Source organism: Antechinus flavipes, chromosome 1 (assembly GCF_016432865.1).
Source record: "Antechinus flavipes isolate AdamAnt ecotype Samford, QLD, Australia chromosome 1, AdamAnt_v2, whole genome shotgun sequence".
Classification (NCBI taxonomy): domain Eukaryota; kingdom Metazoa; phylum Chordata; class Mammalia; order Dasyuromorphia; family Dasyuridae; genus Antechinus; species Antechinus flavipes.
The window spans coordinates 147513358-147657536 of record NC_067398.1 but is presented as its reverse complement, the minus strand read 5'-3'; the positions used below and the strand labels follow the sequence as shown (position 1 = coordinate 147657536).

Here is a 144179-nt window from a genome sequence, read left to right as displayed (position 1 = left end):
ATCTAACCTTTTGGATTTAAGAACTAGAGAGGCCAAAAAAATCACAAAAAGTCATGAAATCCTTGTAGACGGAACAAGTGGGAGATACAGATTCAAAACCTTTATATGTTATTTCTTGGGATCTCAGGTTTTAGAGAAGAAAGTGTTTTTTAATCTGTTTTATAAAGATACGTTTTTCCATAGATAATTTAGGCAATATTAATACCTTAGAGTCCTACCTTATAGGGGCTTTCATTTTTTAAAGAATTTTCTTTGGTTTGTGAGTATCAGTAAGTCAGTTGAAAGATCAAGGGACCTTCAACATGAGGTTATTTTTTGTTGTTCAAATCTGCCTTTTATTGATGTAGGAAAACCCCAACATGGGAATAAGATCATTGACTGCTGTGTAATATATAGATTTACAGGGGAAATGAAATAGTCACATGAGAAAGGATTCCCAAATTAAACTCCCATGATTTGTAGATGCTAAGATCCACTCATTTACTTTTCCACCCCTTCTTTCATGCTAGATTTTAGACTTAAGGTATGTTTATACTCTGGAAGTTCTTTGAAATTTTTGTTTCATGTTACTAAAATTCTAGATAGAAACTAACAGAAAGCCAATAAAATTAGACAACTTCATGGATCTACCAAGAGGTAATACAACATCTTGATGTTAGTATGCACCCTGAGCAAGAAAGATGACTCATTCCTTTCCCTGGGATGAATTTCCCAGGATGGCCCAGGCTTCAGAAAGAAGATCCTGAAAAGTACTTTCTATTTCAACATCCTTTTATTCTGTATCCTAATTTTTTTTTTTGGGGGGGGGTAAAATTGAGAAAGAAAATGAAAGAGGGGAAAAGAAGATAAATGCTTTCTTTCCTCAACTCTTAGATGCTAGGTCTTAGGACCAGAAAATTGTAGATTTAGAGATGTAGTGAAAAATTATGGGTCCTGAAATCCAATCTTCTTATTTTACCCAAGGAAATTCAGTCAAATAAAATTGTACTTGTTCATGGTCATATAGATAGTACCTAATGGAGTCAAAATTTGAACTCAAATATAAAACTGAGCAATCTCATGGGGAATACCATCCTCCTGATTCTATATTTAGTGTCCCAGTGGTCTTTGTCATTGCAGGCTCACTTTGATCCTTAGGTATATTCTTAGTTTATATAAGCTTAGCTTATATATCACCTACCACTGCTAATTTTGAATTGACAAGGACAATATATGGTTTAAGATATTCTTGACTTGTACAGATAACATAACCATATTTGGCATCTAGTACTCTGAGAGGACTGTGGTCAAGGAGAGAGCATTTAGTTTAGCATATAATATGCAGATCTTGGATTTTGTAGAGTTCTTCCATTAGTTCCATTCCAGCAAACCCCATCCATGAGATCAGAGAAGCATTTGACAGAAAGGATATTATCTGAGCTTATGTTTTTATTGGTACAAATGAATCAAGAGAAGACATATTGGTTCCAAGCTGTGTCCATGCTATTATTCTGGTGCAGGCTTGGGACAAAAAGTACAAATAATTACCATGAAATACTAGAGCTTTGGGAAAGTGGCATCAGTAAGATAAATTGTCACCTTTCCGTGTCTCTTATTATAATGTAATGCTGTCTTTACCATGACTACTTTAGGCCCTACCAAAGATATTAAGATTATAAAGACTTGTACTTCCTGGTTTCATGTAGAATTCTTACCATTTATGCTACTCTCCTAGTCTCTGGAATACTACTCTCACTCTTTAGTATTATTCTGACAGTGAGAACTAAGTCACAACCTGATTTTGACAAGATCGCACTACCCAATCTTTTAGATTTTTAGATCAGGAAAGCCAAAATCCCACAAAATGTATGAAATCCATATAGAAGCCACAAAAGAGAAGCCATAGAAATATACCCACAATGAAGGAATAAAAAGGATGTCATCAGCACCTATAAAAATTGTTAAGGTTGATATAACATTGCTAAAATCTATTAATGCTATAGACAAAACCCATTTCATTATTTTCCTCCTCCTTCTCTTTCCTATCCTCTCTCCTGAGTATGAATCTGATATATTACCTGAGGGTAAATAGGAGTTTTATTTTTGTTTCTTAAACATTTATTTAATCTATGTTTAAACATTTTCTTTGCCTCATAAGCTAATCATTGTGGTATGGTTGTTGCTAATCATGCACATTGCTAAATTGTTGTGATTTGAATGCAACAAAGAGGAATGATTGGGGAATTCTTAAGATGGGAGGAGAAAAGTATTTAAAACAGGGGCATTTTGCCAGAGCCATGTCCATGGCTAGGGGCTCAAACTAGGAAAGAGAGTTATTGATTCACTTTTATAGTTTTCTAGGAAGAAAGTGTAATTTTACCATTATTTATTTATTTATTTTTATTTTTTTTGTATTTTTGTATTTTTTGTATTTTTATTTTAATGTATATGTATATACATTAAAAGCACTAACTATAGTTAGCTAATCAATCTAATGAACTGCCATCAAAGTACTCAGCTGACATTTTCTCCCGATCTCCAAGGGAATAAACAACAGTGCTCCAGGGGCTGAGGGACCACATGAGTAACCAGAAAGAAAGACAAACTTGCAGAGCAGGAATGCCTCAGTCCACAAAAGATAAGAAGCAATAAGAATGTCTGATAGCTGAGCAGTACCAACTCACCATAACTGAGTAGACAATATTAGACTAGTATTGACTCCCATACATATTCTTCTACACCTACTTTCCCACTTATCTCAGTTCCTTAGATTTGGTAACATAGGTATATATAGAGAAGAATTTCTCCAAGAGTACTAATTTGATTAAGATAGAGCTGTAACTCTTGAAGAAAGCAAAGAACAGCAAAAAGTTTTCTTTTTTAGAAATTCTGGAGAAAAGAGGGGGATTAAAGATAAGCTAGAACTACTGCCTGGTATAGATAAAATGATAGTGTGTGATGGAACAACTTAACTTGTGTTTTTCTTCTTTTTATTTACCAGAAAAATAACTTTTGGATTCAAAAATAAAGAACAAATCTCATTATTAGAGAGAAAAAAGAAAGTGTTTCAATGTTCAAAAAAGGCAAGAGAATGGGATATTATTGCAATTGTAGCATTTGAAAAGGTCTTTTCAGAAAATATAGACTTGGTAATGACTTTAAAAATGTGGGCCCTTTATTTGGCATATTTTAACTTACATAACAATATGATTGAAGACATTTGCACATAGAAACATAGAGGGAGAATGCAGGAGCAAAAAGAAGATACAATAGGGCAAATTTCCATCTTGCCTTCCCCTCACACTCTACTTCACTCCCCCTTCCCTCAAAAAAAAAAAATCAAAAACAGTTCTTCAACAAGATATGACAGAGAAAGCATATGAGAAACGATATACTCCCTTCGAATGGAATGGTGGGATCTTGCTCAGATTGATCCTATTTCTTTCTCAACACTAATGTTGTATCACAGGCAGAAGGTACTGAAGCTAGAAGTTTTCAGCAATAAAACTCATGTGGAATTCCATAAAAGATTCAAGGAAAGGACACCATATAGGACAAAGTGACAAACAGGGCATGAACAAGATATCTTAAAGGTTTTAGCAAGAAAAACAGAGGCTTGGTTTTTATCATGAAAAACTTATAAAATATATATTAAAGAGATTTAATATCTAGAAAATGAAATGATTACAAAGAACCAGCATTGCTTCATCAGGAACACATTATACTGGGCAGATCTTATTTCCTATTTTGAGAAGATCACAAGACTGTTGGTAATAATATAAGTTACTTAGATTTTAATGTAGCATTTGTAAAATTGCATGCTTTTTTGTGGAGAACACATAGTTATGTGGATTAAACAATAACAACAGTTTGCTGTCTTTGGAACAGGTTCAATGTTTAGACCCAAATGCCATTGAAATTTTGCTTTTATTTTTTTTTAATTTTATTTCAGATAAGATTTATTTTAATTAAGAGATTCTCTTAGATGTCTTTATTAATAAATTCTACATATTAATAAATCTACATGTCATCCAAAAATCCACAAAATTGCTAGGTTGAAACAGATGGTACAGCTTTGCAAATTGCTGATTCCACTGGTGAGATGTAAATATCAAAGTGATGACTTGTGATAGGGAGTGGGGTTCTTTCTTGCAAATTTGTCAAAATGTCTTCATTTTTAAGCAAAATAAGATTATGAGGAAATGCTATTTTGGCAAATGTTAGTTCTATGCAAACTGAAACAAACACAATATTCTTCTCAGAGTCAATAAATCTCTTTGTTCCTAGAGAAGTTACATTTCTCTCTATATAAATGTAATTAAAGTGATATGCATGTTCCAAGTGACCAGTCATGGGATAGGCCTCTTGTCTTAGCTTGACTCTGATCATAAAACCAAAACAAAAGAAAAAGAGCCAAAAGGCCAGGATGAACTTGACTTAAACTACATTGAGAGGTACCTCTCTCCATTCCCTGGCCTGTTCTTGACTCTTCTAATGCACTAGCAGTGCACATGATGTGGGGAACTATCAAATTTTATATTCCTGTTCAGTTCAATTCATTTCAATTAAATAAACATCTGTTAAGTGCCGGGCTTATCGCAGGCATTATGCTAAGCATTCTGGGAATAGAGATGAAAAGAAAGACAGTGCCTAACCTCAAGGACTTTACAATATAATGAGAGAAGACAACATCCAAGAGGAAACTAGGAAGAGGAGTTGAGAGAGGAGTATAGAGGTGTTCTATAGAATTGAAGCCAGGTAGAGCAGAAACCATGTGGGCTGAGATGGAAATCAAATTTCTGCCCTCTATAAAAAAAAAGCTTTTAGAGGAGTTTAGTACTCTGCTCTCCAGCCCTCTAACAAGACAGGAGAGGAGATTAAGAAAATGATATCTAACTCCATATGATATTAACTCCATGGAAAAGTAGAGAAAATAATCAAAATTTAAAATCAACAACAAAGATGAGGAAAGAAACCAAAAGGAGAAAAAGAGGAATCAGTTCCCCTGGTCCTAAGTTCTCATTCCTTTCATTGGACGTTGGACTTTCAAAAGGCTATGAGTAAAAGAAAAAACAATCCTATGGCCATGAGCAGAAAAATAAATTATAAACACTAGCCATTTTCTTGTAAATGTAATTAAGGTTGAGGTTTGAGTCCAAATAACTGAACTATTTGTAGGAACTTCTGAGCTTGCTCTGTTCCTACAATCTGATTAAATGCTGGTTTCTGCAAGTTGCAGCAGTGTAGATCACATGATAGTTATTTGTGATGACTGTGCTAGCACCCAGGACACCCCAGAATCAGCTGGAGTCAGGATAAGCAAAAATCCTTAATCTTTATTCTCAGTCTTTGCAGTCTAACTGCAGGATTGAACAGGATGGAAGCAGATTCTCCGCAACTGCCTTCTCCCTCGTCTATTGCCAAGAGTGTGACCCTTGCTTGTCTTCCTGCACCTCTTAGTCTCTCCTACAATCCTCTATACACCAATCACTGAGCCAATACAGTAGTGGAAAGGACCATTTTCCAAGCATATGCCCATAGAGTATTGTCCAATCAGTAGTTAGTCTCAACACTCAGCAGTCCTGACCTCAGTGCATCAACCCAATAGTTTCAGCCCTGTACAATTATTTTTTCACATTTTAATTTCTTATTTATTCTCTGAATATATGTTTGTAAATAAGGACAATACACATTTAAACCATGCTCATATTAGTGACTCCATAATGGCACATTCATATGATGAGAGGATATAACTTCTTATTGAATGGGAACTAAGGCAGGAGATTAACTGGATAAATCTACATCACATTCCCATATTAACAAGGTGAACAATAACACCCACAAATGGGTGATGTTGAGAAATAGAGTTGGAGTTCTCTGAAAATCAAAGGGTACTTGACATTTTTTGTAATGGGCTGAGGCTCAAGTTGATGCACTGAGGTCCCAAGCACGTGAGGCTAAATAGTAATTGGACCATACTCTATTAATATATATGCTTGGAGAAAGAATGGCCCCTGCCCACTCTTTGTGCAAGTCCTGATGTGTTGTATAGGAAATGACGATTTTGGTGGGTGGAGGCAGAGGAGTGGAAAAGGAAGGGGAAGAAAAGACTGCTTGCATTGCCATTGCTACGGCCTTTCAGCTCAGATCTCCCTCTGTTAGCTGGCTTCCTGTCGCAGCTGCCCATATTGCTATTGCAATCTTTCTTGCCCATATTGCCATCATAATCCTTTTTTACCTCTTCACTTCAATAAATATTGAAGATTTTCCCCTTAACCTGAATTCCTGACTCTGGCTGATTTTAAATACGTGGTCATTACAATTTTTCTGATTTTATCTTCTGGTTTTATATGGAATGCCCTGACTAATGTATGAGATTGCCAGTTTCTAGCTTTTTCCTATGAATAGGAGAGCAGAAACATTTGGTAGTGTAAATCTCATGCTTATATCCACCTGTACTTCGACATGGTGTTGTCCTGACAGTGATGGTTCATTTCTAATAGGATTAAAATGATGGGAGGAGCCTAGAAACCATCCTCTGACTTTGGGATGAATACTTGAGAAACTCTTGGGAGAGGTCTGCTTCAGGGAATCAAGATAAAGTGGTTTCATTCTGTTATCTTAGTGGGACTAGTTGAGTCTAGGATCACTCCCTACTTAGCTCAAATTTAAGTAATCTCATTTAGCTGGAGATCTAGATTTCTATGGATCCCTATTGTGCTGAAGATCAGTTCAGGATCATTCTCAGTAAATGGTCCTATTGTACTGGAAATCTAGGTCTGGGGGCAGTAATCTCATTCAATTGAAACCAGTCTCAAATCTCTTTTAAAAGGGTAATTTTGGGGCCTATTTCTTTGCAGAGGACCTAAAAGCAGGACCATGCCATGCCAAGGAACCAATCTCTCTCTCTCTCTCTCTTTCTCTCTCTCTCTCTTTCTTTCTCTCTCTCTCTCTCTCTCTCCCCCCTCTTGGCATAGCTGCCTGTGAGGACTCCCTGCCTTCTGAGAAAATATTCTCTTTATTCTCTTTTCAGTGTTAAACTCTCTTTAACTTTCTCACCTACTTCTTTGTTAGGACCTGGCAGAAGGTCCAAAGCAACTTGCTCTGCTGCAAGGACCCTGTCAGCTGAGAAGGCATTCTTTCTTCTCAGTGTCAGCCTCCATTTCCCTAATAGGACTCAATAGATGGGCAAAACAGGAACATGTCTGGCCAAGGGACCTCTTCTTGGCATAGCTGCCTGCAAAGACCCCCTGCCCACTGAGAAGGCACCCTTTTCTTAGTGTTAATTCCTCTTTATTTTTCTGCCAGGACTCCTCTACTAGATCTTTACTTTTTCTCTTGGGACCTTGCCACTGAGGAAGTCAGCCTACTATCAAAGGCTGACTTCTCAGTGCCATTAAACTTCTTTTTGCCAGTCTAATTTTTCAGGTTCATAAATTCTTTTATGAAGGACCTGAAAGGAGAATTGTACCTAGTGTCTGTTTTGATAAATATTTAATGATTGGCTCTCCAAAACAAAAATACACATATAATACATTTTAAAAATTAATCTTTATCATTAATATTTTTCTCAATCACTTTTTAAAATCTAGATAATCAACAAAACAATCAAAATCTAAAATTTGGCATTTCCTTATATATGAGGTATAAAAGGTTATGCTGAAAGTTTAATGATAAACTCTTAGGAGCTGGTTTAAACTGGCATGCATTAGTTTTGCAGTAGTTCAATGAGAAATCTTTTTTTGGATAAATTAAACTTTAATCTATATCATTAAATGATATTAACAAGAAGTTAATTAATTAATTATTGTAGTGCCTTGTATATAGTAGACACTCAAATAATTGGTGATCGAAGTTTGCAAAGTGTGCTTTTAATGTATTCAAACAGAATGAAACAGAGAAGATTTTGTCTTAAATATGAGAGTCATCTTGAAGTTAGGACCTAAAAAATAAATTACTTCTAAAAAGTACCATGGAGACTGATCTTTTTACTGTAGTTTCCTAAATTGTAATTTATCAGTTGATAATTACTAGATAACAAGAGAGTTTTTAATTAGGTTCCAGGGACAGAATGGACATACTCAAGATGTCAAAATAAACAAATAAATAACACCCAAACCCTTTAAAGTTTATAACACTCTTTGCCCACTGAATGTGATTTATATGTGTCTCCCTGATACAGGTATAACAGACATCTCCATAGCTACAGAGAGGTAGTTAGATAGTATACTAAATAGTGTGCTAGGCCAGAGTGGGGCAGAACTGAGTTCAAATCCTGCTTCAGATACTTACTAATTGTATGATCTTAAGCAAGCCACTTAATCTCTGCCTCAATTATATTATCTTTAAAATGTGAATAATGTAGCAGCTACTTCCAAGCATTGTTGTGAGGATAAGAAGAGATAATTGGAAAGTACTATGCAAACGATATTATTGCATTGTATACTCTCATTAATCTTTAGAGGTAGATACTACTGTTCTTCACATTTTACAAATGAGGAAACTAAGGCAGATCAAGATTAAGTGACTTGATACAAGTCAGATAGTTATTTTCCATATCATTTCTTCATCTTTAGCATATATCATGTACCTGACATTTTCTGGATATTTAATCAATGTTTATTAGAATGAATTGAATTGAGCTGAGTTAAATTAAATTGAACTTAACTGAAGTGTGGATAAGCTTCCTGGAGAATCTGGCATTGGGCAAAATGATTACAACATTACATTTGGAGGTAGGATTCTAGGCTGAGTGGGATCAAAGTTTTTAGAACTGAGAAGAATCTAAGAAGTTATCTAATTAAAATTATCTAATTAAAAGTATTTTTATTACTGATCTGGAAACAAGACTAAGGAGAGGGAAGTGACTTGGCTAAAGTCAGGTAGGTAACAGCAGAGCAATAATGAGAACACAGACCAGCTGATTTCAAATCCATTATTGAAATGCTACCCCTTTGAATTGCCCTAAGATTTAGTATCTAAGGGTCTTTACATTTTATAGCAACATAAATTTAGATTTATCTTAATTTAAAATTCTCTTTACAATACCTAAGAGTTTTATTTTGTTTTGTTTTTCTTTCTGCCAAGAAGCAGAAGGGAGGCTTATCAAACTAGTTCACTTTGACACCTTCTATATTCTACTCAGAGTGAAGATGGGAGGTAAGAATATGCTTCAGTTTCTTAAATGAGTCATACGATTTTATGAAATGGTTAGCAAATTAAAGGATATGGGTAGCAAGATGGAAGACACTTGTAGAGAAACAGGAAGATTATAGGAATTATGCAGAGGAAATGAAGCTCAAGAGCAGCTAGATAGTACAGTAGTTAGATATCACCCTGGTCAAGCCACTTTATCTTATTTGCCTCCATTTCTTCATATGTAAAATGAATTGGAGAAGGAATGGCAAACCATTCTAGTATTTCTACCAAGAAAACCCCAAATAAGGTCATGATGTGTCAGACAAAACTGAAAAAAGAAAAAAAAAAAAAACTTGAACAACAATAAAGCCAAGTTAAAGGCACAAAATAATGTAGTTTACTTTGATTCCTATAGACAATGGCATAAGAAATAACTTGGAGTTTGTCTCATTTTCCAAAAAAAGCTCTGGACCATTTTAAACAAAAATGTACTCAATTTTCTGGAGAAGAGACTGTTGACTCTGGTTGCTTAGTTACTTTCTAGGGGGAAAGGGTTTTAAAGGTCGGATTTTAGAGCTGTGTAAGCAGGAAATGATTACTATAGAGGACCATCTTAATCTAGCCTTTTATGCTTATTAGTCAGGCTAAGAAAACCTCATGTCCTTTATTCCAGAGCTATTAAAATAACATTTTAGAAGCTCATGAAATATTTTTTTCTTGAACCAATGAATCTCAGCCAGTGTACTTTTAGTAATCTTTTTGAGGTCCAGAACAGATCTTTGGCTGGACTCCATACCATAGAACTGAACCAAATAGTTTTCTCAGTTCTTATTTCTGCAGAGATGAAGTACTTCTTAGGCAGAAATTTTTCCAGTGAACATAAGAAGTTTCCAAAGATTCTTAGCTTATATTAAGGAGGAGGCATAGGTCCTAAGAAAAGCAAACTCATTCATACTGCTTTATGGACTGCTCTTTTCCCTGAATGTGGAATTCCAAAATTAGGTTTTTTTATGATCTCCTTCATTTGCTGATCTGACCAATATAAGTTGGTCCTCATATGCAGCTTTATTCAAAGTAAATATAGACCAGTGGATCTTTTTTTCCCAGAAGTTTTTGTCCTCTTGGGTAAATACAAATAAGAGGTCCAGATCTAGCAGATTGAAAATCCAGAATTTTACACATACCCAAATCAATGGATGAACAGGTAGAAAAGATGTTGAATTTGCCTATAGGAGCAATCACATGAAGTATGTTCAGAATTGTCTTGCTATTCCCTATTCCATGAAAGTGGCAGGTAGTGTAGTACTGAAAGTAGAAAATTCAATTGAAAGAAGGGATAACTTTGATATTGGTCTCTAACTTTTAATTCTCCTGTGTGGCAAGTACATTCTGTTTCTAGATTTTCTATATTAAACGAAGTGCATATGGGTTTTGCTGCTTGTCCTCATATCAACTATTGTTTCCACTGTGCAGTACATATATAACAGAGTGAACTTATCTCTCAATGGAGGGCTGTCTTTTCTATTTTATTTTTCCTTTCCTGATGATTATGTATCACCCTCAGGATAGATGTAACTAAGCTTGGAAGTGACCTTTTGAATTTTGGAGTTTCTAAGTCCAATGAAAGAAGCTGATTATAAACAAATAAAATTTGGTCGTTGAAGAAGATGACCATGTGTGTATGATTATTCATACATATAGATATATATGGTCTATGTCTATTCTTTTTTATTGGAATACATGTCCTGTGTATTGTGGATATAGTATAGAACCAATATAAAATGATGAAATATAAAATGCATAATTAGCAGTCTTGACAATTGCTTTAGGTTTACATGATTTTAAGTACCAACTTCCAGCTGAGTATAAGAGAAAAACAGTAGTCAGCACTGCCACTTGCTTAATCTTACTATTTATGCATGCCTGTGAAGATCTATGTTTAACATTCCTTTTTTATGTAAGAAATAAGTACCTGTCATATGCTTGATTCATATTGTTTCTTAACTTCCCCACTTTTTGGAAAATCTTAGATCCAAGGCAGTATAACATAAAATATAAACTTTTCTCTTATGTACTGGAGAGGGGTTTTTAACGAGATAAAAGGAATGAGGAAAGATAGCCTAGCCTTGCTTGTATTAGAAATCAAGTTTTTTTTTTTTTGGATTGAACCCAGTCAGGCTATATGCTTGACTGTAGGATAGAAGATCTCTGTAATGCAGGATGGAATGGTGGGCCCCTCTGATCCTAGCAACAGTTCCTCAATGTTAGACAAGAAAAGAATTCTGTGGCTAAATAAGAAAAGACTGAATTTACAGTAAAAACCCATTAATTTTTCTGAGTTTTATCTCTTCACTTGAAAAGTGAATGAGTTAGATTAGAAAATCTCTAACATTCCTTTCAGTTCTAGGTAGTCTATTATGCATGAAGCAATTTTTAGGTCCACACCCCAAAATAAGTGATCTGTCTGTAAAAAGCATAGCAGCCATATTGCATTAACTTTCCTTGACATAACGGGTCAAATGGCTTCTACTCAATAATGAACTTGAATAAAGTTGTCTCTGGTCCTTGCTTATCCCCAATTACAAACTGGTTTTGCTGGAAGGAAACAGCAATTGCAAATATCACCAGTAGCACTGCCTGGGGAAAATTGCATTATAGGTATAATCAGCTCTCATTGGTCACTGGCTATTTCTCATAGTACTGGTGATTTCATAGTAGATGTAGTTTTTACTAACTAGATATTGCCTTGTTTTTTCCTGGCTCCAAGGAAATATTTATCCTAGCAGAATGTATGTGATTATAATAGGACCAGAAACTTAGAAATTGCTGAAGAAATTCAGGAATAATTTTAGCTTACTCCTTTTTTTCTGCAACAAAATATCATTCCCTTCTATAAAAAGGGTATGCAAATATTTGGAAAAGAGTAATACTAGTTTATCTTACTTCATATGCTCATTATTAGTATCTCAAGTCTCTCTCCTGGGCTTTCTTACTTTTTATTCTCTCCTCTCTCCCTTTGTTGTTTCATCAACTACCATTGTTTCAACCATCTCTGTGCATAAGATTGCCAAACTATATCTAACCCTAGTCTCTTTCATGATCTGCTTTTTTGTACATAATTAACTGGTTGTCCCCTAGAATCTCAAACTTACCACATCTAAAAAGAACTCCTTTTATTTTCCCTCAATATATTTTCTCAAATACTTTCCTCTGCACCTGTCACTGTAAAACATATCATCATTATCCCAGCAATCCTGGCCTGCATCTTCAATGTTATTCTCAACCTCTACCTTTCCTATCCAATATGTTTTATCTTGCAGTTTCAACCTTCACAACTTCTCTTATATGTGTCTATTCTTTTAATTCAGCCCTGATTAATTATCTATGCTTTGACAATCACAATAGTCTTTTTAAATGTCTCTGGCTCCCTACATTGAACTCTTTACTTCAATCTATCCTCTATTTGGTTTCCAAGGTGACTTTTTAAAGTTAGTCAATAACATTGATACATTGTTGGTGGAACTGTGAACAGATCCAACCATTCTGGAGAGCAATTTGGAGTTTTGCCCAAAGAGCTATCAAACTGTGCATACCCTTTGATCTAGCAGTGTTTCTACTGGGCTTATATTCCAAAGAGATCTTAAAGAAGAGAAAGGGAACCACATGTGCAAAAATGTTTGTGGCAGCCTTCTTTGTAGTGACAAGAAACTGGAAACTGAGAGAATGCCCATCAATTGGAGAATGGAATGTGCACAGTTTGCTAGCTTGTATGGAGCAGTCTTGCAGTTTGTTTTCCTTCTCAGGTTTTTTTTTTTTTCTTTCTAGATCTATTTTTTTGTATGTGTGCAGCAAGATAATTGTATAAATATGTATACATATATTGGACTTAACCTATATTTTAACATATTTAACATGTGTTGGATTACCTGCCATCTAGGGAAGGGATAGTGGGGGGAAGAAGGTAAAAATTTGGAACAGAAAGTTTTGCAAAGGTAAATGTTGAAAAATTACCCATGTATATGTTTTGTAAATAAAAAGCTTTAATTAAAAAAAAGCAAGCAAAAAAAAGTTAGTCAATAAACATTTATTTAGTACTTTTATGTATCAAACACTATGTTCATCATTGGTCATACAAAGAAAGTAAAAAGATAGTCCTTGATCACAAAAAAAAACTCATAGTCTAATGAGAGAAACCAAATGCAAAGACCTATGCATGAACATATTACATATAGGATAGATTGAAAATAATCAACATAACAAAAGCAAAGAAGTAAAAGGCATCAGGAAAGATTTCCTATAGAAAGTAAAATTTTATGTGGGACTTGAAAGAAATTAAGGAAGGAAGTTGAGATGAGGATTGAGAAAATTCCAGACATAAGAGAAAGCCAATGAAATTATTATTGGAGAAAAATATGTTAGATAGTAGGGAGAATGAAGTGTCTTGTTCTGTGAAAAGCAAGAAGGTCAATGTCACTAGATTGTAGACTATATAGGGTGGTATAAGGTGTAAGAAAATTGGAAAAGTAAGGGGGCAGAGTTTGTGAAAAGCTTTGAATGTCAAACAGAGGATTATATTTGATTCTGGATGTGATAGGGCGTGACTTGCATTTACTTAGTAGTAACATGTTATAGTTAGTCCTGTGCTTTAGGAAAAACCCATTGACAATTAAATGGAAGATGAATTGTAGTAGGGAGAGGCCTCTACCTGAGAGACCAACAAGAAAACCATTTCAATAGTCCAGACATGAAGTGATGAGGGTTAGTACTAAAATAGTAGCAGTGTTAGAGGAAGAGAAGGGAGAATATATGAAAAAATGTTTCAAAAGTACAATCTATAGTTCTTGGCAACTGACAATATTGGGGCATGAGAGAGACTAAGGATTCAATGATGACACCTAGGTTATGACCTTGGATGACTGGGAGGAAGGTGAAACAGAGAATAATAATTAGGACATGGAATAGGTTTGGATGGAAAGATGAATTCACTTTTGGACATGTTGACTTTATGATGTCCATGGGACACATTTGGTTTGAGATGTCCAGTAAACATTTGGATATGTAATACAAGAAGTTGGCAGAGATGATAGGGTTAGATAAGACTGACAATGATCCCCTCCCATCTCCTGCTCAATAAGTTTGTTGTTCTCTTTTACCTCAATAATCAAGCATAAATTGTTCTGTTTGATACCAAAAGGTCTCTACAACCTGGCCCCTCCCTACTCTCAGGTCTTTATAGTTTATCCCCCTTCACATAATTCTCGGAGCTAGCTATTGTAGCTTACTTGCTATTTATCAAATATAACACTACATTCCCTCCAAAAACCTTTGCTTTTTCACTCACTATTTCCCAAGCTTTAAATGATTCATCTCTTAGTTTTGCTAGTTTCCTTAAAGCCTTGATTCAAATCCTTCTTTCTACAGAAGGCCTTTTCCAGGACCCAGCTCCAACAATCCCACCAAACTGTTAGTGTCCTCCCTTCTCATATTAACTTTCATCTACTCTTGATATTTCATGTATGGATCTAGTGTCCACTTGTTGTTTCTCTTTTTAGAATGTGAGTTCCTTGAGGAAAGAAATTGTTTTGATATTTGTTTACAGGCCCTTCTAGAGCTGAGCATAGTTATGCCAAATATTGATCACTTAATAGATGTTTGTTATCCAACTTATATAGTTAGGGAAAATCACAAGATTTTGAAGATAGGAGTGACCATTGAAATTACAAAACTGAGAAATGAGTGATTTTTACATTCTACCAAATAAGCAACCAATATGGAATTGAAAAATTATACTTTGCTTTTATTTGGTTTATTCAAAAGAACTTGAATGCAAAAAAAAAAAAAATTCACAAATACTAATTTTGGAATGCTGCATGTTAGAAGACAAATTAATTTTTTTTTTCATGCAAGGAAAATGATTTGGGAAAGATGAAGTCATTGATGGTTTGATTATTATCTGTCATACCTAGACACAAGAATTTTGGTTAGATATATGACTTTGCATACGGTGAGAGTAAAGAATGAGAAAAAGCTTAGTAGTCATATCTCCTTGGGTACTTTTTCTAGGTTTTTTTCCCCCACTCAAAAGTATTTTATTTCTCCAAATGTATGTTAAAAAAAATCCATCTTTCTTCCGGTTAAGATGGCGGAGAGGTGGCTCACAGCTGCATAAGCTCCACGCTTTCTCTCACTATCCATTTCATTACAAGCCTCTGAATCAATGCTTGACTGAAAAAAACCCACAAATAGTTACCAAGAGAAGCCATCCTTGAGATCCGCCAAGAAAGGTCTGTCTTTACTGGAGGGCTGGGGCGGTTTTAGATCGGGCGCAGGCGGCGGGCAGCGGCAGTGAGGGCACAGGAGCAGACTGGAGAGGGGGTGGGGAGTGATCGTAGCCGTCTCTGCGGGGAGAGCTTCCCTACAGGTTTGGATACTTTCCTCCGGCAGCAAGTCAACAGCCCAGCAGAGAAGCTAAAAACACCGGGGCTGAAGAATACAACCCCAAACAGCTGGAGTCTCTCAGGACCTGGCCGCCCCCCCCTTCCCCCCCCTCAGTGACTCAGCACGCTTTGGGATCTCAGAGCGCAGGCGCAGCACAGTCCTGCTAGTGCCTCACTGCTGCCCCGGCAGTCTGTAGAGGAAGCTCGATAACACACCAAGCCCCCCCCCCCCAAAGAAAGACTCCAGTTTTTTCTGTTTTTCTTTGGTAGTTTGTCTCTGATTAATAGACAGAATGAGCAAGAAGCTGAAGAGGACTTTAACCCTTGACAGCTTCTACACAGATAGAGAGCAGACTCTAAATCCTGAGGAGACTAAAAACAGGCAGTCCCCAGGTGAATCCCCAAAGGAGGAGATTGTCTGCTCCTCAGCACAGATGAACCTCATAGAAGTGATTAAAAAGGCTCTCACAAGGGAGCTAGAAGAAAAATGGGAAAAGGAGAGGGAGGCTTGGCAAAAGAGCCTGGAGAAGTCAGTTAAAGAGAGAGTGGATAAAGAAGTAAAATCCTTGAAAAATAGGATTAGTGAACTGGAAACAGAAAACAGCTCTCTAAAAAACAAAATTGGCGAAATGGAAAGAAATTCCACAGAACAAAAGAACTCAATTGGACAATTAGAGAAAAATTTTAAAAAAGTGAGTGAAGAGAATACTTCACTGAAAATCAGAATTGAACAAGTGGAATTGAATGACTCGAGGAGACAAGAAGAATCAGTCAAGCAAATCCAAAAAAATCAAACAATGGAGAAAAATGTGAAATACCTTCTGGGGAAGACAACAGACCTGGAAAACAGATCCAGGAGAGACAATCTGAGAATCATTGGACTCCCAGAAAAACATGATGAAAAAAAGAGCCTGGACACTGTCTTCCAGGAAATTATCAAAGAGAACTGCCCAGAAGTCATAGGAACAGAGGAAAAAATAAACATTGAAAGGATTCATCGATCACCCACTGAAAGGGATCCTAAAATCAAAACACCAAGGAATATAGTGGCCAAATGCCAGAACCCTCAGATGAAAGAAAAAATATTGCAAGCGGCTAGAAAAACCCAATTCAAGTATCAAGGAGCCACAATAAGGATCACCCAGGATCTGGCAGCATCCACATTAAAAGATCGAAGGGCCTGGAATATGATATTCCGAAAGGCTAAGGAACTTGGTATGCAACCAAAAATAACTTACCCAGCGAGAATGAGCATCTTTTTCCAGGGAAGAAGATGGACATTCAACGAAGTAAGCGAATTTCATCTATTTCTGATGAAAAAACCAGAACTTAACAAAAAGTTTGATCTACAAATATAGAACTCAAGAGAAATCTAAAAAGGTAAAGATTAATCTTGGGAACTATATTTTGACTATATAGATGTATAAAGAATACATGTATACCTTGTTCTAGAAATTGATGTGGAAAGGACATTGTACCAGAAAAAGGGTAAAGTGGGGGTAGTACATCTCAGGAAGAGGCATAGGAAACCTATTATATCTGAGAGAAAGAATGGAGGGGGATGAATATAGTGGGTATCTTACTGCCTTCAGAATTGGCTTTAAGTGAAAAATCTTAAGACATATTCAATCTATGGTGAAACTTCTCCCATCTCATTGAAAAGTGAGAAGGGAAAAGTGGAAAGGGAAGGAATAAGCTAAGCGGAAGAGAATACGGGAACTGGGAGGGAAAGGGGTAAGATAGGGGGAGGAACTCTAAGGCGGGGGGAGGGACACTAAAAAGGGAGGGCTGTGAGAAGCAAGGGGTGCTCACAAGCTTAATACTTGGAAGGGGGGGAAAGGGGAAAGAAGGGAGGAAAGCATAAACCGGGGTTAACAAGATGGCAAGTAATACAGAATTGGTCATTCTAACCATAAACGTGAACGGGGTAAACTCCCCCATAAAGAGGAAGCGGTTAGCAGAATGGATTAAAAGCCAGAATCCTACAATATGTTGTTTACAGGAAACACACCTGAAGCGGGGAGATACATGCAGGTTAAAGGTAAAAGGTTGGAGCAAAATCTACTATGCTTCAGGTGAAGTCAAAAAAGCAGGGGTAGCCATCCTGATCTCAGATCAAGCTAAAGCAAAAATTGACCTAATTAAAAGAGATAAGGAAGGACACTATATCTTGCTAAAGGGTAGCATGGATAATGAAGCACTATCTATATTAAACATATATGCACCAAGTGGGGTAGAATCTAAATTCTTAAAAGAGAAACTAAGAGAGCTGCAAGAAGAAATAGACAGTAAAACTATAATAGTGGGAGATCTTAACCTTGCACTCTCAGAATTAGATAAATCAAACCACAAAATAAATAAGAAAGAAGTCAAAGAGGTAAATAGAATACTAGAAAAGTTAGATATGATAGATCTCTGGAGAAAATGTAATGGAGACAGAAAGGAATACACTTTCTTTTCAGCAGTTCATGGAACCTATACAAAAATTGACCATATATTAGGACATAAAAACCTCAAACTCAAATGTAGTAAGGCAGAAATAGTAAATGCATCCTTTTCAGACCACGATGCAATGAAAATTACATTCAACAAAAAAGCAGGGGGAAGTAGACCAAAAAATAATTGGAAACTAAATAATCTCATACTAAAGAATGATTGGGTAAAACAGCAAATCATAGACATAATTAATAACTTCACCCAAGAAAACGATAATAATGAGACATCATACCAAAATGTATGGGATGCAGCCAAAGCGGTAATAAGGGGAAATTTCATATCTCTAGAGGCCTATTTGTATAAAATAGAGAAAGAGAAGGTCAATGAATTGGGTTTGCAATTAAAAATGCTAGAAAAGGAACAAATTAAAAACCCCCAGTCAAACACTAAACTTGAAATTCTAAAAGTAAAAGGTGAGATCAATAAAATTGAAAGTAAAAAAACTATTGAATTGATTAATAAAACTAAGAGTTGGTTCTATGAAAAAACCAACAAAATAGACAAACCCTTAGTAAATCTGATTAAAAAAAGGAAAGAGGAAAATCAAATTGTTAGTCTTAAAAATGAAAAGGGAGAACTCACCACTAACGAAGAGGAAATTAGAGCAATAATTAGGAGTTACTTTGCCCAACTTTATGCCAATAAATTCGACAACTTAAATGAAATAGAAAAATACCTCCAAAAATACAGCTTGCCCAAACTAACAGAGGAAGAAGTAAATATCCTAAACAGTCCCATCTCAGAAAAAGAAATAGAATAAACTATCAATCAACTCCCTAAGAAAAAATCCCCAGGACCAGATGGATTTACATGTGAATTCTACCAAACATTTAAAGAACAATTAACTCCAATGTTATATAAACTATTTGAAAAAATAGGGATTGAAGGAGTCCTACCAAACTCCTTTTATGACACAGATATGGTACTGATACCTAAACCAGGTAGGCTGAAAACAGAGAAAGAAAATTATAGACCAATCTCCCTAATGAATATTGATGCTAAAATCTTAAATAAAATATTAGCAAAAAGATTACAGAAAATTGTCACCAGGATAATACACTATGACCAAGTAGGATTTATACCAGGAATGCAGGGCTGGTTCAATATTAGGAAAACTATTAGCATAATTGACTATATCAATAACCAAACAAACAAAAACCACATGATCATCTCAATAGATGCAGAAAAAGCATTTGATAAAATCCAACATCCATTCCTAATAAAAACACTTGAGAGCATAGGAATAAATGGACTTTTCCTTAAAATAGTCAGGAGCATATATTTAAAACCATCAGTAAGCATCATATGCAATGGGGAAAAACTGGAACCTTTCCCAGTAAGATCTGGAGTGAAGCAAGGTTGCCCACTATCACCATTATTATTTAATATCGTATTAGAAACACTAGCCTCGGCAATAAGAGTCGAGAAAGATATAAAAGAAATTAGAGTAGGCAATGAGGAAACCAAACTATCACTCTTTGCAGATGATATGATGGTATACCTAGAGAACCCCAGAGATTCTACCAAAAAGCTATTGGAAATAATTCATAATTTTAGCAAAGTAGCTGGCTACAAAATAAATCCCCATAAATCCTCAGCATTTTTATACATCACCAACAAAACCCAACAGCAAGAGATACAAAGAGAAATTCCATTCAGAATAACTGTTGATACCATAAAATATTTGGGAATCTATCTACCAAAGGAAAGTCAGGAATTATATGAGCAAAATTATAAAAAAGTCTCCACACAAATAAAGTCAGACTTAAATAATTGGAAAAATATTAAGTGCTCTTGGATCGGCCGAGCGAACATAATAAAGATGACAATACTCCCTAAACTAATCTATTTATTTAGTGCTATACCAATCAGACTTCCAAGAAAATATTTTATTGATCTAGAAAAAATAACAACAAAATTCATATGGAACAATAAAAAGTCGAGAATCTCAAGGGAATTAATGAAAAAAAAATCAAATGAAGGTGGCCTAGCTGTACCTGATCTAAAATTATATTATAAAGCAGCAGTCACCAAAACCATTTGGTATTGGCTAAGAAAGAGATTAGTGGATCAGTGGAAAAGGCTAGGCTCACAAGACAGAATAGTCAATTATAGCAATCTAGTGTTTGACAAACCCAAAGCCCCTAACTTCTGGGAAAAGAATTCATTATTTGATAAAAACTGCTGGGATAATTGGAAATTAGTATGGCAGAAATTAGGCATGGACCCACACTTAACACCATATACCAAGATAAGATCAAAATGGGTCTATGACCTAGGCATAAAGAACGAGACTATAAATAAATTAGAGGAACATAGAATAGTTTATCTCTCAGACTTGTGGAGGAGAAAGAAATTTGTGACCAAAGATGAACTAGAGACCATTACTGATCACAGAATAGAAAATTTCGATTACATCAAATTAAAAAGCTTTTGTACAAATAAAACTAATGCAAACAAGATTAGAAGGGAAGCAACAAACTGGGAAAACATTTTCACAGTTAAAGGTTCTGATAAAGGCCTCATTTCCAAAATATATAGAGAACTGACTCAAATTTATAAGAAATCAAGCCATTCTCCAATTGATAAATGGTCAAAGGATATGAACAGACAATTTTCAGAGGATGAGATTGAAACTATTACCACTCATATGAAAGAGTGTTCCAAATCATTATTGATCAGAGAAATGCAAATTAAGACAACTCTGAGATACCACTACACACCTGTCAGATTGGCTAAGATGACAGGAAAAAATAATGATGAATGTTGGAGGGGATGCGGGAAAACTGGGACACTAATGCATTGTTGGTGGAGTTGCGAACGAATGCAACCATTCTGGAGAGCAATCTGGAATTATGCCCAAAAAATTATCAAATTGTGCATACCCTTTGATCCAGCAGTGTTTCTATTGGGCTTATATCCCAAAGAAATACTAAAGAAGGGAAAGGGACCTGTATGTGCCAAAATGTTTGTAGCAGCCCTGTTTGTAGTGGCTAGAAACTGGAAAATGAATGGATGCCCATCAATTGGAGAATGGCTGGGTAAATTGTGGTATATGAATGTTATGGAATATTATTGTTCTGTAAGAAATGACCAGCAGGATGAATACAGAGAGGACTGGCGAGACTTACATGAACTGATGCTAAGTGAAAGGAGCAGAACCAGGAGATCATTATACACTTCGACAACGATATTGTATGAGGACATATTTTGATGGAAGTGGATTTCTTTGACAAAGAGACCTGAGTTTCAATTGATAAATGACGGACAAAAGCAGCTACACCCAAAGAAAGAACACTGGGAAACGAATGTAAACTATCTGCATTTTTGTTTTTCTTCCCGGATTATTTATACCTTCTGAATCCAATTCTCCCTACGCAACAAGAGAACTGTTCGGTTCTGCAAACATATATTGTATCTAGGATATACTGCAACATATCCAACATATAAAGGACTGCTTGCCATCTAGGGGAGGGGGTGGAGGGAGGGAGGGGGAAAAAAATCGGAACAGAAACGAGTGTCAATATAATGTAATTATTAAATAAAAAATTAAAAAAAAAATAAAAAAAATAAAAAAAATAAAAAAAATAAAAAAAATAAAATAAAAAAAAATCCATCTTTGTAAGACTTTATATTTACTCCTCTTAGTTTTGAGAAGAACCCACATTACTTGGCTCATGAGTATTTTTTTTTTTTGATTTGGAAGAAAATCAGTGTGAGACTCAAGATTCATAGTCAAGACCATGGTCTACATAATCAGTTTTCAACATTTATCTTCAAGTTTGAATACAGAGTTAAGTTTGAAAAGATTTAACTCTTTAATAAAATTCATTACATTGCCTTTTATGAAGGAATAAATACAATTATAAATGTTTTTCAAAGCATCTTCAATACAATGTCTGATTAAAACAGAATTTCTATGTCTTTATATCAAAATGTATTTGAATGTCATGATGCTTAAAAGTATTTTAAAACTTCTATACCAATTAATTTGATAATATGTAACTTGTTCTTAATGCTTCTTATATCTGTTTAACAGTATCATCTGGGGGATCTTTGGTGGTTCTATGCTGCTTAACCTTTTTTGTCAATGACTTGGATGAAGTCATAGAAAACAGATTTATCAGATTTTTAAGTAACTTAAAGTCAAAAGGGAAAGGTAATATGATGGATCCAAGAAGCTCATGAAAGACTATAACTGGGGTTATTAACCTGAGATACATAGTTTATAAATTTCAAGGGACTCTTGAACCTGTATAATTTTAAAAAAAAAAAATATATATATATATATATATACTTAAAAAGAGTTGCTTCCCTTTGGAATCCCATGCATTTTATTGTATGCATTGAATAATTGAATCTGATTCTGAGAAGGATTTTATGGTCTTTCACCAGGCTGCCAAAGGGATGCATGACAAAAAAAAAAGATCAAGAAACCTTGGGCAAGAATACTGGACTCAATCTGTTAAGGTAAAATTTAACAGGGATTAGACAAAGAGTTATAAATATGAATTCAAGGAATTAACTTCACAAATATAAAGTGAGAATGGAGTGTGTCTGGACAAAAATTTGCAATAATTTTATAATCTGAAAACTTGATGAGAGTCAACATGCTAGCCAAAATACCTAATGTAATAGACTATGTTAAGAAAGTATAGCATCAAGTGAAATGAGCAGAACCAGGAGATCATTATATACTTCAACAACGATACTGTATGAGTGGTGATGGAAGTGGATTTCTTCAACAAAGAGAAGATCTAATTCTGTTCCAATTGATCAATGATGGATAGAAGCAGCTACACCCAAAGAAAAACACTGGGAAATGAGTGTAAACTGTTTGCATTTTTGTTTTTCTTCCCAGGTTATTTTTATCTTCTGAATCCAAATCTTCCTATGCAACAAGAGAACTGTTTGGTTCGGCACACATATATTGTATCTAGGATATACTATAACATATTTAACATGTATAAGACTGCTTGCCATCTAGAGGAGGGGGTGAAGGAAGGGAAGGGAAAAGTCAGAACAGAAGTGAGTGCAAGGGATAATGTTGTAAAATAATTACCCAGGCATATGTTCTGTCAATAAAAAGTTACAATTTAAAAAAGAGAGAGAGCATAGCATCTAAGACTAAGGAGTTAATGGTTATACTTTTAAATTCTCTGGACAGACCACATATAAAGTTTCGTGATCATTTCTGAGCACCACAGTTTAGGAATTGCATTGATAAAATGAAGTATGTCCAGAAGAACACAACTAGGACTATGAAGAGCTTTGAAAGAATGCCACAAAGAGAATTGATTAAAGGTACCATTAATCTTTAGCTTGAGATAGTAATTTTTAAGCATTTGAAGGGATGTCATAGAAAAGTTTAACACTTGTTCTATGCATCCCTAAAGGAAGGACTTGGAGAAAAGAGTATAAACTAGAAAGAGATTAATTTAACCTGTAAAAATAAGGTAAAGATAAGGCAAAACATCTTAATTGCAGTTATTTTTTAAATGAATTAGGTTTCTGTAGCACATAAAATAGTAATCGTTTATCGGAAGTCTTTTTGTTTGTTTGTTAATCTTATTTTTGTTGATAAATTTTGATTTAACACAATAAACAACAAATTTATAAAACGTACTTCTTAAGAACAATTAACCAAAATAATACTAAAGATTAACTAGAACTAATAGTACATATATTTGTTTATTGGTCATGAGCTTTTATTCTTGTAAAGATTGGATGAATCATTTTTGTTATGTTATTCTAATTTTTTTATGTAACCTTTTATATCCAGGTGACACGTGTTTCATGCTTTTTTCTTGGATTAAGATGTGATGTGTTAAACTTATTGGCCTAATTCTAATGTGTTTCATATTGCTCTCCATTTTTCAAAGAAGTTTTTTTTTTTTTTTAAATTAATGAGACTATCCTAGTAACTGAAGTATTGCTTTTAGTACTAATCTCTTAGACTTGTTTGCTTTGGTATGTTTTGTATCTAATTTGTTCCACTGATAGACTTTTATTTTTTAAGCATAACCAAATAATTTTTAAAAATCATAGTTTGTAGTATAGTTTCAGGTCTGGTATTGATAATTAACCATCTTTCCCATATTTTTTCATTATTTCCCACAAGTCCTTAACTATTTTCTATCTCCATATGAATTGTTATTTCTAATTTAATGGGTTTCTACTAGTTCTATTGATATTACATTAAATGAGTAAATTATTTCAGGTATTTTTATCATTCTTATTTTATTAGTTAGTCCTACTCATGAAAATTAAATATTTAGAAAAAATTTACATCCATCTTAGTTCTTTAGATGATAGTTTGTAAATGTATTCATGTAGCTTTTTTTGTGTAGGTAGACTCTTAAGTATTTCATATATCCTCTATTTTAAATGGGATGTTGCTTTCTATTTCTCCTTTCTCAGTATTATATAGAAATGTTGATGTTTTGTGTGCATTTATTTTATATACTTCAACTTTGCTGAAATGATAAATTGTTTCAATTATTAGTTGACTCTAGAGTTCACTATACCATCAAATCATATGCAAAAAAAAAAAAAGTTGTTTTCTTTCCCTATACTTATTTCCTTAATTAATTTTTATCTTATTCTTATAGTCACCATTTCTAACCAAATGTTAAATCTAAATGGTGAAAGAATAGACATTATTTTTTATTCCTGATTTTGTTCTGAAAGGTTTCTTGTTTATTTCTATTATATAAAATGCAAGCACTTGACTTTAGAAGTATAGAGTTTATAATTTTAAGAAAAGATTCACTAATTCCTATCTTTGTTAGTCTTTTTAACATAAATGAGCATCGCATCTTACTAAATGATTATTCTGATTTTATTGGTATAATTATATATTATTTGTTGTTTTGGTTAATATTGTGATTAAGTTTATAGTTTTTCTAATATTAAACCAATTGTGAATTCCACATATAAATCCAACCTGAGAGTTTTCAAAGGAAGATATCTCCCAAATGGGACATTCTGTGAGTCAGTAATTTAAGGCTATCCATTTTGAGCATCCTAAGAACTGGTGAAGTGACACTGCTAAGTATGTTTTTAAGTTGATAGTGAATGCAATAGTGAATGAAAATTCATTTTCAATTAATGTCAATATAAAGAACTTAATGAAATATAACTACATTGTATGGAAATAAGCAGTAGTGTAGCTCATGTTCATAGTTGTGTGAAAGGTCTGAGGAAATTATTAAGGAATATAGTCATTATTTTCATTAGGCATGAAGATCATATGCTACAGCCAATTTATATATCAGGACTAATGAAAAAGAGGATATTCCACCTAAGCCAAGACATGACTAACTCTTGTTCAAACTAACAAACAAGGGAAATACATGGAATTAAAACAAGGTCAGATTTATCAGGTTTATTGAAGACCAAGAACTTGTACCTGAATAAATTATACAGATTCCCTTTTAATTTCTATCCAAATAATGAATAAATCTTTTCAGAAAGAAGCATTGCTTGGGTGGAGCTAAAATAGCAGAGAGTAGACACATCTTCATCTCAGCTCCTCCTGGTGTCCCTCAGATCAACACCAGATCAAGCCTCTGAAGTGGTTTTGAAGTGACAGAACCCACAAATATTTGGAGTGTAACAAATTTCCAGCAGAAAGTATTTTGGAAGAACTTCAGAAAAGGTGTATTTCAATTGGGCTGGGGAGGAGAAGGGAAAGAGGATAGTGGTGGAGCACAGATGCAGTGCAGAGAGCCATGAAGTATAGCATGCTGGAGAATGTACTGAAAGAATCTTAGCCAAATTCAACTGCATTGGCTACTCTATCCTGTTTACAAGACAAAGGATGAGTAGATTAGCTGTGAAACAACCAATGCAAATGTAGAATGCAAATAATGAATCTCCGAATCACAGAAAACCACTGGACCTGCCTATGCCTACCCAGCACCAGTCAGTCAGCACTACTGACCTCAGAGCAACCTAAACTAGCTGTCACCTGTAGAGGAAGTTTGGGACAATCTTCCCTTTGCCCTAAGAACAGACCTGAACCTTTAAAAAATGTGCAAAAAAGCAAAAAAGAACTCTGATCATAGACAGCTTTTATGGAGAGAGAGAGAGAGAAAAAAAAAAAAAAAAGACCTCAAACCCAGAGGATTCTAAAGGCAAATCTTTTCTAGATGATGCTCCAGAGTGTTATATGAGTTGGTTCCCATTTCACAAAGTTCTCTTGGAAGAATTCAAAAATGATATTTAAAAAAAGTTAGAAGAAAATGGAGAAAGGAAATGAGATTGTTGCAAGACAGTTTGGAAAAGGAAAGACAGAAATTATTTGAAGAAAATTCCTTAAAAAATAGATATGATGAGATGTAAAAAGAATATAAGTCCTCACAAAATAGATATGAAAAATCAATCAATTCACTGAAAAAGAAAATTTGTGAAATGGAAAAGAATGCAATGAACAAAACACTCGATTTAAAAGTTAAATTAGCCAAGTGCAAAAGGAGATAAAAAAGTGAACTGAAGAAAATAATTTACTAAAAATTAGAATGGAACAAAAGAAAGCAAATTCAAGAATTAGTCAAACAAAATAAAAAAAAAAAAGAAAAGAAAAGAAAAGAAAAAATAGAATAAAATGTAAAATACCTCATTGGAGAAACAACTGATCTGGAAAAAAGATTTAGGAGATATACTTTAAGAATTATTGGATTTGCTGAAAAACATGATGAAAAAAAAAAGAGCCTGGACATCATCTTCCAGGAAATCATCAAGGAAAACTGCCCATATATCCTAGAACCAGAGGGAAAATAACCATTGAAATAATTCACCAGTCACCTCCTGAAAGAGACTCCAAAATGAAAACTCCAAAGAACATCTTAGCTAAATTTCAGAATTGTCAAATCAAGGAAAAAAATATTGCACAAAGCCAGAAGGAAACAATTCAAATATTTAGGAATCACAATCAGGATTATCCAGGACTTAGCAGCTTCCACTTTAAAAAATCAAAGACATGGAATCTGATATTCTGAAAGACAAAGGAACTTGGATTGCAGTCAAGGATCAACTATTAAGCAAAATTGAATATTATCTTTATGGGGGAAAGATGGAAATTCAATGAAACAGGGAAATTGCATTTATTTCTGATGAAAAAATAAACAGATCTAAGTAGGAAATTTGATATTCAAATACAGAAGTCAAGAGAAGCACAAAAAAGGAAAGGAAAAATAGCTTTCTTTTAAAAGTTAAAAATCTTATATCCTCATGTGGGAAGATGATATGCTTAACTCTTGAGATCTGTATCTCTGTTATACGTATACTTTGAGGATACAGGTATAATTTCATTTTATTGTGATGATATAAAAAAGAAACTAAAGGAGGAAAGAGGACTCTACAGGAAAAAGAAGAAATTGAAGTGAAAATGGAATAAATTACATCTCATGAAAAGACAAAGAAGATTTATTACAATTAGAGGGAAAGAAGGGAGGGAGACAAACATTGTGTGAATCTTACTCTCATTCAATTTGGCTCAAAGAGAGAATATCAAACATATTTAGCTTCACAGAGGAGCTTGTCTCACCCTATAGGGAATAGAGGGGAAGGGGAAAAGGAAGGAGGGAGGCTAAAAGAAGGGAGAACCAAAGTAGAAGGGGAACAATATAAGAAAGGAAGAGGGTCTGTACAAGGGGAGGAGTGTTTGAAAAAGGGGGTGGTTAGAAGCAAATGGGGAGGAAGGAAAGGGGAAAGGATGGAGAAAAGTATAACTGGAGGAAAACAACATGGCAGCAAATATAGAATTAGCAATTTAACTGGGAATAGGAATGGGATGAACTCTCCCATAAAATAGAAGTGGATAGAAGACCGGATTAAAAGCCAGAAACCTACAATATGTTATTTACAAGAAACACATGTAAAGGAGAGTGATGTATCAGAGTAAAGATAAAATGCTGGATCAGAATCTATTGTGGTACAGCTGAAGTTAAAAAAAAAAAAGCAGAGGTAGCAAACCTAATGTCAAATCAAGCAAAAGCAAAAATAGATCTAATTAAAAGAGATAAGGAAGGAAACTGTATCTTGCTAAAGAGTACCATAGATAATGATGTAATATCAATACTAAATATATGTGCACCAAGTAGTATAGCAACCAAATTCCTAGAGAAGTTAGAGAGCTAAAAAAAAGAATTACATAACAAAACTATACTCAATCTTGCTCTCTCAGAACTAGATAGATGGAACAAATGGAACTACAAAATAAATGAGAACGAAGTGGGTAAAGAGAATCCTAGAAAAGTTAGGTATTATAGATCTTTGAAGAAAATTGAATGGAAACAGAAAGTAATATATTTTTTCTTGGCAAAAACTGATCATGTATTAGGACATAAAAACCTCAAAATCAAATGCAGAAAGGCAGAAATAATAAATGCGTCTTTTTCAGATCATGATGCAATAAAAATTCATACAATAAAGAGTAGGGAAAAATAGATCAGGAATTAATTGGAAAGTAAATAATCTAATCCTAAAGAATGAATAGGTGAAAAAATAAATCAGACACAATTGATAATTTCATCCAAGAAAATGACAATAATGAGACAACACATGAAAATTTATGGGATACAGCCAAAGAAGTTCTTAGAGGAAATTCTATATCTCTATATGCTTACTTGTATAAAATAGAGAAAGAGAAGATCAATGAATTGGGCTGGCAAATAAAAAAGCTAGGGAAAAAAAAACAAATTAAAACAATCAATTAAATACCAAATTTGGAATTCTGAAATAAAAGGGGAGATTAATAAAATTGAAAGTAAAAAATCTATTGAATTAATAAACAAAACTAAGAGTTTTATGAAAAACCCAACAACATATATAAACCTTTGTTTAATTTTATTAGAAAAAGAAAAGAAAATTGTTAGTATCAAAAAAAGAAAAGGGAGAATTTTCCACCAATAAAGAGAAAATTGGACCAATAATTAGAAGTTATTTTACCCAACTGTATTCCAATAAATCTGATCATCTAAGTGAAATTGAGGAATACTTACCAAAAAAATGAAATAAATTACTTAAACAGTCCCATTTTAGAAAACGAAATTGAACAAGCTATTAATCAACTCCCTAAGAAAAAAATCTCCAGAGTCAGATGGATTTACATGTGAATTCTACCAAACATTTAAAGAACAATTAATGCCAATGCTAAACAAACTATTTGAAAAAATAGGAAAAGAAGGAGTCCTAATAAATTGTTTTTATGACACAGAGTTGGTGCTGATATCTAAACCAAGTAGGGTGAAAATAGAGAAAGACAATTATAGGCCAATTTCCCTAATGAAAGTTTATGCAAAAATTCTAAATGAAATATTAACGAAGATATTATAGCAAGTAATTGCCATAATAACACACCATGACCAAGTAGGATATACCAGGACTGCAGAGCTGTTTCAATATTAGGAAAACTAGTAGTATAATTGACTATATCAATAACCAAAGTAGAAAAAATCACATGATTATCTCAATAGATGAAGAAAAAGTATTTGACAGAATCCAACACCCATTCCTATTAAAAACACTAGAGAATATAGGAATGAATGGAGTTTTCCTTAAAATGATCAGTAGCATCTATTTAAAAAATCATCACACAGCAAGCATCACACATGTAATGGGGACAAACTAGAACCATTCCCAATAAAAACAAAGGTGAAACAAGGTTGCTCATTATCACCATTGCTATTCAATATTGTATTAAAAATGTTAGTTTTGGTAATAAGAGAAGAAAAGGAGATTAACGGAATTAGAGTAAGTAATCAGGAAACAAAAGTTTCACTCTTTGCAGTGATATGATGATATACTTAGAGAATCCTAGAAAATTAACTAAAAACTACTAGAAACAATTAACAACTTTAGCAAAGTTGCAAGATACAAAATAAATCCACATAAATCACCAGCATTTTTATGTATTACCAACAAAGTCCAGCAGCAAGAATTACAAAGAGAAATTCCATTTAAAATAACTGTCAATAATATAAAATATTTGGGAATCTACCTGCCAAAGCACAGTCAGGAACTATATCAACACAATTACAAAACAATTTCCACACAAATAAAGTCAGATCTAATTGATTGGAAAAATATCAAGTGCTCATGGGTAGATCAAGCTAATATAATAAAAATGTCAATACTACCTAATTTAATCTACTTATTCAGTGCCATACCAATCAAACGTGGAAGAAATTATTTTTCAGAACTAGAAAACAATAATAACAAAGTTTATCTAAAAGTACAAAAGGTCAAGAATTTCAAGAGATTTAATGAAAAAAATGCAAATGAAAAAATGGTCTAGCTATGCCAGACTTAAAACTATATTATAAAACAGCATTCATCAATACTATTTGGTATTGCCTAAGAAATAGAGTAATTGTTCAGTGGAATAGGTTAGGTATGCAGAATAAATAAGTCATTGACTATAGTTATCTAATGTTTGACAAAAACAAAGACTCTAGCTCTTGGGATAAGAACTCACTATTTGATAAAAACTACTAGAAAACTTGAAAAATAATGTGGCAGAAACCAGTCAGTGACCCACAACTAACACTGTATATATACCAAGATAAGATTGAAATGGGTTCATAATTTAGATATAAAAAGTGACAAAAGCAAATTAGAAGAATAAAGGATAGATTACCTCCCAGATCTGGGAAGAAGAAAGGAATTTGTAACCAAAGAACTGGAATACATTATTGAATACAAAATGGGTAATTCTGGTTTTATTAAGTTAAGAAGTTTTTGTATAAACAAAACCAATGCAGACAAGATTAGAAGAGAAGCCATACACTGGGAGAAAAAAAAAATTACATTAAAAATTTCTGATAAAGGACTCATTTCTAAAATACATAGGGGATTGACTCAAATTTATAAGACTTCAAGCCATTGTCCAATTGATAAATTGCTCATCAGCAATATGATTTCAGAAAGGCTTGGAGAGGCTTATATGAACTGATGCTAAGTTAAGTGGGTAGAACCAGGAGTTCATTGTAGATGGCAAGAATAAGATTATATGATGATTACTTCTAATGGACATGGCTCTTTTCAACAATGAGATGATTCAGGCCAATTTCAATAGTCTTGAGATGAAGAGAGCCATCTATACTTAAAGAGAGGACTGTGGGAACTGTGTGTGGAAAACAGCATGTATTTTCACTCTTTTTGTTGTTTACTTGAATTTTTTTTCTCATTTTTTTCCTTTTTGATTTGATTTTTCTTATGCAGCATGATAATTGTAAAATTATGTATAGAAGAATTGTACATATTTAATAGATAGTGGATTACTTGCCATCTAGGAGAGGGGGTAGGAGGAAAGGGAAGAAAATTTGGAACACAAGATTTTCCAAGAATCAAAGTTGAAAAATTATCCATGCATATGTTTTGAAAATAAAAAAAACTTTAATAAAAAAGAAGTATTTCTTGCCCAAGATTCATACTTGGCTTCCGTATGATGCCATTTAGACTTCTCTCTTAAGTAAGTCAGCCAATCAATCAATAAAGATTTATTAAGTACCTGTTATATGCCAGGCACTGTACTAAGTACTAGAGATACAAAGGAGAGAGAAAGAGAGAGAGAGAGAGAGAGAGAGAGAGAGAGAGAGAGACAGAGGCACAGAGGCAGAGAGAGAGAGACAAAGACAGAGACAGAGACAGAGACACAAACAGAGAAAGGGAGGAGCCAGAGAGAGACAAATGCAAAGAGAGAGACAGAGCGACAGAGACAGAGAGAGAGAAGGGAGGGGGGCAAGATTGACAGACAGAGTCAGAGACAGAAACATAAGCAGACACATAAATAGAGAAAGAGATAAAGACAGAGGCTGTGTTGTCAAGGAAATTGTAATCTAATACAAGAAGTCAACATACAAAAAGAAATGTGAAAAGTGATAAGGGAGAAGGAGGTTATTGAAAAGGGGCTTGTTCAAAAGAGTACAGCCAGTAGGAAATGAAGAAAAGATTGGTCTTTGAGTCCCTTTTAAATAAATGTTTGGGGAGGATTTTTTGTTCCACTCTTCAGTTCTCTATTCTGAGGGACAGAGGATATTATGAAGCTAATGCAGCCTAACAGAATGATGAATTTCCTGATGATGAAGCTCCTTGGGGCAAGATGGAGTTCAATCCAAAGGAATATAGGTGGATGGAAAATGAACATGAATGAACACTAATTGAACTATTTTACTGAGGGATGGAATTGATGGACTGAATAATAATGCTTGTACACTGAAAATACAGGTTAAGACTGATGAAGTTTAGCTAACAGCCTTTTCTGAAAAATCATAATTTAGAATTTAATATTTGTTTTAATCACTTTCCATATCTAATAGGATTGCTTGAAATTGACAGTAACAATATATAATTATTAATCTTCTATTCTATATCTTTGTTTGATTATAAAGTTTATAACCATCAGCAAAATCAAACAGATAAGGAGGGAGGAGGTGTATTGAAAAGCACCTAATCTTTAAGTAAAACTCTCAAGCTTAAAAAAAAAAAAAAAAAAAAAAAAAAAAAACCAACAACAAACGAGTAAATTGGACCATTTTGTTTTGTGTCCCCCAATTTCTCTCTATATGAAAACCTATGATTATTTTCTTTTGTCTTTTTTTTTTTCATTTTTCCCTCTTTTTATGTGACACAGTGAGAATACAATCAGGTGGAGCTGAGTTCAAATGTGATCTCAACACATTAGCTGTGTGACGCTGTTCAAGTCACTTAACCCTGTTACATGTTTATCTATGTAAAATGAGCTTGAGAAAAAAAAAAAAAACAACTAGCAAATCCCTCTGATATCTCTGCCAAGAAAACCCCAAATGGAGTTATGAAGAGTTAAACATGATTAAAAACTACTAAACAATAGTAATAAATAATTATAGACACAGCATACATAATTCTGCTTCTATTTTTTAGTCATCCCATATTATATCATAAATTTTAATATCTTATGTTAATTTCAACATTAATTATTTTATATAGCATTATACCATTTCATCACATTATTGTACGATCATTTCTTTAGTCATTCTTTAATTATTAATCTTCTAGGTTTTGTCACTTTTTTTTCTATTTAAAATAAAGTTGCTGTTTCCTTTTTTCTCATCTTTGTCAAACTATGGATACAGCTTGAGATGTAAAATAATCAAAGCATTCTGGGAAATAATTTTGAATTATATTAAACAATTAACATCTATATTAATAGATTAATGTTGCACATCAATGTTTGTATCTTTTGACCCAGGAACATTGCTACGAGATATATAGCTTAACAAAAATTTTAATGACTTCATTTACCTTAAAATATGTATGGCAGTACCTTTTGCAATAGCAAAAAAAAAAAAAAAACATAAACAATGTTGATATATATTGTTTGTGGAATGAGTAAAAAAATTATGGAAGATTAATGTAATTGATAATTACTATATTTGAGGATATGAGGAATACAAAGATTCATGGCATATAAATTGATGCAATGTATAGTTAATAGAATCATGAAAGCAATAAACCAAGAGATTATTATCATGTGAATTAAAAGAACAATAATAGTGAAATAATCACAACTAAATATTTTAAAATTACAATGACAAAGCTTGGACCCTTTCAGAAGGCATCTGTCTTCATTACTTTTCAGACATAGACAATCATGTATATGAATATTGTATATTATGTGATATATTGATTGGTTTTGTTGGACTGTTTTTTTTCTTTTGTTATAGAAAGGAGGAACATTGAGGCATTAAGGTGCTCTAAAAACAAAGTATATTGATAATCGATTGTGTTAAACTTATTTTTGAAACAGTCTTTTGATGTGTAAATTGCTAAATCTTGTGTTACCCTGATTGTGGTTCCACTATACTTGAATTGGTTCTTTCTGGATGCATGCAATATTTTCTCCTTTTCAGGAAAGTGATATTATAAGAGATTTAATAAGGTTTATCTTCTACATTCCTACAAGGAAGACTGATATTTGTAACTCATCAGAACTTTCTCATTAGTATAGCAGTTACAAGTATATATACAGAGAGAGGCAGAAGTCATAGATATAGTTGAATATGAAGGGATATATCTTCAAAATAAAATTAAAAGGTAAGAGAGAAAGGTACTTGGAGAAAGGGAAAGGGAGAAGTAAAATGATATAAATTATTTGCTATAAAAATGGAAAGAAAAATGTTTATCATGAAGGGGAAAGGGGGGAGTAAAGAGGAATTGAGAAAACTACTCTCATCAGAAATGACTCAAAGAGGAAATAAGAAAAAATCAATATAGGTATAGAAATCTATCTTACTCTACAGAAAAGTAGGAGGAGAAGGGCATGTATGAAGAGGAGAGGGAAATAGAAGAGAAGGAATACTGGGAGAGAGAGCAGTAGCAAAACACTTTTGAGAAGGAACAAGGTAAAAGGAGCAAGAGAATTAGAATACCTGGGGGGGGGGAGTGGGGGGGGTGGAGAGATACAGTTAGTAATAGTAATTTTAAAAATGAATTTTGAAGGAAATTTCTTTGATAAGGTCTCATTTCTCAAATATAAAGTGAACTGGGCCAATTTTATAAACAAAAAAATATAATAATAGCTATGTCCCAATTGATAAATTATCAAAAGATATGAACTAAAACCAAAGGTCTATAAAACCATGCATATTATTTGACCTAACAATAACACTACTATCCCAAAAGAATTTTTTTTAAAGGAGAAGGACTTATATGTGTAAAAATATTTATAGCAGTTCTTTTCTCTAGGCAAAAATATAGCAAATGGAGGGGATACCCATCAATTAGGGAATGGCTGAATAAATTGTGGTATGTAATTATGATAGAATACTGTTGTTCTATTGAAAATGATAAGCATATCCCAAAGAGATATTAAAGAAGGGAAAGGGACCTGTATGTGCCAAAATGTTTGTGGCAGCCCTGTTTGTAGTGGCCAGAAACTGGAAAATAAATGGATGCCCATCAATTGGAGAATGGTTGGTACATTATGTTATATGAATGTTATGGAATATTATTGTTCTGTAAGAAATGACCAGAAGGATGAATACAGAGAGGCTTGGAGAGACTTACATGAACTGATGCTGAGTGAAATGAGCAGACCAGGAGATCATTATACACTTCAATAACAATACTATATAAGGATGTATTCTGATGGAAGTGGATATTTTTGACAAAGAGAAGATCTATTAGTTCCAATTCATCAATGATGGACAGAATCAGTTATAACCAGAGAAGGAACACTGGGAAATGAATGCGGACTACTTGCATTTTTGTTTTTCTTCCCAGGTTATTTTTACCTTCTGAATCCAATTCTTCTTGTACAACAAGAGAACTGTATGGATCTGCACACATATATCCAGGATATACTTTAACATGTTTAACATGTATAAGACTGCCTGCCATCTAGGGGAAGGAGGGGAAGGAAGGAAGGGAAAAGTTGGAACAGAACTGAGTGCAAGGGACAATGTTGCAATAAAATTACCCGTGCATATGTTCTGTCGATGTATCAAAATGATAAGCAGGATACTCTCAGAAAAACCTGGAAAATTCTCCCTGAACTCAAGCAAAGTGAAATATACTGTATACAAAATAATAGCAATGTTGTGGGATGATCAGATATGAATGACTTTACTATTCTCAGCAACACAATAATCCATGACTACTCTGAAACTCTTATGGTGTAATGACCGCGTATTTAAAATCAGCCGGAGTCAGGAATTCAGGTTAAGGGGAAAATCTTCAATATTTATTGAAGTGAAGAGGTGAATAAAGATTGCAATAGCAAATATAGGCAAGAAAGATTGCGATAGCAAATATAGGCAGTTGCGACAGGAAGCCAGCTAAGAGAGAGCAACGCGAGCCGAGCCAACCACGGCCTTGCAAGCAGTCTCTCCTCCACGGTTTGCTCAGCTCACATCTCTCTCTGCTTCCTGTTTGTTTCTCTTCTTCTTTTTGCTTTTTTTTGCTGAGGTAGTTGGGGTTAATTGACTTGCCCATGGTCATACAACCAGGAATTGTTAAGTGTCTGAGGCTGGATTTGAACTCAGATCTTCTTGACTTCAAGGCTGGTGCTCTATCCACTGAGCCATCTCCTCCCCTTCCTCCTGACTTCAGGGCTGGTGCTCTACCCACTGAGCCATCTCCTCCCCTTCCTTTTCCACTCCCCTGCCTCCACCCACCAAAATCGTCATTTCCTATACAACACATCAGGACTTGCACAAAGAGTGGGTGGGGGCCATTCTTTCTCCAAGCTTATATATTAATAGAGTATGGTCCAATTACTATTTAGCCTCATGTGCTTGGGACCTCAGTGCATCAACTCAAGCCTCAGCCTATTACATCATGGTGAAAAATCCTATCCATTCCCATAAAAAAGATCTGATTGTGTCTGAATATAGATTGATTGAATCATTCTTTCTTTCTCTGTCTGTCTGTCATCTCTCTGTATGTCGCTCTTTCCCTCTTTCTCTCATTTTTTTTTTCCTTGAGGGTTTTTTGAAGGGAAGGGAAATCTATATTTTCTTATACAACATGACTTTTATGGAAATGTTTTATATAATTTCACATATGCCTTCTCAATGGGAAGGGGAGGAGTGGAGACAAAGGTTGGAATTTGGACCTCAAAGTTTTGAAAATAAATGCAAAAATTTATTTTACATGTAACAGGAAAATGAAAATATTAAATATTACAAAGTATCTTTGTTCACAAAGAGTTTACATTCTATTGCATCATGTACACAGATGAGTTGATGCAAAATATATACAGAACAAATGAAAATTATATGGGGATTAGGAGAACATCAGGAAAAGCTTCTTATAGAAGGTGGTAATTGAACTGAATCTTGAAAAGAACTAGAGATTATAAGGTATAAGACAACATGGAAAAACACTATGGGTGAAAAATAGAACATGGAATGCTATGAATATGAGCTACAAGTTAACTGTTTTGCCCGAACCACAGAATGTATGAAGGGGAATAAAATCAGTCTAGAAAGAGATGGATTGAACCCAGATTTTTTACTTTTAAATGTCAGATTTTTTATCTTATACAAAAAGTAATTCAGAGCCATTGAAGCTTCTTGAAGAAAACAAGCATTATTAGACCTGTGCTTTGGATAGAAAAAATAAGGAAGTATTTATATTTTTGCCAAAATTATTTCAATATTTCAAAGATTTATGATTCTATCACTGTGATTCTCCCTCCACAAACATAAATCACAGCATCTCTATATGACTGAGAGTTTCTGTAGCTGAACAGTTCATCACTCTGTAGTCACATTGGCCCTTCATCATAAGAAGTGTAGTACTTAGAGGGAAGATAAAAAGAGGTCATAATCAAAGCTAACCTGAGTTTGTGCTTTTCTGATCTAGCCTTTGAAAATCCTGGCTTAACATCATGTCATGAGCACACTAGAAAACATACTAGAAAGAACTTAGTAAATTTGAGTGACAAAAGTAGTGAAAAGGTTAAAAAAGGCCTATCTGACCATCTTTAAAATTTTATATTGTTCAGGCAGCAGGCTACAAAACCATAACTTTTCACTAGAAAAGCTAAAAATGAAAATGCAATTTATTTTCGCCACTGGGATTCAGGAGAGAGATGAGAGATCTTTGTATGTTCGTCTTTTAACTTTGGCAAAATCACTGAGGAAATATTTTTCCTTGCATGAAAGGATGACTTTATTGCAGTTTCTTTAATTAGTATGTTAAAAAGAAGGATGCTTTTCTTCCTGGTTGTCCAGTGGGCATGTTTATGATGAAATAGTAAACACTCAATTATAGAAGCTAATGAAAGAAAGAAACTGAGCATAATTCCAAACAGTTGATAATTCAAACAAACTTCATTATGATTTTCTGGCAATGTATTTTCTTCTCTCGTTATCTTTTTTTTTCTTAAGCTAATGCTAAAATGAGGGTACATCTTTTGAGCTGTCCATGATTATGTTAGGTTAAAGGAGTAAGCCAATTTAGGATTTAAAAATTACTATAAAAAAGCCAAAAGACTGAAATCTTAAGATAGAGCTACTAAAGAGACAAAGCTCCAAGGTATTATCAGATATATTTTCATAGCTAACTTAAACTCATTTTAATGACTAATATTTATGTACTCTTAGAAAGCCAGCTTTAAGAATGTTACTAGTAATAAGGTGGAAGTTAATGTTGGTCTATTACTTGGATACAATTGTAATTCAAACTTGGGTTAATGATTGACTGTAGGAATATTACTATACTCAAAGGTGTCTGTATTCTACTAAGCAAGAGATTTCATATTATATCTATGAACTTATTTTAACTCTCAAAATCACTAGGTTTGACAGAAATCTTGATGATGCTCAGATAGCTTTTCATTTTTATCCAATTGCTTTTAATCTCTCATTTTCAAATGTACTTCCCTCAATAGCTGATCTTAACTCTTTCCATTATCCTTAAATCTTCATCTCATCTCACTTGCTGTTTCTTTACTGAGAGAAAATCTCTTTTTTTTCTTTATTTTCATTTTACGGCTTTGGGCATCAATGAATGAATATCTATTCCCTCATCCTTCCCTGTCATATTAGAAGATATGTTTTTCCTTTAGAAATCTAAGAGATAATCAGTGTTCTTTGTCTCATCTCTTCCTAACTTTCTCTATAACTTGCTCCATTTATGACATCCACTGACCTTGAATTTCTATTCTCAGCTTTGCTCAGAAAATAGCTCTTTTAACCACAAATAAGCCCAGGTCTCAGCAATCATAAAAAAGCCTCTCTTAAACTTGGTATCTTCTTGAATTATTGTCTCTATTTTTTATTCTATTTTTGCTTCCATGATAAATAGAAGGCTGGGTGTGGAATCAGGAAGATCCAAGTCCAAATTTTGTCTCAAACCTATCCTGTACTAAGTGGTGGGACCATAAAGGCAAAAACAAAACATTTTCTGCTTTTGAAGAGTTTACATTCTACTGGCAAGATAACAAGATGTTAGCACTGACAATTTAGAGCAAAAGTCAAGATCAATATCAAATTAAACTAAAGAATAAGGCGGTAGCTCAAATCAGTTGAAGCAAGCAGCCCACTTAAAATGGAAAGTAAACAGAAGTAAAGATATTGCCCATGCCAATATTTCTTAGTAAACTTTCAGCTAATAAAATTTTGTAGCCACAGTAATACAAAAACTGAATAATCATTGTATCTTTCTACCAGGCAGAGAGACATGGTAGCTGAAGGTAATACTGTTCAGAATATAAGCTTATTTGCAAAACATTTATGGAGAACAATATAAATTTGTCAATCAGCATGCATTTATTAAATATCTATTATGTGTAAACTGCCATGCTAAATTTTGGGAATACAAAGAATTACAAAACATAGTCACTGTACATTAGAAGCTTGCATTCTAATGAGAGAACACATGCAAACAACACTGTGTAAGTAAAATATATGCAGTAAAAATGATAATTTCTGAGAGAAAATACTAACACTGGGAAAAGAGGAATGGGAAAGGAGAAGGTGGGATTCAAGGTGAGTTTTGAAGGAAGCCTGGGAGCCAAGAGGCAGAGGTGAGATGGGAGAACACTCCAGTCATAGAGTATATAACCTGTGATTGGAGTACATAGGCTGTGAGGTCTTTAGGCACAAAATGGAGGCAAGCTAATAAGAGCCTTCTATTAGCAGATTGCATGCCCCTTCTAATAAAGGATATCTTGGTCAGATAATTGCTTCTTCTTGTCCTTTGTTAAATTCTGGGCACCATAGAGGTAGGAAGATATCTACTCCAAACATGTGAAGAATTCCCCTAATGGAATGCACAGATGAAAATAATGTGTTTTAGTGCCAATGGAGGAGGCTGAGATAAGCATTGTAGAGCATCACCAATCATCCTGATTTTTGTCTTGTCATTGAATTTTGAAGAAGAATGAGGCTGACACCCTTGCACAATTCTGCCTTATTTAAATCCATGCAAGTCAGGACATCACCTATGATATCATTGAACAACATAGCCTATGAAATAGTGGAGAAGAAAGATCAGTGTTACTATATGCTGGAGTATATAGAAAAAAAGTAAATTGTAAAACTGATGAGGTAGGCTGGAACCAAGTTATAAAAGGATTTAAGATCTAAACAAAAGATTTCTTCTTGTCTGCCTCATTATATTGTAAGGTCTTTGAAGGCAGGGGCTGTTTTTGTTTTCTCATATCTTAGCATAGTGTATATAATGGGCACTGATATGTAAAAAGTTGATGTGTATTCATATTTGATCTTGGAGGCAATTCTATTTGATCCTAGAGTTTATTGTTTTCAAGAATTAATACCTCACCAAAAAAGCAAAAAATAAAAGTTGGATAATAAAATCGCACAGTTTGGTATGATTCTATGCCAGTTCATCTTCAGAATATTTGCAAATATCTTTCCAATTTTAATTAATAGTGTGAAATGGAACAGGTCCACCAGTATTTCTGTGGTGATTTAACCTCAGCAATAGCAATAGAAGAAACACTGTATTTGCACTACATCTTGTATTCCATATACTTTGTGAAGAAGTGACAATGATATTAAAGAAGATGAAGTTGAGAAAGCAAGCTGGAGGTGATCACATATTTACAGAAGACATACAAACTAGAGGTCATGCAATTTTATAGGGACTCGGAGTTTTAAGATATCTTAAAATGGGGAAGATTTATCAAATAATAAAGTTATACATGGCATTGATGCTTCTCTCTCTCATCAACCCCACTATTGCCAAAAAAAAAAAAAAAAAAAACTAACAACCAGAAAGAGTGGACAAGAAGCAATCAGTAAGTAGAAAGTGTTGAATCCAAATTCAGAATACTTTGGTTCCAATCCTGTTTCTGCCAGTTGTTACTTGTATATCTTTGAGTAAAGTCATTTATACTTCTTAGGTTTTGGTTCCTTAGCTATAAAATGAATATGATAGTTTAATAGGTCTTTAAATTTATTTAAGTCTCTAAATCTTTAATGCAATACACCTATATGCTCACTTTTTTTTATCCCCATAAAATCATTGAGAATTATCTATGCAAATACTGATTCTATGTATGAAGAAATGTTGAGGATTAAGCAAGGTGAGTTACCTTCATTCTCCTTTCAATTACTCTGCTCTTTACTTTTGATCTAAACCACAATGTGAAGGGGACACTGAAACAAAGAGGAATGATTGCCATTAATTAGTCCATAGAGGTTGGGGACAGATGAATATCACAATAAATAAAGCCCATGGGAGGGGATTTTTGAATTAATCAATGCGAAAGAGCAGGTGATATCTTCACAATTCACACAATTGGCTGACCAGTGTAGAGAATGTAGTATTATCTGATATTTATCTTGCCTAGTGAGTTTTCTTTAAGTATTTGATTTGGCAAAGTAGAATATATTCTTAAAGATTTTACTCTACCAATGCATCTCATCCATGCATCAACATCTCATATTATTTTATCACATAAGCTACCATAAAGTTTGGAAATCTGAATTCCCATATGTTAAGGTAGATTCAGTTACACCCTATCAGGGGTACTCAAACTTTTTTAAATAGGGGGCCAGTTCACTGTCCCTCAGACAATTGGAGGGCCAGACTATAGTAAAAACAAAAACTTTGTTTTGTGGGCCTTTAAATAAAGAAACTTCATAGTCTTGGGTAAGGGAGATAAACGTCCTCAGCTGCTGCATCTAGCCCATGGGCCATAGTTTGAGGACCCCTGCTAGATGCTCAATCCAATGTCATGGTGATAAACATTTTATTTTATGTTAATGTATTAATCTATATTTACATGTATATGCTATATACATGCTTCCTTTTATTTTGATTACTGAGAAAATACTCGTTTAAAATATTAAAACTTAAATTTGGGGGGAGGGGAAATCTTACATTAAATCTTTAAAAATCAAAATTTGAGTTTCAAAGTTAATTTCTCTCAGATCCTTTTACCTCTGCAGGGTCCCATGTTGCCACCTTTCCTGAAATAAATAATAAATTAATAAATTAACAACAACAACAACAAAAAAGAACCCTAAAGAATGAATAAATAAAAATAAATAAAATAAACGTGCAGATAATACATGAATTAATGACTAAATAAAAATAAATAAGTAAATAAACAAATGAATATGTAAATTTATTGTACGTATAGCAGGAGATGTTAAAGCCAAAGAAATAAAAAAGTATCAGGATATAGAAGATGTGGTTCACTTCTTCTGGGATATCTGCTTGGTACTATTATCACCATCTAGTTTGTAAGAGATTCATAAATTTAATCTTTCTGACACCGTTAAAAATTTCAGCAAATTCCAACTATTCCCTCCACCCCCCGAATTGATCTTGACTTTAGGATCTTAGATTTAGAGGTAGAAGAAAGCTCAATAGCCATCCATGCAGGTTAAATGTAACAAAGTTGGGATTTGAATCCAGATCTTCTCAATCCAAATCCAGTACTCTTTTTCACTAAGCCATATTCCTTCTCTTTATTGACTTTACATTAAATGTAAAATTAAGCTCTCTGTGTGAAAATCTACCTTTGTTTTAGTCAAATATATTGGATAGTACTTTGGGTAATGTTGGATTATTCTTCTTAAGTTTTTTTTTTTTTCTTTTCTGTGATGCAATAAAAATAGTACCATCCTTACAGTCATCCGTTTCTGCCTTTGTGATCAAAATTTCTGCTTTATTGTTTTGTGATGTTAGAAAAAGCTCATATCACCTTTAGACTTCAATTGGTTAAAATTCTTAAAATTACAACTATACAAATTACAATTATTACAATTACAATTATTATAATAATTACAATTATAGGGTAGAAGAATATCAAACAGGCCATTTATTGTTCTCTGGGAATAAAATATGGCAGTGTCAATTTATTAAAACCTTACAATTAGGAAACATTTTCATATAGCTACCCAATATGGGTTGAGCTGAAAATGAATTCTTAGCAACCAAGCTATTTTAATAATTATTCATCCAGAAATATCTTTTATTTAGATTATTTTTTCTGTTATCTTTATTCTCCTTTCAATAACTTTACTCTTTACTTTTGATCTAAACTACAATGTGATAGAGACATTGAAGCTAAGAGAAACAATTGCCATTAATCGATCCATAGAAGTTGGGGACAGATAAATACCATAGTAAACACATGAAAGGTGATTGTTGAATTACCAATGCTAAGTTTTATAGCTACTACAATTCAAGGACAATTAGGTGTTAGCCATATTCTTTCTTTAGCCTTTAAAGATATTATCCCACCATCATAGTACTCAATGCATACTGCTGGAAGACTACTACTTACCCAAACAATGAATCATGGCTAAATTTTAATCACAACAGCATCATTTTAATTTGTTTTTCTTTCTATGGAAATAGATAAATGTAGAAGAGTAAGGACTCATAATTTATTTTTCCCCCTCTTATTGGTAGAGGAATGGAATTGGTATTAGAATTTTTATTTAATTTGTAAAGGGAATTCAAAAGGAACTCCTTCAATCAATTCATGTTTTTATTTAATTATTTCATTCATGTCCAATTTATCATGACTCCATTTGGGGATTTCTTGGCAAATATACTGGAATGATTTGCCATTTCCTTCCCCTATTAATTTTATAGACAAGAAAACTGAAGTAAACAAAGTGACTTGTCCAGGGTCACACATGATGTGTTTTATAAATAGTTGTTGATTGGTTACTTGATAATCATAATAATTATCATGGCAATTAGAAATAGGAACATCAAGATAATTATATTAGCAACTACATAGTTTCCCATTGGCTGTCCTAGGAAAGCTTTACCTAATGAAAGAACAAAAAGAAATTAAATTAAGTTGATTCCATGTCCTTTACTGTCCTAGAAGTCATGACATCTTATTGCTAATACTGGGAAGAAAATCGAAACAATGATTATGTAACAAAAGTAAGAAATGGCAGAGGGACAGTTCAGATTGTAGTGGCAACAGAGTCCAAAATTCCTCTAAAGAACCCTAAAACTAATGAACCACTACTTTTTATTTTTTTAAACCTCTATAATTTCTCTGTTACAAAAGTTGACCAGTTTGAGTAAGGAAAGTAAACTAAGATAAATAGTGTGATATGGAAAGAATGGTATATTGAGATGCTGTTTCTACATATATGGAAATATTCCGTATTCAATAAGCTGACTTTCATTCTGTCTCTCTTTTGAAACTTTGTTTGTCTTTCTTAATTTTATATTTTCAATACTTTTTCTGTCCTTTGCTTCAGTGGTTTCCAAAAATCCCAATCTCCTTTAGCAATCTCTACTAAAGAAATATCATTACCAAAAATGACTCATTCAAGAAATAAAGTGTATAGAGATGGGAAGTGAACTGGTTATGTAACAAAAATCAGAGATGCTAGAGGATCAGCCAGAACTGTTCTGCAACCAGAGAATGTTAAAATACCTAGAAGATAGTCTTCAAAGTATCATCTCTGGAATATCTATTAGAAAATGTAAATGAGAATTGCAAACGATAAGAAGGTGTGGTGATTATTATAGTTAGAAAGACTGCCTACATAAATGGGTTTCTCAGATCCACAGAAGTATTGATTTTGGAATAACTGCTGATTGTTTATCCTGAGGAAGCTTTTTTTGCCTCCTTTCCCAAATTCTTCAAGTTCTTTCTCTTCATCCCTAACAACATATTCTTCCTGCATTCCTCATATTTTGGGACATTTTTGTTGAATCCTTTTGGGTCGTTTCCTAATATGCCCTTCTCCCCAGAGACCCATTCTTTGTAATAATAATAAAAAGGGAAAAAAATTAAAAATAAGAGCAGTTCAGCAAATAAGTCAACATGTGAACAGAATCTGACAATGTATGTTATGTTCTATACCTGTGGTTCCCAGCCACTGCAAATAAAAGAAGAAAAATACTTTTCTTATATTCTTCAAAGACATTTAATCATTGTAATTATATAGAATTAAATTTCCAGTCTTTCCCCCCTTTCCATTTACATTGTTGAAGACATTGTATATATTGTTTTTTCCTGGTTCTGTTTATTTCACTTTTCATTGTATTATAAATATCCTTATATTTTTCTATATTCATTATATTCATCATTTTTAATAGCACAATCAAATTCCCTTCTATTCATCACCCTATTGATTAGCTTTTTTTCTAATTCATGGTCTTATTCCCAATTTCTATTTGATGCTTCTAATTCATATTGAACTCCAACACCAGCCAAAAATGTCTTTTTCTTTCCACCCTGGATCTCTAATGCCTGTCTTCATTGCATAATGATTTTCTTATATAAGTAAAAGAAAGGGAAATATAAGTGCTCACATTTGTCTCCTGTCCAAAAATAGGCATTTGGAAAACCATCACTTAGTTCTGAGCAGTCTCCCATGCAATTTGAATGTTCTTTTTCCTGAACTCTTCATAACCCAATAATTATTATGCTACAGGTAAAAGAAAAAAGAAATAATTATACATCAATGAATGTGTATCTCCACGAGTAATTTACCAACAAATTGGGGGCATAAATTGAATATCTTCAAGGGAATAAAAAAGTAGGTCTTTTTTGACACAATAGAAAATAAATTTTGAACAGTACTTGGAATGGACTTACATTACTTTACATAGCCTGATACTTGGGAAGTTGAAAAAGTGGAGAAACTTTTTTTTTCTTCCTACTGCAAGCAATATGAAGCCATGGCTTCTAGGAAAGTAAAGGACATTGAATCAATGGCTTTATATCTTTTTCTTCCTTCATATAAAGGAAAACAAATGGGAAATAGAATCCTGTATTTGAGGAAAATTAATAAAGTTGCTTGCCTTAATTGTAGAATGCATAAGAAAGAGTAATATAAAAGGGGTCATTGCTGAGGGTGATTGATCTAACTATAGTAGTCTAGATGATCTAGCTAGAACAAGCCTCAGAGGCCTATGAGATTTGCTTTCATCAGAGCACCTCATAGTGTAGCATACTCTCACTCACTGGCATCCACGCTGCCAAGTCTTAGAATGGTTTTTGTATGCTGTCTTGCATTTCTCTACTCCACCATGTACTTTTAACTCTATTCTGCTCTGGTTAGGAACCCCAATACCAAGATAGATGATACTTGCAGTCCTGTGATAAAACTTGTATTGCCTACAATCTAGTGTCATTCAATAGTGCCCAGATCAAAGATTAGGGAGGTGGGATGGTGGTGTAGACAATCTTTCATAAGAGAAGAGAGTATATGGAATCTAAAATAAAAGAAGGGTTAACTTGGATAAGAGGTACCTTCTTTTCCTCAGAGATCAAAGGGAAGGGGGACAAAATAGAATATTATAATTTAAGTCATAAGTTCTCAAAGTTTAATCTGTGAAACCTTGGGAGTTTTCAAAATTTTTACAGGGGATCTACAAGGTTATATACATACATACATACATACATACATACATACATACATATATATACACACACACATATTACTAAGGTTTTCCCTATTAAAAGTCTCTTTCCTTTTCCAATTATAAACTCATGTCAAGTCAGATATTCATCATATACTTCAACCAAAAAAAAGCATCATGAATTGAATACAGGATCTGAGACAACATTCTATCTTTTAATAAATCAGACATTAAAGAGATTTACAAAAATGTATAAAATAATGACATTTTCCAACTTTTTTTTTGTTTTGAAACATGCTATTTTTTCATGGAGAATGTTAACATGTAGTGAAATCTTTATTGTTATTTGCAAGTGAAATGATAAATATCTTTTAAAAATTTATCACTTTTAATTTTCATATAGTATATTTTAATAGATATAACGAACAAAACGAAATGAAATGAAAAAGAATGATTTTTCTTGTGCAGCAAGATAACTGTTTAAATATGTATGCATATATTGGATTTAACATATTTTAACATATTTAACATATCCCCCTATATAGGGGAGAGGGTGGGGGTGAAGGAAGGGATAATTTAGAACAGAAGGCTTTGCAAAGATCAATTTTTAAAAAATTATCTATGCATATGTTTTGTAATAATAATAATAATAATAATAAAAGAGAATCACTGGTTTAAGCCATGAAAGTAAGTGCATTTGACAAGAGAGATTGTGTAGAAAGCAGAAATAAAGACAAAAATTTGAAATATATTTATGCTAATTGGTCAGGAGTTAGTGAAGAAAGTAAAAAAAGTAATAAGAGATATAGTTGGAGAAATTTACAATTGTGGTTCCTCTTAAAGGAAAAGAAATTACTAACAAAAAGTGAGCAATAGCCCTAAAAGTAGAGGTGAAGATGAATAGATAAATTCTGACCACAGACCACATGGTTGGTGAATAAGAGATCAATAGCAACTTCTAACAAAGCACTTTTAGCAGAGAAGTTGGGGGAGGGTTTTCAAGTTAGTATGCCAATGGCTATTGGACAAGTGAAGTCAGCCTTTGTGGACAATTTAATCAGAAATTTTCTTATAAAGAAAACTATATTGTAAATGGTAATGTTTCCAAGATGCTTATTTTCTTTCTCCTCTTCATTATCATTATTATTACCAACCCCCCCTGAGCTGTGAAGAAATATGTTTTTAAACTAGTCAATTTTATTATTTTTCCTTAGAATACTGTTAAGGAAAAAAACATTATTTTGTTGAACTACTTCTAACTGGGGAAAACAAGAGATTGAGTAATTTTATCAGGAACCAAAAAGAAAACCTTAGTGCAATCCCTGGACATGACCTTTTGAGATATATTCTAAAGTTATTGTTCCTATTAGTGAAGATAAAGAGTATGGAACAATCTTCTTCAAGTGGGAAAAAAAAAAGAACAATGAACATATTTTGACTAATAAAGTGAAAATTAGCAAATTTTCACACTTTTTCAACTCCTGATCCAATGTCAATGAAAAATTAACATGCCTTGTTTTCTGACGCTGGTAGATCCACTAAATCACTGATTATGTGATACATATAACATTTTCATTTTCAGAAAATAGTCATTAAACAAATCAGAGCTTTGTAAATATACTATTTAAAAAGTAGTAAGCCTGCAAGAATTCTACTTTATTATATTCATGTATGTAATGTGTTGATATATATATATATATATATATATATATATATATATATAAACTTACATGCATGTATACATATACATATACATAGATTGTAGATCCATCTCTTCATAGGTATGTTATGGGTATGTATATGTGCATATATAATCATATATGTGTATAGAATCGATATATTTTACTTATGCAACAGATACATCCCAACAACACACTTGCAAACCTCTTCCCAAAACATATTCCTGGAAGGAAAAATATTTAGATTAGAGATTATTAACAAAAAGGAGTGATAAGCACTTTACTTTTGTCAGAATTCTATCAGCATTGTATTTGTTGCATCTTCCTGTTAATTTTATATTGTTATGGTAACTTTTTATATTATCACTCTGGCTCCTCTTTCCCTTGAAATCATTTCATATAAGACTTCACATATTTGTACATTTCCTTATCATTCCATAGATTCTTCATTCCCTATAGTCTCCTGTTGATGTCATAGAACTACAAAAACAGAATATTTGTCACACTGGAACAAATGCATGTTCCCATTGAAAATCCCTCCAAATCTAAGGGAACAGAAGAGACAATTCATTTCATTACAACCTGTGTACAATGTAGATTTTGCTAATTATATAAAGATATATTTTTCCATGGAAACAAATCTGGTTTGTCAACAAAACAATGGAAAGCACATGATCAATTTGCAGAACGTGTTCCTAGAAAATTCCAGTCACAATTTGATCACAATGTCCCATTAATTATACCTTTATTAATTTCTAACTATAATTCCTCTTAGTACCATATTATTACCCCTTCCCATTTATCTTTCATTGTTACAACCATAGATTTGTTTTGGTTTTTTTTTTCCCTAAATTCAGTTGTAAGAGTATATTCCACTAGTTTTGGGAACACTGCTGTGAGACGTGCTCATGTGTCTATGGTCCAATACTCCCTTGAGTAAATAGCTATAAAGCAACTTGACTAATGCAAAATAGATCAATTTTTCAACATGGACAGGAATCATAGAGGATCAGTAGTTGGGAATAGCTCATGGCCTGAATCATAACTGGAAATTTCTAAATTAATGAGATTGCAGATTCATTTGTGTATTCTTTCAGCAATACTGTAGACTGGAAATTTCTAAATTAATGAGATTGCAGATTCATTTGTGTATTCTTTAAGCAATACTGTACAATTATAATCTATAGAACACTGTCTCTGTTGAATCAAAGGGCAATGGAAGTGTCAATAGATTGTATCATTGGGAAAAGTGAAAATTATGGAGGAATGATAGGATACAAAATAGGAAATAAAGTGATTGATGAATGGAAATAGATTATGCAAGTAATATATAGAAATAAATTACCATAGCAACATAGAGCTTGATAAATTTAAAAATCCAAGCTACTGGGGAAGGTGTCAATATTTGACAAAAAAATTCTGGGAAAACTAAAAATCAGGCAAGAAGAAACTAGACATAGATCAGCATTTCACACTGAATACTGAAATAAGCTCAAGCATATGATTTAGATACAAAGAGAGATACCATAAACAAATTAGGAGAAATGGTTTAAAAAAATTACTTGTTAGATCTAGGATAAAGGAAGACTTTATTACCAAATAAGAGATAGAGTATCAAAGAGGGTAAAATAGATAATTTTGATTACATTAAATTTTAAAGAATTTGCATAAATAAAAGCAATGCAGCCAAAATTAGAAAGACTGCAGAAAAATGGAGAAGGAGATTTTGCAGCAATTTTCTCTGATAAAGCACTTCTCATGGACAAGTTTGATTAATTAAATTTTTAAAATTTTGCACAAGCAAAACCAAGAGAAAACAAAAAGATTAAAAGGGAAGTACAAAGCTGGAAAAAGATCTTTATAGTTTTCATTTCTAAAATATATAAAGAACTGTATCACAGTTATAAGAATACAAGCCATTCCCCAATTGATAAATGGTTAAAAAGATATGAACATAAAATTTTCACATGATGAAATTAAAGCCATCTATAATTATATGAAAAAAAAATCTCTAAAATCATTATTAATTAGGGAAATGCAAATTAAAACAACTCTGAGGTACCAGCTGACACCTGTCAGATTGGCTAACATAACAGGAAAAGATATTGATAAATGTTGGAGGGGATGTAGGAAAACTGGAATGATTGGTGGAATTGAAAAGTGAACCAACGAGTCTGGGGGGCAATTTGGAATTATGCCCAAAAGGCTATGAAATTATGCATATCCTTTGAACCAGCAGTGCCATTACTGGGTCTGTATCCCAAGGAAATCATAAAGAAGGAAAAGGACCTACATGTGCAAAAATGTTTGCAGCAGCTCTTTTAGAGAAGCTGCCCAGCAGTTGAAGAATGGCTGAATATGGTATATGAAGGTAATTGAATACTATTGATTTATAAAAATAAATAAATAAATAAATAAATAATGAACAAGCTGATTTTAGAAAGCCTTGGAAAGATTTCTATGAACTGATGTCAAGCAAAATAGGCAGAACCAAGAATGCATTGTACACAGTAACAAGATTGTGTGATGATCAACTATGAAATATTTGGTTCTTCTCAGTGTTTCAGGTATCCAAAGCAATCCCAATAAACTTTGGACAGAAAAAGCCAGCTGCATCCAGGGAAAGGACTAAGGAGACTGAATGTAAATTAACACATACTATATTCACTTCTTTTTTCTGTTTTTTTTTTCAACCCCTCTCATGTTTTTTTTTTCTTTTTACTCTGATTTTTCTCTCCCAACATGAATCATAAAGCAATGTGTATTAAAAATAAATACATTTACTAGAATTAAAAAAAGGTTTTATTTCTCAAATTCATAGAGAAATAAGACAAATTTAAAATAAAAGAAATCTTTCAATTGACAAATGGTTAAAGGATATGAGCAGGTAGCTTTCAGAAGAAGAAATAAAAACTATTCATACTCATTTAAAATGCTCTGAATCACTAATAATTAGAGAAATGTGAATTAGAATAATTCTGAAGTATCATCTCACACTCCTCAGTTGGCTAACATGACAGGAAATGAAAATGAAAAAAATTTGGAGTAGGTGTGAAAAAATAGACACTGTTCTCTTGGTGGAGGTGATTAAACCATTTTGGAATTCTGTCCAAAGAGCTATAAAACTGTGCATACTCTTTGACCTTGAAATATCACTACTAGATCTATATCCCAAAGAGATAACAGAAAATATAAAAGGACCTATGTGTACAAAAAATATTTATATCAGTTCTTTTTGTGGTGGCAAAGAATTGGAAAATGAGGGGATATCTATCAATTGGGTATGACCAAATAAGTTGTGATATATAATTGTGAGGTATACTACTGCACTATGAAAATAATGATGGAAATGGTTTCAGAAAAAGCTGAAAGACACAACTTATGCAAAGTGAAGTGAGCAGAATATTGTACATAGCAACAGGAGTATTTTAATGGTAACCAACTGTTAAAGACTATCTACTCTGATCAATCTAATCATTCATAATAATTCTAAAAGACGCATGATAGAAAATATAAATATCTCCAGACAGAGAATTGATGAATTCTGAACTCAGATTTAAGCATATTTTCTTTTATTTTATTTCCCTTGCTTTTTTCTTTTGTAATGTGGAAATGTATTTCAAATGACTTTTTAATCTATAATGGAGTTTATACTATTTGCCTTGTCAATGGGCAGAGAGAGTTGAAAGGAAGGGAAAGAATTCAGAACTGAAAATAAAAATTAAAATATGATTAATTAAAAAAAAACTATGCAAAAATAGGAGTATAAAGATCATCAGGTACTTAAAAGAATGAAATATAAAGTAAAAGAGATAAAGACATAATCAATAGAAATCTACATGGACAGTGGGTATTCATTTGATTTATAAAATAATAAATGAAAATAAATAAATGAAATTGTCTTAATAAATATATGTAGGCAAGCAAAACAAATAACCTATTCCGCGTTTTGAGTCTAACTACTCTTTCTCTCCATCTTACCTTTTTCCTCTATCTCTGTCTCTTTGTCTGTCTTTCTCCCCCTCTCTTTTCTTCTCTCTCTTCTCATTGAAAGTACACCAGCTGAGGGAAGCTAGGTGGCACAGTGGATAGAACCCCAGGTTTGAAATCAGGGAGACCTGAGTTCAAATTTGACCTCAGACACTCAATACTTCCTAGCTATGTGATCCTGGGCAAGTCACTTACCCCCAATTGCCAGAAAGAAAAGAAATAAAGGAAAAAAAGGAAAGAAGGAAATGAAAACATAGCAGCCACAATCAGACAGAAAGAGTTAGTGACAGAGAACATCATAACCTGAAAGAAAATATTTGAGATAGATGGAGGAAAATAGAACCTATCTGTTATTTTACATGTCACTGAAAAATAAATAAAAAAGAAATACTTTCTTTTGTTCCATATGGGATGATTCTTAGAGAAGTAAGGAGAAGGATACACGGGTACCTTAGTGATGGTAAAAATTACCACTTTCCATAAGGATATTTACTTTACCTTGTTAATGATTTATGATCTGTGTATTTTTTTATTTAAAAATATAGATTATAATATTTCTTCCCCTTACATGTAGAACAAATATAATTTTATTTTTCAAATATTTTCTCTGGAATTCCCATCTAACTGGGGAAAATCATATTTGGTTCCTCCCTGTTTTCTTCTGATACATATAGCCAGATGCTATACAGGTGCAAGAGGAAATTGCCAAAACACTGTTGTTCTTTTTCCCAGGTAAAGGAAAATAAATACCTCATAATTAGGGGGGTTACAAGAATAAGAAGAGTCTAATTACTTTATTTGCTGGAAGTTTGCCAGCTCTAGTAGGGTGGATTTTATTAATTTTTAGGGCCCTGACCATAAGTCACAGATACATTATTGCCAACATTCAGGGTTGCTCTCCTCATCAAGACTAATTTGTTTCCTGATAGGCAAATCCTGTGCTTTCCTAAAATCAAGCATCTGTTTCTATTTTACACAATTGTACATACCTAGACTAGGCGTTGCTCTCAAAATCATGCTAAACGTTACTCTCTGTAATTAAATCTTTTGCACATAAATGTGTAGAGAAAATCTGAGAAATATCTAGGGTATTTTGCACATCAGCTAATCTACACAAACCTTATCCAGGGCAGACTATTCAAAAGGCACACAAGTTCTTTGAAGAAGCTCTGTCTCTCCCTCCCAACTTGGGAGGTGAGAGAAATTCAGAACATCTGTCCCTGTAGGCAGATTCCTTGAAATATTACAAAATCAGGGCTGTGGAAGCCATCACTAAGAAGAAGAAGAAATGACTATCTACTAACTTCCTATTTTAATTAATTATTTTTGATAATTGAATGAAGTCGATTATTTCTTTACAACAGGCATCCAAATAAGAAACCTAATTACCAGGGGTGTTGGCAGAATAAATTGCCAATAATAAAGTAAAAACAGATGCTTGGGGGTAGAAATTTAAAAGAGATGTCCTAAAATATTATGACAAAATGAGAGACCTGGACAGGACCATAGAGATCAACTCAATTTAACAGAGGATGAATATGAGGCTTTGGATAATGGAATTGATTTGTCCACTTGAATATCATAAGGGCCTATTCACCTATTACTGAAATTAAAGCTGAGCTAAGAGTAGAATCCTACTATACCCATGTCTCCAACTTAGACTATTAAAGCTAAATATGTCTGTCCATAGGAAATATTTTGTCTACACAGTGCCAAAAAGAATGTGAACTATTAGCCTAATGGTCTTTCATCCAGGTTGTTGACAATGGGTTTTCAAACTCAGAAGCACTAGCCCTTTCAGGACAATTATCCTCATAGTTCAGAAGTTCAGTGGGAAGTGGGGACAGGGGATGGTCACCCTTACTACTCAGTTGCATTCTGTATTTAAACTCAGGAAGAAGAGCCTACTAATGTTAAAAGGTATATATGCATATATTTCTAAAAATAAAAAGCTTTAAAAAATAAAATAAAATTTTTAGAGCATCAGAACCCACAAAAAAGAAATAAAAAATAGCTGCTGTGAGGAAGAAATCTCTTAAGAGATACAATTCCACTTTTGAACAATCATTTTTCCTAAAATTAAACTTAAATCTGCAACTTGTAACCACCGATGCTGTTTATTCCCTATAAGGCCAAGTAAAACAAGTCTGATTCTTTTTTTACATGACAACCATTCTAATATTTAAAAACAGCTAATATATCCATTTCTCCTAAGTTTTCTCTTCTTTATTCTAAACATTCTCAATTCTATGCATGGTCATTGTGAGAATTAAATGACATAATGAAGATAAAATACTTTTCTTTGCAAACTTTCAAGCACTATGGTAATTGTATATTGTTATTATTACTTGATTGGTCTTTATTTTATATGAACATAAGGTTATCCTGCTCACTGTCTATTACACACTGTCCAGTTTAGTGTCCTTTCTAAAACATGATGCCCATAATTGAATATAAATTTTCAGATGTTATATGATTAGGACAATGTACAGTGGGATCAATTCCAAATTCTGGACACTCTGCTTCTCTTAGTGAAGTCTAAGATCACATTAGTCTTCTGTCTGTTCAACTGACATTATCTTTCCCACAAGATTATGTGCTCTATATACCTTTTGTAGAAAAGTCTTAGAAGTTTTGTCATAGGCCTTCTTTCCCCAGTGTTTAAGTGGCATACTTGAAACAACACAATAAAACTGTCAAAGATATCGGGACTTCTGTTTTGCTTGAATAACTTAGCCTTTCCATTTCTTTTGGGCAGTTGAGTGGCACAGTGGATAGAGTGCTGGGCTTCCAATCCTGGTTTCAAATCTGGCCTCAGATATTTACTAACTTTGTGATTTTAAAAAAGTCACTTAATCTCATTTGTCTCGATTTTCTCATTTGTAAAATGAACTAGAGAAGAAAATGGCAAACTATTTTAGCATCTTTGCCAAGGAAACCACAAATGAAGAGTCAAACATAACTGAATAGTTCGATCCTCTCCTTTAAAGAAAAAAGTAAAAAGTAGAATTTCATGGCACACTGCAATGTGATGATTAATAAAATAGGGTGATTGGGTATGGTGGATATTCCTCTTATTTGTTAATATATTTTTTTAAAATTCCAATGAGGGGAGAATGTGATAGCATAAAGATTTGATGATGTTGGTCATCCTGCATATAATATATTTGCCCCATTTAAGAAATGATTGCAGGCCTAGGAGTAACTTGGTTGCTAGTGCCTCAGAGTGTTTTCAGATGTTTTCTTACATTGTACATTAAGCAAACAGATGCAATTAAATTCATGTTCAATGTGGTTTTTCATTTTATTATTACATCTAAGCTTGGGTGCAGGTTATGAAAGATTAGACATCGACATCTATTAATATAAACTGTGTCAAGTTGTCTACAAATATTCTGTGCTTTACTTAGACTACTATAACTGGAGAGAACAAGTAGAATTTCTAGGCTCCAGATATGGTGTCCAAAAAAACATAGCAGTTTGTAATGCCAATGGGAATTTACAAGAAATAACATCATTTTTACTCTGGGTTAGGCAATAGATAATATGGGGGGGACATAGATCCCATCATGTTTCCATTAGAGGGCAGTAGTGTCCATAGCAAATAATAGTGTGCTTTGGGCAAAAAGCCAATTCCCTTCTAAGTTGTAGCACTTCTATTCTTAAGTTCAGTACTGTCTGATAGATACTGAGTTTTTCAAGATATTATCCACTAGCAAAGAGCAGGGCAAGGGTTAGAATTGCTCAAATGAAGGTAAATAGACAAGGTCTTAGCAATATGCTAAAATTCAAGAGTAAAGAGAAAACGTTATGATGATAACATTAAATTGACAATTAAATTAACATTAAAACATACATAAAAGAAGGATTATATTTACAATTTCTTCTGAAGACAAGGGAAGGGCCTATTGGGTACATTTGGTGAGTTAGGTCAAGGAAAAAATTGTATATTTACATATAACAAAACTAGGAATCTGGAAGTCAACTTCCTTTCCTCAACAAGGTAGAGGAAACTTCATGGAAGATAAAGGATAATTCCTATTGTTTTATGCATGGAATAATTTTTAAGGAAGACCTAACCAGTTATTCTTTTTAATAAGTCATTTTCAACCCAGACTTCTTGAAGAAATTATTTGTTCAATTCTATTCAATTCAGCAAATGATTATTAAGCAACGGGAACCAGAATGATATTTCTAAAGCATAGATTTGAATCCCCTTTTAAAAATCTTCAGTGATTCCCTATGGCTTCTAGGATCAAACACTAGCTCTTCTGTTTGTCATTTATAGCCTGTCACAGTCTGTACTCAGCCAGACCTTCAGGACTTATTAGCCTCTTTACCCATCTTATAGTATTTGTTTTAGAAGTGGAGCCAAGATGGTAGTGTAAAGACAGAGATTTGCCTAAATACTCTCTAAAACCCTTTAAAATACCTTTAAATCATGATTAAATACATTCTAGAGCAGCAGAAGCCACAGAAAATGGGAGTAAAAAAAAATTCCAGCTAAAAACAACATAAAAGAACAGGAGAAAATGTCTGCTGCAGTACAATGCAGAATGTGGCAGAAAAGCCCTTGGTCCAGCAAACCAGTAACAGGCCTTAGAGTCACCAAATCAATGGCAGCAGGGGCTGTTTCCAAACCTTTCAGCCCACAAACACCAAAAACAATTTAGAAGGTCAGCTGGAAAGGTCTGTTATACTTGGGTGAGAGTGGAACACAATACCCACAGGCCACACCATCACAGATATAGCAAACCAGGAACAGGCCAAATTAGCAATAGTAGCAGCAATTGCTTCTAGAGCTCTCAGATCACATATGGTAAGGATGTCAAACAATTTGTCAGTGGTTTCTTTACTAGCACTGAGGCAGGACTCTGCTGCTTGACCCATACTCAAATATAGGTTGCAGTCCTGGGTGGCAATCCTAGGGCAAAGAGGAGCACAAGTGCATCAGTGGAGTAAGGACATAGTTCCAGGGCAAAAAAGTGTGTGTGTGGTTGGACATAGACCAAAGCACAGGTCAGAAGAAGATTAAACAAAGACCAGGAGAGGAGTAAACAAACTTCTACTTAGAACATACCATCTTGGAAGAACTAAAACTTATGGTTCTAGAAACATCTCTGAAACAGTTGCACAAAATCCCTGAAGCTTGGATCACCGCACTCACTACCCTAGAAGCAGAGACCTACTTTAACAAAAAGTTAAAAGTCAAATAATATACTGAGAAAATGAATAAACAGCAGAAAAAGATTCTGACCATAGAAAGTTACTTGGGTGATAAGGAATATCAACCACACATTCAGAAGGTAACAAAATCGAAGCTCCTACATTCAAAGCTTTCAAGAAAAATATAAAATGGTCTTGCATCATGGAAAAACTCAAAAAGAATTTTAAAAGAAGTCAAGAGATGTGGAGAAAAAAATGGGAAAAGAAATGAGAGTGGTGTGAGATAATCATGAACAATAAATCAACAGTCTTGTAAAGGAGATACAAAAAATAAAGAAAATAACATCTTAAAAACAGAGTAGGTCAAATGGTAAAGGAAATACAAAAAGCCAATCAGAAGAAGAGTACCTTTAAAAAAAAAGTAGAATTGGAGAAAAGAAAAGAGATACAAAAAATTCACTGAAGAAAACAACTCTTATAAAAGTAAAATTGGCAAATGGAAAAAGAGGTACAAAAGCTCTCTGAAGAAAATAATTATTTAAAAATTAAAATTGAACAAATGAAAGCTAATGACTTTATGAGACATCAAGAAAAAAATAAAACAAAAAAAAATACAATGTGAAATATCTCATTGGAAAAACAACTGATCTAGAAAATATATCCAGGAAAGATAATTTTTCAATTATTGGACTATCTGAAAGCCATGATCAAAAAAAAAAGAGAGAAACTATCCATCATCTCTGTGTCTTTCCACAGTCTAAATGTCTTTCTTAGAATACTCTCCTTCTTCAACTCCACTCTTAGAATCACTAGCTTACTTTAAAGCCAAGTCATAACATCTCCTAATTGAAACCTTCCCCAATCTTACTAACTGCTAGCCTTTCCTTTTCCATATTCACAAATTTACCTGATTTATTTTTATATTTACTTATATATGCATTTTTTTTCCTCTAATGGAATGTGATCTCTTTGAGGGTGGGATTATATTGCTTTTGGTTTTGTGTTCCCAGTACATTGCATAGTGCCTGAAATTTAGTAGGTTCTTAACAAATGCTTATTAATTAGTTCATTTTTATGTGCAATGAACCAGTCTGGGAGCTAGGGAAACAGCTCTGCCTCCTCGTTATGCTTCAATTAGAGGGGTATAACCTGCAAGAGATAAGGTAATGCAAAAAAAAAAAAAAAAAAAATCCAAAGTAATGTCAAGAAGGAGGGAGGGAAGATTCCTGTAGTTCAAAACATACTAGATCCAAACTTGGGCTTCCAAGAAAGTTAGATATCCAGAGAGCCTGAGATGATCATTAATCATAATCTAGACACAATAGATAATCTTTGCAAAGATATGCTGGGAAGAGACTGAGTGTCACACATGGGAAATAATTTATAATCAAGATTGATTAGATTAGAGAATTGAGTGATACTAAATATGATTAGAAAGGTAGTTGGACTCCAGACCCTAACGGGCCTAAGATTCCTTTCTAGATACCATTCCTGGCTCTGAACTTTTTCCATTACCAAACCTTCTTCTTCTGCCCATTTTCTGTTTTCTTTTATGTGCTGTCTACATATATTTCTGAAGCTAGCTTTCTGTCTGTGTGTGTCTGTCTGTGTGTGTGTCTCTCTCTCTGTCTCTGTCTCTGTTTCTATCTCTGTATGTGTGTGTGTCTGTTTCTGTCTCTGTCTCTCTCTCACACACACACGCACATACACACACATATCACATAAAAGCTTTGTCTTTGAAATTGCTAAAGTTCAAAGTTTTTGTTTTGTTTTTCTTGTTTTAATTTATTTTATTCTGAACTTAAGAAAAAAACATTTTTATAACAATAGAATAGAAAGAATATATGAAATTATAAATCTATTATGTACAACTTGCTATTTTAAAAAATATATATTTAATAAAGTGAGCATATAAACTCATTTTTTTTCTTTTTTATCTTCTCTCTCCCTGACCTTAGAGATGGATACCATTACACACACACACATACACACACACACACACACACACACACACACACACAAAATACATATGTATATGTAAAACCATTCTATACATACTTCTATTTATCAATTCTTTTTCTTCACGCAGATAACATCCTCCTTCATATGTCGTTTGTAGTTAATTTGTAGTAATAATAATTAGTTGTTCTTAAAACAATATTATTCTTACTATATACAACATTCTCTTGGTACTGATCATTTCACTCTTAAATATTTCATTCAAGTATCTATGTTTTTTTAAGATTATTTAGCTCATCATTTCTTATACCAGAGTACTATTGTGTCACGATTGTATAACATAACTTGTTCAGCCATTCCCCAATTAATGGGCATCCCCATAATTTCCAGTTCCTTAATACCACAAAAAGAGCTGCTATAAATATTTTAGAACATATAAGTTCTTTTTCTTTCCCCCCAATCAACTTAGCAAACAGACATAATAGGGAGATTAATGGATTAAAAGGTATAGACAGTTTAATAAATTTTTGAACATAATTTCAGATAACTCTCCAAAATGCTTGGATTAGTTCACAACAGTATATTAATGTCCCGATTTTTTCTACATGCCTTCCAATATGTGCCTATTTCTCCATCAATCATTTTAGCCAATCTGATAGGTATAAAATGATATATTAAGGTTGTTTTAATTTGTTGCTGCAATTTTAACATTCTTGACAATCTACTAATACCCCAATCTTTCAAATTCATATCTTTCTTAAATGAGATCTTTCTTGGTTCCCTTCTCTTGATTCTCCTCCTAGCTGCTAGATCCTCCCCCTCAATATTACATTAAATTTCACACACACACACACACACACACACACACACACAGACATACACACATTTGCATATATGTTTACATATATTTGTAAACTTATATGTAAGCATGCTATTTTCTCTAACAATGCAAGATCCTTGAGCTTGTTTCATTTATGACTGTATATTCTTAACACATTGCATAGCACATTAATTGGTCCTTAATTATTTTTTGATTGACTGATGGTTTAAAAAATGGGATATGGTGAGAACATACCAAATAGTGATATAGTAACACAAATTCCTTTATTCTTTTCCTGAAGATATCATTAGTCCATTCTGGAGAATATCACTTCCATGAGAGCTACTGAATAACCTGTGTAGGACAGAAGTATGGTACATTGGACATAATACTAAGTTTGGAGTTAGAGGATCTGGTTGTTGTGCTCTTGGGCAAGTCACTTTACTTCATTGATTCTAATTTATGGAATAAAACAAATATTTTCATAATAATGAAAACATGATTGTATAGGAAACTGCAAATCTGCTATGCATGACTTGCTTTTACTTTCAAACATATAACACAATTATCACACAAGTTCTTTTTTTTTTCTCTTTTTTTCTCTTTCCCCTGCTAAAAATGGCTACAATTAGACACAAATGAGCATATACACATACAGAAAGATAGGACTAGGTATTCAATGGTTACACTTAGGGGATTCACCAGTCATTCTACTTCTCTCTACTTGTCCTTCTTTTCTGTGGGAAAAGGGACTTAATGTGATCAGATTCCATCAGATTCTATCAATCTCATCCATCAACATTTATTAAGAACTCATTGAGAATGAATCATAGAGTTTTGGAGCCAGAAGGGATGTCACAGATCATCCACTCTAAACATTCTAATTTTACAGATGAGGAAACTAAGAAGCCTGAAAAAGCAAAATGATGTGTACAATTTTATAATGACATAGTGGCAAGGTTTTGACTACTGCCCAGGTTTCCTGAATCTCTGTCCATTAAGTTCTCCAACTGAATTAAAGGATAGCCAATGGGGCTCATTTAACATGCTTCAAACAATCTTTAATAATGACTTTCTGGAAACATGTCACTAATTTCTAGTTTTCTAAGGGGTTTTGATTCATAAAATGTATCTTAACATCTGTTCAACTCAATACTGCTTAATTACAATGTAGTATCACTTCCCCCCACTTTCCACCATCAAGGAATTCCTACATCAAGGAATAAATTCACATGGAGCAAGGATTCTACTTTATCATATCTTATCTGTGTGATGAACCTCTTTGGCAGTTTGGCGAAGCTCATGTACAGTTTTTCAGAAGAATTTTTTTTTTTAATACTCTAGCTTAAGAACATTTAGAATGGAAAAATTTCTTAAACAAATTATGTCAGAGGTCTTCAATTGGTGATATAAAAATAAGGTTCTAATACTCAGTTGATATAGTACTGCATCAATCCAACTATTCTTGAAAAAAACTTTTAATCATACAAGAAAACTCACTAAATTATTCACAGCCTTTGTTTAGCTCAGTAATCTCTCTACTTAATGTCATCTACATTGCTTCCCTCCTTCTCTCTCTCTCTCTCTCTCTCTCTCTCTCTCTCTCTCTCTCTCTCTCTCTCTCTCTCTGTCTCTGTCTCTCTCTGTGTGTGTGTGTGTGTGTGTGTGTGTCTCAGTGTGTCTCTTGTCTCTGTCTCTCTCTCTGTCTCTCTCTCTGTCTCACTCTCTGTGTCTCTCTGGCTCTGGCTCTGGCTCTCTGGCTCTGTTTCTGTATCTGTCTCTCTATTGTATATGTATGTATATATGTACAGGTACATTTATGTGTGTGTGTGTACATATCTCAAAGAAATCTGACAGAAATAACTTTTATGGGCCAAGATGTTCATAGCAATATTTTACAGTAGGAAAAAAACTGAAATAAAATGAATGCACATGGACATGGGAATAGCAGAACAATTTGAGGAATATGAATATACTATAAAAGGATATTATCATACCATAGAGATTAATATGCATGAAGAATTCAAAAAAGAGAGGATGGCATATATATATGAAGGAAGTAGAGTCAGAAGAATGATATGTGCAATGATAATAGAAACACAAATGAAAATAAAACTAAAAGATCAGCCAATTCAGATTCATTGCATTGACTAATCTTATTCCCAGAGAGCGGATAGCTTTATAAAACAAAATGTGGAAGTGCATCAATCTGGAAACAAAGGAGTTAGGTTCAGATCCTCACTTTGATATCAACTCCTTATGTGACCTTTGATAAATGTCTTAAGCTTTCTGGCCATAATTTTCACATCTGTAAAATAAACAGTTTGGATGATTGTATTTCTTAAGTAATTAATATATAAAATATAAGAAAAAGTTAATATTTATAATTTTAAAATAATAATATAATTTAACAAACTAATAATAATAGCTTATGTTTTTCCCTCTTTGAATTTACTGATTTCTTTGTAATTCACTCATGTAGGAATATTTGTTTTTAAGGTACAGTTATAGTATACTCTCCTAATTGTGGTTATTTCACTTTTCATTATTGTATATATCTTTTTCTGGATATCCTCATATTCATTACTTTTCATGGTGCTAAAATACTACATTGTACAATTTCTTTGACCATCTTTAAACTGTTTAAATCCCTATATAGTGATAGCTTGACATTCATCTTCTTTAACCTCATCAACCAAATATTTGATACATTTTAAGAAAAAAAAAATTCAGCACTCGATGGCTGCTTGGCACTCATCAAATTTGGTTGTTGTCTTGGTTGAGCAGTAAGGATTTGAGGTTGACTAGGTATACTGCCCAGACTTTATTTCTGTTATTTCCCTCCGCTGTTAGTAGCTCCTCCCAGTTTGGAAGTCACATGATGAGGTTGTGTAAGTTGAGCAGATCACGGGGCAGATTGTGCGGGACAGATGTAGCTGCAGTATGTAGTCTCCTGGCTTCCAAAACAGTAGTACTGGAGGTGACTTGGAGCAATCCCACCATGCTCAGTAGGAGAAGCAGCAGGAGCAGAAAGAGCAGCAGTGGAGCATAAATGGGGATGGGAGGGTTGGTGCACCCTGAAGGCGCAGTTGCGCAGAGTAGAGGTGGCGGGCGCGGTGGCGGCCGCGGTGATGGGGCGTGGTGGCGGGGCTAGGTGGTGGCTCAAGGTGGCAGCTTGCAGTGGTGGCTGCACTGGTAAGCTGAGATAACAGCAGCGGGCTATTTTGGTAAGCTGCGGCAGCGGGCTATTTTGGTAAGCTGCGGCAGCGGGCTATTTTGGTAAGCTGCGGCAGCGGGCTATTTTGGTAAGCTGCGGCAGCGGGCTATTTTAGTAAGCTGTGATAGCGGTGAACTGCATTGGTGAGCTGCAGCAAAAATGGACTTCAGAGTGGGGAATTCTCTAGGTGGACTCTGTTGATGGACTCTGTTGGAGGATTGTGTTGGCACACTGCATTGGTGAGCTGCAGCAGAGGGCGTTGGTGAGCTCGAGCAGAGGGGCGTTGGCGCCCTGCGGCAGAGGGGCGTTAGCGCGCTGCCGCTGAGGTGCAATGCAGTAGTGACGGAAGACTGCAGTAGCTGTAGTGGTGGAGTGTAGCTGCACTAGCAGTCATAAAGCAGTCATAGAGTGTGGCGGAGGAGAACCCAGCACTCGTGCCAGCCTGGAATCAAAGACCACTACCAGAACCCTGGACAACGGAGAGTTTGGAACCATAGCTTCAGCCTCCACCTGCAGACCTCTCCCCACCCAGGAAGCTTGGATGGCATGGATGTTGGAGCACAGTATAAATGTGGCAGCTTCTCTCAGAAAGTAAGTTTGGTCAACCAGGGAGGACATGGATTGGTCTGGGATGGCTTATATTTGTGTAGCTGGAAGTGTCAATTGTCCCTTTGGGGAATTTGGTGGGGAGGGATTTTTTTTTAAAAATCACAGTGGGCTGTGCATTGAAGGGAAATTCCTTGAAGGGCTGTGCATTCCTTAAGGGAAAAATTTGTTTGGTACTTGTGCCGTTTGTGGTGCCTTCTGGACCCAGTTAACCATGAGTTCCAAGGCACCACTATATTTCCAATTTTTTTTTCCATTACATATATTGCAATCATATATATTATGCTTTTATTTTAAATCATCTCTTTAAATTATTAATTTTAATTAATTGAGCTTCATCAACAAATTATTTAAACAAAATTTTAATTAATTAGTTAATTAAATTATCTATTGGGCTTAGTAGGTTAAAGCATAATATTGGAATTATGACTATTGTCATCTTGCCAGATGGATTTCCAAACAGAGTACACCAAATTGCAAGAATGAGCCTATTTCCTTGTCACTATACCAATATTTATTATTTTACCTTTTTATTTTTCTCAATTAACAAGGGTGAAATAATACCATAAAGTAATTTTAATTGGTTTTTATTTGATTATTAATGAGGTTGAGCATTTTTTCAAAGGAAAATTTATAATCTACTTTTGTCATTTGTCTATTCATATCTTTGACTATTCAAACACCAGAGAATGAGTTGCTTGTTCCCAGGTAATTTTTCCCCCTATGTAAATGCTGCTCTGGTTTTTCTTTCCTTTTAGTAGCAGCATCAAAAACATGGCATAGTACAGCCAGTCATAATCTGGATTTAAAAAAAAAATGTAGTAACAACTAAAATTATTGTTTACATTTGTATGTAGGGAAATGAGAGTGTCATTTGGTGCTTTTTAGGATTGGTTGGGGTGTGTGCAGGTGTACTTAGTTGTAGAAGGTACAATGTTAGGGAGGCTAATGTGAACAAAGGTAAATTTCTGTTGAGCAAAATCCCATCACTTTATTCAGGAATATTCTGGTTATGAAATTTCCCTCTGGTGGACAGATAGATGATATTCCCAGAATTATACAACTCAAGAAGAGGTGGAATGGTAGATGAATGACTGATAGAATCAGAGAATGTTAGAGCTAGAAGGGATGTTAGATGTCCCTCATATAATTAGATTGCTTTCATTTTATAAATAAGGAGGTGAAGCCCAAAGGGATGAAATAGCTTTTGATTCTTAAGACCATTCTGCAAGTTAATGGCAGAGCCAGACTATCCATAAATCAATCTGTTGATTATTAAATACCTATTGTGTGTCAGGATACCATAGTCCCTGGGGATATGAAGAAAACCAAAGTCTTTACTTTCATTCTAATATTAGAAACAATAGGAATAGGTATATTTAACATAAAATTTATACAAAGTAATTTCTTTGAGGAGGGGGAGTGAAGGGGAAGTTCCATAAAAGACTAGAACCTCATGTTTCTATATCTCTTCTTGACTAGAAATGTAATTTAAATGGTGAAGTGTCACGGTAGCTAAACATTTTCATAGCAATTTAGTCTTATGAAATTGTCTGGGCACTAAGAGATAAAATAATTTACCTTTGATCACAAGTCGATATATATCAATAATGAAATCCAAAGCCAAATCCCCTGACATGGAGACTGGCTTTCTATCCCCTTCACATGCTGCATCTCTCCTATGTTTTTCAATGACGCTGTGAGTCAGCTTTCATATTGTTGCCACAGTCTGTCATGTTTGCTTTACTTTGCAATATTTCTATACAATGCACTATGACTTTTTTTTTTTATTAAATGAAGGTAAATTTAAATTCTTTTTGGTTTGAACATGTAGTGACACTTCTTGGAGTAACTGGAACAACTGCCCTATAAAACTAGCATTAGAAAACACTTAATTTATAAAAGTTTGGAATTTTAAATTTTACTTGTATATGACACCTCTATCATAAAGACAGAATGGTGGAAGAGAAACAGAGACAGATGAAGAGACTCAAGAAAGAGGCGTTTTGAAGCCTCTTTTCCTCCTAACTAAAAGAATTGGCAACGGTTTGGCAGTCAGTAGCTCAGAAGGACAGGACAATTCAGCATTTGAAAGTTTTCTCCAAAGAAAACTGACAAGCTGCTGAACTGTATTCAACACTTATACACAGATAATCTACCTTCTTTTCCCACCCTCCCCCAGACCTAGATTTAGTTCTGATTTTTTTTTTCTAATTGCACATCATCAACAAGCTTAGATGCTACTAAGCAATTCAATTATAGCCCAGAAAAAGCAAGAGCACGATAACTCGAAGCATTTATTTTATGCTGCATATTCCCGGTAATTGTGGTTAATCATTTTACTGCTGAAGTGCAGCCACTTCAGTTCAAGCTCATTTAACAGGCAATCAAGAATTCAATGGAAGTGAAGAGATGAAGAAAGTGTGCTTATTTTTTAAAAAAAAGAATATTGTTTATCAAGAGCCAATACAATTTTAGGTAGTTTATATCCTAAAACTCATTTTGACCTTTTGTGTTCCATTAAAATGATGGGCTTGTTCTTTTTCCAGGGAAAGTTTCTTAAGGAGGTATATTAACTCTTTTAGATTCTGAGATTACTGTGTAAGTGATATACTAAACCACACCTCATCTCCTTCTACTAGGTTTTATGAGTTGTTGTGTCTATCTCAATGTGCAATAAAAATTGACTTGTTTGGAATTCAAAGAGCCTAAATTTCTCTATCTTTCATTTCTGCCATTTCAAAACATAGTCAAAATATCATGGAGACTTAGAATTAGAACTCTAACATCTGGTTTCACCACCTCAGTTTATATAAGATAAAACTGAGGCTTAGAAAAGTTAAATGGTAAATTGTTTTCAGATTGATGATCCAGAGGAACTGCAAATTTCTAAAGTGCATTCTTAAACCTCAATAAATAAATAAATAAACCCAGTCTCATTATAGTTTAATGTTAAGTATATTTCATCTTATTTTAATTCTTTGAAAATGACCAATTTATGCAAATGAAGGAACTCACTACTAATTAAATGTTTGGTTAACTGCAACTTCCACATACTTGATAAGAGAGTTTATAATAATGGCTCCTCATCATCATCTCTTTATGTCTTAGCAACAATGCTTAAAGGAAGCACATGTTATTTTAAAGCTAGGGAAATTAAGCTACAAAGCTATTAAGACTTTTTTTTTTCCCAAGTCATGGAATATAAGAGTAGCAAAGCCAAAATCCAGCTGTTCTTCTAAAGTTGATAAATGTAAAAGGTCCCACACTTTCTTCCTGGGATTCTGTAAAAATGCAGCCATTACTGATCTGGTGACATGCAATCATCCATGAGAAAGACTTTAAAATCCTCTGAGCTCAAGATTTCAATAGAATATACTATCATGCTAGACCTCTTTAGGGTTCAGCAAAAGAGACCTTCCACAGAGACAAAAAAAAAAAAAAAAAAAAGGTACTGAGAAACATTGGATCCTTGCAATCTTTTCACTCCATTGTACAGAATTCTTCCATAGGTGTCTCTTTCCTAAGGGGCATGATGGATTTATAAGTTCAGAGATTTAAAGCTAGAAAAGATCTTGGAAGCCTATCTAATCTACTCTTCTCTGCTTTATAATGCATTGCAATTAATTAAACATTTAGTTAGTAAGGAGTTCCTTCATTGGCATGAATTGGACATTTTCAAAGAATAAATGAGGTGGCCAGAGTTAGGCAGGATCTGATAGACAATGTATCCAAATGCCAAGGTGGGAGAAGACAGGGTCAGAATAGTGGAGAGAGAATAGGTTAATATTACAGTAAACTGCAATAACTCAAGATATGCAGTGTCCATCCTGGGAAGGAGAAACAACACTCTTCCTCTCTCTTATTATTATTATTTTCTATTTTTATTATATTTTCTACAGTAGCTTTGTTACTGGGATTTGACCAGGGAACAGATTTCCTTAAAACTTGCTTGTCTCCTTAACAGATAGAGATTTACAAGCTTTATTGCATTCATTCTCTCTATGTGGTAAACAACATTTCCATGTTAATCACTTGAATTTTTAAATCCATTTTTTCCCCTAAAATCGTAAATGCACTTCAAGTTGGAGGGCTTTCAGTTTCCTTTGCCTGTACAAGTGTTATGTTCTCTTAAGAACATCTCATATTCTTTGGCTGTCTTTGTAATGTTTTTATTGCTTCTTTAATGATTTTTTGGGCATATATTAATAACAGCTTGTGTTTATAGAGTACAATATGGTTACAAATGCGTTTTGCACATTATTGCATTTGATACAAGAATTCTGTAAGGTCGGTAGAATAAATAATAATTTCTCCACATAACATACAGAAAAAAAAATATTCAAGAGACTACATTTCTTTCTTTTCCTAATTATGTTCCTTAATTTTTATGGATATCAAAAACTATTCTTCCAACTCCCATCCCCTACCGCTGCTGGTTCATCTTAGAACTTCCCACAGTTCTTGGGAAGAAGCTACCACCTACAAGGTACATTCACCATGAGTATTCTCTCTTTAAGACCCTCCTCCCCTTTCCCACTGATGAGATTGTCCTGGAACTTCTTTTTGAGGACATGGGTGGGTTCCTGCCTGGCCTATCATCATTCTTCAGCTTCTTTTTTGTGTGTTGTCTTTTCCCCATTTGATTGTTATTTGTTCCAGAGCAGGGATTATCTTTCTTTTTGCAATTGTATTTCAATTTCACATGGTGCTTAGAAGACAATAAACTCTTAAAAATTTTTATTTCCTTCAATGTGTTCAAAAATATCAAATAGTCATTATCAGAACTAGAATCTAAATTAGATCTTTATACTAGAATATACAATCATTTTGATTTATACCACTGGTTTGCAAGAACTTTCATTTTTCATTTTTTAATTTTTTTTTTAAATTCAGAAATAATAGAATGGTCAATACCCCTTCTAACCTATTTTAACATCTCTCCTTAAACTCAAATCATGACTTCCATGCATCAGTTCAATACCATTTCTTAGTTTTGTCTTTCTCCTCTAGTACTTTCCATTGTTGTTAGTAAAGTACATTAAATACTAAGTATCAGAGGTTGTGCTAAACAATGGTGATTCAAAGAGAGGCAAAAGATACTACCCTCAAGGAGCTCACTGTCTTAATGTCTACAACTATAGACAAACTGTACAGAATATGTTAGAAATAATTGACAGAGGGAAGACATTTGAATTTAGATGAATCAGAAAATCATTTTTATAGAAAATGAGGTTTTAAATGAAACTGGAAGGAAACTAAGAGGCAAAGATGAAGATAGAAAGAATTCCAGACATGGGGAACAGCCACTGAAAATTGCTTAAACTATCTCTTGCAGCTCAATTGTATATGTGTATCTGGCATAGACCTATTCTGTTCCCTCAGCCTGCTCACCTTTCTATCAGAATCGCAGAGTTAGGAGAAACTTTACAAATGATCTGGTTTGACTTCTTATTTTGCAAGTAATGAAATAACCCAGAGAAAACTAATCTTCCCCATTTCATAGCTAGTTTTATGTCATTTATTCATGAAGGAACTTTGACTGATACTCAGCCCTCCATCCTCACAATCTGGTCCTTTTTTTTTTCCATTGTTCTATCTTCTCCCATAATTTCCTTGTTATCATTATCAGTATTAAATAGCTCCATGAATTGTGCTGTTTTAGGCCTAAAGAGAACTAAATAGATAGGGGAAGAGAAAGGAGTGAAGGGGAGAGAAAAAGGGGAGGAGAGAGAGAAAGAGAAAGGAGAGAGAGATGATAGTTTTTAAGAAGTAATAGGATAATGGACTTAGAGCTTGAAGGAATCTTTGATATCACTGACTCTAACCCTTTCATTTTCCAAATGAGGAAACAGAGCCATAGAAATTAAATAATTTGCCCATGGCTAAACAGCTAGTAAAGTTCTGATATAGAATTTGAATTCAGGTTTTAACTCTAAGTCCAAGACTCTATCCACCAAAACACATTACCTCTCACCTTTTCTACCTTTTCATCTGCTTTCTGATTTTTTTCTTCCAATTCTGAAAAGCCTGGTAAAATCAAATGACAATTTTTTTTTTTTACATTACTATTTCCTAATCACTTTTTCTGGCTAGAGAGACTCAGGATACATCCTGATTAGTATGCATATGTATAGTTCTGTTTAGATATTTTCTAAACAGTGATTAATTAATTTTCCTTCTCAAATGTATCTGACCAGAATGTGCAATGGAAGCAGGAATACATGGAAAAATTCTTTGCCTATGACTTCTAAAAAAAGGATTCTTCCTCATAGATCCCCTTCTTTGCCCTAAGAGAGCCAAGTGTTACTTTCTTTATGAAGTTTTTCCTCTTCGAACTGCCAGTTCTAACTCTTTAAATCTTGTGTTTATTTTGTATTTATTCTATGCATTTGTGCTTATGTATACCATGTATTCAGGGAAGGCGTGATCACCTTTTAGGTGGGGTTCTCACCTCCTTGAGAAATCAAGGAGGTCATGACCACCCTATGTTCTAAAACAAAAGAAAGAGGGAGATGTTGAAATCCTTACAAACTGCTAACTAATTTGACAGTTGATTGAATGTGATAATAAAGGAGAATATGCAATGAAAGAAGATGTTGAAATTTCATATCCGAGTGACTGGAAAATTTGAAAGAGAAGGAAATTTAGAAACAGATTGGGTTCAGAAAGAAAAATACTAATTTTTGTTTAGGGCATATACTCCACAGCCAATAAAGGAGGCTATAATGAAAATTGGAAGAGATAATAAAGATATATAAATCTAGAAGACATTTGTTCGAAATCATAAGACCATGGGAGCTGATAAGATTATGAAAAAAGAGAATATACACAGGAAAGGAGCAAAATATGGTCCAAGACAAAGATTCAGGGGACCCTTTAGGGGCAATGATGTTGGTGGTCTAGAAATAAAGATAAAGATCAGAGAGAATAGAGGAAAATCAAGAGAGAAGAAAAAATGTTATGGAAACTCAGAAAGGAAAGACATTTTGGTAGAAGAGGGCAATTAGCAGTATTAAATGCTGTAAAGAAGGCAAAAAGGATACAAATTTAGAAAAGACCATCAAATTTGGAAATTAAGCTGTCATTGGTAACTTTAAAGACAACTGTTCTAGTTAAGTGATGAGGTCAGAAGTCAGACAGCAAAAAAGGTTAAGAAATAAGAGGAGTGAAAAGAGAAACTAGTGACAAAAAATAAAAACTTAGTGTTGGTAGGATTTTAAAATTTTTCAACCAAAAAAAAAATGAGAAAGAGGAGAGGGGAGGGAAGAAAAGGAGGGCGGAAGGAATGAAGGACAGAGGGGAGGGAGAAAGAGAGAAACAGAGAGAGAGATAAGAGAGGAAATTAGTAAGTAGTTCTAGCTCTTACTATGAAGCAATATGCCAAGTACTAAGAATGCAAAAACAAATACAAGCCAAAAAACAAAAACAAAACAATTCCCTTTCTTAAGGAGTTTAAATTCTAATGGAAGGAAAACAAATAATGCTACTGAAAGTAGAGTCTGGTAGAGTGAAGGTACTCATAGAGAGAGGTGGCAGAAACTTTGCCACATCTTTTTGTGAGTACCTTCTCTCGATTACCATCTCTACTTTTCAGCATCCTGTTAAATGTTATCTTCTGGAGAATCAGAAGTGGAACCAATAGAGAAGTGAAAGAATGAAAATGAATGGTTTGGGTACTTCCTCAAAATCAAAGTTCTGAGGAGCATACTTGTCAAAGGAAGGATGTAGAATCAAGGATTATTTGAACTAGAATTGACCTTGGTGGGTGATAGCAATTGCTTATCAGGGGGTGTAACACAGGACAAAAATAACAGGTATTGATATCACAGAGTTTTGAGATACACCACGGAGAATTTTATGATGAATGACTTCTATTTCCTTAATGAAGTACAAGCCAAACTTCTCAGATAAGAGAGAATACTAAATAAAAAATAACTCAAACGTTTAAATGCTTGGAAATTTTCAATAACAAAAACACAGATAAGAACCTGGAGTTTTTGAAATTTCAAATAGATATTTCTGATTTAGAAAAAGAGGCTGAGGTGGCTATGAGAAAATATATCTTTTCTAAGATCCTTGAATTCTTGGATATCCTTTTTCGCAATATCTGTCTCAATTTTCCTTCATTAGATTAAATGAGGCTATAGTATACCTTTTTTTTTTTTTTTTAAAGTCTAAACCTGTGATTCCATTGTTAAGGAAACTTGATGCAGAAAAGTCTCTACTGATGTATATTTGCAATTGTTCTATAATTTATTATCTGAGAGAGTTATCTGGGTCACTAAGAAGTTAAAAGACTTGACCAGTTATATAGTCAGTATGTGTCAGAGGCAACAATATTTAAACCCAGGTCTTTCTGACCCAATATCTCTTTATTCATTATAATGCACTGCCTTTCAGGGGTCCATCCCACTTCTAATAAATGCTAGTTTTTATTTTCTTTGGGATTTCTTTCTGACCTTCCAATTCGCATCACCTTTAAGGAAGCAGAGAGGCAGCAGTGTCTTTAAATAGTGGCAGCTTAGGCCAAAAGAAGCATGAGATGCAACTGAAAAAGGAAAAGGGTTGGCTCTGGCTGACTGCCTGGGGAAAGATCATGCTAGACATTTCATGCGTGAAAATATTAAATTAGTGATGTTAGATTCTGTTGCAGACTGTTTTCACTTGGATTGCTTTTTAATTTAATTATCTTGTCATGTTGAAGATATGATATGATATTTTTCTGGTATTAATTGACTTCTAGAAATTTTAAATATATAAATATTAAATGATCAGACACATATTTCTATCTGGCTAGATAGTGTTCTTTTTCACACCATTTCACCTTGCTTAGTTAAAAGTTTTTTTTTTTTTTTTTTTTTCCCTAAGAGGTTTCATTCTATGTGGAAAATCTATAGTTCTAGAAGGCAAGAGACTGCAATTCTAACCTAGCAATGAGACCTTGAGAAAGAAATCTCACTGGTACTCAGACCAGTATGTGTCAAGAAAGAATATAGATTCATACAAATTAGATGCCATATCATAATACACATAATAGGTGCTTAATAAAAGTTTGTTGATCGGCTGATAATAACAGTTCAGTGTCATTAAAATGAACCAGAACACTGTGTAACTATAATGATCAAACATGCACCCAAATAAGAGGTGAAGAGAAGTACATCCTTTCTCCTTACTTGAAAAAGTCATGTTATGAGTACATAATGTTGCATTCATTGCCAATGTGGTGAGTAGTAGATTTATTTAATTATTTTCCTTTGCTCACTGAGTTGAGTTATAGTATGAGAGGAAGTATCTACAAAAATTATTTGTGAAAGGAGGAATACACAAAAATTATTATGGCTAGAAAAAAACCAATTAAAAAACAAACATATATCTCTCCCACCCCCAACACACACTGGTCCAATTTTCAGAAAATACCTAAGAAATAGGTCTAATTTAATTTTCAGGGGGAAAAAATATCCCATGATAAGATTTCTAGCCTTCTGAAAAGAGATGTTTCATTAGCAAAGGTAGTAGGAACGTAAAATCAGAATGGTAAGAATTCAAATCCTAATCAGACACTAGCGGTGAGACTTCTAAACAAGTTGTAATATTCTAACCAAATCATTTGGTTTCTCTGTTTTATCATTTGCAAAATATGGGGTTTGGTCTCAGTGACTCCAGAGATTTCTCCTTTCTCTAACTCTGTGATCTTATGATCACATAACAGTGAAATTAAGCAAGAACATTATAACTTCTCAGGAACATTTGACATATAATTATGAGTATCAGTATCATCCCATTTGAGAAGAAAAACTAACTGGTTCTTTTTTCTATAAATGTATTTTTTTTTCACTTTCTCTTTCCTTTTTATTTATTTAATTTTTTTGTTGTTGTTTTTAATTACTTAAAAAACAATTTTTACCATTTCTTTTCCAAATTTTTGATTTCTAAATTCTTTCTCTCTTTTCTTTCTTTATCCACTTATTGAGAAGGCAAGCAATTTGATATCATATATATATGTATATGTGTGTGTGTGTATATATATATATATATATATATATATATATATATATATATATACATACACACACATATATATGCAGGCATACAAAACATTTTCAAATTAGCCATATTATAAAAGAAAACACAAACCAAAAAATTCAAGAAAAACAAAGAAAAAAATTTAAGAAGCATATTTCGGTCTGCATTCAGTCCCTATCATTCCTTTCTCTGTGGATGTATAACACTTAAAAATGCTTTAATAATGTTTTATTTTTTCAAATATACATAAAGTTTTCTTAATATTCATTTTTGTAAGACTCTGTATCCTTTCCTCAAGGTAACAAGCAATCTGGTATAGGTTAAACATTGGTTAAACAGGTATAATTATTTTAAATTCATTTCCATATTTGTCACATTGTGTAGTAAAAATCAGACCAAAATGGGAAGGCAGGGGAGGAAATCACAAAAAAGCAAAAAACCAAACAGACAAAATAAATGAAAATACTGTGCTTCAAACCTCATTCAGTCTTCATAGCTCTTTCTCAGAATGATGATGGTATTTTACATCCCAAGTCCATTGGAATTGTCTTAAATCACCACATTGCTGAGAAGATCCAAGTCCATTACAGTTAATCATCATATAGTCTTGCTGCTTCTGTGTACAAGGTTCTGCTGATTCTGATCACTTCACTCAGCATCAGATCATGTAGTTTTTTCCAAGCTTTTTTGAAATCAGCCTGCTTATCATTTCTTATAGAATAATAATATCCCATTACATTCATAAAATTCAGTCATTCTTCAACTGGTGGGCATCTACTCAATTTCCCTTTTTGTGGGGTCCTTTTCCTTCTTTTATGATCTCTTTGGAATATAGACCCAGTAGTGACAATGCTGAATCAAAGGATATGTACAGTTTTATAGCCTTTTGTATAGTTCCAAATTGCTCTTCAAAATAATTGAAGTAAATAGCATTTTTCATCATAAATCCTCAGGTCTTGGATTATTTATTGAAGAGGAGCTAAATCATTGTCAGCTAATCACCATGAAATATTCCTGTTGCTATTTACAATGCTCTCCTGGTTCTGGTCATTTCACTTTGCATCAGTTCATATATATCTTCATTCCTTCCCAAATAAAGATAAGAAAGCTATATGGAAAAGGGGCTATTCCAGCTATTTGACATATTGATAATTTCTGTCTTTGTTCATCTGAACTCTGAAAATTACTCTATTTCCTTACCTTGAGTCTTTGGATGATCAAGCAAGATAACTAGTCTTGGAAATAAGGGCAACAGTGAGTTATGTGATTGAATTGAGGAGTTTTAATATTGTTAGATTCTTCTCAATTTACTCCTTTTGTGACTGTCTTATGAAAGGATCAAGTGTCTATGCCTGCCCATAAATCATTTGGTAGGCACTGTGCTACATGTGATGCATACGAACGCAAAATGAAAAAGAAACATGTCTTATCTTTAAAAAGAAGAAAAATAATTGTATAAAATATAAGCAGAAGTGAACATAAAGAACATACTTAAAATTCATGTCTTCTGTGTTCTTTTTTTTTAAAACTTTACTCTCCCTGCTTTATGGTGGTGGGATTTTTCATTTTTTGGAATGGGATTATAGACAAAAATCAAAACATTTATTGCCCTCAAGGATCTTATAGTTGCTTGATAGTATGCAGCATGTACAAAATTAGTAACCAAAACATGTATCAAGTTTTTTATATTTGTTCTTTCATAATAAAAATGTGTGTGTGTGTGTGTGTGTGTGTGTGTGTGTGTGTGTGTGTGTGTGTGTTTATTGCTGTTGAGTTCTAGGCTATGTTTAATTGGAATAGAGAATTCATGATGAATTAACACTCTTTACCAGCATAGTTCAACAGCTGTCTTTCCAATCACAAACTTAATAGAATTATCTGAGAAACTAAAAGGTTAAGTGACTTTTAAAGATTATGTCACAGGAAATATATATTAAAGAATGGACTTTAGAGCTGTACTTCCTTATAAACTGCTTGCATTTTTGTTTTTCTTCCCGGGTTATTTATACCTTCTGAATCCAATTCTCCCTGTGCAACAAAAAAAACTGTTCGGTTCTGCACACATATATTGTATCTAGGATATACTGTAACCTATTCAACATGTAAAGGACTGCTTGCCATCTGGGGGAGGGGGTGGAAGGAGGGAGGGAAAAAATCAGAACAGAAGTGAGTGCAAGGGATAATGCTGTAAAAAATTACCCTGGCATGGGTTCTGTCAATAAAAAGTTATTTAAAAAAATAGATCTGTACTTCCTGAGTCAAGACCAACTCTCTGTTATTCCCTGCTTCATATGTAACACAATTCAAAGTTTGCATTCGTAGGCTTATATGGCTTCACATTAAAGTTGCTCCCTGTGGGTCTTGATGAGAATCTCTAATGTAGTCCTATTTATGGTATTCTAGTGTTATTCTATTTTTATTTGTATGTCTATGTTGAAAATTATATTCTTAAATTAAGGAGCCATTTTTTATGGACTTAGGTATTTGCACTGAACTAGAAATTTCTTCAGAAGTCCACATCTTTACTATTTCTCATTAAATGTCTCTTCTTTCAGCAAAATTTTTAGTCCGGCAGGTTCAAATCTTGGATATGCCACTAACTATATGTGATCTCCTGTAATTAATTTTATTTCTGTTGTACTTAGTTTCCTCAGATGTAAAATGAAGATGTTCATCTAGAAAACTTTTAAATCTTTTCTAGCACTAAGTTTATGTTCCTATGTTTGGACTTCAGGTAGTCTAATGTTCTACTGCCTAATATATAAATGCTCTTGAGTTTCTACCTGAGAAGGGTAGAAGTTATGTTTGGAAATCCTTTCCTAGAACAATGGACATAATATATTTGGTAACAAAGAGCTTTGAAGAGCTCATTGCTATTTCTAAGCAAGAGAAATATAACTCTTACACAAAGTCCCTTAATAGAATATTTATGCTATTAAAATTGGAAGAAATTTGAAAGGTCATTTAATAAGATGCTTTTCCTTCATATATGAAGAAAACATAATCCAGAGATTTTATGATTTGTCCAAGATCACACAGAAAATAAATTACCAGAGGCAAGATTTGAACTCACTAATAAAATGTATATCTATGTCTACCATGACTATTTCAGTTGTTCATCATCTCTGACTTACTATGACCTCATTTGGGATATTCTTTTTTTTTTTTTAATTTTTATTTAATAATTACTTTATATTGACACTCGTTTCTGTTCCGATTTTTTTTTCCCTCCCTTCCTCCACCCCCTCCCCTAGATGGCAAGCAGTCCTTTATATATTGGATATGTTGCAGTATATATCCTAGATACAATATATGTTTGCAGAACCGAACAGTTCTCTTGTTGCATAGGGAGAATTGGATTCAGAAGGTATAAATAACCCGGGAAGAAAAACAAAAATGCAGATAGTTCACATTCGTTTCCCCGTGTTCTTTCTTTGGGTGTAGCTGCTTTTGTCCATCATTTATCAATTGAAACTCAGGTCTCTTTGTCAAAGAAGTCCACTTCCATCAAAATATGTCCTCATACAATATCATTGTCGAAGTGTATAATGATCTCCTGGTTCTGCTCATTTCACTTAGCATCAGTTCATGTAAGTCTCGCCAGTCCTCTCTGTATTCATCCTGCTGGTCATTTCTTACAGAACAATAATATTCCATAACATTCATATACCACAATTTACCCAGCCATTCTCCAATTGATGGGCATCCATTCATTTTCCAGTTTCTAGCCACTACAAATAGGGCTGCTACAAACATTTTGGCACATACAGGTCCCTTTCCCTTCTTTAGTATTTCTTTGGGATATAAGCCCAATAGAAACACTGCTGGATCAAAGGGTATGCACAATTTGATAACTTTTTGGGCATAATTCCAGATTGCTCTCCAGAATGGTTGGATTCATTCACAACTTCACCAACAATGCATTAGTGTCATTTGGGATATTCTTGACAGAGATACTGAAATGGTTGACCATTTTATTCTCTAGCTCATTTTATAGAGGATGAAACTAAGGCAAACAGGATTACCTGACTTGTCCAGAGTCAGACAGCTAGTAAGAATCTGGTGCTGTATTTGAACTCTGGAAGAAATCTTCCTGAATCCAGGTCCAGAACTCTTATCTACTCTGTCACTTAGCTGCCCCCATTCATTATGCTAAATTGAAATAGAAAATTAAAAGTTAAATCTTTGAAGGTGTGACAAATGATAGAATTATATGATTGTTACAGCTAGAAGGGACTTTAAAAATTATCTACTCCAACCCCATTATTTTATAGTAAACAAACTGAGATGAAGGGAAAGGAATATCATCAAACCATCAATTTCTGTTGAAGGTCCTCAAGTTCAGATCCAAGGAGTCATCTCCTACTCTTTGCCCCCTCACTCCACATATCTTATCAGTTGCTAAATGTGATTGATTCTGTTTCTACAACATATCTTTTCTTCACACATAGTCTCTTCTCTAGTTCAGTTCTTCATTACCTCTTCCCTAGACTATTACAAAGGTCTCCTAACTGGTATCAACACTTCAAGTTTCTAGACCTTCCTATTTGTTGTCTTTAGAGCTGCCAAATGATCTTCCTAATGTATACTTCTGATTTGGTCACAAACTACTACTCCAAAAATGTCATTAACTTTCCATTGCCACAATGATGAAATATCTTCACTCTGGCAGTTAAGGCCCTTGACTTTCTTGTTTCCAGCTTCCCCTTTAATCTAATTTTGTACTACTTGCCTTTATGGTCTCTTTAGAGCCTTCCTTAATAATTTGAGAGGCTACTTATTACCTCAGGCTTTTCCTGATTACCCCATTTACTAATTCTCTGTCTCTCTGTCTCTCTGTTTCTGTCTCTGTCTCTTAGTCTCTCACTCTTTCACGTTCTTTTCCTCCCTCACTTTCTCTTACTTCCTCTCTCTTCCTCTTTCTATGTGTGCCACTCATCACTGATTTGGTTAAGGATTAGTTCAGCTCAGACATTTGATTTGCATTTCTTTCCTAAGACAAAAACCTATTTAAGCAGTTATTGCTACTTGATCCCTAATGTATTGATATTAAGAGAAGTCTAAATACAGGTCAGAACTGGGGCAGGAACCAGGGTAATAAAAATTAAGTTCATACTCATTTGACTTTCAGGCAATGAACACTTTTAACTTTGCTTCAAATGAAGATAAAACTGTACCTAATGACAATCACTCAAATTTATATAGTTAACAGAGGACTTTGCTCATAGTAATTCTATGAGGGAAATAATACAAATATTATTATGCTCATTTTACAGATTCTATGGTAATAAGAATTAATTTCAAACTTGTTTGATTTTCAGGTTAAGAACGCATCCAATTTTGCATAGATTAAATCAGAAATAATATCAATAACTGACATATAGTTCATAGAGAAATTTTCTCATAGCAGCATTGTGAAGTAAGTAGTGCAAATTATACCCATTTTATTATACTAAACTCATTTTAGAAATGCTAGTACTGAATCTTGAGATTGTACTTTAATTTCACTAGCACTTGTATTGCAAATAAAAGTAAGGACTAATAAACAGGAAGCAAACTCTTGTCTCCATGCTTCAATTTCAGTTTTCTTTCTACCACAACATGCTGACTCTCCAGTTTTTCACAAAATATATGAATACTTGCAAAAGGATATGTCCTGGTTTCATTTTCACACAATTCTACTCACTGGGATTTGTTGGTCTTCACAACACAAAACCTAAGAGGATAGATAACTTCTTTCTAGGGAGCAAATGATTGTTTGTTCAGCACAGCTGCATCTGGGATTGGATTTTTTTTTCTCTGTAAGTTGTCTGCTGCTCAGATTCTTATCTCCTGCTGCTCCTTTTGGTCAAGGCAAAAATATTTCCAGTTTGTTCTAATGAACCAACTTAATCCAAAAGAAAGAAGAATTTATTCAGCATCTATTTTGTACCAGGCTCTATGGTCAGACAATGAGGCTACAAATGCAAGTTGAAAACAGAAACTCACATTTTCTGCTAAAGTTGTTACAATGTCTTATTTTATTCTGATGCCTTATCATCAGAATAAAAACTTTTAATCTAAACACACAAACTTACCTCCCCCCCCCCATACACATAGAAGGACACATATTGAAGTCATTAATGTAATATAGAAATAAGATATTTTTTAAAAAATATTTTCTCCTTCAATTCCCATGTTCTGTGATAATGTAACTTTACCAAAACAGGTTGCTACTAAAAAATTAGTTTTTGTTCTCAAACAGTTTATATACTAAGAAGGAGAAAGCAATGTTTCCACAGATAAACAAATGTTTACATCGTCTTTTGATGAAGGACAGAGCACTAAAAAGTAAGGGATTCACAAAGTCAACTATAGAAAATGACAGATGGCCTCTGTTTAGAAGGAAAATATTTGAGATTTTTGTTTGTTTATAAAGTTGAGAAGAGAATGCATTCCCACAATGTACAAACAAAGAAAATGGAGAGCCAAGTTTGATGAATAATAAGGTTATTCTGGCTGGAATTTGACATGTGGAGAAGAACAATTTGCAGTAAGCTTAGAAAAGTTGTCTTGGCCAGGCTCTCAATAGCTTTAAATGATACTAAGAACCTTTTTTATATTAGAGATAATACCAAACCATTTAATATCCGAGTGCTGATATGATTTGTGTCTCAAAAGTTTACTTCAGACAACTAAAAACAACTCTAAAAAAGGAAATCAAATTATTATTACTCAGTTACATTTATTTCATGGCCATGATTAATAATATTATCTTTGAATAAGAAATGTACACTTAAACACATAAACATACACTGTCTAGGACCTAAAGATTATTTCCAGATGATTAGATAACAAGTCCAAAAGCAAGAAGTGGATATAGTATCAGAAGCAAATTTAGTCTTTGTTAGGAAAAAAACTGAAACAGAGTTACCCTAACATTAGTTAATTCCTGCCCATCTGAGATCTTCAGGCAAAGGCTACATGACCATATTTTGTGGATGTTATAAAGAGGAATCTTGTTCAGTTGTGGCTGGATTAGAAATCCTCTGGGGTCATTCCAACCCTGAAAGGCTTGTGGGAAGATAATTATCAGAAATAGCATTTTTTTAAAAGTAGGTATCCTAATCATGCCTTATGTTCTTAGAATCAGGAAATAATCAAGGATTTATAAAAGCAGCTATTCTTTTTATCTCTGCAACCTAGTTTGGTAGACAGGATGCTTGGCTAACTTCCACTAACAATCAAAATTGTGAACTTGCTGAAATTCATCCATCAGAAGATTTTAAAATAGTCCTTGTTTTGGTGTGTGGGTGAGAGTGAAGTAGGGGAAGGTGGCTTCTCCCCAGGCATCCCCTTGAGAAGCCACTCATCCTACTGCCCCCCCCCACCCCATTCTTTATTTGTAAAGTTGACATTCATGAGCCTGTGAAGTAGCTGAGAAATTTCCCAGATGGAAAACTAGCATTTTCACCTAATTGGGTCTGTTACAAAGACAACTTTTGCTGGCAACTTTCCCCTCCATCAGGCATTGTACACACGAGTTTCTCTTCAAGTGATTCTGTTTGAAGGCATCCAAATACCAGATCTGGTCTCAAAGGAGTCCTGTGTGTCTACACCCTTCACTAACTTAGTGAATCTTTAAGGACAACTTTTAAAAGTGTAGCAACCTGTTTTGGTAAAGTTACATTATCACAGAACATGGGAATTGAAGGAGAAAATATATTTTTAAAAATATCTTATTTCTATATTATATTAATGACTTCAATATGTGTCCTTCTATGTGTATGGGGGGGGGGAAGGTAAGTTTGTGTGTTTTGATTAAAAGTTTTTATTCTGATGATAAGGCATCAGAATAAAATAAGACATTGTAACAACTTTAGCAGAAAATATGAGTTTCTGTTTTCAAATTCTTTTAGCAGGCTGAAAGGAAATTGTATTAGGTCTCAATTCTCAGCTGACTGACTATGTATAAGTTCTCAGAGTATAGAAAGTCACTAAAAATTATCCATCTTTTGAAGTCAAAATAGCAATCAAAAGAAATACTATGATAGATAAAATAATTTGGATCAATTTGTATATCCATGAGATTTTTTTTTCATTAATTTTATTTTTGGAAGATAGGTTTCTAAGGTGAAATAATTTCAAGTTTATAAGCAAGTTTCTCTAGGACTTTTAGATGATATTCTAAAGTTGCCTGGAAATGTTTTTATTAGGTAGAAACAATTGTAAATAACCAGTAGCTCTTTAAATCAGATACCCTTATAAGTATCATATAGTGACACATGGAAATCAGAGCTGTCTTGTTTTTGTGGAGTGTTAGTTTCCATTTCTACTGTGACAAGTCCTTCAAATAAGATCTGGAAAGACAAGGTTCTCTTTCCATAACATTTTGGTTGACTTTTGAAAGAAGGGGAGATTTTTCTGCATACAACTTATAACCTGTTTCTTAGCAGTGATTAAAAATAAAGAGCACTACAAACTGATACAATATGACATGACTTAATATATGTATATATTATAATCATATAAATGCCTCTTTATACTTTTCAAAAATGTCTCTATATATATTTGCATTATTCAAATCAGTTCAATCTATATTAAGTACTTAGTGTTTTCAAGCCTTCGTATGATATGGATACAAGTACATAAACACATACACACATACACACGTGAAGCTATGAAGTTAGATGAAGTAGAATTTATGCAATATGACATGATATAATATGTGTATATATTATAGTGACATAACTACATCTTTATACTTTTCAAAAATGTCTATTTATATACTTGCATTATTCAGTTCAGTTCAGTATATATTAAGTACCTGGTATTTGCAAAGCACTATATTGTATAATACAAATACAACTCTATCTATCTATCTGTCTGTCTGTCTGTCTAATCTTTACTTTGCAGGAATTTACATTCCTCACCCCCACCACCTTAATTAATCAACAACTATGAAGCTAGGTGAACTAGAATTGATACAATAGACATGACATAACATGTGTACATATTATAGTGATTTAAATGCCTCTTTATATTTTTCAAAAATATATATTTATATACATGCATTATTCAATTCAATTCAACATATTTTAAGCACCTTGTATTTGCAAGGAACCATATCATATAGACACAAACACACACTACACACACACACCCCAACATATCTATCTGTATCTATATATAGTCCCTATCTTTCAGTAGTCTACATTCTTCATTCCTACTTCCCTCTAATTCAACAAATAGCTATAAAGGTAGAGGAAGTAAAATTGATATACAATATGACATGACATAACATGTATATGGATTATAATGCTATAAATGACTTTATACTTTTCAAAGTATTTATACACTTGCATTATTCAATTCAACATATATTAAGCACTTAGTATTTGCAAAGCACCATATTGGATGTATACAAATACAAAGCTATCTATTTAGTCCCTACTACTCCCTACCTTGCAAGAGTTTACATTCCTCATCCCTACTTCTCCCCCAGTTCAACAAATAACTGTGTAGCTAAATGAAATATTAGATAGCAGTAGATAGTCCTGGACTTGAGGTCAGGAAGATCTGAGTTTAAATCTAACCTCAAAGGACAAAAATAGGTAGTTCTTAAAGGAATAAATTCAGACTAACAAAACCAATTTTAAAATTCTCTAAATCACCAATACAGAAATGCAAATTAAAACTCCAGGATTCTGCTTCATAGTTATCAAATTGAAAAAAAAAAAAAATAAAGATGAAAGTTGTAGAGAGACTATGGAAAAATAGGCACAATCAACATGCTGTCAGTGGAGCCAATTGGTCTTCTCAAAGAACCAGCTTTTGGGAAAGTAGTATTTTTCATAATTTTTCTTATAAATATTCAGTATTTAAGAAATAAAGAAATTTAAAAAATTCAGCTTCCAAATTCAGCTCTCCAGGGAGCTGGGATCCTACATGTTGTCTAAAGATGAACAAAGGAAATAAGATTGGAAATAGAAGGGATCAAACTTCCTGTGTATATCAGTTAGTCAGTAATGGGATCAGGCCTTGGAATAACCTTTATACTTTCATCCTAGACAAGAGGAAGAGACACAGTCTTAAGTTTAAAAAAAAAAAAAAAGAAACAAATAAAAAAACAGGAACAAGAACACACAAAAAAATTTGGATTTGTAAGCTATGCTCTACTTGTCTTGTGAAAGAGTTCCCTAAGGAGCCAAGAGATCAAATGACTTCTTCATATGCACATGATTAGAAACAAGATCTTGTCTTCTTGAATCTAAGGCAAGAGTTTTTTATCTACCCATTATATCATATTATATTTCATGTATGTATATATGCATAGTCTTATTCTTTAGGTTCATGATCCCATGAACCAACAAGCCCTTTTATCCTCTATTATCTCTTGAAGGCTGTCTTCATGTTCATTGTTTCTCTGACACTACCTCATCCTTCTATCATCTTTTCCTTTTGTCTTCAGTGTTTCTCAATATCAGAATCTTTTCAAATAAAAAGTTTTTTCCTTGTGTGACTAAAGTATTTAAGCTTCAGCTGCAATATTTGATCTGCGAGTGAAGGATTATTAATTAATTTAAGTATTGATGGATTTTATTTCCTTGCTATCAAAAGGACTCTCAAAAGTCTTCTAGAGCACCATAATTCAAAAATATCAATTCTGCACTATTCAGCTTTCTTTATAGATGAACTATCACAGCCATACATTGTTTCTGGAAAAACCATAATATTGATTACATGGACCTTTGGTGAAAAGATAATATGCTATGCAGATATGTAAATGTGTATACAAACACACATACAATAGTACATTTTTTTTATGATATACATGTATTAGCTGCATGATCCTGTGCACACTTATGATGTATGCTCATTTTGCTTCTAATTAAAGATTTGACCTATGTAAAATTTTATTACAAAGAATTAATTTTGGGGAAGATGCTAGTTCTCCAATATCTATTCTTCATATTTATACTCCTTTATAAGTACCATATATTAGATCTCCTATTTTAGCTGACCCTGATTTCATGATCCAAAGTAAGCAGATAATGAAAGCAAAAGATGGAAAGAAGGAAAGAAAGAAGAAAGGAAGGAAGGGTCAGAGGAAGGAAAGAAGGAAGAGATGGAGGGAGGGAGAAAGGGAAGGAGGGAGGAAGACAGTATACCAAGAGAGAGAAGAAAGAAGTCAAAAGGAAGAAGGAAGAAAGGGAGAGATGAAAGGAAGGAGGAACAAAAAGGGGAAAAATTTTTTTGATTTTTTTTTCAGCTGTCCCAGAATTAAAAGATATGTTTATTATCCACTGTGAATCTCATCAAAATTCATTTCATGTCAAGTAAGGATATTTAAGAGGAGTTTCTTTAATCAGACTCCTTGAAGATGGTATTCAGGTACTTTTCCATGCTACTTTGTAGAAAATCTCTTAGATAACTGTGAGGGTAAGGGGAATTATGCAGCAATTTTTGTTGAAAAGTTTGTTTAACATGAAGGATTTTTTTATAGAGTTTTTCTTCAACAACTGATTTTAATCTCTTTTGTTATGAAGGCAGCTATTGATATTTTCTCTAATCCCCAGTCATTTCAGAAATGAGGGCAAAATCTCATTACTGTGCTCATGGTAACTTTTAAAAACTTCATTCTAAAGTCTTTTCCAGGAAACATCATTAAAGATTCAGTACACAAATCACACCTCTTATTGGTATCCAAGTGGATTGCAGATCAGCAATTTTGAATAAACTGAAATACTACTTCAAAAAAATCTAACTTTTAAAAGCACATGATCAATTGGCCAATCTAGGAAATACCACTTTCATTTAGGGAGACCAGGAAAACAAGTAACTCTTCTTTCCTTTAAGTAATTCATCTTCAGATGATGGAAATATACTAGAGATTATATGTAAATATAAAGACATTAAAACTGCCATCAATAAAATCATTTTTCCCCTTTCAAAGGCAGTGTCCTGTTAATTGGTACCTTAAATAGTCTGTCTTGAGGCCTATAAGTATTTCTGGACCATGGTAGAGGAGTTATTGATACAAGGAATTAAAAATACAAAATTAAGAAAGTAAGGATAAAGGAGGAGATAAAAAGACATAAGGCTACATGAATGAGAAAGGAAGTAGAAAGGGCAACCTTCTCAGCTGGAAAAACTCAGAAAATATCCTTGTCATTGTAGAATCAGTATAATATATGTTGATGAAAACAGCATTTAGTTTAGTGGAAATGACTACAACAGATGTCAAAGAGGAATTTTGCTTACTACATCACATAAAACCCTAGAGACTCTTGAGTGAATCATCTATCCCTTAAATTGTCTGTGTTTGAGTCATAGCTTTGTGCCTAGAGTATTGGTTGGATATACTAACTGTAATGACTATGCTAGCACCCAGACACCCCAGAATCAGCCGGAGTCAGGATAAGCAAAAGCCCGTCTTTATTCTTGGTTCCCAGGGTAGAAGTGAAGGGGATGAAAGAGAATTTCTGCAAGTGCCTTCTCCCTCCTCTATTGCCTGAGCATGTCTCTGGCTGGCCCTACTCCACCCCCAGTCCCTCCTACAATCCTCTATATACCAATCATTTAGCCAGTACAGATAGTGGAAAGGACCATTTTTCCAAGCATATGCCCATAGAGTATCATCCAATCAGTAGTTAACCTCAAGTGCTCAACAGTCCTGACCTCAGTGCATCCCAATAATTTTAGCCCTCTACAGCTAACAGAAAATATGATGTAAGCTTTAGAATTTAAAGAAGGAGAACAGTCAGGAATAAAGTCTAAAGTCTTTATTCTTGAGTTTCGAATCTGAGATTGAGCTAGAGCACACTCACTTTCACACTTTCTTTCACTCAGTCACTCCTCCACAATCTGTCAGACTCTGACTGACTCACTCTTGATTTTAATGGATGAGTGCAGGAGGCAGAAAAGCCACCAGGAGGATGGTCAAAAATAGAATGTCTCATTTCCAGTCCTTCTCAGCCCTTAAATACCCTATTACAATTACATCTTACATCATACTGATTATGTGTGAACTAGAGAACCATTACATCACCATGCTAAATACTAAGTATATGTATACTAAAGAACCATCATCTCATCAGTTCCACTGAGCTAACATCTTATTGTAAGTATGCTTGTTTCAAGTATACTTCTCCAGAGTTCCCGCCCTCTACAGAATTGTGATAGGTCACTCACTGTGTTATTAAGAAGTTAATACTTAATTTTCTTTAAAATATTCCTGTTACCATGCACATTGTTCTTCTGGTTCTTTTCACTTCACTTTTTGTATCACTTCATAAGATTTCCTAGGAATTTCAGAAACCATGTTGTTCATCCTTTCTTAGTACCCAAGTATTCCATCAGAATCATGTACAAGTCATTCAGCATTCCCCAATTGATGGGCAGGTTTCTGATTCTTTGTCACTATAAAAGAAGCATGTGATATATGATACCTACATATATGAATATCTGTAGATACATTTGTGTACATGCATGCATTTACATATGTAAAAGTGGATCCTTTACCTTATCTTTTGATGATCTTGAGGTATAGATCAAGTAGCAGTACTACTGGAGCAAAGGGTATATATATTTCATAAATCTTTGAACATACTTCCAAATTGTTCTCCAAAAGTCCTGTTGTGATCTTCTTCTTTTAAAATAAGTAGAATAGTTCTCTCTGGGGGAGAGGGTAGGTTTCTTGGGGAAGGTTTTTCTGGGAGGTAGCTTTAGTATCAGTTAGGATCAATAATTACCCCAAATGCAGCCAGGTGATAAACAAATGTTTATTTCCTCCTTCCAAAATATCCTGGTTGGTTGAGAGACCTATCTCTCTGCTTGGTTCCAAGAGCTTCCTCAGAATGTCTCCAAATCCAAAGGTTTTGTCCTTCAGCCTCTGCCTCTGCTTTCTTCAGCCTCCAGCCAGCACAAAGGTGGAATGAATCTCTTGTCTCCTTCACTTGGGGCTTGGCTAGCTTTCTGGGTAGTCTTTTAGACCAACTTGGTCTCAGTGGGGGAGGTGCAGGAGCCCAGCCACCACAGAGGTCGGGTTGTGCCTCTGAGAGAGCCTTCTCAATCTTCCACTGAACTCTCCACTCTTAGCTTCTTCCTCTGAAAACTCTTCTTCCACCATCAGCCAGCCAAGTGGAAAAATATTCTCTCGAATCACTCTTCACTGGCATATATATGACTCTTCTGAGAGAATGGGATTATGGGTTTTCTCCCATAGTGCTCTCTGGCCCTAAGAGCTTCAAGGGAGGTGTGAATTCAGATATCTCATACTAAACCCTGAAATTTCCCAAACGTGTGAACTCCAAGGAGTAAAGGTGCAAACACAAGCATTGTATCAATTAGTTCTACTTATTACCTTGTTTCAGGTTCTGGCCCAAAACATCTTGTAATATCAGATCTATAATCTATCAACTCTAATGAGTTAGCAGTTTGTAAAGATTCCAACACATTAGTATACTGATTTTCTCATATTCCCCAACATTTGCTTTTTTCTCTTTCTATCATGTGAGGCAACATGATGTGTATGAGATAGTAGCTCAGAATCATTTTAATTTGCATTTCTCTAATCGTTAATGATTTTTTTAAAGTTCTATTGCATTTGTATTTATTTATTTATTTGCTAAGTATTTCCCAATTACATTTTAATCTGGTTCTGGCCATCCTGGAAACAGGGACATCATATTTATTTATTTATTTATTTGATCATTTATTTATTTATTTATAATGACTTTTTGTTGACAGAACCCATGCCAGGGTAATTTTTTACAGCGTTATCCCTTGCACTCACTTCTGTTCCGATTTTTCCCTTCCCCCAGATGGCAAGTAGTCCTTTACATGTTAAATAGGTTAATCATTAATGATTAAAGCATTTTCTTCCTGTGATTATAAATAGAATTAATTTCTTCTTCTGAAACCATCTATCCCTATCTTCTTACCATTTATCAATTAGGGAATGACTTAATTTTATAAATTTGGCTCAGTTTATTTGAGAAATAAGGACTTTTTTCAGGCAAACTAGCTATAAAGATTTCCCCAAAATTTGTTTTTTTTTTTCCTAATTTTGTTTTTGTTTTTGTTTTTTGTTTGTGGAAAAACCTTTTTTAATTTTATGTAATCAAAATGATCTACTTTATCTTCTATGAAACACTCTTATCTTCTTTGGATATGAACTCATCCCCCACCTATAGATCTATAGGAAATCTTTTCAATGCTTCCCTAACTTGCTTATGATTTTACTCTTTATTTCTAAATCATGTATCTATTTTGAATGAATATATCTTGATATATTGTATAAGATGCTGATCTAAGCTTAGTTTATGCCAGACTAGGTTCTTGTTTTTCTAACAGAATTTGTTAAATAGTGATTCTTGGGGTAACTAAGTGGCATAGTGGATAGAGCACCAGCCCTGAAGTCAGGAGGACCGTCGTTCAAATCTGGCCTCAGATATTTAAAATTTCTTAACTGTGTGACCCGAGCAAGTCACTTAACCCTAATTGCCTCTGAAAAAAGAAAGTGAATTCTTATCCCAGTAGTTGATCTCTTTAAATCAATCAAACATAGGTTATGTGTGCTCATTTGCTTCCTTATATTGTGTACCTAATCCATTTCATTGATCAGTCTAAACACAGTATCAAATTATTTTGAGAATTACCACTTTGTAATATACCTTGAAATCTGATATTGCTAGGCTACTTTCCTTCATATATTTTTCATTTATTCCCTTAATATTCTTTACTTTATTTTCCTTCAGATAATATTTGTTATTTTTTTTTTTAATTTCATTAATGTAATTCTTTGGTAGTGTGATTGGCTTTAGACTACATCTCACAAATTGGATAATGACATCTCATTTCTTGTCATTATCTTTAATGGAATTATTTCTAAGATTTGTTCTTTGATCCACTCATTCTTTAGAATTAGAATATTTAATTTACAATTCATTTTTATTCTATGCTTGAAAGGTCCTTTATCGAAGGTAATTTTTATAGCATCATTGTCATTAAAAGTGTGCATTAAATTAGCCTTTCAGTATTTGTGAGAGGTTTACATTTTAATATATGCTCAGATTTTGTGAAGGTGCTGTATATAGTCAATTAGTAAGTATAGTTCTTTATTCCATTTATTAACCTCCAGAATTCTATTATATCTAACTTTTCTGAAATTCTATTCATCTCTTTAAATTCTTTATGTTATTAGTTATATTTGCTTAAGTCTAAGAAGGGTAAATCCATGCCCTCACCATAGTATATTTTTACTGTTTGTTTCCTCTTCTAACTCATTTCCACCCCACCCCAAGAATGTGGATGTTAAGTCATTTGATCCATCCATCCATTTATCTATCTGTCCATATATACACACAGATATTGGGTATTGATTGATATGGATATTCATTCATTATCAAAGGTACTTTTTATTTTTTTTAGCCTAATGTACTTTCCCTGAATATCCTTTTTAATTCTTTGCTTTTGTTAGTCTGAAATTATGATTGCTATTCCTATCTTTTTTTTTAACTTTAGATGAAGCAAAGCTTCAGTACCTTATTTAAATCTTTGTGTAGTTTTCTCTTTCAGAAATGTCTTTTATAATAAAGATACTGTTACGTTTTTCTTTCTAATATAATCTGCTATTCTCTTCTATTTTATCTTTATCTTTATCTGTTTTATCAATAAGTTTATCCCATTCACATTTACATTCATGATTACTAACTATAAAAATTTACTAACTGTATATTCCCCTGTATCTTCTTACACACACGCGCGCGCACACACACACACGAAAGAGAGAAGTTCAAGTGTTGGCCCTCCCTCCCCCCATCCCTTTCCCTATCATTGTACAAAAGTCTTCCTTATATGTCTTTTTACGTGAGAATAATTTTCCCCATTGTTCTTTTCCTTTTAGCCTTATCCCACTGCATCTTTCTTTTTCATCATTCTATTCTTTTGAAATGATAATAATAATAATAGTCTTACACCCATATCCTCAATTTAAGTAAACTCCTTTTAACTTGCCTAATAATGATAAAAGTTTTTAGAGGTTCTAGATATCACTTTTCTATATATAAATGTTAATGGTTTACTTTTGTCAAGTTTCTTATTTTCCCTTCATGTTTATCTTTTGATGATTCCCGTGAGTCTTGTTTTTGAATATCAAATTTTGTATTCATCTCTTCTCTTATCTTTTTTATTGGAATTGTTGAAAATCCTCTGTTTCATTAAATTTGCATTTTCCCCCCATAGGATTATACTCAGTTTTGCTATGTAGATTATTTTTTTTTTGTTGTAAGCCTAGCTCCTTTGCCTTCTGCAATATATTTCAAGTCCTGTGCTCCTTATTTATGACAGCTTCTAAATTTTGTGTGGTTCTGTTTTTAACTCATTATTATATGAATAATTCCTTATTATTCTTTATTTATTATTATTATTTATTTCTTACTATTCTTCATTTTCTCCTGTACCAGGGGAACTCCAGATTTTGGCTATAATAGTCCTAGGAGTTTTCATTTGTTTATTTCTTATTTCTACATTCTCCATCTTTTTAAGGTATTTGGGGCAGTATTCTTGAAATATGATGCCTAAATTCTTTTTTAAGAAGATCATGGCTTTGGAATAGTTGAAAAATGCTTAGATTCTGTTTTCTTAATCTATTTTCCAAATCTGTTTTTCCCTATATTCCCTATATTTCATAATTTTCTTATAATTTTTTCTCTTTTGACTTTATTTTATATTTCTTGTTATCTCATGATATCATTACCTTCTACTCGACCAGTTCTAATTTTTAAGGAATCATTTTTTTTTTCTTTTCAATAACTTTTTATTGACAGAACCCATGCCAGGGTAATTTTTTATAGCATTATCCCTTGCACTCACTTCTGTTCCGATTTTTCCCCTCCCTCCCTCCACCCCGTCCCCCATTATGGCAAGCAATCCTTTACATGTTGAATAGGTTACAGTATATCCTAGATACAATATATGTGTGCAGAACCGAATAGTTTTCTTGTTGCACAGGGAGAATTGGATTCAGAAGGTATAAATAACCCAGGAAGAAAAACAAAAATGCAAGCAGTTTATATTCATTTCCCAGTGTTCTTTCTTTGGGTGTAGCTGCTTCTGTCATCCTTGATCAATTGAAACTGAATTAGATCTCTTTATCGAAGAGATCCACTTCCATCAGAATACATCCTCAAACAGTATCGTTGTTGAGGTATATAATGATCTCCTGGTTCTACTCATTTCACTTAGCATCAGTTCATGTAAGTCTCGCCAGTCCTTTCTGTATTCATCCTGCTGGTCATTCCTTACAGAATAATAATATTCCATAACATTCATATACCACAATTTACTCAACCATTCTCCAATTGATGGGCATCCAGCTTCTAGCTTCTAGCCACTACAAACAGGGCTGCCACATTTTGGCACATACAGGTTTAAGGAATCATTTTTAAGAGACTTTGTATCTTTTTTAAAAATGTCTGATTCTAATTTTTAAGGAGTTATTTTCTTCAGTATTTTCATGCCCCTTTTTACAAAACTATTCATTTAATTCAGTAGTTGAGTTGTAGTTCAACAAAATTTAGCAGAATGACTTGCATAAAGCATTTTTAGCAATCTTGTTAAATAAATGTGTATTGAATATATAAAGGCATGGGCAAATGAATGAATGAGAAAGGCAAATGACCCCAAAAAAGTTCATTTCAGAAAGATATTGCATGAAAGAGTATGTTGAGTGTGTTCTTTGATTAATTCATATTCAGCTCCTTTTCCAGTACCTTCTAAATGTTAAATTACTAAATTGAATTAAATTTTATCTCCATATTTATAGTATTGTTTATAGAAAAGTATTGCTTTCATTAATGACTTTGAAGTATTCAAGATCCTAAATCATCTGTGGGAAATTGCATTATGCTTTCTATATAATACATACTGAAACAAGAAGGTAAACCACTAAACTTGGGGAATTTTTATATTAATTTAATTTTTAATCACTCAAATATCTAAATATTTATTTCCACTCTATACCTTCCAAAGAGCAATCCCTGATAACAATATAGGAGAAAATGAAAGAGAGAAGAGAACAGGAAGGGAGGGGAGAGGAGGAGAGAGCAGAAGGGAGCTACATTTTCATGTCTCATCACATTTTTAGGGTCAAGTACATCTATTTTGCAACATTATTTCATTTTGTTTGTTATTTTTCTTTGCATTTTCATGGCAGTAGTCATTGTGTATGTTTTCTTCACTTTGTATCATCTGTTTTCACATAGTTCTCTTTATACTCTAACTCATCAGTTTTTATTGTGTATTACATTTGTGTACCACATCTTCTTTAGTCATTCTCCAATTTTTATATAAAAATATAAATGTACCTTGTATTTATTTCTTGGAGAGGTTTTTCAGTAGGAATTTTTTTGATTAAGTTTTTTTTTTTTAATTTGTAAATTCCTTTTTAAAAAAATAACCTTCTCCATCCTCACCACAATTATTTTTCTCTTATTCCAAGTTATTGCTTCTCTTCTGACCTCCTTTCCCTCCTTTTGAAGTTTTGTTTCTATTATTAACTAGAGTAAAACAGGAAGTACCCATTGTCCTTGAATCTTTTTCTCACTTATCCTTTCATGATCTCTACTCTTCTCTTTCAACCCTGTGCCATCTCCATCATCTGCTTTCTCCACTATCTCTATGTACATGATTCCCAGCTCTGTAAATGTAGTTCCAGTTCCCACTTTCCAACTGTCTTCTAGACATATCCCTGTAACATTATTCTGGAAAATCCAATTTTCCCTGCCCCAAATCTGTCCTTTTTCCAAACTTCACTATTCCTAGTACCAAAAACCAAAAACCTTTGACTCATGCAAACATTAAAAAAAATTAGCATTTATATAATCTATCAAAGTTACAAAGCACTTTCTCTTTATTATATTATTCATTCCTTACATCTTGGTGTGAAAGATCTTTTTGTTGACCATTCCTATTTTAGAGGGGGGAAAAAAAACATTTTGATATAAGTTTCAGTGAAGATTTGGATTTAGGACTTCTTGATATCAAGTTTGGTATTCTGTATAGTGTGCAACCTAATTACTTTTTCTGTATTACAACATTTCTCATATCTATCTCCTTCTTTCTACTCACAGATCTATTACTCTATTTCAAGGTTCTCTCTCACTTAGACATTTTTAATAATCTCCTAACTGATTTCCTGATCTCTAATCTCTCCTTTCCCCAAAACATTCTTCCCACCAATGCTGAATTATTTTTATCATCTATAAGTATAACATCACTCCCTTGCTTAGAAAAGTAACAACAGAAACTCCTTAGCTTATTAGACTAAAATAAAATTTATGAGCTTGGCATTTAAAACACAATACAATCTTGCTACAGCCTTCATTTCCAGTCTAATTTCACATGATTTCCTTTTCATAAACTTTATGGATCAGCTATATTCAACGATTAAGTATTTCCAACTGTATTATGCTGTCTTCTTCATTTGAAACCTCACACAGATTGTCATTCATTTCTGACTTTCAGAAAACTTCACTCTCAAGGATAGGTTCCTGTGCACTCTTCTCGGTGTAGTCTTTCCTGATATCCCCAGCTAAAAGTATTTACCTCCATTATTTTATTAAGCAAATGAGCTATATTTTTCTTTAGTCCTGTCATACATGAGCTTGTATTATACATATTTTCATACATGCCATAAACCTTCCACTACCATCATATGATGAAAACTTCTTGAAGGTAAGAACTTTACAAAAATTATATCTCCAACTCATAAAATAACACTCTGTCCATGGTAGGGTACATAATAAATGTTGATTTTTCAAAATGAATTGTTGTATCTAATTCTTGGCATCTAGAGAGTCCCTCAGATGTGATTTGTCAATAGAAATATCTGAGATTTCCTAAAAGTTCAAATGCTTAACACGGAATGAAAACAAAAATTAATTATTGGAAATACCTCATTCTATGAGCCTTTACTCTCATCATATTTAATAGATGTATGAAAGCTTTAACATTTCTTTGTAAGTGAATTTTACATAAGTAGCAGCAATTAGCTCAACATGTACAATAATTAACCCATGGGAAAACAACTTCCTTCCTGTGGGGCTGTTGTACTCTCTTCCTTTTGTATTGTTGTAGTTGTCAATGGTTTTCTTCTACCACCGTCAATGATACAAAATAAGATGAGGATTTAGGAAATAGAGTATTTTATTCAGGGAAAGTTTGTATAATAGTAAGATATTTGTCCAGATGAGAGGTTGTGCCTCAGAAATTTCAAAGCACTGTAATATGGTTGCTTGATGTGATTTGATGGAAGCAAGAGAGTAATACAGAAAGGAAATAAGAGCCTGGTCTAGGCTGATTATATGAATGTGTAACTTGATCGACCATCATGAACACAAAGGATCTGGTTGATTGCATTGGCAATGGCTAATAGGAGCTTAGTTCTTAATGAGCTGCTTTCTTTTCTTGTTGATTACTGTAGAGTGAAAGAAATCTTCAGTTTCTCTTTCTGAATTATCATCACCATGATTTTTAATTTCCTTTGACCCTTTCCCTTAAGTAGCCAACCAATGGGAACTTTACTGCCTGTTTCACTGTGTATATCAATGGAAGTACTTAGTCTGGTTTCTTTTGATGCAATCCCTCCCCTGTATAACCTCAGGATATCCTTAAAGCTATCAATTCTGTCCTAAGATTCACAGATACCAAAGGTCTAAAGACTGATTTCAGGAGTCTGTGAATTTGGCTAGGGTAAATATATATTCTTTCATTCATTCATTCAGTTATTTGTTTTCCTTTATAACACTATGTAATTTATTTTATGCATTTAAAATAATATTCTGAGAAAAGGTTTATAGGCTTTACAAGATTGCCAAAGAGTCTATGATTTAGGAAAGCTAAGACCTATAGTGCTAATGCAGTCACATGTTAAGATTTAGCGAGCAGGGGTGGGATCACAGGATGGGATTAGGAAAGATTATCCAGTTTGAAAACAGTCTTGAATCATAAAGGGACTACAGAGACTATCCCAACTTTCATTTTACTGGTGAGAAAACTGAAACACAGAGGTAAAGTGAGACAGCTCTAAATATTTCCAACCTTTCTTGGGCCAATTACTTGCATTTGAATAGGTTCCATAGTTATGAGGAGTCCCATTCATATAGAATCCATCCCTATCACTCTGCTTGTTCATGTGATATTTCTCCTGCTTGGCATGCTGATTTGTACTTTATGATTCTATCAAAGCTCTGTCTTTCCCCAGGACACTTTTGCCAGTGAGCCTAATTGATGAAGAGGAAGTGTGGCCCATTACTAAATTCAATTGAATTTACAGGTCTTGAGTTCACATTTTAGAGTTGCCTCTTCTTTAACATGCGATCTTTGGCAAATCATCTCACCTCTTTAGGACTGTGTTTCTTTATTTGCAGAAACTGGGGACAGGACTAGATACATTTAAACCCAGCTTCTGGTATTGACTATTATGACTCTAAGGAAATCACTTAACCACTGTTTACCTGAATTTCTTCAACTAAAGAAAGGACAATGGTAATACCAAGTTCCCAGAGTTACAATGAGGATCAAGTGAATTATATGTAACGTTCTTAATAATGTCTCAAACACAGTATGTGCTTAATAAATATTTGCTTCCTTTTTTCCTTCCCTCATTCCCCACCCCCTTCCAAAAAGGCTGAATTACTACTTCCTGTTGGTTTCTACTCTTTAATACCTCCTCCCTTCTTGAGCTGGACTCCTAGATTTGTGATTCTGTGATTAGTTTTTTCTATTATTTCACTTCCCATTTCTGGAGAGCTCGAGATTATACTTAAATATCAATCTTAGATTTGAAGAGACAGGTGGTAAGTTACTGGTGATGAAATGTCTTTCAAAAGACATTGGTTTTCCACAATGTAAAATCACAGACTCCCATACTCCCACCTCCACTCCAGTGAAGGCCTTTTTTTCCCTTTATGACTTATTCCCCCAGATGTTTTCTGAATCACTTGACTAGCATTCAGGCTAGCAATAAATCACTTTCTCTCTTTCCTCATGGTTACCTCTGTTTTTAGTCTATTTCTGCTGAGACTATGAAGTAGGGTTTCACAGTATCCTATTGCTTCCAATCATCTGCATGCAAAAAGAGTCCTACCAGTCCAATCCTCTTCTGTCAGAAGTATTTATTTAAACAGCAGATGTAAGAGTTAGGAAAACAAAATGCAAAAGCAAATCAAAGCCATACCAATTATGCTCTGGAGAGGGAGATTAAATGGCTTTTTTGGTTTGTTCAGTAGGGATTTGCTGGGTATCTCAGAAAGTGATAAAATGCCACAAATTCTGTTATGGATTGCTTTCAGACACTTTGCATTGCTACAATGGCCATATTTTGCAACTTCCAATGAGGAACATAGAGTTAGTTTTCAATAAATCCTTTCATGCTATCAGTACTGTCTTCTTTCTCTATGGACAGTTGTAATAAGGCAGGATCTCCCTTCTACTAACTCTTCTTTGGGCTTAGCTAAAATTGAAAGTGAATTCCTAACCTCTGAATTTCCCTGGGAAATTTCCAGAATTCTTCAAAGTTCAAATATGGATCTTATTGTTAAAAAAAAAAAAAAAGATTCTGCCCAGTAGCTATTCTCTGAAATCCACATCACAAAGGCATATACAGGAATAGCTGATGAATATTAAGTACAATGAGAATACTCAAGAACAGAAGTCTTAGATTCAATAGAAGTCTCTAACACTTAAGGATTTTTTTTTATACTTTCTTTAAAAAAAAAATTATAACCAAAGAAGACTATATTGATGAAAAACAGCCACACAAGAGCTATATCCAAACATCCATAACTCCTTTTTACTTTGATTATCAAATCTCTAACAGGAAACTAAAGTGCTTCATCATAGTGACATGGTACTTAAATCAGAATTCTTGTCTTTCAAAGTTCTTTTTCTTTGCAGCATTATTGTCCTTATAGAAACTAGTCTAGCCAGATTCTTTTGATTCTATATCTGTTCATAATACACAGGATTCTTTGGAATCATAGTTTGCCATTTCTTATAAGGCGATGATATTCAGTTTATTTATAGACCAAAGTTTGATCAGTCATTTCCCAATTTATGGATGTTCATTCTACTCCCAACATTTTTTTTTTGTTTCTCTTCTTTCTATTTCCCTTTTAATTCTAAGGATTTGAAGGTCTGTTTTGTTTTCAACTTTTTCCTCCCTAGTATTATCTTTCTGCTTACTCTCTCAGCCATCCTTACTTATTTCTTGGCTAAGTTTGTTGTAGTTCTACACCAAACCATTTGTGAATGGGTATTATACCCTTTGTTATCTATTTCAGATAAAAATAAGATTTATCTGATACCTATTCCCCCTCATTCCCTCTTTTATGCTTGTAAACTCCTTTTTGCCATTTATTCCAATTATGATAACATTTTCTACCTCTCTCCATCTCCTTTCTATGCTTATGTATTCTTTTTATTTCTACTATACTTTTTTCTTTCTTCTTTACCACCTCCCCTCCAACAGAACCAATCTATTCTCAAGTCCTCTGTTTTCCTTAATACTTTTAATATCCTTTGAAAACATAAAGATTTTGAAAAAAAAATTCTTGCTTCTTCCTATTCTATAACGTTGGTATTATATCATTTAACTTCTAAGTGTAATGGATTCATACCTGAGCTAGCCAGAGAAATAAAAGTCAGAAGTAGGCCTACCAGCAAGGTCCCCACCTTATAGAGGTAGAAATCAAGGAAATGAAGTCTGGTTTCCTTTTCTGTCAACTCCATCATAATATAAAGAGAGAATCTATGAAGGATTCCCCTAGTTAACTATCTAGATCTTGTCAAGTTGATTATGTAAGCTGCTATCCATGACCTCAGGGCCTATTGTATATATGGACAGCAGTGGACAACTTTACAGAGTAGGGTGTGGCTACATGTCACTCATCCTGGTAAAAAGACTATTAACAAGTCCTTTGGAAAGGACTTTTGTATTGGTTATATTACCAGCTATAATTGAATAATTGAACTTCATTTACCATTAACTAGAAGATTAGATAAACCTTCTACACCTCATGCCACCATTAAGCAATAGACATTGTGGAACAATGGAATAGGTGTTTGAAACTGGCTTTCTGCTACAATGACAATAAGCAATCCTTTTCTGGGTGTTCTTGTTTCTTATTATAATAAAGTCTCCACTAACTCACAAGTTGACTGACCTATCGGGGAGAAAAGAAGGTTATATCTAATAGTGGATAACTATTATACATCCCAGGCTTACTTCCTCCTCCCCCCCCCCCCCCCCACACACACATCTAGCAGAAGATTGGATGACATAGTTTACATTCCTTATGAGTTAGGGTAGAACTGACATTAGTTTGGATGCATTGATCCTGAGTGCCATTTCTTGATAGTCTGGCTAATGAACTAAACATCTTATCTATTTACTCTGCCTAAGTTTTCACTTCTTTTCCCTAAGATACCAAGCATACAGTCTGAAGAACCCATTGGGACTATACAGCTTGAACAAACCAGAATTTTAAAAGTAGTCGAACCTTCAAGTAAAGAAGGGCACATTTGGTGAAAACCAATGGGTATTGATAAATATTTCTTAGATGAGGTAGGGGAAATGATTTGGATTCTGCCCATGAGATAGTCTACCTATAGTCAGGTGAAAAATGAAGTGGTCAAACCTAAAAGGGAAGGTATGGATTGGTGGGGGAGAAGAACCCCAGACTTTTAGAACTTCAATCTACATCCTTTTTTGCTTTATCTACAGTTATCAGCAGCTACAAATGGGACCTGATCAAGACATTCTGATTCTACTCTCACCTTTACTGTTGACCTATTTGTTTTTGTGCTTAATATTCAATTCTGATCATCACCTAAAAAGTAAAGACAGTCAAACTCAGCTGGAAAAATGAAAGTATTCTGGCTCCTCATTTCTGGGACTCTTATTTTTGTATTTTTACCCCAGGTGCATCATTTTGAAACCAGTTATATTATATTTCTTTGCTGTATCCGACTAAAGTTGTACTTCTGGCAAAATTTTAACATATTAACTATTCCTTTCTCTCTCTCTTTCTCTCTCTCTCTCTCTCTCTCTCTCTCTTTCTTTCTTTCTCTGCCTTTCTCTGCCACCTTTCTCTGGGTTTTCTTCCTACCTCTGAGGAATGTTTTGCCTTTTCCAGGGAAGTGTATTATTCATGTAGACTTTTTTTAAAAACATTTTTATATTCTCTCCCATAGTAATATCCTACAAGTTCGAAATTGCTTGTGTATTGATGCCCCCCCCCCAAATCTGTGTCTCTCACTTTTCTACTTCCTTGAGTTATTTTATCTGAATAAAACTCATTATCAACTTTCCCAAACTCATCATTCTGTATTTGTTATTTTAGTTGATAGAGATACAGTCATCAGAATCAACAAAGCTCAAAAACTCAGAAATTCTCTTTCCATATATAATTCAATGTTCTGGAGATTTTAACCTCAGAGATATATGTTAAGAATATTGATGCTTTTTTTAACCCTGCCCCCCATCCTAACTGAATCCTACCTCATTATCATGTTATCTATCACCTAGACCATTGTGTAATTGTCTTCCTGATAGATGGAATATCAATTTTTTTTAATCTCTTCCTTTTCCAATCAATTCTTTCAACTCCTGCCAAAATAACTTTCCTATTGTATAAGTCTAATATTAAGATCCTGTTCAAATACTTTCAGTGACTTCCTTTTTGCTATCAGTTACAAATAAACTTCTTAGAAATTCAATCCTACCTTTCAGATCTTGTCCCACTGTTCTCTCTCACTTAACTGTAAGCTACATGGGGCTTATTAATCTTAAATTAATAATAAATAAATCTTAAAAATAAAATCTCTCCCCCCCATTCCTATCTCTGTGTAGCACATAGTAAAGTCTGTAATTATAGTAGAATTGTAAAAAGTACTTCTCAGCTCAATGATTGTATGCTCTAAAAAAAAAAAAAGGGGGTTACATTTGATTTATATTCTCCTTTTGACATAAAGGATATTCTCTAAGCCAGGGAGGTAGACATGAGGGTAAGTATTACATTTTGTTCCCCCTTCTACCTTTCCAGTCTTCTTACACCTTACTCTCCATCATCAAGCTCATCATGTCCTAGTGACATTGAGTTCCCTAGCTATTCATTGCACAAGACATTCTATCTCCAGATTCTTACACATAGAATGTTCTCCTTACTCTTGCTACCTTCTGGTCTCTCTTACTACCTTTAAGTTCCAGTTAAAATCTTACCTTCTATAGGAAGTCTTTCCCAATCTCTCTTATCCTCCTTAGTTCTAATGTTTCCCTTCTGATAATTATTTCCTATTTGTCCTCTGTATAATTTGTTTACAAATAGTCATATGCATGTTGTCTCCCTCATCAGACTGTGAGCTCTTTGAGATAACGATTGTTTTCTTTCTTTCTTTCTTTCTTCTTTCTTTCTTTCTTTCTTTCTGGTCTTTTTTCTTTATATCCCTAGCACTTAGCATATTGGCTAGCTCTTAGGTGATTGTTGAATAATTAATTATATAAATATTGACTATTTTTCTACTAGCATTCTTCTTTCTAACCAGACCTATGCCAGGCAGCATAGTCACCAGGAAATCTGACAAGACTCAAGCATTTATCAGAGATCCTAGCATACAGAGATGAAGGAAGCTTTTAGAGAGCAGCAACATTAGTTACAGCATACATTTACAGCTTCATAGTTATTTAGCCACAAAGGTATGATGACAATAATGGACAACAAGAAGAAATTAGAATTACACAACTCAAATTTTGCTTCTGTTTGCTCTTTTAAGGAGAATGATCATTGTACTCTGGAGTATATAATAAAAGTAATTAGTAGAAAAAGAAACTTTCTACTAATTACTTTTTTTATATACTTGCTGTGATCCATGAAATATTTTAAGATGTTTGGGAATAAGAGAAAAAAAAATGGAAAAAAGAAGAAAAATTATATCCCAATTTTCAAAAAATAGTGGAGTAGTCTGCAAATGCTAGACTAATAATCAGTGCTGGATTCCCAGTGATCACCTAATCCAGCCCAATCTTGAATAAGAATTCCCTCTGTAATATACCTAACCAGTATATTCTGCTTGATGACCTCCAGTATTGAAGACCCCCCCCCCTTCTTCATGAATTATAGCCATTTCTGCTTTTGAATTTAGAAATTATTTTCAGTCACCAATTCACACCCCCTCCCCTCCCCTGAGTTTAAAACAATTGTTTCCAGGCAATTCAAATCTCTTTTCTGAAGAAAAATATCATTTCAGAAATCTGAGACTATAAGAATTGCTTCCAAATTTCTTCCTTGTCCATTATACTTTGGGAAAACTCTTCTTATTGGGAAAATGTAATAGTCATTATTATTATAAAGAAGAAAATCACCACATTTTAAAATGTGGTGATTTTCTTCTTTTAAATATAATATATAGATGGTTTTCTCAGGGATAGAACAGGTTTCTCAGGGAGGTTTTCTGGAGGCAGCCTTAGTATCAGTTCAGATCAATAATTACCCCAAAACACAGCCAGGTGATAAAAGTTCAGATCTTTTATTGTCCCCAATATAACCTGGTTAGCTTTTCATAGAGGCTTTTCTCTCTCCTTGGTTCTAAGAGCTCTTGCAGCTTTGTACTTTGCTTCTGCCTCTGCTTTCTTCAGCCTCCAGATCAGCTCCACTCTTCATGTAATTCAGATGAATTCTGTCTAACCCTAAGTAACTAACTAACCTGAAGCTCAGAGCCTCTTTACATATGCTTTCCCAAGGTTGACTCCTCCTTCTGGAGGTACACCTAAGGGAGATGTGAATTCACAAAGTTCACACCTCTCATACTTGCGAACTCCAATGACTGGTGTGAACACAAGCATTGCATCAATTAGTTCTACTTAGTACTTTGTTTCAGGTTCTGGCCCAAAACATCTCAACTCTAATGACTTAAAAGTTTGTAAAAATTCCAACAATAGAGGGCCGGAACTCTGGAGTATCTCGGGACCAGCCTTGATCTTGTGCATCAAGTGAAGGAGTGCAGGAGTCAGGAGAGTCACCAGGAGGATGGTCAAAGATGAAATGTCTCATTTCTAGTCCTCTAAGCCCTTAAATACCTCAGTATGATTACATCATTATAGCACATTAAGTATGTGTGAACTAGAGAACCATTATATCACCATCCTACGTACTTAGTATATGTGAACTAGAAAACCATCTCATTAATCACAGTGAATTAACACCCTGTTGTAAGTATCTTTGCTTCAAGTATACTTTTCTCAGAGTTCCGCAATATCTGTGGTCCTCTATCTTGTTGCACAGGGAGAATTGGATTCAGAAGGTAAAAATAACCCGGGAAGAAAAACAAAAATGCAAATAGTTCACATTGATTTCCCAGTGTTCTTTCTTTGGATGTAGCTGTTTCTGTCCATCATTTATCAATTGAAAATGAGTTAGGTCTCTTTGCCAAAGAAATCCACTTCCATCAGAATACATCCTCATACAGTATTGTTCTTGAAATATGTAATGATCTCCTGGTTCTGCTCATTTCACTCAGCATCAGTCCATGTAGGTCTCTCCAAGCCTCTCTGTATTCATCCTGCTGGTCATTTCTTACAGAACACTAATATTCCATAACATTCATATACCACAATTTACCCAACCATTCTCCAATTGTGGACATCCATTCATTTTCCAGTTTCTAGCCACTACAAACAGGGCTGCCACAAACAATTTGGCACATACAGCTCCCTTTCCCTTTTTTAGTATTTCTTTGGGATATAAGCCCAGAAGTAACACTGCTGGATCAAAGGGTATGCACAGTTTGATAACTTTTGGGGCATAATTCCAGATTGCTCTCCAGAATGGTTGGATTCGTTCACAACTCCACCAACAATGCATCAGTGTCCCAGTTTTCCCGCATCCCCTCCAACATTCATCATTATTTTTTCCTGTCATCTTAGCCAATCTGACAGGTGTGTAGTGGTATCTCAGAGTTGTCTTAATTTGCATTTCTCTGATCAATAGTGATTTGGCACATTCTTTCATATGAGTGGTAATAGTTTCAATTTCATCATCTGAAAATTGTCTGTTCATATCCTTTGACCATTTATCAATTGGAGAATGGCTTGATTTCTTAGCAGTGTCTTTGCACTAATTCTTTGCTATGCTCTCCCTTTTTTAGCTCAGCTTTTCAGAAACAAAACTAAATAGAAATTGCAGAGAGAAAAATTTATGCTAGCACATAAGAGTTAAGCATAATTTACTCTGGTCTCTGGTAGATTGTAGCAATTTACTCAGAATTGTGCACTAATAAGTGCCTAAGTCTGAATTCAAACTCACATCTTCCTCATGTGAAAGCCAAGAAAGTTTCCACTATACTACTTAGCTGCCCATGATCATAAATCTTTATGATCATAAATTTTTTATGTATATTATCAATAGATTCTCATAACAGTTTTGTGAAGGAGGATCAATATTATTTCTACTTTCTAAATAAAAAAAAATCATAAACTAGTGGTTCTGAATTTTTTTTTTTTTTTTTTTGGTAACTGGTATCTTTTGAATTTCTTTTTATTTTTGACTGCTTTTAAATTTTTTTATTTTTTATTTTTTAGCATTCTTTTCTTTTTAAATTTACAAATCCAAATTCTCACTGTCCCTCTCATGCCCTCCTATTGAGAAGTCAAGCAATATGATATGATATGTGAAAGCATGCGGCATATATTTCCATATAAGCCATATTTCAGAACAAAGCAAAAAAAAAATAGTGAGAAAATTATATTTCAGTTTGCACTGAGAGTGTAATAGTTCTCTTTCTGGAGGTGGATAGCATTTTTTCATGTCTCCTTTGTAATTATTTTAGTTCATTTCGTTGATCAGAGTATGCAAGTCTTTTACATTTAGTCATTACAGAATTGCTGTTATTGTTCACAATGATCTCCTAGTTATTCCATTTCACTTTGTATCAGTTCACTTAGGTCTTGTCATGTTGTTGTTGTTGTTGTTGTTGTTTGTTTATCTGAAACCACCCTTCTCATCATTTCTCATAGTACAGTAGTACATTATCAAAATAACATACCACAACTTGTTCAGCCATTTCATAATTGAGCATCTATAGATATTTTTGCACATATAGGTCCTTTTCTGTGGTGAGCTTTTTCTTCTCAAAAAGCAGCCAGGTGATAAAAGTTCAGATCTTTTATTATCTCCAATGTAGCCCGGTTAGCTTAGAGGCCTATCTCTCTGCTTGGTTCCAAGAGCTCTCTCCAAATGTCTTTAAATCCAAAAGTCTGGTCCTTCAGCCTCTGCCTCTGCTTTCTTCAGCCTCCAGCCAGCTCCAGTCTTCATGTCATTCCGGTGAAATCTCGACTTGTAGCGTCTTCCTCTGAAGAACTTCTTCGACTGGCCCATTGGCCTATTTATGCTCCTTCCAGAGAGAGGGATTATGGGTTTTCTCCCATAGTGCTCTCTGGTCCAAAGAGCTTCAAGGGAGGTATGAACTCATTGAACTCCAATGAGTAAAGGTGTGAACACAAGCCTTGTATTAATTAGTTCTACTTAGTACCTTGTTTCAGATTCTGCCCAAAACATCTTCTTGTAAGATTAGATCAACTCTAATTAGTTAGCATTTAGTAAGGATTCCAACACTTTTCCTTTTTATTTGATCTCTTTTGGATATAGATTCAGTAGTAATACTACTGGAACAACAATCAACATTTTATAAGATCTAGATCCAAATTCTTTTCCAGAATCAGTGTACTTATTTTTTCCTTCACTTCCTCCAGAATTTTTCATTTTTCTTTGGTGTGATATATCTCAAAGTTGTATTAATTTTCTTTTCTCATGAAATAGTGATTTAGAATATTTTCGTGACTATAGAATAGTTTTGGTTTATTCTCCTGAAAATTATCTATGTCCCTTGACCATTTTCAGGGGTCCTCAAACTATAGCTGGTGGGCCAGATGTGGCAGCTGAAGACGATTATCCCCCTCACCCAGGGCTATGAAGTTTCTTTATTTAAAGGCCCACAAAACAAAGTTTTTGTTTTTACTATAGTCCAGCCCTCCAACAGTCTGAGGGACAGCGAACTGGACCCCTATTTAAAAAGTTGGGATATGAGTCTTACTTTTTTATGTATTTGACTCAGTTCTATACTCAGTATATATTGAGAAATGAAATCTTTATCAGAAGAACTTGCTGTAAATTTTTGTTTGTATTAATTACTTCATTGTCTATGGTGCCTTTTAGCAAAATGGACTTTTCCTGATTATCCCTTTTAATTAACATCTCATTTTGTGTTTTTGCTTTGTGTGAAATCACGATTTTATTTTTAACAACTTTCCCCTTCTTTTTTACTTCAGCATGAGCATATTATAGTCTGCTTTACACATTTATTATAACTGTGTTTTGTTTGTTTGTTTGTTTGTTTCTAGTTTATACACAACATATTATAGGAGTATAGTTTCCAAACCATTCAGCTACCTGCTTCCATGTTATGGATGATTTCATCCCATTGATATTCACAATTATGATTACCAGCAGTATTTTACCTCCTCTTCATTTTTTCTGTTTTTTTTCTTTTCTCTCTCCTTTTTAAATTTGAATTTCCTTAAAAGTCTATTTTGTGTCTAATCATTGTTTCCCTTAATCTGGCCTTTCTTTTATCATTCCTCTTTTCTACTATTCCTTTCTCCTCCTATTTCCCTATTGAATAAATTATATTTTTAAGCACAATTGAATGTGTGTATATGTATACTTTCCCCTTTGAAATAATTCTGATGCAAGTAAGGTTCAAACATTGCCTACTACCTTCTGATTTTACCTTACCAAGTAAAATTCTTCCTTGAATACTTCCTTTAACTAAAAAAAAAAAAAAAAAAAAAAAAAAAAAAAAATTCCTCATTTAACTCTCCATTCTCTCTTTTCTCAATGCATCTTTCTCACCTCCTCATTTTATGAGTGTGAGAATAATTAATTCATGCCTTCTGTCTTGTAAACTTCTTTAAACTGCCTTAGTAATCATAAAGTTATAGGAGTTACATGTACCATCTTCCCATATAGAAATGTAAACTTTATTGAGATTACTTTTATGTTTATCTTTTTGTACTTCTCTTGAGTCTTGTGTTTCACTGTCAAATGGGAAAAGCTTTGAAAGTCCTTAAAAATCATTTCCCCCTTGAAGTATTATTATACTCAGTTGTATAGAAAAGATTATCCTTGGTTGTAATCCTAGCTCCTTTGCCTTTATTGTGGAAGCCACTAAATCTTGTGCAATGTCGATTCTGTCTTCAAATATTTTAATTATTTTTTTATGGCTGTTTAAAGTATTTTTCTTTGTCCTGGAAGCACTAGAATTTCATTATAAAATTCCTGGGCATTTTCATGTTAGGATTTCTTTCAAGAAATGATTGGTGGCTTTTTTTATTCTGTTATATCTTTTGGATCTAAGATATTGGGATTGTTTTCCTAGATGATTTCTTGAAATAACATGTTTAGGTACTTTATTTGTTCATGGTTTTGGGGGAATACAATAATTCTTAAATTAGTTTTTCAATCTATTTTTCAGGTCATTTTTTTTTTGTTAGACATTTCACATTTTCTTCCATTTTTCATTCCTTTGGTTCTTTTCTTTCTTTTCATATAAATATTCCTTGGTGTCTCATGGTATCATTAGCTTCCCTTTACCCAATTCTATTTTTTAAGAAATTATTTTCTTTATGGAGATTTTATATCCTTTTTTTTTCTTTGATCAGTTCTATTTTTTAAGAGTTCTTTTCCAAATTTTTGTGCCTCTTTTATCATTAACCCAGTGCTATTTTTTAAGGGATTATTTTCTTCAGTATTATTTTGTACTTGTTTTGCATATCTGCTAATTCTCATTTCATAATTTTTCTTTCATGACTTTCATTTCTTTTTCCAGTTTTTCTTCTACCAGCCTTATCTCCTTAATTCACCCAGGAATTCTTGTTGGACTTGTATCCAAACAGCATTTTTTTTTTGAGGACTTGAAACTTTTTGCATTGTTGTCTTTTGAGTTTATGTGTTTGTCTTCTCTGCCACCCTATTAGCTTTTTATGATCAAATTCTTTTGGGGGGGTTCATTTTTGGCACATATTTCTTAACTTAGAACTTATGTTAAAGTTGGACTCTATCCACTTGGAAGATTCTGATAAAGCTTCACACTTTTTCTTTCTGCTCTTTTCAGATCTAGTGTTGAGGTTTTGGAAATTTTCAGAGTTTCCAAGATGATATGAAGAAAGGAGAGATATGATCCCTGCTTTCCTGATCTAGGCTCTTATTTTGACTTTGCAAGGACTCCTGATTTCCATAGACACAAGTGCTATTATTATTTTTGACTCAAAACTGTGCTTAGGACTTCTGCTTTCTTGTGATCAACCCCCCAGTCCACTTTTCTGCCCTAGAAGTGTGATCCAGACTGTTTACAAACAATAATACAGTTGCTAATCACTACCAGTTGTACCTAATGTCAGCAAAGAGTCCCATGTAATCTCTTTCTGACTAGTTATCCAACTTCCTTACCATCTCTGGTAAGGATTGAGAACTGCCAAAGCTACTTCTGTCGCTTAGGACTACTGTTGCTGACAGCATGTGTATGGATTTTGGATAGGCTTCCGTTCCAGTATCATAAACTTCTGCCAACCTTCTAAGTGTCCTTAAGCCAGGAAAGTGTTTCACTGTGATCTTTCTGTTGGCTCTACCACTTCAAAATTTATTTGAGGCCTTGTTTTAAAGTTGTTTGGAGTGGCATATTAAGAGAGTTCAGGTGGTTTGTCTGATCCCTCATTTTGGCTCACCTCTTTCTTTCTAAAAAAAATTATTGAGTATCTTTTCCCACTCACAAGAGATTTTGTTCATCTCATCAATATTTATCATTAAAAATTAAACTATTTTAGTATTAATCTGAAAATAATTATAACTTCATTGACTCCATGATGAATCTCAGGGACCTTCAAGTGATCTCATTTGAAAAATGAGCTTTTCTTTCAGTTCTAAATCTACATTTTTTGATCATTACAAAAGGACTATGGGATATGTGCTAATATTATCCCAGTTTTGCACTTGAAGAAACATGCTCAGAGAGGATAGATGATACATCTGAGGTCACATAGGAAATAGTCAACGGGGGCAACTTAATTTAGTGGAATGAATAGTAATTTTGTAATTAGTCGGATTCTGACTTCTACTTATGTAATCCTGGGTAAATCACTCAACTTCTCTGGCCCTTATTTTTCTCATCACTAAAATGAATGGGTTAGACTAGATGACTTTCAAAATTTCTTATAGTTCTAGATTTATGTAAGATCCAAACCAAGGGATATATCCATTAACTCTTACTTTAATTCAGGGGATAGAAAACTACCACCATTAATCCTATCTTTCTTCTCCTCATCGGAAAGCAGGTGGCAATAAATGCAGAAGCAGAGATGGTTTTGGTTAATATAAAATCTATTTGTGCCTCAACTTTCAACTATCAACTAAAATATTGAGCTTTACCTTAAATGTCTGGCAACTAAAAGATGTTAAGAATAAATCAGCTTGGATCCCCTCTGGTAATCAGTAATCCTAATGGGTATGAGGTTGAATGGAGGTGGGGAATGGAGGTGAGAAACACAACAAATCATAAACAGCTCCAAGGTGCTGTTGTAGTGGAAAGTGATGTGCATTTACCAGATGGTGTAGCAGGAGGCATGGAATAAGAAAATATCCCATCTTCTAATCTATAAAATGATCTCCTATAGTCTTTACTCAGAGCAACACACCAATGACTCAACCATACTAGCAATCAGCTCAGGCTCAGGGGAACTGTGGGATGGAGAGCAATCAGCTACTGCACAGCCCTGGGGGAAGAATTCCTATCAGCCTCAGCCATGAATAACAAAGTCCTCATAGTAGAAGCACACCAGGCTAGGAAACACAGCTGTCCATTAGTGCTACAGATTCCAGAATGACAGATATAATGTATGTTTGGTGTGCAACAGAAGTCATAATGTGAAATGTCTGCTGCCTATACTGAATTGCTAGAGGCTCTGGCAAAATTTAGACTATCAGCTGCTTCCTATGATTTGTTAAACAGGTGACACCTTGGAGTGCATTTTTCCTCTCTTATGCTGCTTTATGACCCAGAGTGGAGTTTGTTAACAAGGCTTGTTGGTAGCAAATCAGGATAGAAACAAGTAATAATAGAAAGCTAAAAAAGCCATATCATGCTAGTCATAGTTGTGGGATTTTGGTTGAATATATACCACATCCATCTCCTATTCAGTGCTTTTGCATAAGTAGCCTTCCATGCACAGATTGTACAATCTCACAGTTTGCTCTCCTTTTCTTCAAAGAATCTCTTAAATTTTTCATTTCAGCTTTGTGCCTTCCCACTTTGCTTAACCCATTAATTCCTAATATTCTCTCCCCTACAAGATTATTTTTTCATTTCTTCATTTTTACTTATCTGTACCCAAATTGTATCTTACCTCTCCTTGTTCCCCACTACATTTCTTATAAGACCTCTATGATAATTTTCTTTTGTCTGACAGAGTGACTGACATATAATAAGTGATTAATGGTTGTTGACTTGAACATGCTCATGCCTTGTGATACATGCTGAATGAAGAAGAATGGGCTTCCCACTCATTTCTACAATTTATTTTCTTTTTTTTTTCCCTAATAAAATCTGAAATTTCTTATGCCTATTATTTCATTTATTTCCATCTATCTTATATGGCACTGAAAAAGACAAATGATGAAGACCAAAGAAAATTAACAAATTTGCCAAACATTGAATAAATCAGTTAAGGCATAAAAAGGGAGGACATGCTTATCTCTTGACTCTTAATTTCCTCTATAAAATAGAGATGCATCACGAGGGGTCCTCAAACTATGGCCCGCGGGCCAGATGCAGTAGCTGAGGATGTTTATTCCCCTTACCCAGGGCTATGAAGTTTCTTTATTTAAAGTCCCACATAACAAAGTTTTTGTTTTTACTGTAGTCCAGCCCTCCAACAGTCTGAGCGATAGTGAACTGGCCCCCTATTTAAAAAGTTTGAGGACCCCTGCATTAGATGATATCAAGGGTGATTTCCAGCTTTGGATATATAATTCCTGCTTCAGGACTGTGCTTTTCCAAGTGTTTTCATATATACTATCTTAACTCTCAAAACTACCTATATGAGTCTAAGAAAGAGCTCTTTTTGTTTATTGGTTTGTTAGTTAATACTTTGCTTCTTTGGGATAGTCCTCTTTCCTTCATAGGATGAGTTGCCTAACATGACCCTTGATGTAGCAAAATGGGGTGTTGGGAAATTATGCTTAGTATCATTAGATAAACAAAGTGAGATGTAACTTTGATTTTTTTTTTCATTCTTGCATATTACTGAGAATTCCATTTCATAATATGCATTAAAATCAAGTGACCAGAAGACTGTAATGTGCATTGTATACTTTACAGGGTGATAATTTTACCAAAAATAACCCTCTTTTGCTCAAGAATAGAGTTGAATACATTGGCTAACATTTTTGATGTCTAAGACCTTTGAGATACAACATCATAAATGGCAAGTTTTGATTCTTTATAGATAATGGGTGTTAGATTTAAAATTAAAGAGATAATCTAATCCAAATGCAAAGTCAAATTTGGGTTTTGGATATTACTGGATGCCACTGATTAAAGCCATTTTTTTTTGAGGAGCTTATAACATCTTATAACTTATAACTGGCCCATGAGTAACTCCAATTTCAACCCCAACATTAAAATCTATCTTCTATTAGGAACTTGAGAAAAATAGTGATTTTTGAGAGTTCTGAATTGGCTTAGCCTTTCTGGAGAGCAATTTAAAACTATGTCCCAAAAGTCAATTATACTTATTTTTAACTGAGCAATACCACTTATAAGTCTATACTCCAAAGAAATTGAAAAAAAAAATGTACAAAATCATTTATAGAATTCTTTTCTTCATAGTACCAAATTAGAACATCAGATATGTGATGGAACTGAAAGGGGAGTGAAACTGTGTTCCCTTTAAAATTATCACTCAGAAACTCAGAATCTTGGAGTCTCAAGCCCTCCTGGGAAGGACATCTCCCCACACTGGTTAAGTGGAGTCATTGGACTGGGCCATTTCTAGGGCAAGCCAAATCTCTATTCAAATTCAGGCTAAGGAAGCCTTCAAAGCATTTTCATTTGGGAGATCCTGGTCTGATCAGTTCCCCAGCCTCTTGCCAAGAGCTACTCATATAACAGGTTTTCTTTTCTTTTTTTTTTTTTTAATTTTTTAATTTTATTTTATTTAATAATAACTTTGTATTGACAGAATCCATGCCAGGATAATTTTTACACGACATTATCCCTTGCAATCACTTATGTTTCGTTTTTTTCCCTCCCTCCCTCCTCTCCCCCCCCCCCCCAGGATGGCAAGCAGTCCTAGATATGTTAAATATGTTGCAGTATATCTAGATACAATACATATTTGCAGAACCGAACAGTTCTCTTGTTGCACAGGGAGAATTGGATTCAGAAGGTAAAAATAACTCGGGAAGAAAATCAAAAATGCAAATAGTTCACATTCATTTCCCAGTATTCCTTCTTTGGGTGTAGCTGTTTCTGTCCATCATTTCTCCAATGAAACTCAGTTAAGTCTCTTTGTCAGAGAAATCCACTTCCATCAGAATACATCCTCACACAATATCGTTGTCGAAGTGTATAATGATCTCCTGGTTCTGTTCATCTCACTCAGCATCAGTCCATGTAGGTCTCTCCAAGCCTCTCTGTATTCATCCTGCTGGTCATTCCTTACAGAGCAATAATATTCCATAACATTCATATACCACAATTTACCCAGCCATTCTCCAATTGATGGGCATCCATTCATTTTCCAGTTTCTAGCCACTACAAACAGGGCTGCTACAAACATTTTGGCACATACAGATCCCCTTCCCTTTTTTAGTATCTCTTTGGGGTATAAGCCCAATAGAAACACTGCTGGATCAAAGGGTATGCACAGTTTGATAACTTTTTGGGCATAATTCCAGATCGCTCTCCAGAATGGCTGGATTCATTCACAACTCCACCAACAATGCATCAGTGTCCCCGTATAACAGGTTTTCTTATACTCATTGCTTTGCAGAAGGTACAAAGCAGCTTTCTATGCCTTTTTGGAATAGTGGCTGGACCCTGCTGGCTGAGAAAGCATTCTCTTCTCAATGCCAGCCTCCATTTCCCTAATAAGACTTTGCCACTAAAGAAGTCAGTATCTTAGCAAAACTAGTGTCCTATCTAACAATAAACTTCTATTTTTGCCAATTAATATTTCGGGATTCATGAATTCTTTCATGTTGAATCTGTGCGCCAACCAAAAGGGGATTTTAACAACTCTCCGACTGTCACTAGTCTCATCAGAACCAGCTTGAATTAGTTTGAAATATAATGCCGGAGAAACTGAGCAAGATAGATTAGAGAACAATTTAATAGTTTATTAAATGGAGAGATAGACTGGGACCAAATGGATCGATGGTTTGGTCCCAGGGCTGAATGAGACTATCATCTCAAAGAATCCAGCAGTGAATGTCGATACAAGATTCTTTTATAGGATAACAAGAACAATGACATGATGGGGGATGTACCTGGATGGGGATGACCTAATGCGGGGAGGCTTCTAGAATGACATAATGGAGGGAGGCACCCAGGATGACATAATGAGAGGTACCAGAGAGACTCCTGATATTCTAATGACATCTAGAATGGATAAAGACCTTTATCCCATCAAACGTTAAGAGGGAATGATTATAACCTGAGGCAGAGTAACTGAATAGGACAATTAGGGAAATTGGGTCAGGACATTAAAAGAGAACTGTGGCATAACAGTAAAAGGTAATGATAAAATTTTCAGTGATAATATTTACACCCTGAAAATAAAACACCACAAATCAGAATTTGATTTATTGTTTTATTAGTTGTTTAGATGTAAGAGAGTGATGAAGAAAATGTTAATAAACCAGATTAAAATTAAAAGACGCTATTCATTCTTCTTCTTCTTTTTTTTTTTTTTTTGCATACTATTAGCATACCACTGATGAGAGTACTGACTCTTTTTGTGGAGATGATGGAATTATCCAATAAATGTTGGGGAAAGAGATAATTAACCCCAAAAGTATATTGGGGTCTTGGGTCAGCATCACAACTTGTCTCAAAAGAATTGGTAGGCTTAGATCATCTCCAAATCAAGAGCCAATGATCTTATTAGGCTGCTAACTGTGGGCTAAATTCATATAGGATTTTTAGCAATTAATAAGGGAGAAGACAAGGGCTTAAATTCCCTAGCAGAATTCACAAAAAAAACAAAAAAACAAAACAAAAAAAAAAAAAACAGGGAGAAGATGCCACTAAGGAAGAAGATAGCAATTTCAAAACGAGCCCTCAACTACTTAAGGCAGGCTAAATTTTTAGAAAAGGAGTTCAGTGGGGGAGTATACTATTGATAGGCAGACTAATCCCCAAAGGATTTATGAAGTTAGCAAATAATTTCTTCAATATTGGTAGGTTCTTTTATAGAGAAGCAATAACCTCAGGGGCATCATGACTAAGTCTTCTGATTATATTTAGTAACTGTGAAGTTATAATTTTGTCTAGACAAGTGTAAAGGGCTGAAACTCTTGAGTTGATGCACTGAGAGTGGACAACTGAGCACTTAAGGGTAATTAGTAATTGGACAATACTCTATAAGCATATGCTTGGAAATTGGCCCTTCCCACTATCCTGTGCTGGCTTGATAATTGGTGTAGAGAGACAACTGTAAGAGGGACTAGGGGGTGGAGTAACACTAGCCAGGGTCACTTTGGCGGTAGATGAGGAAGAAGGAGGTCATGGAGATTCTGCATCCATCCAATTCACTTTTACCTATAAAGACCAAGGACTTTTGCTTATCCTGACTCCGGATGATTCTAAGGTATCCAGGGTGCTAAGTGGTCATCACAGACTAGGAACAAAAGGCCTACTTTCAAAAAAAGAAAAGTTCATTTAAATAGATATTCATGTCAATGCTTCTCCCTATTTGCCTCAGGGAGTAGTTTAGACTGTTAAATTCAGAATCTCTCCTGATACTACTCCCTGCTACCAAAGACCTGGGATCTTACTCAGCCCTCATCAAGAAAATGACTAAACAAATTATAACGTATATGAGTATAATGGGATACAATTGAACTTTAAGAGATGACAAAATGGATGGTTTCAGAGAAAACAAGGAAGATTGGTATTAATTAAAGTCTAATAATGTGAGCAGAACCAAGAACATATTATAAATTTTAAATATAAATTATTTTACAATAAAAATAACAATATAAAGAAAACTTTAAAAGATTAAGAACTATGATAAATGTAACGGCAAGTCATGATTTAAGGGACAGAAGATGAAACATGTGACCCATCATTACACAGAGATGATAGATTCAAGATAAAAAATTGGAAATAGTTTTCTTTTTTAATATGGGTAATATGGAAATTTATTTGATTTGGCTATGCATATTTGTTATTTGAATAGTTTTTTTTTTCCTTTTCTTTCCTATTTCAAGAGGATAAAATAGTGAGAAAGAAATGGCATTGGTCCCTTTCAAAAACAAAATGAAGGTTAAACAGCTTCATATTTGGATAATTGAAATTGTCTTCTAGTTGGTCTCAAACCTATTCACTTCTTTCTGATTCATTTAGCCTACGGATTCAAATCAAACTTCTTTTAAAACTCTCTAGGAGGATGGTCTGGGTAGTTCTCCCTTAAATGTGATGAGATTATGAGTAAAGAGTATATGGATCAAGAATTGGAAAAGAGTTAAGAGGCCATCCACTGTAACCTTTCCATTTTATTGATGAGGAAATTAAGTACTAAGGAAGCTAAATGATTTACCCTAAGATGTCAGTACTATCAATCTCATTACAAATCCTCTTTCCATTGAATCTTGATGAGTCTTGTGGACAATGTTTGCAATTTTGTCTTTTCCTTGTGGAGTTGAGGGGAAATCAGAGAGTTCAACAAGCATTAATATTAGCAACTTCAATTATTCCTGGGATTTTATGAATAACTTTATTTGCATTTTCATGTTTGGCAACCTCATACATTCATGGTTATGAGCAGTAAATTTAAAAAAAAAAAAAGAGGCACAAAGTGAGAGACAATGTGCTTAAATTCACTGATCTTGTTTGCCCTGTCATAGAATGAAGAGCTTCTGTGAATTCATTGCACATTTTCTTTACACCCCCCTTCCCCCCCCCCTCAGGGATTATGTTCATTTATGGCAATTGGGAAAAGAATGGTAGGGAGGAGAGGACTATATAATTTAGGGATTAATTTTCTTTTAAATAGTTCTCCCCATTTTCCCTTGTTTTTAGTGTTTCTGCATTATGTACATTTTGTGTTTTGCAATTAATCACCTTCCTCCCTGGGTAATTAATCACCTGTATCACCTGACACAATTTCTTGCACTTGGGCTTGGGGTGGGGAAGAGAAAATGCGGGTGCTATATATAAAACCAGGCTGAGGAGAGAGAGATCCAATCTACATGAAAGCTCAATGGTATCCAATTAAGGGTTGCAGGAATAAGGGTTCTTCATCTCTTGGGCCCACATACATAACAATTAAGAAAGACTTAGGAAAAAATGAATTGATAGGGTTTCACAATCAACCTAGGAAGAAAAAAATATCCCAGGATCCTCTCAGAATCCACAGCTTCTCCTCCAACTCTGCCACATTCATGAGGAAGATAAAACAGAAAAGTGAAATTTTGTATTGCAAAAGTCTAGTGCAAGTCAGTGATGTGGTTTAGTTAAAAAAAATAAAATAAAATGTTAGATAAATTCCATGCTCTGCAGCATGAATGCAACCACTGTTAGCCTAATTGACCCAGCTGGCTTGAGACATCAAGGCAATAGATCTCATCCTTAACTGCAGCTTCAAGGTTAAACATTAACTCATCTCTGCTATTCTCCCAGAATATGAGACTTTCAAGGCTTTCAAATGGTCATAAATAGATTATTTCAATCTGGTGTTTCTTTCCCTATCTCCAACACCATCAACCAGCCCTGAAGTACAGTGTTACAGATGATGCTGAGATATAGCTGGTCTTTGCATCTTTTGATACTAGTAACTAAAATAACAGTGACACTTCCTTGGTTATCAGAGGATGGCCAAAGTAGAGAAGTTTACAGCAGTATAGTATATAATCAATACCCTCACACTGCCACCTGACTCAATGGAGGTAAGATTCACATTAAAAATGTTTAACTTTGAAGAATTTTATATGTTGTATAGTTTTTATGGTGTTGAAGATTTTATATTTTATGAAAAGTCAATATTGTCTGAAATATTTTTATTGAGAATTAGAACAAAATGTCACAGAATTCTAAAGAATAATAATAAGAAGAAAAATGTTTTGCATGTTACCAATTTTATTTTGTGTACTTCATTTTATTGATTATTTCAAGGTTACTGAGAAAAAAATACATATTATCAGAATTAATGTTTTGTTTTAAAAAGTTGCATCTATAAAAGTGCACTTTTATCAGTTTCTTAGGAAAGATCTTTTTTTTTTTTTTTTTGCTGGCTATTTTTCATGGTTTCAAGATAACATTCACATTTCAGACTTTCACACTGATTTGCAGGAGCATTATCCCCCTGAAAGTTGAGGACTGACAAAATACCATTTTATATGCTGTTGATCCTTTGAATTATCATGCATTTTCCATGGGATAAAATAAAATTTGTTCCATATATAAAATGCATTACCTTTAGTTCTTGCATTATTAGAACTGGTGATTCTTTTAATAATACCTGTGGAGATCTCAATAGAAGTTAAATTCTAAAGTTACCAAAGGAAATTCTAGGTGACAATAAAAATATTAACTAAAGGCTCATGAATAGATTGTAAGGACAGCCTCCCAATGTTGGACTTACTCGGGTTTTAGAAGTATCATATACAATATTCTCTGGGATGAGTTATATTTGTTTCTTGACTTTTAAGAACTGTGAGGATACAATTATTATATATTGATAGAATTAATTAAAATTCATGGGAAAGTTGCTTTCCTATCTATATCTACTTATCACTCATTTCAAAAGGATCTTTCTAGTCTTAAAAAGGCTAATGAATTTCATTGTCACTAAAGATAGCCAAGATGGATTAGACATTTTCTCTAAATGGGTGCATAATAAATTATTTGTCTATATAGGTATTTACTTAATCAAACACTGGCTAACCAAAGCATTTTATTTACGTATTCTTTATATATAAAGTCTAATACCCTGGAATCTTGTAAGTGGTCCAGAACACCTAAGAGAAATTGATACCATGCTGAGTCAATGATAACACCTGAAAAATACACTTTACCTGTATATTCAACATTTTGATCATAACAGGAATAGACCATCATTAGAGCAAATTTTGAGGATAATGTCAAAAGCCATTATCTCAAAGACTAGTCTCATATGTCTTTGACATGAGGACAATTGTCAAGCCCCCCCAAATCTTCCCAACCCCATTCATATGATCAAGGTGCCAAGTGATAATTTGTGAATTACTATAACAATAACTACTACATAGTTCAGAGCCAACTGTCAAAAAAACAAAATGCAGAGTTCATCTGAGTACTTAATATTTTTCAGTGTTTATTTCTACTAGTCTTAAGTTGAAGACATGTAATGTTGATGAATGACAAGTGTGAAAACATTAGTAATATGAGCCTTGAGTCCTTATGTTAGTGGTAACAAACATTAAAATAATAAAAGAACAAATTATCTTTACACACCATTAAATATTTTGATGAAAGTCACAAATTTAAGTCCATTGTTCAGTTTTGCTTTTTTTAAAATTTAGTTTAATTTTTTTTTTTTTGCAAGGCAATTGGGGTTAAGTGACTTGCCAAGGATCACACAGCTAGAAAGTATTGTGTCTAAAGTAATATATGATCTCAGGCTCTCCTAACTCTAGGGCCAGTGTTCTATTCACTGTGCCATCTAGCTGCCCCAGTTATTCAGTTTTTTTCTAATATCCAAGAGATATTTCAAAATTACTTACTAGTTGAATTTTGTAACTATTCTCAGATATCTTGGCTATAGGTAGTCATTTATACTCTAGATAGAATTATACTGTAATGAGATAAGATAGAGATTAGAGAGTTTTTAATATTTTATTTGAAAGGGAGAGAGATTTACTGGGACCAAATGGATCCATGGTTTGGTCCCAGAGCTGGAATGATACTATCCTCCAAGAATCCAGCAGCCAATGTTGGATACAAAGATTCTTTTATAGAGTAACAAGAATGATGATATAATGGGGGGGAGGCACCTAGGATTAGGATGACATAATGGAGGGAGGTACCAGAGATGGGGAGAGGCACATGATATTCTAATGATGTCTAAGATATAAGACCTTTATTCTATTAAATATTCTAATGATTAAGAGGGAAGGGTTATAGCCTAAGGCAGAGTAACTAAGGTAGGACGATTAGGGAAACTGGGTCAGGACATTAAAAGGAAACTGTGGCATAACATTACTTCAAAAATTATGTATTGCCAAGATATTGTTGCCATTGCTTCTTGGTTGGTTTTGATGCAATGAGAACTGTATCCTCCTGCTCTTTGGGGGGATAAGGGGTGGATCTGACTTGGAAAAACCCTAAATCTCAACCTCTCTTGACCTTTGGGAGCATCTCCACTCTCCTACTTGATTCTCAGGGGAAACTCCCACAATAATCTCCACCTACAATTCATCTGGAGATCTTGACCTGGGGCATAATTACTATCCATTATTGTTTAGTTCCTCAATTCATCTGGAGATCTCTGCCTAGCCCTGGGTCATAGAATCCTAAATAATAATTAAGGCTGTGTACCCAAATCTTTGATAATTCCTATCTAGAACTGGCCTGCTGGGAAGTTGTTTCTCAGTGTAATAAAACCCATTTTTTTCCAAAAATCTGGCCTGGAGATCGGGACTGTTGTGACACTGACCTGGAGACCCCATCACTGTTAGGGCATCTCTCACCCCTCAACAGTTTCTTTACATTATCTCTTTCTGCCTATCTTCTTTACTGTGAGCAAAATAATTTTCTTTAAGAACCAGTTTGACTACATTAGTCCTTTACTCAACTTCAGTGGCTACCTCATGCCTGTATAACCAAATATAAACTCATTTTAATTTTGAAGGCAATTGCAATCTATCTCTTTGGATGATATTCCTTCCTTTGTCCCTACAATATAGGCAAACTTTTTTTTTTCTGTTCTCTTCATGACATTTCATCTCTCATTGTGGTGTCTTTACCCTGGCTGTCCTAACTGTCTCGAATGCACTGCCTCCTTAGCTCCAATTCATAGAATTCATATCTTCCTTCAAGACACAAGCCAAGTACTACCACCTATGTAAAGTTTTTTGTAGTTTTCTCAATAGTTGGTGTCTGCTTCTCAAGTATCTTATATGTACATTATATTCATTTTGCTATTTTTGCATTTATTTAGAATATATGCATATGTATGTATAATATGCAGAATAATCAGAATAATATGTTTCCTCTCCCATTGTTGTGTAACTCCTTCTGTGTAGAGATTGTTTCATTTAGTGATCTATATACCCAGTGTCTGGTATGTAGTAAGTGATTAATAAATGGTTGTTGATTGATTTAAGAATATAAAAGATGTTAGAGATCTTCTAATGGGGGAGTTGTATCAGTTTTAACATTGTGTAGCCCTTATTTTCATTTCTGCTATTGAATGGATGACAACGAAAAGTTTGCTGAGTTGGAAGAACCTACTTTCTAGCAATATTCCTGCGCTCTCCTCACTTTTGCGCCTCCACAAAATCTTGTTCATTCCATCTCCTAGATATATTTGCTAAAAATACCTGTGGCTTGTTATCATGAATATTCTAGGAAGCTATGTTGACTCTATTAGACAGATTTGCAGAAAGTTGCAAAGCCTTCCAGTCGTCAATAGCTCAGCTCAGGCTAAATTAAGTTTTTCAAACCATTGAAAATATACCCAATTTGCCAGCTTCATGGACCATTAAAAAATTATATAATTAAAGTAGGTGATTAAATAATCAAATGATAGTCTCCTATCTTTCAATTAAACCAAAATGTCTAGAGCAAATACATATTTTCAGCAGATGATCTTTTGTAATATGCTTAGAAAGGAAAGTTTCTTTGATACAGAAGATGAGTTTGAATCACAGCTTTGACACTTGTTACTCATATGATTTCAAGCAAGTTATTACACCTTTTTAGACTTTGGTTTCCTCACCTATAAAATGGATAGGTATTGGGTTATATGATACATAAGGTTACTTCCAGTTCCAAATATCTGTAATTTTATAAGGTACCAAATTATAGAGAAGTATAATCAAACATGGAAGTTCACTTACCTTAAACCAAGGCTTTTAAATTCTTTTTCTCTGATAAAGGCGTCATTTCCAAAATATATAGAGAATTGACTCTAATTTATAAGAAATCAAGCCATTCTCCAATCGATAAATGGTCAAAGAATATGAACAGACAATTCTCAGATGAAGAAATTGAAACTATTTCTACCATTTGAAAAGATCTCCAAGTCATAAATGCAAATTAAGACAACTCTGAGATACCACTACACATCTGTCAGATTGGCTAAAATGACAGGGAAAGATAATGTGCAATTTGGAGGGAATGTTTGTGTGGGAAAACAGGGACACTGATACATTGTTGGTGGAATTGTGAATACATCTAGCCATTCTGGAGAGCAATTTGGAACTATGCTCAAAAAGTTATCAAACTGTGCATACCCTTTGATCCAGCAGTGTTACTACTGGGCTTATATCCCAAAGAGATTTTAAAGAAGGGAAAGAGACCTGTATATGCAAGAATGTTTGTGGCAGCCCTTTTTGTAGTGGCCAGAAACTGGAAATTGAGTAGATGCCCATCAATTGGAGAATGGTTGAATAAATTGTGGTATATGAATATTATGGAATATTATTGTTCTGTAAGAAATGACCAGCAGGATGATTTCAGAAAGGCCTGGAGAGACTTATATGAACTGATGCTGAGTGAAATGAGCAGGACCAGGAGATCATTATATACTTCAACAACAATACTATATGTGATGCTCAATTCTGATGGACGATGCCATGTTCAACAATGAGATGAACCAAATCAGTTTCAATAGAGCAGTAATGAATTGAAGCAGCTACACCCAGCGAAAGAACTCTGGGAGATGATTATGAACCACTACATCGAATTCCCAATCTTTCTATTTTTGTCCGCTTGCATTTTTGATTTCCTTCACAGGCTAATTGTACACTATTTCAAAGTCTGATTCTTGTTGTACAGCAAAATAACTGTATGGACATGTATACATATATTGTATTTAATTTATATTTTAACATATTTAATATGTATTGGTCAATCTGCCATCTGGGGGAAGGAGGGAAGGAAGGAGGAGAAAAGTTGGAACAAAAGGTTTTGCAGTTGTCAATGCTGAAAAATTGCCCATGCATATATCTTGTAAATAAAAAGCTATAATAATGATGATAATAATAATAATAAAAACAGCAACAACGAAAAATAAATAAAATAAATTTGAGTGACCAAAAAAAAATTTTTTTTTGCCATTAGTAATTACTTTTTACCTGAGAAATTTTTATATGACCCCAGGTTTATAGATATATAAGATACATATACAAATCATTTACTGATAATAAATCATAAATAAATTTATTTTACAGTAATTCTTTTTATATGTATAATTTTGCCATTTATTAAAGACAAAAGGAAATTTGCATACTAATGTGATGGATATGCATGTTTATTTTTACAAAAGGATTTAAATCTTGATAGAATATTTGATGCCTTTTACTGTTATCCTAAGTTTTTTTCAACTCTCACATTCAGCAACTACATATGGGAACACAACCCACAATTTAAGAAACTTTTCCTTAAAAATGCCAAAAAAAAAAAAATTTTTTTGAGATCATTTGAGAAATTTTAATGAAAATTATACTTGCTTTGTAATATTCATAATAAAATTAAAATATTTTTAAAAGATTGAAAATATTATTGGCTTATGAAAAAAGAAATGTTAATCACATTGCATGCTATATGTTAACAATAACTAAATAATAGAAATGGATATTGAGTGATCTTTAACACTTTGGTTAGCTCCCCTGCAGAGAGTTTCTGAAGGAGCATGCATTTGAATTACAGAAAATACAAGACCATGAATAACTTTGCAATCTGAACCAATGTTAGGGTTATCAATCTTGTTTCTTTTCTTTTTCTCATTCTTTCTCTTCTTCCTTTTCTTTTTCCCTTTCACTATTCCTGCCCCTTTTTCCCTAACTCCTCCTTTTCTCCTTTCCCCCGATTACTAAATTTTATTAGTATCTTTTTTTTTTTTATTTATAACACAATTTCTGGAAATTACTTTTCTCATCTTGCTATCTTTTCCCCCAAGTATGATGAAATTAAACCTTCCCTTGTAACAAATAAAAATATTTGAATGTAAATGCTTAGTACTCTAAACACATATGATAATGACATTTTCAGGTTAAAGTTTTCATCTCTTGTCTGAGTAGAAATATATATCTATTTTTCTAAGACAATATAATTTCAGTTTCTCAGAATTGTTTTTCATTTAAATTGTCATGGTCTATCTGTACATTAGGAGAGAGAATTGTTCTGCTTTTGTCACATCTCATATATTCTTATATCTTATTATGTTCTTATAGACGTCCTCATGATCATCATTTTTAACTCCATAATAATATGCTACTCCATTCATGTTCTGCAATTTTTCCAACCATTTTCAAATTGGTAAGTACCCACTTTCCTTCCAGCTTTTTTATTTGTTTTCATTTGTTTTGCTACCATAAAAAACTACTGCCATTAATATTTTAGTATGTTGAACTTTTGATTCTTTCATTGATTTTTCTTTGAGGCATATTAGGATGGTCAGATCAAAGAGTATGAAAAATTTATCTACTTTTCTTGCCTAATTCAAAATTAATATTGAGAACCTTAATTTTCTTATACACAGCAGTTAGTTCATGTCAAAAATCTTACTATTTATTCTCCCCTAAAACTAATTCACTACTCAGATAGATTTGTGATTTCATTAATTTAGTGGTTCCCTCTAGTGATGCAAGTTATAACTTCTCTGTGGCTCTTTTCTATGTTCATCATTTCATTTTGCCAATAGATATCTACCTGTCATGTACCATGTCAGGCTTTCACTGCTTCTCCTCATATTTTGAAGATACTCTTTCCACAAGACCAATCTATCCTTTCTTCCTATCATTGATTTTCCTTTGTCATCTTTTGTTCCTGTACTTACTCAAAATTGCTCAGTTTTATATGTTGTAGCCTGCTTATACTTTCCACAAATCTCTCCATTGTCTTTTAGCTGAAGGGAAATTTGTATTTCCTCACCTTTTAGGTCTTCAGAGAATGTGGCATTCTATGTCTCACTGCCTAACAGTAATATTGATGGAATATTTATTTTAAAAGGGAGCTTTAGTTATCTGGGGAATATTGGTGGCATTCAAGGTACTTTGTAATTTTCCAAAGGTAATCTAGTTCAATTTCCTTCTCTTCTTCAACTCTGGATGCAAATCACTATCTATCTTCATAATCTGAGAAACATTTTTTTCATCTACTTCATCTTTCCTGTATATATAATGATGCCAGCTATGGATGTATTCCAATAGGTTCGTTAATATTTTGGACTAGAATTACCAAGAACAGCATCACCAGTAAACAGAAGCATCACTATTAATAACAAATCTCTTTTCAATTTGAATTTTTGTTGGACCTCTTCCATTTCAATGGTTGATGAGCACATTTAACAAACATATATCTCCCTTTTTTATGCCTTGTCTGAGGTTTCTCATGAGAAAGCAGATGAACAGGATTATATTTTTTGCTATATATCTCAAAAGAAAAAGGCAACATATTTAGTAGATAGAGAATCTTGCCTCAAATACAGAAAGCCTTGATATAAGTCCCACATACTGGCAATGTGTCTCTAATTGAATCATTTAACTTCTAAGTGATATAGGAAATTCCACAGCTGACATGAAGAAGTTATATTCATTACTTACTTTGACAGAGGGAGTTTCTTCATGAAGACATTACCTTTATCAGTAATCTCAAAAATTTTGACTTAGAACTTCTTTACACTCATGAATTATTAAAGCTTCCTCAAAGGTTTTTTTTTTTTTTTTTTTTTTTTTTGTTTAGGTAGTATGTACCTATCAATATTTACCATATAGGAAATTAAACTGTTTCAGTGTTACAAAATACTTAATAGCTTTCACAATGTGCACCACAAGAAAGTATTTTGTGGGTTCTGAGATGAAAGACTACTGGTCTTTCACTACTTATAAAAATTCATGGGCCTATACCATGCCTTAATATTTCAAGGAATTGTGAGGCATCAAAGTGGTACAGTAGATAGAGTACCAGGCTTGGAGTCAGGAATACGTGAGTTCAAATGTAGTTTCAAACAATTACTAACTTTGTGACTCTGAGTAAGTCACTTAATCTCTGTTTACCTAAATTTCCTCATCTATAAAAAAGATAATAATAGCTCTAACTTCCCAGAGCTGTTGAGAGGATCAAATAAGATAACTATAAAATGGTTAGCACAGTGCCTGGTACATAGTAAACATTATATAAATGCTATTTTAATTTTAATTTATGACTAAGACATACATTATTAGAAATGACAGCACTCACTAATTTGTTAAACTTAAAAATGTATATACATTAGCTAAACAGTGAAAATACTTAGTCTTTGAAGATCAACCTTATTAATTTTGTGACCTTGTTTTCTCATCTTTAAAAAAAAGAAGCTTAGAATATATGACTTTTTAGGCATTTTACAACTAAAATCTTTGAGCCTATGCTCTCCTGGTAGTCAAAACGAAGCATAAATTTGAAGTATAAATGCTTCCCAAGAATTATCTTATCAGATAGAAAAAATGCAGGATCTGGAGTGAGATAACTTGGGTTAAAACCATGTTTCTATCACTCAATACCTGCATGACCTTGGAAATGTCACTTCATCTCTCTAGGACTCAGAGGGTGGAAATAGGTGACTTGGTGACCTCCAATGAACATCCAGCTTCAAATTAGTGATCCAATGTAAATAGGGCATGAATATTCATATTAAATGTAAGTTCCATGAATAAGTTCTTACTGCTTATCACAGTGCCTGACACACAGTAGATACTTAATAAATGCTTGTTCATTGAACAATTGATTGTTCAATTAGTAGTCTTCCAGAAATTATAAAAGGGGATTAAGATAGCAGGGGGTTCAGTGATGGTGTTCTCTGCCTGCTCAAATCAGTAATCCTAGCCTTTGTATCTTCTTTTACATAGATTCATGTTCTTGATTTGTGTTATGCACATTGGATCCATATTTAATTTATAGCTTTTTTCAAAAGTAATTGTTGCCTCAGTGACCAATTAACATGGAACTCTAAAAATATTAAGGACATTAACTGATTTCTGGTGGTTTTTATATATAATTCTTTATTACCAAGTCTTCTATTTTCTCCATTCCCTCCACTCCATACATGTTACTTACTGTACATAATTCTAAAATGACCTTCTTCTTCTGCTCAATGAAGAACAACTCAATTCCTCTAACAGAAAACCCTAAGTTTAATCTGAGTAAGGCCAAATGAGCTAGGACAGTTTTCTTTTAGTCGTGCCAGTATAGCTTTAAGAACAAGCACTGTCACTATGATTCAAAACTTTTAATACTTTTGTTTCTACCTAGTGCTCATTTGTTTTAAACAGGTGGCTTACAGCAAGTGAGCTTTGGTAAATTAAAAGGGAGGTCTAACATGAGTGGTTGAAAGGAATTTGACAAAGAGCCTACAGAGATTTCTGAGTTTCATAATAAATCTTCTTGCTCAAAATCCTGAACATCAAGATGCCATTACATTTTACATCAGCTTTACATTTTGAAGTCTGCAGCTTTTTTGTGGAATGCAATTTATTACAAAGGATTGAGATTATGCTGAGCCCTGAGGCTAGAAAACATTTGGCCAAACATTTAAAGATCTCCAGAGGGGGAGACTGGCATTAGACAACTCATATCATGTCAATTCTGTTGATTCTTCCTTCTGGTTATTTTCTGATCCTGTTCCTTTGTTTTTATGTTCACTTTATTTTTGTAATTCTGTATAACTTTTTCTTTGCCTCAGAAATACACACCTATGCACCAATTCTGAACATTAAGTTGAAAGGGGAAAACAATAAGAAAAATAACCTTAAAGCTAATGAGAATTATATGGACTACCAAAGCCTGATTGTGTCCTCTGAATTATATTTTATTCATCTTTTTATCCCACACAGTGCCTAGAAGACTATCTTGTGTATTAAAGATGACAGATTGAAGTTCATGGAAAGTATGAAGGAAGGAAGGAATGAAAGAACAGAGGAGCAAAAGAACTAATATGGGAGGAAAGGAGAAAGAAAATGGAGGCATCAAGGATGAAGGAATCATCTTTTTTAAAGGAAAAAAAATGTCAATATGCTATATTTATTTTTAATATAAAGTAGATATCTCAAGAACTTTTCATCCTTTCTGTAATTTGTATGCAACTCATTCCTAGTTCCTACCTTCAACATGCACACAAAATTGAATTCTGAGTTCTCATCCTTAATACATTTAAAAGATCAATAAGACAGTAAATCCTAGCAACTCATTCATGTAGAAAGCAATCATTGAATGAGTTGTTGGTAACAGAAATTAAAACTAATAACAAAGTTAATTGATCAAGAATGAACTAGGAATGAAAATAAAACAGAATTTAAAAATAGAATTTTAATGGTTATGAGAATTATTTGTAGAAATATTAAAAATCATTTTTCATATACCACAATTTACTCAACCATTCTCCAGTTGATGGGCATCCATTCATTTTCCAGTTTCTAGTTACTACAAACAGGGCTGCCACAAACTAAAAATCATTTTTAAAGATACATTCAAAATATTGAGAGGACAGATGTAAGAATAATGAGAAAAATGTATTATGCCCCCAAATTTGTGACCACTAGGCAATTTTCAGCACTAGAAAGAAGGTAAAGGTGTCATTATGTCTTAAAAAACAGTTATTAATGAACATCTCTTGATTTCTCCAGAAACACTGAACAGGGTTCAAAAGGCAAGGAGGAACTTCATGAATGTTGAGTTGAAATGAAAATAATTTTTAACTATTCTTTTTTCTTTACAAAAGGACAGACACTGGCTATCAGATCGTGCAGGGTTTGTCCTCTACACTGACAACTTATTCAAGAAACACACCCTCTCTCATGTCTTAACTGTATCATAAAGTGATTGGATTACATGACTTCAAAAGTTCTGAACAGTTCAAAATCTTAAGTCTTAATTCTTGATAATTACAACTCATTCATACCTCTTACATCTCCATTAACAAATGAACATGAAGATATCTTTTAAGTTGTCAATATTCCAGGAATGAGACCTGTACTTCTTTCATCTTTCATATTTGAGAACAGGTATCCTTGTCCCATCAGAGGAGTTCTTGTGATGTTGGGATGAAACAACATGTAAAAAAGATATTTGTTTGACAAGAAGAATCAACACTAACCTATGAAATATAAAAATTGGATTCTTATACTAAGAATTGGTTCTTCTATGTGAGACCTTTTCTTTCTTTTATAATTTTGTATTTTCCCATTTTATAATTATGAACTTGTAGAAGTCATTTCCCATATTTGAGGAAATTGAAGGAGCCTGTCTAGTCAGTACAGTCCCAAACAAATAATTGTGCCACAAACTATGAAAACCACATTCTATATCATGGTGCATGCAAAAGAAACCCTCCTCAAAGTAAGAAAAATACAAGTTTAAAAGCCCAAGTGCCTCTGGTTTTTACTAGCTATGTGACTGAGCAAGCAGCTCAACCTCACTCAGTGCCCCAGTTAAAACACTCTCAAATGTTAGTCCCATAGAAGTTGCTTTTTTGTCTTGATGGAGGAAACTTCTTCAAGCATAGTTCCCTGCACCATTGAAATCATGACGTTGAATCTTTTAATAACATAAATGCTAAAATATATTGTTGAATCTAACATTTTTTTCTTTTAAATAGTGTTTTTTTTAATTACATGTAAAATCCAAACATTCTTTTTTTTTTTCCTGAGGCAATTGGGGTTAAGTGGCTTTGCCCAAGGTAGGAATTATTAAGTGTTTGAGGACAGATTTGAATTCAGGTCTTCCTGACTTCAGAGTCGGGACTCTATCCACTGTACCATCAAGCTTCCTCAAAACACTTATTTTTTAAATAAAATTTTGAGTTTCAAATTGTCTTTTTCTTCATCATCTTTCTTCCCTAAAATGGTAAGCATATATAGATTGATAGAGGTTATTTATGTACAATCATGTAAAACATATTTCTATATTAGTCATGTTGTGAAAGAAGTAGAACAAAAGGAAAAAAAAATTAAAAAGTGAAAAGAGTATTCTTCCATTTTCATTCAGACTCCCATCATTCTTTCTTGGGATGTGGATAGTATTTTGCATAATGAGTACTTCTCTTGGATCATTGTATTGCTGAAAAGAACTCTCAATCATAACTGATCATTCCATAATATAGCTATTATGGTGTACAATGTTCTCTTCATTCTGCTCACTTCACTGTGCATCAACTTTGCATCAGTTCTTTTGGTCATCTGTTTTTTATCCATATTATAGTAGATACCTTTTCAGGATTTACTTTTGCAATACCAACAACAAAAGAGACAGCCTGAGTAGTCACTGAATTCCTTATACAAGCTTTTGCAATTATGGGTGTGCCACAAGCAATAAAAACAGATAATGGACCTGCCTAAACTTCTAAACATTTTGCATACTTTTGTGTACAGTATCAGATTTTATATACCACTGGCATACCTTTTAATCCTCAAGGACAGGTAATAGTAGAAAAGAGAAACAGAGACATCAAGATGCTCCTCCAAAAACAAAAGAAAGGGGGAGCCACAGGTAACCCTAGAGAACTTTTAAATTTAGCTCTTTACACTATTAATTTTTTGATTTTGATAAAGATGCACTGACTCCAGCAGACAGATTTTATAATCCACCAGAAGGGCAGTGTCCAATGAGAGCAGCTCCACTATCTTCAGATAATCGTCAAGTGATATGGAGACATCCAGAAAGTGGTGAATGAAAGGGACCAGATAAGTTAACTGCTTGGGGAGGGGGAAGGGTTTGCTTATATCTCTACAGATGGAGAAGGCATCAGATGGGTACCAATGAGCCGTATTTGCCTTGTCCATCAGGGAGAAATGGAGAAGACTCTTGAAACAAAGGAAAAGACCCAAGAAACATCAGATGGTTCCATCTCTGACCACATGTGCCATTGGAAAAGCATGATAGTGAACATCAAAAATTGTTGATGAGACTGTTGCAGGACTTCAAAATCTGCAGGAATCATTGGATTCCCTGACACATGAAATAATGGACAATAGATTGGTTTTGGACTATCTCTTGGCTGCTGAAGGAAGTGTATATGTGATTGCTATTTATACACCCTCCTTCTAGGACTTATGGACATGTATAATTCCTCATATTGATTCATGTTATTTGTTATATCACTACTAGCCTTTATTATATTACTATGTACTTGTGTAATCCCTCCCATGCTGATGAATTTATGTATACCTGTTTCAAATAAGACCCTTCAATCCAGAAGAAACCTGCTAACAATATCTGGTTTGGTGTTCTCATCTTCCTGAGAAGTCAGGGAGGGCATGATCACCTCCTTTTTTTGGTGTTTTCACCTCTTTTCCTGAGAAGTCAGGGAGGGCATGATCACCTGTGTTCTAAAAAGAAAATGGGAGATATAGAGGGCCAGAACTCTGGAGAAGCATACTTAAAAACAAGGTGTTAAACCAATGGAATTGATGAAATAATAGTTCTCTAGTTCACATATACCTAATATGGTAATGATTGCTTTAGCTTGATATAATGACATAATCACTCTACATTGGCTTATACTCAGTATACTGTAATAATGTAATTGTAATAGGGTATTTAAGGGTTTAGAGAACTGGGGACAAAGTCAGACTCAGACTGAGACTGGTTGAGACTGGCAGCCAGACTGTTGGAGGAGACTGGGTCACACTGAGACTGAGTCAGACTATGACAGATATAGACTGTGAAGGAGACAATAACAATTTTGGGCTCTATTCTTGTCCATCCTCATGGTGACTTGTGGTGTTTTCTTCTTTAAAATATAATGGTTCTCTCTGGGAGCAGGTTTCTTGGGGACATTTTCTGGAGGCAGATGTAGTTTCAGTTCAGAGTAATAATCACTCCAAATATAGCCAGCTGATAAAATCCAAACGTTTATTTTCTCCTTCCTTGATTCCAAGAGATCTTGAAGCCTGTCTTTCCGAATGTCTCCAAATCCAAAGGTTTGTCCTTCAGCCTCCAGCCAGCACAAAGGTGGAAAATGGAATGAATCTGACTTTGCCTCCAAGAGTGGGCTTGTGTATCTCCCAGAGTGCTCTTTGGCCCTAAGAGCTTCTTGCTTATATGAGCTCTCTAAAGGTGTGAACACAAGCATTGTTTCTATCAGTTTCACTTAGTACCTTGTTTCAAATTCTGGCCTATAACATCTTGTAAGATCAGATCAATCATACTGAACCATGCTAAATTAGATAATTATTGTCTCTATCAATTCTAATGACTTAACAGCTTGTAAGGATTTTAACAGTGACTATCCTGTTGAGACCAAGGCCTGTCTGAAGGACCTCCAGAAAGCTATCCTGAACATTACATTCTGGTGCCCAAAATGTAATGTTCAAGCTAGCTTTCTGGAGGTCCTTCAGATGGGCCTTGTCTAGTGATGAAGGCAGGACAGCCATCAAAAGGCTGGGCTAAGTTGAAATGTCTCATTTCCCGTCCTTTTCAGCCCTTATATACCTTAGCACAATTACACATTACAGTATATTGAATATATATGAACTAGAGAACCATCATCTCATCAGTTCTACTGAGTTAACACCTTGTTTCAGGTATACTTCTCCAAAGTTCTGGCCCTCTACATCTACCTAACTTAGAAAAGAAAGCAGGTCATCTTTTCTAGAATGTAACTCCCCAGCAGAGAGAGAGTTTTCAAGTTTTACTCTAGATGTGATGATCAGGAAAGATATTTAATACTGCTCTAAGCTGTTAGTATTTTTCCCTCTTTTGTTTTTGTGTTTTTGTTTTGTTTTCTTTTGTTTTGTTTTTAGCAATCCTGCCTAGTCCAGATGTAACTGGAACTCACATTAAAAGGTTCTTTTTGTTATTCTAGGGAAGTAGAAGGGGTGTTTCATGTAAGAACACAAGACTTACAATTGTTTCTCTGAACTAATTTAAAATTAGTTGTTCTAGTAGGAGTGTGATGGTAATTTTGTCAAAAAGTTAACTAAGAGATAATTCTGGTACTTTTTAAGAAAATATGTCAGTTGCAAGAATCTCAGATTTTCTGGTAGGCTGATATTCTAGTGTCTTGACAAATTCAAAGGGGAAAAAGCTTTCTTATTGAACAAAATCAATTTAATAGATATGTTGGAGTATACGGAAGAATAGACAGAGAGTTGAATTTAGGAATACCTAAGTTTAAGACATTTTTTAGATGTATGTGATGTGTGTAAGTATGAAAAAGTCACCTAATTATTTTCCTAGGCAAATCTCTAAGAGTATATTATAGGATCATGGGTCTAGAATTGTAAAGGATCACAGAGGCTATCAAGTCAAATTCCCTCTTTTTTTTTTTTTTTTTTTTTTTTTTTCCTGAGGCAGTTGGAGTTAAGTGACTTGCCCTGGTTGACACAGCTAGAAAGTGTTAAGTGTCTGAGACCAGATTTGAACTCAGGTCCTCTTGCCTTCAGGGCTGATTCTCTAATCACCTAGCTGCCCTCAAATTCCCTCATTTTTAAATTGATGAAACTGAGGCTCAGAGAATTTGAGTAATTTTTCCATAGTCACACAAATAAGAAGTGTCAGAAATAAGATATAAAGCTAGTTTCAAAGAGCCAGTGTTTTGTTTTGTTTTTTAACTATTCTATGAATTCAGAAAAAGTAGTTTTAAAAATAAGACTATAAAAAATAAATTTACAATCCCCCTTAGCCCTCCCACAAAACAACCAGCAGTCACTACAAACAATGACAATGTAATACACTGTACTTTACAAAATATGTTTTGAAGCTCTAACAAGAATTAAAGAACTTATAAGTCTTATGGGAGAATCTGAAAAAGTCAGGTCTAAGACAGTACATCCCAAACATATGGCCAAGAATCAAATAATTAATAGATTAGTGGTATTCAGGATCTTTTAAACTATCACAGTTAAAATAAATGTAGCGTTATCCTCCTTTGGTTTAGTCAGAGATCCCTTGAGACACCACAAAGAAAAGTTCATGAATGAGCAAAAGATAGGACAAAACAAAGATCATGGAAGGTAAAATGGATACTTTTGATTACATTAAATTAAAAAGTGTTTGCACAAAAAAAAAAAAAAAAAAAAACAAACAAAAAAAAAAACCTCATGCAGCCAAAAATAAAAGAAAGTGGGAAGGGGGAGGAGGATTTTCAAGTTTCTTTGATAAAGATCTAATTTCTCAAACTGAGCAAAGTTTATAAAATAAGTTATTTCCCAGTTGATAAATGATCAAAGGATATGAATTGACAGTTTTCTGGGAGAGGAAATCAAAGCTATCAACAATCATATAAAAATGTTCTACATCACTAATAATTGAGAAATGCAAATTAAAAACAACTTTTAGGTATTGCATCATATTGGCTAGATTGGCTAAGAAGATAGAAAAGGAAAATGGGTTCAAATTCCATCTTTGATTATTCTGTGTCACGTCTATCTTCCCTTTTCCATCAGACCCCCAATGAATCATTTTTCCTCATTTCTTCAATCTTCAACTTAGTCTCCATGTCTAGTCATTCCTTCCCTACTGTCTTCACATATCCCAAAGTCTCTATCCTAAAAAAAGAAAACCTATCTCCACAAGCTATAATCATATCCTTCTTGTTTTCTCATTTAAAACTTATATATAAACTGCTTACACTCTGTCTTCACTTTCTCTCCTCTCATGTTCTCCTAAATTCTTCAAAATCTCATTTCTTACACTATCACCAAGCTGAAACTATTCTCTCCAAAGTTAACAAGAAATAAGTGCTAAGAACTTTATATTTTTTTTCAGTCTTCATCCCTCTAGACTCCTTTGCTTTATTTGACACTGGTAACTACCCTATGTGTTTGAATATTCACTCTCCCCTCTCTGCCATTCTTACCTACTTTCTCTACCTGTCAAATGATACCTTCGCAGTTATTTTACTTAAACATAGATCTTGCCATATAACTCACCTACTCAATAAACATCAATGGCTCCTTTTTGTTTGTAGAATCAAATTTAAACTTTATTTTGTAGTTTTTAAAATCCTTAATGTCCTTCTTCCAGCCTATCTTCCTATTTTCATTGCACATAACCCCCTTCTTTGTGTTCTGTCATCCATCAAAACTGTTCCTCACAATTTATGCTTTATTTGTTCTTTCTGTGCCTTTGCTCCAGAGGTTCTCCATGCCAGTAATGCACCCTTCCCTTCTTCATCTCTCTAGTAGAATCTTACCTTCAAGAAAGAGCTCCAATGCCACCTTCCAGATAAACCTTTTTCTGAGCTCTACTCCACTCCTATCTGTTAGTATCTTCTTTCCCAAAACTACCTTGAGTTCAACCACTTTTGTCTTTATTTGTATTCTCTTTAAATGTATTAAGCATACATTCATACTATTTTTGTCTCTTCTATTATAATGTGAGCTTTTTGAGAGTAGAGATAATTTTTCATTGTATTTTTTGTCCATAATAGCTAACACAACACCAAACCCATTATAGGTAGCTAATAAATGATTTAAATAAGCTGATCAATTGATCATATAAGGTAACTTAGGTAGTAAAAGTCAGATATAAAATTAAAGTACAGTTTTACTGATGTTGAACTTGATGCTCATTTATATCATTTAGTCTCATGGAATTGCAAATGCAAACCACCCCCTTCTTTCCTTAAGTTAGCAAGGTGATTTTAAAAATAGCTTGTGCCAAAAGAAAATAAAAGTGCTGGTAGATTGTCTTCATGGTTTGTTGACCTTGCATAGAGGAAAAATATACAAGGTGAGTATGTAGTCAATATTATAAAAACAGAAGTATAGTGAGTGGTAAAAATAAATATACTTAGAGGAGGAAAGATCTAGGGGTACAATGAAAACTGCTCTCAAATATTTGAAATAGCACTAGGATGATAAGTAGCATTAGTGCTTTACAAACATAATTTCACTTGATGCTTGAGAGATAGGTGCTATTATCATCTTCATTTCAGAAGTAAGGAAACTGAGTCAGACAGAGGTTAAATGACTTGCATAGCATTATCAGCTATTAAGTTTTATGAGGTCCAATTTTAACTCAATTCTTCCAGTACCAGGTCTAGTACTCTCTATAGAGGGCAGAATTAGAAACAATTGGGTAAAATTTACAAAGATTCAAATTTAGATTTTGGTTAAAAGTAAAAACTTCCTAACAAAAGCAACTATCTCAATGTGCCTCGGGAGTAAATAAGTATTCTCTCTGCACAGTTCTCCAAATAAAGGCTGAATGACTATTTGTTTGGTGTGTTGTAGGGATTTGATCCCTGAAGTCCCTTCTAAGTCTAAAATGCTATTATTCTATGAGTAGATCCAAAGCAAACTTTTGCTAACTTTCTCAGTCCCAAAATATGCATACAATTCTCAGAAGCATCATTGTCATGAACTCTAATGCCATTTCCTTTTATAAGTCTCTCAGAATCATTGAAGATTATCAGTGTCTTGTAATTCAGGTTTTGTTTTTGACTTGTTACTTCCAGATTCTTTATTCTATAATTTTGTGCTCACATCTTCTGACTACATATGGTGGTAGATATAGTTTGTCTCCTGCTGATATCCCAATGGTACTGTGAAAAAAAAAATTATGGATAGTTCCTAAAGCTCCCAAGTTCATGCTATTTGTTGAAAGTCCAAGCTGTTATACTGATACACATTGTTTATGTCCCAGAGAATCAAAAGCAAGACTTCATTATCCTGAAAATTCAAGTTCAAAACTAAGTAAACTTATTAATGGTTAGGGGCTATCTTCTGGAGTAGTTTTAACTTTAAATGTGTAATTCATACTTATTCAGTATATTATTATTTGTAGCAAATCTATCACTCTCTTTTCCTCTCACTGATTGTCTCTGGGTCTCTGCATATACATATATATATATATATATATATTATATATATATATATTATATATATATACATATATATATCATATCATATCATATCATATCATATCATATCATATTAGAACAGATACTCCTGCAATCTCTCTACAGGTTCACAGCGTAATGATCATTCCTTTTCTCCTTTGATTTAATTTTCCCAGTATATATAAAGTGATAAAATTCTCTCCAATTTCCATCTCAGTGGTAAAAAAAAAAAAAAAAAAAAAAAAAAAAAAAAAAAAAAAAAAACTAGCATGAACTTGGCTTGACCTTAATTCTTCTCAGGAAGAATTCTTCTCAGTGAAGTGCTGGATTCACTTCAATTCAATTCAGCCCATTTTGTTTTCCTCCTCTTTTTTTTTTTTTCATAGTAGGAGTGTCCTTAAAACAATATCATTATTATTGTATACAATGTTCTCTTGGTTCTGCTTATTTCACTCTTAATTGTTTCATGAAAGTCTATTCATGCTTTTCTAGGATCACTGAACTCATTTCTCATAGCACAATGGTATTCCATCACAATCCTATAGCACAACTTGTTCAGTCATTCCTCAATTGATGGATATCCCTGAAATTTCCAGTTCTTTGCCACCACAATGAGAGTTGTTATATATAAACATTTTAGGACATATAGATTCTTTCCCTTTTCCCCTAATCATCTTTGACAAACTTAGCAGTGAATGAGTATCCTCTCTGCAGAGTTTTCCAAACAAATGCTGAAAGACTATTTGGTATGTTGTGAGTTTGTTTGGTGTGTGAATTGAGTCAAAGAGTATAGGCAGTTCAAAAGCTCTTTGAGCTTAATTCCAGATTGCTCTATATAATAGTTAGATCATGTAAGATTCTAATAACGAGTGTCCAGTTTTTCTACATCCTCTCCAACATTTGTCGCTTTCCCCTTCAATCATTTTAGTAAATATGTGGAAGAAAAAAATGAAAAAAAATTTAAAAGGAATAGTAAGTTGTACAAAATGGTTTTGCAATTTCATATGCAGTCATCTTTTTTAAAAAATTATACTATATTATGCTGTTATGGAAATGCTTGTTTTATTTGAGAAATTAAAAAGGGGAAAAAGGAATCAGGGTGCTTGTATATTAATGATGAATGCCATTTTAGAGTCAACCATTTAACAAGCACTGATTAAGCTTATATTTCATATGTGCTTAATAAATTAAACTCTATGCTCCTTGAGAACAGGAACTTTTTTGCCTGTTTTTTTTTTTTTTTTTTTTAATTCTTTGAGTTTAACATAATGTCTGGCTTATAGTATGTACTCAGTAAATGCTTGGAAATGTGCATTATATTATGTTCCAGGCATTGCTTTAATGTCAGTTAATCTCATTTTGAACAAAGGAAAAAAAATCCACTAATGCTATGTCTGCCTTCATGTTTGCATGCATTTATCTTGAGGGAAAATGTGATTTGTCATTTTTTTTAGATTGGCCTTGAGACTTGGGCTTGGACTCAAGAAGACTGCTCTTTCAGCAAGTTACTTATCCCTTTTTGTCTTCATTTCTAATGTGTAAAATTAGCTGGAGAAGAAAGTAGTAAACCACTGAAGAATTTTTTCCAAGAAAACTTCAAATGGTAACACAAAGAGTCAAATACAGCTGAAAAAAGATTGAATTCCTTGTGTAACATACTTTCTCTGTTTTCACATGTGTCCTTCCCAACTTGAAGTGGATTGACTTGAAATGGAGTTATTTGTCTGTGTGTTAAATCCCACATGCTCAGCTTATAGAAAATTTAGAGTTAAAATTAAGCATTCTCAATAACCAGGTCCATGTTCTTTCTTTTTTATTATTTTCATTCTGAACTTAAATATTAACAAACACAACATTTCGATATATAATGACAAATGAGGATAGTTTTTAAAAAGTCCAAACTTCTGTTTTGTACAGTTTTTTTTAAGTGCATGAAATAATAACTTGCAATTATATATCATTTTTTCCTAAGTACTCCCACATATGATCCTCAACAAACCATGGACTTACCATGAGTTATTCATTAAATATTTTCTGGCAGCAAATGTAATTTTTTGCTGGATTAAAAAAGTTTGTTTAATGACTCCATCCTTGTTTCTGAAACAAAGCTCTGTCTTCTTACCAAGTATAACTGCTAAGTAATGAAATACAACAGTTTCAGAAGACTTAAAATTGAGGGCAAATGACAACAGAGAAACGAGCACATGGTAGAAATGAGAGGACTAAAACACATTGCCAACAAAGACATAAGTGAAGCAATGTAAAGGATATCATCAGGGAAATGTGTGACAAAAAATAAAATAAATAAATATGGGCTGAGAAACAGATGATCATTTGTTCATGTATTCCATTGGTAATAGAGCATGAGAAACTAAAAAGAGATTCCTCAAATATTAGGCAGACCTTCTCTAATGGATCTTCATTTCTCACCAAGCTGTGTTTCTCCAGACTTCTCTATCATGCCTCAGAAATAATTTTATCCTGGAAGATTGCTTCAGCCCTAGAATTGTATCCAAAAAGTATTGTCCACCTCCAAATCTCTTCCCTCTGATTGGATGGTTCCTCCCTGACCACATTTCTCTTCAATTATCAGCAGACTACAAAATGTTTTTTCTTTCCCATATTCCAGGGCTAGCTACCTCTTCTCCCTTCTCCAACACATTTTTTTTTAGTTTCCTCTTTATGCATCATCTTCCCCCATTAGAATGTAAGCTCATTGAAGAAAGGATTTTTTTTTAATGTTTTTGTTCCTACAACTTAATAAATATTTTTGACTGATTGTCATAGGATAGACAGATATCTACCAAACAATCACTGAGTCAATCTAGTATTTAAAGTTCTACCATGTTCTCTGAGAACAGGAAAAAAAGTAGTAAAAGATAGGGAAGAACAATTCCTGCTTCTCAAAGAGTTTATATTCTAATAGGAGAGATGTGATTGGCATCCTTGAAGGAAATATTTATATCAAAATAAAATAATCTGTTAATCTATGAGGAATAGATTAGCATTATATTAGCTCAACAGATAGTCAATTCATTTTTATGCTATCATCATAGTCATATAGCACAGACAAAAGTTCTAAGAGAATGAAATGATGTGAAATAACGCAGTCAAGCTCACAAACTTGCACAATTGTATACCAGGGCCAATGTAGTGATATTGAATCGACTAATGACAGAGATGGGAAATGGGGTGATGATACAAGTTTGAGCTCAATTTTGGAGAGTATCTCTATTTTCACCTTCAAAAACATATAATTTATGAACAAAGTGTGAAACATTTAGCTATTACCAAGTAAGTTATTTTTTTCCTGACAGAAAGGCCTTAGGTGATGACTGAATTTTTATATTGAATTTTTAGGGGGAAGATAGAGCAAATTGCATACTTTGGTGTGGGTGGAAGCAGTTTCATCAATACCTAATGGAGCCCTATTTCAGGAGGCATTGAGTGTTTTATCAAAGCAAGGAACAAAGTCAGAAAAGTAAATGAGTTGGATGCCACTGCAGTTATTTCCTGACAGCAGATACTTTTGGGGACAAGTCCTTTTATTACAATCTTGCCCAAATACAGATGAAAAAAGATACAAGAAAGATGATAATGAAGGGACACAAACTGGAAAAAAGCAATTTAACTTGTTTCAGTAAAATGAAAGCTCTTAGAGAGAAAGAAACTTTTATTTGTTTTTTGCTATTCCCAACTCTAACATGTCATTGAGTGAGCAAGTGGTTAAGCACTTGGTAAATGATTATTGAGTAGATAGTATAGTGGAAAGCGTGTCAGGCTTAGAGTCAGGAAAATGACTTCAAATTCAGACTCTGATACTAGCTATGTAACATTGGGCAAATCATTTAACCATTTTCCTCAGTTTCCTCATCTGTAAAATGAGCTGGAGAAGGAAATGGCACACCACTGCGATATCTTTGTCAAGAAAATCCCAAAAGGGTTCAAAAAGAGTTAGGCATAATTGAAAATAACTTAAGACCAACATCAACAAACCTCTGCTCAGAACTGGTTTCTTTATTTGTCAAAGGGCAGCTAGGTAATTCAGTGGGTAGAGCATCAGATCTAAAATCAGGAAGATTGGAATTCAAATCCAGCTTCTGATACTTAGCACCTCTGTGACCCTGGGCAAATCACTTAATCTCTATTTACCTCAGTTCCTCATCTGTAAAATGGAGACATTGTAGACACAAGTAGCAAATCAGTCAAGTATCTTCATCAAAAAAAGGACAAAAACCGTGAGGTAGCATAGAGTTGGACACAAGTGAATAATAACAAAAATGATTATTAAATTGAATTGGGAAAAATTCTCAACAAATATTTGAGTGCATTTTTCACTATGTCAGTCAATGGTTGCTTTAAAAAAGGCCTAAATAAAGATTAGAATAAACACTCTTTAATGGTGCATATCTCCCACAGCATTTAGCATGTTTCCTCACTTAGAGTAGTCACTCAATGAATATTCACTGAATAACGAGCATACAACATAATTCTCAACTTGACATAACAGTCTTGTCTGAGTATAAAGCTGTGTACATATGACAATTGAAGAAAAGACAAGACAGTATATAATTAATTTCTCAGTTGATATAGGGCATAAATGCTGTTTTAGGTTTCAAGAAGAGAAAATAATAAGTTTCAAGAAGAGGGAAATGAATAAGAATTCTAGACAATAGGAAATTTTTTTTTTTTTTTATGGCTACACTCCTGGACTCTGTCCTTTGTTCCTCTTTTCTCTCAACGATTTCATTAGTTCCTATGACTTCAGTGATTTATTAAAGTGCTTCTTAAATATACATATTCAGATATTTTCTCTCTCCTGAACTTCAGTTCCACATAACCAAATGCTGTTGGATATCTCCACCTGAATGTCCCCTAGGCTTTTCAAACTAGATATATTAGAGACAGAATTCATTATCTTTCCCTATTTTTAAAAAAGGCACTGCCATTCTTCTAGTTATGAAGATTAGTAACCAGAGAATGATCCACAGCTCTCTAATACAAAGTCAAGAAAAAGGCTGGAAAGATAAGCAAATAACAACAACAACAAAAAAAAAACTCAACCATAAAAAGTTACTATAGTGGCAGGGAAGACCAAGACAGAAACTCAGAAGAAAAAAAAAAACAATATGAAAACAGCTACAAGCAAAGTCTCAAAGCAAAAGTGCTAACTAAACACAAATAAAATTCCTGGAAACATTAAAGAAAGCAGGATGAGTGGAAAAGAAAAAACAGAAGAAAATGAGAGTGACATAAAAAAAGATGAAAAAAAAAAGAACTATGATTTTTAAAAAAGATGGTAGACTAGAGAAAGCAATTCAATGAAACTCCCCCAATGTTTTCATTCAAACAATTTTTTTTTAAATGCCCCAAATTGAATTTTAGAGCAGCAGAGCTGACAAAAGGTTAACGTGAGACATTTTCCCAGCCTAAGTCAAATAAGCCTGTAATAATTTGCACTTAAATCTTTATTTTTAACTGGGGACTGTTAGTAAAGCAACTTTCCTGTTGCATTTTTAATCAATTCAAATAAGCTTAAGGCTTTCCTTTAAAGTAAACTTCCTTTAGGAATCCCATTTAGGATTTATATTATGTGAGATATAACAGAATCATGAGCTAGAGAATCTTCTCCCTATTTCCTTAGGGGAAAAATGATCCAAAGGTGATAGAGTGCTTTTTTTTTTCTCTCTCTCCCTCTCCCTCTCTCTCCATTTCTCTTTCTTTCTCCCTCTCCCTCTTACAAAGAACCATGTATCTAAAATCACATATTCATTCAGTCAAAAACCTAGGACCTAAAAGCCACCCAATCAAGAATTGTACTACCTGATCATTTAGTCCTCTACCAGAGTCTGCATCTCTATTACTCTTCCTTTTTGATTTCAGAGCATAGGTTTTTCACTGTAATAGCTTTTTTTTGGTCAATTTTTTTTTCCCATTATTTGTTTTTTTTTTTTTTCTCCATCCTACTTTTTAGTATTTTAACTTTAATTCCAGTTGGTCTCTGCTCATTTTGGGATAGGGAGTGACTATTACAAGTTCAGTGATGCTGTTTTCAGAACTAGTTTCGGTGATGTACACATTTCAGTGCTTCCGGGGTGGTGCAATATTAGAAGTATGATCGCTGCTTTTTTAATCTGGATGATTTTGGTGTTCACCTGGGAAGGGACTCTGCTTTTCTGCAGCTATATTAGCTCACCTCTTGATCCTGGAATTGTGACCAAATTTCCTGCTCTCTTGTGTTTACAAGTAGTTTTGTCTCTGGAGCTATAAGTTAAAACTGCATATTTGCCTGTTTTAAAGATGTAAGACTCCTGTGTAATTTATATCTTTGGCCTCTCATTCCTTCTCTTTGAAGCATATTTTTCTATATATGGTGTATTTCATAGAAATATTAGATTAAGTAGATGACCACTGAACAATGTTTTGTTTTTTTGTTTTTTTAATTCATAAAATATCTAGGATTATTGTATCAAAATACAATTATCAAAATATTTTTATTAAGTCTCATAGATGCAGATTAAAGCCTTCTGTTCTAGATTCATGTTTTAAAAGATGTGCAATCTCATTAATACAGACATCCCTCCACAGAAGTGAATGGCAACTCATCTTGACTTCTTCAAGCTTGTGATTTGTTCAGATTTTTAGAATCTGGATAACCATTACAGAAAGCTATTGAAATTACACAAATAAAGTAGCTAATATGTTCCTATATTTTGATACAGAGATTCCATTGTTAAACATATACATGAAGGAATTCACTAGCAAAAAAGGCATCAAAATATGCAACAAAATATGGTAGAATTTGAAACAAAGTATATATACTTTGGGAAATGACTAAACATAAATATAATAAACTTCATTATGCTATAAGAAATGACAAATATGATGAACAAAATGAAATATAGAAAAGACCTGCTGGAAATGATACAAAGTAAAGTATGCAGAGCCAAGAAAGTAATGTATAAAAGGACCATCCAAAGTAAATGTAAATAACAACACATTCAAAAATGAATTCTGCAAAATTACAAATGCTTGGACACAAAGAACACAGAGATAATGAAGGAGATTTTTTTTTTAATTTGGAACATTGCATAAAATATCATATATACATATATACATTATATATCTATATAAGCTCTTATGAACTTTTAAGAATCTTTTTCAATTTCTTTTTTATAAATTTTGTTAAAAGTGATGATTCTTAAGGACAGCTAAATGACATAGTAGATAAGAGTACTTTTCTTGTACTCAGGAGATTCTGAGATCAAATCTGGTTTTAGATACTTAACATTTGCTAACTATATGACCCTAGCTAAGTCACTTAACCCCCAATTGCCTCACCAAAAAAAAAAAAAAAAAAAAAAAAAAAAAGGAAGGAGAGAAAGGAAAATACAGGTAATTTAAAAAATAACAAAAGATTAAAATAAAATCCATTAAAATAATTCAAAAAGAAACACTGTAGTGTAAAGACCTGAGAAGTCATTGAATCCAATTTGTATCTTAAATATGAATTCCTCATGTAGCATTGCTAGTATGGTGAAGGTTGAGGGGAGAAAAGAAGATCATCAAAAGAAATGAAGTTATGACTATCATTCACCAAAGGATGGTGAAGTCTCATATCCAGCCAGCACTTTTATTAGCATCTGCCTGTTTGAGGTTTTGGAAGAGGTCTGTTTGTATAAACAGCTAAATTAAATAGCCCTTTTCCATCAAATGGATCTCTTATGTAAGCACACAGGAGCACCTGCAACACAACACCTACCCTGCTGCCCAAGTCAGGAGCTTAAGAACCCTTAAGAGCCAGTAATTATTTTCAGTTCAGCATGAGTTAATGATGCCATTTTCATTAGCACTAATGAGGGCTGAATGCCTGAGTCCAAATGCTATATTCTGGTAGACAATTTGATGTAGTATCAAATTCTACCTCAAACATAGTTGGCAGTAAATGAAAGTTCTGAGCTTTGCTTCTTGTCCTTAATGTCTTTCCAAATCTTTGAAACTTCTTGATAAGAGG

General features: G+C 33.7%; 1 long non-coding RNA gene across 1 annotated transcript; it reads left to right on the top strand.

Annotated features, from left to right (window-relative positions):
- Positions 1 to 62898: 62898 nt before the first annotated feature.
- LOC127557922 (uncharacterized) lies at positions 62899 to 132181 on the top strand. Its single transcript, XR_007952665.1, has 3 exons — positions 62899 to 63789; positions 123579 to 123663; positions 127218 to 132181. It is a non-coding gene; the product is annotated as an uncharacterized LOC127557922 (long non-coding RNA).
- The last annotated feature ends 11998 nt before the right edge of the window (positions 132182 to 144179 follow it).